Source organism: Acomys russatus, chromosome 14 (assembly GCF_903995435.1).
Source record: "Acomys russatus chromosome 14, mAcoRus1.1, whole genome shotgun sequence".
NCBI classification, from domain to species: Eukaryota; Metazoa; Chordata; class Mammalia; order Rodentia; family Muridae; genus Acomys; species Acomys russatus.
The window spans coordinates 50,580,263-50,724,441 of record NC_067150.1 but is presented as its reverse complement, the minus strand read 5'-3'; the positions used below and the strand labels follow the sequence as shown (position 1 = coordinate 50,724,441).

Sequence of the window (144,179 nt, the reverse complement as noted above, 5' to 3'; positions counted from 1 at the left end):
ATCTGGTGGCATGTGCACACATGTACACATGTGCATGCGCGCGCGCGCACACACACACACACACTTAATTTTTTTTATTTCAATTCAGATTCCACCAGGCAGGCGTTTACCTCCTGAGTGGAAGAACACTGTGGACTTGAGAATTCTAAGTATGAAGGATCTTAACAAACTTGAAAGAAAAAGAGGATCCAAAGAGGGCTGGAAGTAGGAGAAATGCCACCAGATGGAGACTGGGCCAAATGGAAACTGGCTGGGAAGGAAACAAAGCAAGATGTTTTACTTTGAACTAGGCCATCAAGGCATTTTTATTTTCACCCAAAGAAGTCATGTATCAAAGATGTCAAAGTTTAATCTTTCAGGTAGAATACTGATGATAGCTATTTAAGACACTGTAGATATGGAAAAAATCTATATTTATCAACAAATTGATAGAAATTGTAGTCTTTTCCTCACACTAGACAAATCTCTCATATACTTAATTGTATTCCCAATCCCTAAATATGTGGGTTCTTCTTTCCCCCCATCATCTACACATCCTTTAGAACTTAGCCCAGGAGTCATGGAAGGCCTTGTGCTCACAAGACACTCAGGGAGCCTGGAATGTTAAACACATCCAGGATTGTCCCTTCAAAGGAAGGGATGCATATAGCCTGTTATCTGCCAGAAGACTGAGATCAGATAGTACTCTGTGCTATCTGTGTGGCTGAGACCACACACTGGATCCTCCCAGGGACCCTTATGCGAGCTTGTTTTTCTTTTCTCTTTTTTGAGACAGGGTTTCTCTGTGTAGTCTTGGCTATCCTAGACTCGCTTTGTAGACCAAGCTGGCCTCGAACTTACAGAGATTCGCCTGCCTCTGCATCCTGAGTCCTGGGATTAAAGGTGCGCGCCACCATGCCCAGCCACGTCTGACCTTTACATGAGCTTCTTTTTCTCCCATGGGCTTTACAGAGAGTTTTGATGTAGTCACGTCTGATCTGTATTTAATTTACATTGTTCCTCAAGGAGATTTATGAGTGCTTTGTTGTGCACACGAAGTTGAGTTAATTATCACCAGGAAAGTTTTCACCAAACTGTGCTGTGCTTAAGTATGCCTAAAATAAACCACTGGAGGGCAGACTCCTCAAGTTTGACCTAGTAAATCATGTTGAACCTTCTTGCCTCTCTGCTGGTCATAGGAATTGTTCTCTCTCTCTCTCTCTCTCCCTCCCTCCCCAGCAGATTAGCAAGTACACTGTGGTGATAGAATAAACGATGAAATTATGACCCAATACATTCTTGGGGTGGCAGGGCTTAAGGAGGCTAGCATCCTGGCTAATACCCTCCAAGGAAGCATAGCCGTTTCCCGTGTGTGCTATGAGGGGAAGACCTGTGTGAAGCACCGCCTCCTCCCCATTACTTCCACATGGCTCATTGTAGTCCCTTGGCTTGTTCGTGTCCCCATCAGGACCACATGATGAATGAGACCATTGTGTCCTTACTGCCTAAGCCAGGATCTGCTGGCGTGGAGTGTCCAGCTAGTACTTGTCCAGCAAATGCATGAAGGAAGCCCTTGTGTTGTTAGATTGCCAAGCCCAGCCTGACTCAGTGTGTAGAGAAGAGGGCAGCCCGTGGAAAGACACAACGGTCAAGAAGAAACAACGGCGTGTTCACTCAAGGATCCAAGGTCCTAGAACAGCCTGGCACATGAGCAGACATTTCATGAGTGTGTGTGTGTGTGTGAGTAATATGGACAAACCAAAGCATAGGTCTATGGAGAGTCTCGGGTGGCGTCAGAGGACTGCAGTATGTGGCTGGAAATAAACAATGCATAAAGCAGGATGAAAAATAAGACCGAGGTGGAGAATTATTGAGTCACACAGATATATATGTGTTAGTTACTTGTCTTGATGTTGTGATAACCCACCTGACAAAAACAGTTTAGGAGCCAGGCAGTGGTGGTGCACATCTTTAATCCCAGCACTCAAGATGTTGAGGCAGGCAGATCTCTGAGTTGGAGGCCATCCTGGTCTACGGAGTGAGTTCCAGGACAATAAGGTCTCAAAACAAAACACCCAACAAAAAAAAAAGCAACTTAGGAAGCAGGGGTCTATTTTGACTTGAGGGTATTGTCCACCATACAAGGGAAAGCACACAGCAGCAGCAGCAGCGACATGAGGTGGCCAGTCACATGTGTCCACAACCAGGAAGATGAAAAGGATAAACAGCAATGCTCAGCTTGTTTTCTTCTCTTCCTTCTGTCTAGGACTCTCAGGCTTATGTTGAGAGTGGGTGTGGCAGTTTGAATGAGAATAGCCCAATAGGATCATATATTTGAGTGCTTGGTCACCAGAGAGTGGAAGGAGATGGAGAATGGATTACAAGAATTTGGAGGTGTGGCCTGGCTGGAGGAAGTGTGCCCCTGGGGGTGGGCTTTGAGGTTTAAATGCCCATGCGGGCGGGTGGGGGGTGTGAGGGGGTATTGGGGGGATAGAGGTTTGGGGGGATGGGGCTAGGGTGGGGGGTAGGGGGAGACCCAGTCTGTCCCTGTCTCTGTCTTTCTGTCTCTCTTCTCTCTCCTCTCTCCTCCCTCCCTGCTGCCTGAGGATCGGCTATAGCTCTCAGCTAAGGCTCTAGCCCCATGTCTGCCACCATGCTCCCTGTCACAATGATTAATGAGTTAAACCTCTGAAAGTGTAAGCAAACCCCCAGGTAAATGCTTTCTTTTGTAAGAGTTGCTGTGGTCATGGTGTCTCTTATAGAAATAGAACAAAGAATAAGAGAGTGGCTTTTTTTTTTTTTTCCATTTCAGTTAAACTGGAAATGCCCTCATGGGCAGGCCTGGAAGTGTGTCTCCTAAGTGGTTCAAAATCTCACAAGGTTTACAATCAAAATTAATCATGAGGGTGGAGGCGGGCAGTGGTGGCGCATGCTTTAATCCCAGCACTAGGCTACAGAGTGAGTCTAATCCCAGCCAAGGCTACACAGAGGAACCTTGTCTTGAAAAAAAAAAAAAAAGAGGCAGAGGCAGGCAGATCACTGTGAGTTTGAGGCCAGCCTGGTCTACAAAGTGAGTCCAGGACAGCCAAGGCTACACAAAGAGACCCTGTCTCAAAAAACAAAACAAAAAAATCATGAGGCTGGAAGGGTTGTGGTTCAGGATTTTCTGTTGGTGTTTTGTTTTGTTTGAGATAGTATTTATCTTTGTAGCTCTGGCTGTCCTGGAACTAGCGCTGTAGACCAGGCTGGCCTTGAAATCACAGAGATTCACCTGCCTCTCACTCCTAAATGCTGGGATTAAAAGTGGTTCAGGACTTTAATGCCAGCACTGGGGAGGCAGGAGGGAGCTCTATGATCTGGAAACCAGCCTGGCCTATGACGAATAACCATAATGTTATCTTATTTTTTCTCATAAATGCAAAACTGACTCTGAGAAATAAAATAACTTGACTAAGCCTTGATAGACTGAATGAGGTCAGAAATGAAAATAAGGAGGAAAGCAAGAAAAGATCTTTGCATGATCTAATTTTATTATTCATGTAGCCAAGGTTGGCCTCCAAAACACTATGTAGCTGAGGGTGACCTTGAACTTCTGTGACATGCCACAACATACAGTTTATATGCTTCTAGGGATCAAATCTGTTAAGTGTGCTGCCTTCCGAACTCTTTTTTTTTTTTTCCCAAGACATGGTCTCTCTGTGTAGCCCTGGGTGTCCTGGACTCGCTGTGTAGACCAGGCTGGCCTCAAACTCACAGTGATCTGCCTGCCTCTGCCTCCCGAGTGCTGAGATTAAAGGCGTGCACCACCACACCTGGCTTCCCGGCTCATTTTAACATTTAACTCATTGCACAATTGTCTGAGTTGTCTTTTTCTAGATTATATATCTGATTGAGTCATTTTCCTCCACTAGAATGTTTTTTTTTTTGAGACAGAGTCTATCTATGTGGCCCAGGCCAACACAGTGCCTGTGGTCCTACTATCTTGCCTTTTGAGTAGCTAGAATTACACACATTTGTCCCCATGCTTGGCTCAGGCTCCAGAATTATTTATTTTGTTTTGATTGTCTTTCAAGACAAGGCTTCATCGTGTGTAGCTTTGGCTGGCCTGGAACTCACTCTGTAGACCAGGCCAGCCTCGAACTCACAGAGCTACACCTGCCTCTGCCTCTGGAGTGCTGGAAGCCACCAACCACCCTGCCAGAATTCTTTTGTTGTTGTTAATGTGTATAAATGTTTACCCTGCATATATCTAAGTGCATTGTGTGCATGCTTGGTGACCACAGAGGAGAGACGAGGCCACCAGACTGTAGTTAGGGACACAGTAAGCCACAATGTGCCTGCTGGAAACAGAACCCATGTGCTTTGCAAGAATATCAAGTGTTCTTATCCGCTGAGCCGTTTCTCCAGCCCTTCAGTCTCCAGAACTTTTACTGGCTATATAATACTGTCAGAACAAACTCCAACGTTACAGTCAAGTGTCCTAGCTTGTGTCCTATTGCTGTGAAAAACACTGAGAACAAAAGCAACCTGAGGAGAAAAAGACTTATTTTGCTAAAGCTTCCATCACAGGCCATCACTGAGGGACTTCAGGACAGAGCTGGAGGCAGGAACCGATGCAGAGACCATGAAGGAATATTGCCCACTGCTATGGTTCTTGTGGCTGGCTCCGCCTGCTTTGTTTTTATTTCTATAACCAGGACCACATGCCTAGGGATGGAACTGTCCACAGTGGACTGGGTCCTCTCACACACAGGCCAAGCTGATAGAATCATTTTCCTAACTGACTTTCTCTCTTCCCAGATGTCCCTAGCTGTGTAAAGTTGACAAAAACAAACAACCCCCCAAAAACAGCAAACACCTGGCCGCTGTCATTTCTCTTCCTTCTGCCCCTCTATCAATTTCTGATCCATTTTCCTCTTTGCTCACAGGCTGCCTCAGCTTCCCTGTGACCTCTGTTCTCTTGTGACCTCCGTGTTGCCCAAAATGCATGATGGTACCCTCCCTCTGACAAACCCTGATTTTCTAGCTTCGGGAACATCTGCTCCCTGATTGGTACCTGGAGACCCCGATGTTCCACCCCACCCACCCCCAACCCCCCCACCCCACCCCCAACACCACCACCACCCCCGCAAAGGTGAGGCAAATCAGCAGTCATCCCCCCAGACAGGTCAAGTACCTTTGCTGTAACCCATAGTCTATCTCTACACTGTATCTCTCCCCACTGCTAATCAGACATAACAATTTATCTAGATAAATTGTTTAGTCCCTGCCCCATGCACCAAGAAGCACATGGCTATGTCTTAACCATCCTCACACACTCACAACATAGTCCATAGTACTTTGCATCAAGTTAGGGGGCTTTTGTTTGTTTATGTTTTTTGAGCCAGAGTTTCTCTGTGTAGCCCTGGCTGACCTGGACTCACTTTGTGGACCAGGCTGGCCTCGAACTCATAGAGATCCACCTGCCTCTGCCTCCTGAGTGCTGGGATTACAGGCGTGTGCTACCATGCAGGGGCCATGTTAATCACTGTGTCATTCCAATTTTAATATATGTGCTGCCGAAGTAAGCGCTTGTTTGCTTTTTTTTTTTTTTATTTGTTTGTTTATTTTGAGACAGGGTCTCACTATGTAGCCTTGGCTGACCTGGACTGGCCAGGAACCCACAGAGTTCTGCTGCCTAGCCAGTGCTGGGACTAAAGGTGTGCATAACCACACCTGGCTTGTTTTGTCTTCTGAGACAGAATGTTCATTGTTGGTTGGTATACAGCTCAGTCTTCTGAATGCTGGGTGACAGGCCTGGGGTGTGTGTGTGTGTGTGTGTGTGTGTGTGTGTGTGTGTCTTGCTGGATTTCTGAGGCAGTGTAAATAGTCGGAAGGCAGAAGAGCCTAAGTCTGACCTTCAACAGATAGGACAGCGTTTATTAGTGCTCACAGTGAGGGAAACTGCGGGATCTGCTAAGAGGAGAGCTGGCCAAGATCCCTTATAGAGGCGACACAGAGCTTGGGAGTGAGGAAATTGTTGCAACTGTAGGGAGTGACGTGTTTCTCCTCCCTGAAATTGTTTGCCCACAGCAAGACAGACTACCTTGGAAGGCAGGCTGTCTCAACAGACGTTCCTTCCTTCCTGTATAGACCAAAAACAGTTGAACAAGGCACTTAATCTGTGTGTGTGTGTGTGTGTGTGTGTGAGAGAGAGAGAGAGAGAGAACATGTGTGTGGGTGTGCATGAATGTAGGAGTCAGAAGAAAATGTCCAGAATCATCCCTGGTTTCCCTTCCACTGTATTCTGTTGAAACAGGGTCCCTTAGTCAAATGCAGAATCAATATGCTAGCCTTGCTAGCCAGCTTGCTCTCGGGATCTCTTGTTTCAACCTTCTGAGGCTGGGATTACAGGTGAACCACAATAACTACCCATCACTTCCATGGTTTCTGGGGATCTGCACTCTGTTCCTCGGGCTTGCTCAGTGGGCATTTAACTGCTCAGTCTAGATGTTGACACTTTTTTGGGGGCGGGGTCTTTGAGACAAGGTTTCTCTGTGTGGCCCTGGCTGTGCTGGACTCACTTTGTAGACAAGGCTGGCCTCCAACTCACAGAGATCCACCTGCCTTAGCCAGGTGTGTGCCATCACACCTGGCTTAGATGTTGACACTTTTGACAATCAACAAACGTAACTGGAATAGCGACCCTTTTGCAGATATCCAAAGGTGCTTGGAGTCTTCTAAGAGTCATCTTGGAGGTTTGCCCTGGCAGCTGGATTCTGTAGACGTAGAAGCACTGGGCACCCTCAGGCAGCAAAGATCGTGCTGAACTGTTTGAAAACATTATTTTCTCGGTAGAGAAATGAGAAGCTAGTTGTCTTCTTTGAATCACTAGTCATTCCTCCTGGCTGTTCAGACGGATCCCCAAATAAGGATATGATTTACAAGCGCGTGGCAATGTATTTAAAGACGGGTTATCTCAACTTCTGATAATGACTGTCATCAGAAGAAATGCTTCTAAGACCGATCTCTGCCAGTTCGTCTTGAAATAACTCTGTGCTTTTTAATGGCAACACAGCTGAAACTCCATGGCGATCACCCTGGCTAATTAGACCTTTGCTACCGCCGCTGCCAGATGGCAGCTCCTAGGTGATTAGTGCTATGACTCAGCAGGACTAGCTTGGACAACCTTATTTGATTTTATGGTTCTACTAGTAGTGGCCATTGTGACTGTGGCCTGGCTTGATGTTTCCTTTAAGCATCAAGTGGGCAGATATCTCTACTTATATACTTTCTACCTGACTGCACCTTTCCACTGATTGGAAGTTGGTTAGATGCACTTAACAAAGAAAAGCACCACTAGCAACATGAGATTAACCATTACAGTGTTAGTGATAATGCAAGTCCATAGAGCAGACCTGAGCTGCTATGAATTCTTTCTATGAATTCACACATCAGGTTTCTGAAAAGCCCTAGGCTCAGGGCTGGGGTGACAGTTCAACAATTAAGACTGCTTAGTGCCCTTGCAGAGGACCCAGGTTCGATTCCTATGGTTTGATTCCTAGCAGCCATATTTGGTGGCTCAAAAACCTATGTGGTTCTAGCTCCAGGGAGATCTGACACCTCTGGTCTCAGACACTCATAACAAAAGTCCTAGTGTCTTCATTCATATGATAATGGCTACATATCTATGTATGCATGTATATATGTGTATATAATTAATATCTTCAGACTCGAAGGTTCTATTCAGTTTTTTTTAAAAATGTGTTCCAGATGGTTCTTGGATCATGAGATACTGTAAAATATCAACTGTGAATCAAAGTAAGTAAAAAAATCTTCATTTTTGTTCTGTTTATTTAGATTTTGTTTTGTGGTCTTAGTTTTTTGTTTGTTTTGAGATGCAGTCTCACTATGTAGCTGTAGCTGGACTGAAACGTACTACATAGACCAGGCTGGCCTTGAACTCATAGAGCTCCCCTTACCCCTGTTTCCCCGGTGTTGGGATTAAATGTGTGCACTGCCATAGCATGCCTAGCAATGCCCTCTATTTTTACGACAAATGAAAAATGAAAAGATAAGTGACTCAAGAGCAGCCTTGGAAACCTGACAATGCCATCAGATGACATGGGGGGACGCCCTCAGCTCTTTGTGAAGGTGCATTGAGCAGGCATCTGGCCGGGCTGGCACTGACTGAAGCACTCTCGCAGTAACAGTAAGAAAGCCCAGGACACCTGGCAGGCTTTACTAAGAAAATGTTCCTCAAAGGAGGGAACACATGGTCCATCTGTTTCTCTGCCTATGCAGTCTCCTGGAGCAGCGGTGTGTGACTGGTAATGCTGACTGCTTCTGGAGGGGGCTATCAAGAGGCTAAGCATGGCAGGGAGGGGCATAGATCCTTTCATGTGTTTAAAAAAGTTTTTACCATGTAAATATGTGCCACCTGTATAGTTTAATTTCATCTTCCTTTTGTCTTCCTTCATATATATATATATATTTTTTTTTTTTTTAATTTTTGAGACAAGGTTTCTCTGTGTAGCCTTGGCTTCTAGACTAGCTTTATAGACCAGGCTGGCCTCGAACTCACAGTGACCCACCTGCTTCTCCCTCCCAAGTGCTGGGACCACAGACGTGCGCCACCACGCCTGGCTCCTTCTTATGTCTTTCTATCTTTAAAGAAAACATTTTTGACGATGTATTTATTTATTATGTATACAGTGCTCTGCCTGCACGTACACCTGCATGTAGGAAGAGGGCACCAGATCTCATAATAGATGGTTGTGAGGCATCATGTGGTTGCTGGGAATTGAACTCAGGACCTCTGGAAGAGCAGTCAGTGCTGTTAACCTCTGAGCCATCTCTTCAGCCCTTTTTCTATCTTTTTAAATATTAAACATTTAAAAATTATGTATATGTATGTGTATGCCCATATGAATACAGGTGGCCTTGGAGGCCAGAAGAGGGTGTGTGGGATCCCCTGGAACTGGAGTTACATGCATTCTGAGACATCCAACATGGCCAAGCTCAAGTCTCCTGGAAGAGAGCCAGTGCTCTTAACTACTGAGCCAGTTCTTCAGTTTCCTTCCTTCCTTCTTCCCTTCCTTCCTTCCTTCCTGCCTTCCTAAACAGAGGATCTTATTTTACTACGTAGCCAAAGCTGGCCTGAAACATGAAATCCTCCTGCCTCGGGACCCTGAATGCTGAATCCAGGCCTGCGGCACACTCCTTGGCTTTTCAGATTTAGCTGTCTGGGGTTTTGTTCTTTTGTCTCGGGAACTGTAGTTCTTCTTTTCATCCTCAGGCTAAGGCCCTGAGGGAATCATTGCCAGCATTTCCTGTGCAGCTGAAGTTGCACTCAACCACATGAACCACACCTCCCTTAACCACCAAGAGGGTGTGGCGGCGCGGAAACAGAACCACAGGGACTGATTGTAGGAAATCATTCAATCCCGGCCTGGTTGCTCACTGGGATTTTCTAGCTAGTCTTGGAAGCTTCCCCCATTATTCTTTATCTTCCTCCCCTTGCCCCCTGCCGGGGTTCTCCCATCTTACCTCCCTTCCTTGACTAGTAGCCCAGGCACCACTCTCCACACCCTCTCACCCTTTGGTTTTCCAAGTCAGGCTTTCTCTGTGTATCTCTGGCTGTCTTGGACTCTCTTTGTAGACCATGCTAGCCTCAAACTCAAAGAGATCCACCTACCTCTGTCTCCTGAATGCTGGGATTACAGGTGTGAGCCACCACACCCTGTTTCTATATCCCCTTTTTAAATTATTCTGATCTCTTTGGCACCCATTCAAGAATTGTTTTCTCTTTGTTTGAGGCCAGACAGGGTTTCTCTCTCTGTTAGCCTTGGCTGTTCCTGGACTCACTTTGTAAATCAGGCTGGCCTCGAACTCAAGCGATCCAATCCGATTGCCTCTGCCTCTCAAGTGCTGGGATTAAAGGCGTGCGCCACCACACTCGTCTTGTGTTAACATTTTAAAAAGAAGTTTAAGTTCATCTTTGGCTACATATCCTGTTTAAGGCTCACCTGGGCTATATGAGACCTGGTGACGTCACTTCTTTTTTTTTTTATTTAATTTTAATTTATGTGCATTGGTGTAGGGGTGTCAGATCTTGGAGTTACAGACAGTTGTGAGCTGCCATGTGGGTGCTGGAAATTGAACCCAAGTCTTTTGGAAGAGCAGGCAGTGCTCTTAACCACTGAGCCATCTCTCCATCCCATTACTTCTTTTTTTTTAAAACATATTTTATTATTTATGTGTATGAGTACGCTGTCTTCACGCACACCAGAAGAGGGCATCGGATTGTATTACAGACGGTTGTGAGCCACCATGTGGTTGCTGGGAATTGAACTCAGGACCTCTGGAAGAGCAGACAGTGCTCTTAACCTCTGAGCCATCTCTCCAGCTCCCCCCATTACTTCTTCTTTTTTTTTTTTTTTTTTAGTTTTTCGAGACAGGGTTTCTCTGTGTAGCCTTGGCTGTCCTGGACTCACTTTGTAGACCAGGCTGGCCTCGAACTCACAGCGATCCGCCTGCCTCTGCCTCTCGAGTGCTGGGATTAAAGGCGTGCGCCACCACCGCCCGGCTTCATTACTTCTTTATGATAGAAACAATATGTTTTTTTTTTTAATTCAATCATCACGATATTATAGAGGAATGTTAATTCAGAACATAGCTGTCTGGCAAGAGATCACATCCAAAGACTTTCTAGGTCTGTGTGATCTGGCTGGAATACAAACACGCCTTTAGTCAGGAGACAGAGACAAACTGATCTGAGTTCAAGACCAGTCTGGTATAGAGCAAGTATCAGGTAAAAGAAGCTTAGGTCCAGGTGTGGTGGCACAGGCCTTCAATCCCAAACAAAGGTAAAAGTTAGCTTGTAGAAGGAAGCCTCCATGTTTGAAAGTGGTGTCTAATTGAGTGACAGAAAAGGCGATGAATCAGAGACGATTTGAGTATATAGGATACACCCAACTCTCATGAGAAGAGGGAGGAAGGGAAGCTACTTGGGAGACGAGGCAGTTTTTACCAGGACAGTTATAGAGAGATGGGTTGCAGAGAGAGAGAGAGAGAGAGAGAGAGAGAGAGAGAGAGAAAACTCAGGTGAAGATGGAATAAGCTGGAAAATGAGAAGAACCAAGATGATTAGAACAGATGGCTGAGTTAGTTTGAGGTCAAACAGAGCAATTCTGGGCCCAGAGAGAAGCCAGATTGAAGACATCAGCTAGGAGAGGCATTTGAGCCAGAACAGCTGCGATGAGCCAGCCATCCCAGAGCTCAGAAAGAACAAGTAAGGAGAACCAGGCATGGTGACGCACGCCTTTAATCCCAGCCCTTGGGAGGCATAGGCAGGCGGATCGCTGTGAGTTCGAGGCCAGCCTGGTCTGCAAAGTGAGTCTAGGACAGCCAAGGCTACACTGTATGAAAAAAAAAAAAAAAACAAAAAGAAAAGTCTTATACCTAGCTTTAGGACCCAAGCCTCAGCACCAGAAATATCATTGAAATTAGCTAAAGCCTAGAGATAAACTCTTGTGTGAGTTCCTGTATGTGCAGATCTGTATGTATGTACATGCATGTGGAGGTCAGGGGTCAACCAGAGATGCTGTTCTGTTAGCACTGACCTTTTCTTTTTTTCTTTCTTTGTTTTTTTTTTTTTTTTTTGAGACAGGGTTTCTCGGGTAGGCGTGGCTGTCCTGAAACTCTGTTTGTAGACCAGGCTGGCCTTGAACTCGCAGCGATCCTCCTGCCTCTGTCTCCAGAGTGTTGGGACTAAAAGCATGCACCACACCGCCCTGCTGCCGCTGACCTCTGCTTTTAGTCAGGCTCTCTCTCTCTCTCTCTTTCCGTCTTGGAGCTTGCCTGGTAGGCTGGGTTGGCAGCCCAGTGAAGCCCAGGAATTTCTGGGTTTTCTCCCCTAGCTGACATCACAAGCAGATGCCAGCACCCCTGGCATTTTGAAGTGAGTGTCAGGATCCACATTCAGGTTTCCACGCTTTCATAGCAGGTGCTTCGTCAGCTGAGCCACCATGCCAGGCCAGGCTCACGATGCTTTCTAGACTGGCCTGGAACTTATTATGTAAGCCAGGCTGACTTTGAACTCATAGATCTGCTGGCCTCTTCCTCCTGGGTGTTGGTATTAAAGGCATGTGCCACCGTGCGTGGTAAAATAATTATTTACATATTTATTTTTGGTTTTTGTGACTGGGTTTCTCTGTGTACCCTTGGCTGCCCTGGACTTGCTTTGTAGAGCAAGCTGGCCTCGAATTTACAGAGATCCACCTGCCTCTGCCTCTGCCTCTGCCTCTGCCTCTGCCTCTGCCTCCCCCATGTGGTAAGATCACATGCATGGGCCACTATGCCCAGCTAAAGATTATTTTTAATTTATTTATTATTATGTATACAATGCTCTGCCTGCATATACACCCACAGGCCAGAAGACGGCATCAAATTACATTATATATGGTTGTGAGCCACCATGTGGTTACTGGGAATTGAACTCAGGACTTCGGGAGGAGCAGACAGTGCTCTTAACCGCTGAGCCATCTCTCCAGCCCTAAAGATTATTTTTTTAATTTAAGACTTATTTATTGATTTATTTGTGTCTGTGTGTATGTGCATGTGTGTGCAGGTACTTGTGGCCAGAAGGGAGTGTCAGATTCCCTGGAGCTGGAGTTACAGGCAGTTGTGAGCTGTCTGGTGCAAGAACAGTACACGTGTCTAACTGCTGAGTGGTCTCTTCAGCCTGAAAGACTCGTTCCAGATCCTGGCAGTGAGTCCTGAGTTAGATGTGCGCACTGTAAGTCATGTCTTCTGTGCTCTGTAGACTGCCTGTTTACTCTGTTGGTGCTGCCATCTGCTGAACTGAAATTCTGTTTTGTTTTTGTTTTTTTTGGTTTGGTTTTTCGAGACAAGGATTCTCTGTGTAGCCTTACCTGTCCTGAACTTGCTTTGTAGACCAGGCTGGCCTGGAACTCACAGAGATCCGCCTGCCTCTGCCTCCCAGAGGGCTGGGATTAAAGGTGTGCGCCACCAAGCCTGGGTCTTATAACTGTTTTTTAAATCTGTGTTTTCAGAGTGAAAAAAATGTTACTCAGTGATGGGAGGTGGCAGTGCACGCCTTTAATCCCAGCATTCGGGAGGCAAAGGCAGGCGGATCTCTCTGAGTTCGAGGCCAGCTTGGTCTACAACTCTTTGTAGAGAGTTCCAGGACAGCCAAGGCTACACAGAGAAATCCTGTCTTGAAAATTGCCCCCCCCCCCAAAATAACAATAATGACAATGGTTTGAATTAATGTTAAATGACAACATACATAGCCATCAGATTTACATATTTGTAAATCTGACACCCCAGCAAGTTCTCAGCTAGTCTCCTGCTCTTTGGGGTAGTGCTCAGAGTAGGCCTGAGGATTGGATGGTGCGAACCTGTTCCTTTAATGGCTAGAGTGTTACATTATTCAAGAAATTAGTCACTGCTCAAAAATGGCCTGGTAGCCCACATTACATCAACATCATCTGCTTGGTGGTGTTTTTGTTTAATGCCAGTAGTGAAGGGATCCCAAGGGTAACAGTTTTCCACCAATTAGTATTTCATCTGGCTCAGTGTGGCTTGTGCCAAGACTGTATTCAAACAAGCTTGAAAAGACAGCACAGAGGGCCTGGCAGTGGTGGCGCACATCTGTAATCCCAGCACTCAGGAGGCAGAGGCAGGTCGATCGCTGTGAGTTCGAGGGCAGCCTGGTCTACAAATTGAGTCCAGGACAGCCAAGGCTACACAGAGAAACCCTGTCTAGAAAAAAACAAAAAGACAGCAAAGGGGCTGCAAGGATGCTCATGCAAGACTCAGGATCTAGTGCTGGGTCAGATGGTTGATGCCTTTTGCTCTTCCAGCAACCTGTATAGTACCTGGCTCTAAGAAAGCTAGCCAGAAGGATGGAAATCTAGAGGTCAGGTCCTGCTTAAAGTCTCAATGTCCTATGTCTTACAACTAAAGTGTCTTTAGGCAATAGACTCTAGCCATCTAGTTGTGGCATGCAATTTATGATGTTTTGTTTTTGGTTTGTCTTCATTTTTTGAGACAGGGTTTCTCTGTGTAGCCTTGGCTGTCCTGGACTCACTTATGTAGACGAGGCTGGCCTTGAACTCACAACGAATCCTCCTGACTCTGCCTCCCAAGTGCTGGGATTAAAGGCGTGTGCTGCCTTCATCACCACCACCACCACAGCATTTCTCTCTCTTTCCAGGTCAGCCTGGAATTTCCTCTGTAGCATAGGCTGGCCTAGAACTTACCCTGTAACCCAGACTGGCTTGAGACTCCTGGGTGTGCGTCATTCTTGTGACTTCACAGTGCTGAAATAACAGGTGTGAGCTGCCACACTTAGTTGCAGCCGTTGTTTAATACCATAGTAGAATCATACTGCTAGTGTCCTGAGGATCTCAGACGCTTCATGGCTTCCTGCCGGGTCATCTCTTCACCCCAAATGTCCTCCATGTTGAGTGCCTGGGAAATCCTCTAAAATATAGCATGTGTACCTCTTCTCTGTTTCTCCTCTGTGAATGTTACCCATTCTTTCCTCTGTACCAACCTCTGCAAGTTGTCTAAACATCTGTTCGTCACCCAGTCACTCATCACTCACTACTCTGCTTCCAGGCATTGAGCTACTGCCTGGAACGTTAAATAGGACTTTGGCAGAAGGAAGCCTGGCTGGCTGTGTTGGTTCCTGCTAGTAGGCAAATGCTGAAGGAGCCGATTCAGGTGGACCGTGAATTTGAAGCCAGCCTGTGTTACATCAGAGGAGCTGGGGAGATGGCTCACTTATAAAAGAAGCCCTCCGGCTGCTCTTCCAGAGGACCTGTGTTCGATTCCCAGCATCCCCAGCAGGCTGCTCACAGGAGATGTAACACTTTCCTTTTGGTCTCAGCAGACACCTGCACTGGCATACGCGTTACTCAAACACACATACATATCATCAGAAATAAAAATAAAACCTTGGAAGAAAGAAATGCATGTCACACAATGGACCTGAGTTCCATCCCCAATACTCTCTTACAAAGCCTGGATCAGCGGTGTGCATCTGTAATTCCAGTGCTGCGGAGGTGGAGATATGAGTCTCCCTGGGCCTTGCTGCCCAGTCCAGCCATACTGGCAAGCTCCATGTTTAGTGAGAGACCCTGCCCCCCCAAAATAAATAAATAAATAAATAAATAAATAAATAAGGTGTGGTGTGATTGAGGGAGATAATTCTTGTCAACCTATGGCTTCCATATGCATGTGTACACGTGTACCTACACACATATGTACGCACATGTAGATACATGTCACACACAAATACACCACACACACCAGATTTAGGAACCAGTGTTTGAATGTGTGCAAAGCAAGAGCCAGTGACGTGGCTGAGTATTGATTGGAATCCATGCTCAGTCTGAGAAACAGAATACTGTCTGCACTGCACCTTGGATTTTGAGTTCTTAGGAAGTGAGGGGATAGGATCAGATGTAGACAGTTGTTTAAAGAGACTAGAGTTGCTAGGGCATCGGCTGGGCTGATGTGGGTCAGAGGAAGTCCCGAGTTTCATATAGAGCCTAGTGCCGCCTCAGTCTCTTGAAGTGTTATAACAGGGTTTCTCTGTGTAGCCTTGCCTGTCCTGGACTCGCTTTGTAGACCAGGCTGGCCTCGAACTCACAGCGATCCACCTGCCTCTGCCTCCCGAGTGCTGGGACTAAAGGTGAGAGCCACCACGCCCAGCTGCATTATCACTTTTAGCACAGCAGATTTTAGTGTTCACTGCAATAGTTAACTGGCATAATAGCCCTATCAGCAGTGTGTCCGTGGTTGAGTGTTCTTACATGAACAGAAGATGTGGAAGAGAGGAAAGGAGAGGACAAAGAGATGCCTCAGCAGTTAAAGGCTCTTTGTACAAGCCTGGCGACCCCAGTTAGAGTCCCAGAACACATGTAAAGGCAAAGAATAGACCCTCCAATTATAAGTGAGTATATACCATGTGAGTCTTTTTGCTTCTGGGTTAACTCACTCAATATGATCATTTCTAGTTCCATCCATTTGTTCACAAATTTCGGCATTTCCTTGTTTTTAATAGCTGAGTAGTATTCCATAGTGTAAATGTACCACAGTTTCTTTATCCATTCTTCAACTGAGGGACATTTAGGTTGTTTCCATGTTCTGGCGATTACGAATAAGGCTGCTATGAACATGGTTGAGCACATGTCCTTGTTATGTGGTAGAGCATCTTCTGGGTATATTCCAAGGAGTGGAATAGCTGGGTCTTCAGGTAGGCCTATTCTCAGTTTTCTGAGAAAGTGCCAGATAGATTTCCAAAGTGGTTGTACTAGTTTGCATTCCCACCAGCAATGAAAGAGTGTTCCTCTCTCCACATCCTTGCCAGCATGTGCTGCCACTTGAATTTTTGATCTTAGCCATTCTGATGGATGTAAGATGGAATCTCAGAGTTGTTGTTTTGATTTGCATTTCCCTGATGACTACGGAGGTTGAGCATTTCTTTAAGTGTTTCTCAGCCATTCGATATTCCTCTGTTGAGAATTTCTTGAGTTCTTTATATTTTGGATATTAGACCTTTGTCAGATGTAGGGTTGGTGAAGATCTTTTCCCAGTCTGTAGGCTGTTGCTTTGTTCTGTTAACAGTGTCTTCTGCCTTACAGAAGCTTCTCAGTCTCATGAGGTCCCATTTATTAATTGTTGACCTTAAGGCCTGGCCCAAAAAGGATGTCCTATGAAAGTCTTCATTACCAGGAGAGTGAGATAGATGTGAGGACATCCTATTGGGACTCTAGGTGAGAGAAATATGGGAGAATGGGAAAATAGAAGGATCCAGAGGGTCCTAGAAACCTACAAAAAGAACATTATGACGGGCAGATCTGGACCCAGGGGCATCTGCTCAAACTACTGCACCAAGCAGGACAATACATGCAATAAACATTGAACCCCTACTCAGATCTAGCCAATGGACAGGACATTCTCCACAGTTGTGTGCAGAGCAGAGTCTGACTCTGACATGAACTCTGGTGTCCCATATTTGACCACTTCCCCTTGCTGGGGAGGCCTGGTGTCCTAGAGAAAGGATAAGCAGGCTACCAAGATGAGACCTGATAGGCTGTGACCATATAATGGGGGAGGAGGTCCCCTCAGTCACAGACCTAGGGGAGGGAAATAGGGTGAAGGAGGGAGGAACAGGAGGAGACAATGAAGGGAACAATTGAGATGTAATCTGAATAAATTAATAAAATTTAAAAATTCCTTTAAATAATCCCAGCACTCGGGAGGCAGAGGCAGGCGGATCGCTGTGAGTTCGAGGCCAGCCTGGTCTACAAAGTGAGTCCAGGATGGCGAAGGCTACACAGAGAGACCCTGTCTCGAAAAACAAAAAAAAAAAAAAAAAAAAAAAATCCTTTAAAATGATATATGCCCCAACACCCATCACATGCATGCATGTGCACGAGCGCGCGCGCGCGCGCACACACACACACACAACAACACACACACTTTCTTCCTGGTGTTTTTGTTTGTTTGTTTTGGGTTTTTTTTCATGTTCTAAGACAGAAAAAAATGAAAGAGAGACAGGATCTATACCAAGGGTTCTCCTGGCATGTGTGAGGAGGCGTTGAGACAAATTCCGTGGCAGTTAGACAGTGAACTGCCTGCCAAGATGGAGAGGAAGGAACAAATCATGACCTTCTACAGCCCTGATGTCTCCAAATAAAAGGGGACCGGAAATACCAACGGGTGAGGAGACAATGTAGGTCAGAGGGGAGGAAGAGGGCTTCACCTGAGGACAGAGCTAGGCAGAAAAGACCACCTGAGACACTCTGACTTTTAAAAAGCGATAAGGGAAGAGGCCTGCAAATCAAAGCCACTTGGGGGTTGGGGAGGAGAGCGCGCGAGGAGACTTCAGGGACCTGAGGTTAGCATCCTGGACAATATTTCCCTCATCCTTGTAGCCTACTGTTCCTACCAAACAAACAGTCAATGTCACCCCAGAAGCGACAGCAGTATGTGGATCAGGCTTACACCTACACCCGGATGTTCTGTGGCAGCCTCTCTGGCTTCAGCCTGCTGCTGCTGATCTGCACATCCCCACTGAGCTGGGTGCAGTTCCTGGTGACCAACAACGGCCTTGAGCTCAACGCAGGACTCTGGACTCTATGCAGCCATGAGCTGTGCTGGAGCCACATACCCAAGCCACCCTGTGAGTGTCATGAAAATCAGTGTCACAGGCCCCACAGTTCCAGAGCTTTCTGCCACATTGTGCTTTGCCTTTCTTCCTTCAAGATCTTTGGATTGGAGATAAGTTGTGAATATGACTGTCTATTTACACACACACACACACACACACACACCACACACACACACACACACACATATATATATCCTCTTTCCTATCCTGGATTGATTCCTGTCCCAAATGATTGATTAAAAGCTAGTAGTATTCAGGCCGGGAGGCAGAGGCAGGCGGATCGCTGTGAGTTTGAGGCCAGCCTGGTCTACAAAGCGAGTCCAGGACAGCCAAGGCTACACAGAAAAACCTGTCTCAAAAACAAACAAACAAAAGAAGCTGGTAGTATTCTTTGGGTGAAATTCTTTTGATATTTATAAGATGCTACCATGGAACAGTTTGGAACGTTTGGATACAGGTGAACTGATTTTTAAAAATTTGGACCACTTCTGCTAGATTAAGGCTTCTTATTGGCATGGATAGGTGGGCCCTTCTTGAACTGGAGGTCCTAAGAGTATTGAAACTTTGTCAGCTAAGCTTGCTGCCCTTCTGAAGCTGAAATCAGAGCTGGGGACGAAGCTCACTAGTAGAGTATTCACCTGCCATATACAAGGCCCTGGGATCTGTCCGCAGCACTACACAAAAAAGTCTTGCTGTAAAATTTTGAGTTAAGAATGGACTGTAATGGCATAGGCACAGGGTTTTTCTATGTTATCTTAGCTGTCCTGGACTTGCTTTGTAGACCAGGCTGGCCTCGAACTCACAGAGATCCACCTGCCTCTGCCTCCCAAGTGCTGGGATTAAAGGAATGCACCACCACACCTGCCATCTTTTGAATATTAACCTCAGTTTTGGAATATGCCTCTGGTATTTGAACATAGGCAGCAGAATGACATCACCAGGCCCCAGTTCTGCAAAAGGAAAAGAAAAATGGAGTGTTCTGGGCGTAGTGTTGCACATTTTTAATCCCAGCCCTCGGGAGGCAGAGGCAGGCAGATCTCTGTGCGTTCGAGGCCAGCTTGGTCTACAGAGTGAGTTCCAGGACAACCAGAGCTACATAGAGTGACCCTGTCTCAACCTCACCCCCACAGAAAATGTGGAGGGCTAGGGTGTGGCTAAGTAAGCTGAATGCTTGCCTACCATTTGCCTACCATGCACAAAACATAAGCCAGGTGTAGTGGCACCTGGCTATAATCCCAGCACTCAGAAAGCAGGGACAGAATGATCAGAATTAAGTTTGAGAAGGCCTAGGATACACAAGACTTTATCTCAAAAAGAAAAAGTGTCATGTGATATTGTCTCAGAAAAAAAAATAATAAAAAATAAAAAAGCTATGCTAAGCATGGTGGTACATGCCTGTAATCTTCTCCCTTAGGAGCCTGAGGAGGAAGATCGCGAATCTGATACCAGCCTGGGTTACATAGCCAGGCCTGTTTCAAACACCAGTGTGTGTGTGTGTGTGTGTTTCTTCCAGAGCTGAGGACCGAACCCAGGGCCTTGCACTTGCTAGGCAAGTGCTCTACCATTGAGCTAAATCCCCACCCATGTGTGTGTGTGTGTGTGTGTGTGTGTGTGGTGTGTGTGTGTGTGTTTTAACATCTCTGTGTTAATTATTTTTGTGTATGTATGGGTATGCATATGTCACAGCACACTTGGGGAGGTCAGGAGCACAACTTTCTGGAGTTGGTTTTTTCCTTCTACCCTGTGAGTCCAGGAATCCAACCCAGGTTGTTAGGCTTTGCATCAAGTGCCTTTACTTACTGAGTCATCTTGCTGCCCTACCTACATACACACACACACACACACACACACAGAGAGAGAGAGAGAGAGAGAGAGAGAGAGAGAGAGAGAGAAGAGAGAGAAATCATGTGAACTAGTGTAAGCTTAAAGGGTGAACTTTTTAAAATATAAGGAAGAATGCCATAAACTGCCAAGAGCAGGCAGTGCAGAGGGCGTGACAGGACTCAAGACTGGGCTCTCCGACAACCAGTCGCACCAACTCCAGTTGACACTCATCTTTGTTTATGTTTTTGTTTTATCTCTATAGTCCAGGTTTTCCTGTTTATTAGTGTGTCGGTGCCAAACAGTGATATCCAGCTCGTCAGTTCACACAAGCAAAAGAGGAAATTGACATTTCCAAGCGTAATAACCAAATAGCTCCAACTTGGCCCAGGCTCCTTTGTTTCCGGTTCCCTTAGCTGTCTGTATTCAGATAGCTACAGGCAAGGATTAATAGAGCACTTGGAGTATCAAGAGCCAAATGCTGTTTAAAAAAAACAAAAACAAAAACAAACTAGGTCCCAGGGCTTCCTGAAGCTTCTCGAGGTTACACGGATGCTCAGTCTCAGTCTTTAGAAAACAAGCCACTTTTAAGTTATTCTCTTTTTAATCTGACCAGCTTGTTGGAGGCCACAAAGCAATTCACTGCCATGGTTAGGCTTCTGATTAGTTTTTATCATAAGGAGCAGCTGTAGAGAACAAAATGAAAATTTATGAGGCAGATCTTTTTTTTTAAGGTAAAATTTTAATTAAGCATGTGTGGGTGGGGGTGTGTACAGATGAGGGGAGATGCTTGCCGAGTCCGGGAAGGATGTTGGATCTCCTGGATCTGGCCTTTCAGATGGTTATGAGCTGTGCATAGGTGCTGGGAACCAAAGTTTAGCCTTTGCTGGAGCGGTACATACTCTTAACTGCTCAGCCATGTCTCCAGCCCCATGAGGCACATCTTAGAATCCTTTTGTAGAATCCTTTGTTTTGTTTAGCTTTGTGTTTTTTAAAGGTTCTTTTTAATTTTCTAAAAAAGATTTATTTATTATTATGACAAGTGTGTGCCCCTCACTGTGGCTGGCCCTCCAGCTTTCTGTGAGGACTGACCAAGCCTTTCCTCTTCCACTTGGAGATTATCTCCACTGCTCCAGGGCCCTGTTCATCATCTCGATCCTGTGCGCGCTTGCTGGCCTTGGCTTGCTCTTCAACTCTTGCCACCCTGCAGAGAGAATCGCGTCCTCTGAGTTGGATCTGAAGATGGCCATCCTCAGCTTCTGCTCAGGTAGGGACTGGCAAGGCAATACACCAAGGTAAAACAGTCAAAGGAACTGAGCACCTCTGGGGGCTTCCACACTCTTTCCTACCTTTCCTTTCCTTTACCATCACACTCAGCAGCCAGCTCCCTGCCCTCTCTTATTGCATAGAGCACGCCTCCACCTGGCTTAGCCCCCCCAAGGAAGAGGACGTCTCCTTTCTCATATCTTGGCTAATACCCAAGTTTTAAAATCCTTTGATCTCTGCCAAGGATATAATCCCTGCGAATGAAGGAGGAGCTGGGGTGGGGGGGGGGGGAGGGAAGTGGAGTGGTTGGCAGCCAAGGCTGATGGAAGACACTGATAAAATGTGACATCTTTTCTTCTGGTCCCAGCTGTCTGCTTGCTCCTCTGCCTCAACCTGTTTCTGGCCCAGGTTGAATGGTACACAAAGAGTGCCATGGAGTCAGAGCTCCTGTGGGCCTATTATCTTAACTGGTGCAGTGACGTCTTATACTTCTGTGCTGGTGAGTCAGCCCCCTGCTCTGCGCTTAGAAGGAGGGAACGGAAAATCCCTTGTGTAGCAGGAGGTAGAATGGAGATGAAATAGACACATGGCAGGTTTTTATGTGGAGAGGCAGTGTGGTGTGGTGGGCAGAGATTTGACAATCAAAAGCCTAGAATTAGTAACTTGTTCTCTCACAAAATGAGGTGTGGATGGGTTAAGTCATTTGCTTAAGGGTACACAGAAAACAATAGCGCCATTATTGAAATCCGAGGGAGTCAAGCTTTATTCTAACAAGACCGGAATAGTCTAAGGCAGCACAGTCACTGGAGGATAAAATAACTGGAGGGGGTAGGGGGTGGGGAGAATGTACTGTAAAGAGGTTTCTTTTTCTTTTTCCTTTTTGGTTTTTTGAGACAGGGTTTCTCTGTGTAGTTCTGGCTGTCCTGGACTCTCTTTGTAGACCAGGCTGGCCTCCAACTCACAGAGATCCAACTGCCTCTGTCTCCCGTGTGCTGGGAATAAAGGCGTACACCATCGTGCCTGGCTTTTGAAAAGAGGTCTTTTAAGACTGAATTTGAAAAGATGAATACAACTTTTAAAAGCTAAAAGACTGCACATCTGTAATCCCAGCACTCGGGGAGGCAGAGACAGGCGGAACTTTGTTAGTTCGAGGCCAGTCTGGTTTACAAAGTGAGTCCAGGACAGCCAAGGCTGTTGTTACACAGAGAAACCCTGTCTCCAAAAACAAACAAACAAACAAACAAACAAAGATGATCTGCCTGTTAAACTACATCTCAATTTTTTTCCTCCTCTAGGGGTCATCTCTTTTCTCAATTACATAACTTTCCAGTCTCATTCTGCCGATCCAAGTGTCAATCAGATTCCACAGCAGAGGCCCAGGCTGGACTTTGGTCCAGTGCCAACACTACTGCCTGCTACAGCAGAAAAGCCAAGTCCTGAGATGCAGCTTCTAAGTTGGAGAGAGGAAAAACAGCCAAGTATGGGAGGGAGAAATCAGTCAAATGTGAGAGGGGGGGAAGTCACCAAGTACAAGACTGTGACAGGAACAGGGAAGGCTAAGTCCTGCTGCCTCAAACATAGAGAGGGTGCGTTAGGTGAGAAATGATCGTGCTAATACGACGAAACCTTCTGCTATCATGTGTCCATAGTAGCATTAAAGCTAACGAAATGTCTGTTGTGTATATTGGATCCAAAATATATAAGACTGCTATAGAGAACGTCATGGCTCAGCAATTAACAGAGCTAGCAGCACAATCGTGGGATTCAGAATCTGAATGCTGGCACCCACGTAACAAGCCTCCTCAAAGGACAGGTGGAGATGAGGAGATGGACAGCAACCTCTTCTGGTACACACACACACACACACAAATAGGTCTTGAAAATAAAAGCAGGGCGTGGTGGCACAGGCCTTTAATTCCCAGCACTCGGGAGGCAGAGGCAGGCGAATTGCTGTGAGTTTCGAGGCCAGCCTGGTCTACAAAGTGAGTCCAGGACAGCCAAGGCTACACAGAGAAACCCTGTCTGGAAAAAACAAAAAACAAAAAAACTCTACAAGCATCTTTACTTTTCCATGGGATCTAGAAGTACAATTTCTATAATATAATAAAAGCTACAACAACAACAACAACAACAAAACAAAAACAAAAAAAGAAGGTAATGAAAATTCACTTAGAATTTGCAAAAGATTTCTTTTCATTTTCATTTATATGTATGTGTATGTGTGGCACTGCGAGTGCCTACAGAGGCTGGAAGAGCTCATAGGCTCACCTGAAACTTGAGTTCTAGGCAGTTGTGAGCTGCATGTGCCCTGAAGGCTAGCCTCAGGTCCTCTTTAATTACCAGAGTCCTACTGGAGGTATATGTAAAGATACTAATAATAACAATAGCAATAGACTTTGGGGTCATAAATGAAGAAAGGCTGCTAATAAACACACTGTACATAACAGAGGACTTTTCAGGCACTGGGGAAAAATCTCATGAACCCACAAAGGTCCTTGATGAAGATGGTTTATCTGAATTGTCTATGCTTTGCACATTCTCAGAATGGAGTCAGTTAAGCAATACCGATGCATATGGATTGGAAATCACCCCTGGAGAAAATACCAACTACCCTAAGAAGCTGAGAGGTACTGGGTCGATTCTGGGGAATCCATGGACGTCCCCTTTCCTACGAGGACTGATACTTAAACTACTCTCTTGTCCATCCTGGTCTACAGAGTTCCAGGATAGCCAGCGATGCACACAGAGGCCCTGTCTTGCATTGGGGGGATGTGGGGGGATGGATGACAACTCTATAGGCAAATATGCACAAAATGACCTTGCTCATGTGTGTATGTATGCATGTATTTATTTATTTATTCATTCACTTGACAACCTGTTCACAGGCCCCTCCCTACTCTTCTTCCAGTCCTACCCTAACACACCTCCTCCTCAGCTCCCCCTCCCCTTCTGTGAAGAGAAGGGAAGGCCTACCATGAGTACCAACCCACCCTGACACATCCAGTCTCAGCAGGACTAAGCAAATCCTCTCCTACTGAGGCCAGACAAGGCAGCCCAGCGAGGGGAGAGGGATCCAAAGGCAGGCAGCAGAGTCAGAGACAGCCTGCACTCCAATTGTTAAGGGATCCACATGAAGACCAAGCTGTACAGCTGCTACATATGTGTAGGGGGTCTATGTCCAGCCCATGCTTGCCCCTTGGTTGGTGGTTCAGTCTCTGTGAAGCGCCATGGGCCTCGGTGAGTTTACTCTGTAGTCCCTGACCCCCTCGGGCTCCCTCTATCTTTCCTCCTACTCTTCCCACAAGACTCTCCAGCTCTGCTTCTTGTTTGGCTGTGGGTCTCTGCATCTGTTCCCAATGGCTGCTGGATGAAGCCTCTCAGAAGACAGTTATGCTAGGTTCCTGTCTGCAATTGTTGTAGAGCGTCGTTAATAGTGTCAGGGGTGGGTCTCCAATTTGGCCAGTCATTGGTTGATGGTTGCCTCGATCTCTGCTCCATCTTTATCCCTACACTTCTTGTAGGCAAGACAATTTTATTTTATTTTATTTTATTTTATTTTATTTTATTTTTGAGACATGGTTTCTTTGTGTAGCCTTGGCTGTCAGGGACTCACTTTGTAGACCAGGCTGGCCTTGAACTCACAGAGATCCGCCTGCCTCTGTGTCCCAGAATGCTGGCATTACAGGCATGCCTGGGTGAACCAAGGCTATTTTAAAATATAACAAATGTCTATGTTTCGTTGATTGCTAGGGGGTTAGAAAATGCTGCCGTAATAATAATTATAGTGCTAATAGCACACATTTATTAGGCCCCATTTCTAAATTAACTGCAATAATTACTGCTAGCTTTAATTGTCAACTTGATACAATCTAGAACTACCTGACAAGATAGTTTCAAGGAGGAATTTTATATAATGCATTGGTTTATGGGCATGTCTTTAGGAGACTGTCTTAAGTTAATTGATGTGGGAAGGCCAAGCCCACTGCTGGTGCCACCACTCTCTAAGCAGTTACAAGAATGGAGAAAATGAACTGAGCACAAGCAAGCAAGCCAGTGAACACGTGTGCGTTCATTTATTTCTTCCTCCTGCTGACTGTGAATGTGATGTGACCAACTACTTTAAGTTCCTGCCATGTTGTGGTCTGTGCTACAATGGACTAGCATATGGAATAAAGTTAAAATAAGTCCTCTTTCTCTTAAATTGCTTTTGCCAGGGTATTTTATCATAGCAACAGAAATAAGACTAGAGCACAGAATATAATCTAGAAAACACCTCAGTATAAAAGAAAATAGCCAGACTTAGTGGTCCATACTTCACAATCCCAATACTCAGGAGGCCGAGACGAGGGGATCCGACAAAAAAAAAAAAAAAAAAAAAAAAAAAAAGGAGGAAGGCAGGAAAGAGGAAGAGACGCAGGGAAAGAAGACTTTATTTTCAAATATCTAGAACGTTGAACCGAGTGCGGCAGCGCACGCCTGCAATCCCAGCACTCGGGAGGCAGAGGCAGGTGGATCTCTGTGAGTTTGAAGTCAACCCGGTCTAGAAAGCAAGTCCAGGACAGCCAAGGCTACACAGAGAAACCCTGTCTTGAATAAACGAACAAACGAACAAACAAAAACTTGAATATTTTCAAAACTATGACAATTTCAAGAAATGCTAAACACTATATTGTAAAATGCAAGGTTTTTTTTTTTTCTATGCCCACCCTAGCTCCCGAATAATGATGTGGAGACCTGTATATTTATCATTGCTTAATGGCAGTAAAGTGGGCAGAATCAGAGCTTTGCTACCATGGTGGCAATGGCCTGGCTTACTTCACAGCACATTTGCCTGCCATCGTAGTCTTGCCCTGGCTGCTCCTTCTTAACCCAAGTCTGGGGATGCCCCCCAACTCTCCGTGGTCCCCACCTGGGACCTCCTCTCTGGGCCACGAAGTCCTGCCTCCTAATCTTGCTTCTGCTTATTGGCCATCAGCATTTTATTAAACCAATGGGAAGATGATAGAGAATAATGTTGACAAACATTGAGCCAGGGAGATGCTTTGTAAAAATGGCAAGGCAAAGTCTAGCCCGAATCTGCTCTGCACACAGACATCAGCATTTGAATAATACAGAGATAGTCTTTATACAGCATACGAAGACACTATCCCAACACTGTCTCTTTATCCTAATTACAACAAAATCAAGCTTGAATTCGGTTAGCAGAATTTTTTTTTTTAAACCTGTGCATTTAAAGAACTTTTTAAAAGTAGATAAAACAGAAGTCACAATGGAAATGACAAACTATTTGGAATTAAGAATGAAATAAGCCGGGCGTTGGTGGTGCACGCCTGTAATCCCAGCACTCAGGAGGCAGAGGCAGGTGGATCTCTGTGAGTTCCAGGCCAGCCTGGTCCACAAAGTGAGCCCAGGGCAGCTAATGTTATACAGAGAACCCTGACTCAGAAAACAGAAAAAGAAGAAGAAAAAGAAGAAGAAGAAGAAGAAGAAGAAGAAGAAGAAGAAGAAGAAGAAGAACAAGAACAAGAACAAGAACAAAAAGAAGAACAAGAAGAACAAGAACAAGAAGAAGAACAAGAACAAGAAGAAGAAGAAGGAGGAGGAGAAGGAGAAGGAGAAGGAGAAGAAGAAGAGCAAGAAGAAGAAGAAGAAGAAGAAGAAGAAGAAGAAGAAGAAGAAGAAGAAGAAGAAGAAGAAGAAGAAGAAGAACAGCAACAACAACAATGAAAGAAAATGAAACTAAGTGTGTTGCTCAGTGGTAGTATGCTGACCAAGCATGCTAGAGGTGTGGGTTGGGGCTCCAGCACTACATAAAAATAAAATGAAGCATTATAAACATCAGAAAAAAAACATATTGTTTAAAATAATGAGTGATGCATTCAATGTTCAAGCCTGCAAAATTATTCTTTTTATATATTTAAGATATGAAAACATAGGCTCAAGTATTACCTTGGGTATTAGTGATAAGATACCCTGACAACAGCAACTTAAGGGCAGAGCTTGTTTGGCTTAAAATCTGAGGCTGTGCCCTACCATGCAGCCATCAGGACCTAGCCCAGGACCCGTGTGTCCATATCTAGGGAGGGGCTTCCCAGTAGATTAATCTAATCCAGCCAATCTCTTATTGGCAAGCTAGAGGCTTTCTCCTAGGTGATGCTAGGTCCTGCCAAATGCACTATTACCATCACAACCAAAATCTAATTCTTTGGGCAAAAACTAAATAGAAGACAAACAACAGCACATGGATAGAGGGCTCCATGGTTAAGAGCTTTGGCTGCTCTTTGAGAGGACCTAGGTTTCATTTCCAACATCCACAGTGAGGCTCATAACTGTTCAAACTCCAGTTCTAGGGAATCCGATCCCGTCCCCTGGCCTTTTCCGGCACAAGGTACATACTTGGTACATAGACATACATACAGGCAAAGCATCCATACACAGAAAATTAATTAGATAATTTAACAAAGACAAACAACAATTATAATTAAAAGGAAAAAGAAGAAAGCTTAAAGAATAGGATCACAGACCGAGCGGTGGTGGTGCACGCCTTTAATCCCAGCACTTGGGAGGCAGAGGAAGGCGGATCTCTGTGAGTTCCAGGTCAGCCTGGTCTACAAAGTGAGTCCAGAACAGCCAGGGCTACACAGAGAAACCCTGACTTGAAAGACAAACAAACAAACAAAGTCAGGTAGTGAGCCGGTCGGTGCTCACCTTTAATCCCAGCACTTGGGAGGCAGAGACAGGCTGATCTCTCTGAGTTTGAGGCCAGGTTGGTTTGCAAGAGTCCAGGACTGCCAGGGCTACTCTGAGAAACCCTGTCTCAAAAAACAAAACAAAATAAAAAGTCAAGTAGTGGGACTGATGAGCTAGCTCAGGAGTCAAGTATTGCTCTACTAGAGGACCAGAGTTTAGATACAAGAACCCACAACACCTGTAACTCCAGCTCCAGGGTATGCCCTCCTTGGGCACACACACACACACACACACACACACACACACACAAATCCTTTGGCAAAAAAAAATACAAAAACCCTGAGGAAAAAAATGTCAAATGTTGTTTTATCACCAGTACAATTCAGTCCGGTGGCAAGTTCTTCAGAAACAGAATACCAAATTATCTCTCCCTCCAAATGTTTGTTAGCTCCGAGAGGGAAAATGTACCTTTGCAATGGAAATATTTGGCAAGTGTCACAGTATCAAGATGGCATCACACAATGCGCCTCTTGATGTGACCCAGTGGGAGGATTACACAACCACCACGGTCGTGTTTTGCTTAGCCATGCTTGACCTGGTTCACAAGAGAAAGAGTCACACAGTCCAGAATGTGGGGTATGCTACAAGATAACCAGCCCAGACTATCCAAGGACATCATATTGTGAAGAACAGAGGGAAGGAAATAGAGTGGTTCACACTGAAGGGTGGAAATGCTTGTAACAGGCAGACGAAATGCTTTGATTCTGAGCCTCTCAAAAGCATTTGAACATTCTTTTGACATTTGTGCAGTGTGTTGGTGGCTGTATTAGGTTAATGTGATGTTTCTCCAAATCAGTTAATAATGTGGGTATGTAGGGGAATATCCTCACTGGTTAGGATGTAGACTGAGGTATCTGGAGGTAGAATGGCACATGGTGTGTACTGCCTGCTTTCAGATGCTTTGGCAAAAGGAAAAAAAATATATATGTGTGTGTGTGTTGCAGAAAGAAAGTGAATAGACCATGATGCTGACAGCTGAAAATACGCTATCTAGAACAGTGTCTGCATCTTTTTATTTTTAAAAAATATTTGTTTATTTATTATGTATACAGTGCTCTGCCTGCTTGTACACCTGCACACCTGAAGAGGGCATCAGATCATATTATAGATGGTTGTGAGCCACCGTGTGGTTGCTGGGAATTGAACTCAGGACCTCTCAGTGGTCCTGAGCAGTCAGTGGTCTTAACCTCTGAGCCATCTCTCCAGCCCTTTGTTTTGTTTTTTGAAACAGGGTTTCTCTGTGTAGTCTCGGCTCTTGTAGAACTAACTCACTTTGTAGGCCAAACTGTCCTCCAACTCACAGAGATTCGCCTGCCTCTGCCTCCCGAGTGCTTTGACATACAGCCTTTGGGGGACATTCAACATCCAAATCATACCATGATATAATGGAGAAAAAAAAAAAGAGACAAGCCAGAAAAAAAAGGGGGCATTTCTTTTTTCTCTAACAACCATTGAGAAAATTTTACCAGCCAAAGTCAGGAGATCCTGGAGAGGGGGAGCTACTTTATCTTTGTACCATTGCAATAAATGTACCCATTTATCCACACTGTGTGTATATATATATGCACATATGTATATGCATACATACACACATATTCCTACATAAACACAAGAATGCACATACATGCACATATATATACATGCACACACACATATACAAATATACATACATACACACACATACAGACAGACACACACACACACATATCAGGGTATCAGGGTTACCACTCAGAAAGAGTAGTAACACATTTGTAATCTCATCACTCAGAATGAAGAAGAATAAGAGTTTGAGGCCATCCTAGGTTACATAGAAAGCTCCATGGATTTGAAACAAGGCAGATTTATGCCCTGTTTTCTGGAGCTCATGATTTAGTAGCTGGGCCGAACTCTATCACAAACAATCCATTACTTACCATTGTGTTAAATGACAGGAGAAAAGGTACCGAACACGCTGAGCCGCAGTGTGAGGGAGGGTTCCACAGATGAGATATTCAGTCTGAGATTTGAAGAGTGGAGTCTCGCCGTGAGAATAAAGAACAGAACTGACAAGGAAGAGCCTGGGCTACTTGCCAGGGCATCTAGAGAGCAGTCACCACAGACAAGTGTCCTAGGATGGAGCTGGCCAGGTGGGAAGAGCTGGCTCTCAGGGGCAAGGACAAGAGGGCTTGGGGAGTGTTGAGGTGGTAAGAATAAAAACCAGCTTTGTTGTTTTAGATATTTACATAGATGGAATCGTCACTATATTGAGAGGTGGGGGGTGTGGATCAGGTGGGAGACGGTCTGCCTTGCACGCAGAGAGCCCTGGAGTCTGATCCCCGGCACTGCATAGAAGCAGGTGTGGTGGGTACACACCTGTAGTTCCAGCACCTGGAAGGTGGAGGCAGGAGGATTGGAAACTTAATCCTTAGGTTGTCCTTAGATACATAGTGAGTTCGCGGTCAATCTGTGCTACATGAGACCCTACATGTTCCAGTATGCATACGTATACATGTAGCAAATGTAGCAGCTGGTCTTCTGTCCTTTTATGCCTATCATACCAGACTCAGAAGACAGATACTGCCCAGGGCAGGCTTTAGGGATGCTAAGAAGCAGTGTATAGTCAATATTACTTGTTCTTTTTTTTTTAAGACTTATTATGTATACAGTATGCATCAGATCACATTATAGATGGTTGTGAGCCACCATGTGGTTGCTGGGAATTGAACTCAGGACCTCCAAGAAGCGCAGTCAGTGCCCTTAACCTCTGAGCCATCTCTCCAGCCCCAGTATTACCTGTTCTGATGTCCCTTGAGCAGCTGGTTGGTCCCAAGGCAAGGTACTAATTGAATAACAACAGGGTCTGAGGATGTAGCCTCATTGGTACAGTTCTTACCAAGTATAGGTTCGATACCTGAGTTTGATCACTACAGGGCTGGTTTGGCATCGCATGTCTGTAATCTCAGCACCCAGGAGATGCAAGCAAGAGGATCACAAAAATAAATTCAAGGTCACTTGTGAGTACATGGAAAAACTGATTTTTGGAGACAGGGTTTCTCTGTGTGTATCCCTGCCTGTCCTGGACTCCCTCTGTAGACCAGGCTGGCCTTGAGCTCACAGAGATCTGCCTGGCTCTGCCTCCTGAGTGCTGGGATTAAAGGTGTGTGCCACCACATCTGGCTCAAGTACTTACATTTTGATAAACTTATTTTTTAAAAATATGTATTTATTTGTTATTTATACAGTATTCTGCTTGCATATGAGCCAACAGGCCAGAAGTGGGCACCAGATCTCATTTTAGATTGTTGTCAGCCACCATGTGGTTGCTGGGAATTGAACTCAGGACCTTTGGAAGAGCAGCCAGTTCTCCTAACCTCCGAGCCATCTCTCCACCCCTTGATAAACTGATTTATAAGGACTATTTTTGTGAAGCAAACAATTAGTGCCAGTATCCATGTTCTTAATTCTATATTCAAGAGTAAAATGAGGGGCTGAAGAAATGGCTCAAAGGTTAAGAGCACTGAGTGTTGTTTTTAATCAGAGCACTAGGGAGGCAGAGGCAGGTGGATCTCTGTGAGTGTGATAGAGGCCAGGCTGTTCATACAGAGAAACCCTGTCTGGAAAATCTTTTTAAAAAAGAAAGAAAGATAAAAAGAAAAAAAGAAAAATCTGGGTGTGGTGGTGCATGCCTTTGGGAGGCAGAGGCAGATTGCTGTTGAGTTTGAGGCTAGCCTGGTCTACAAGTGAGTCCAGGATGGACAGGAATACACAGAGAAACCCTGTCTCAAAAAAACAAAAAGAAAATCAAGTGAAATATATAGGCACACACTTGTTCAGGGCTGCCAAACTGTACAAGTCCAAGGGAGGATTCTCAGGGTGTTTCAAGATGGCAAAGGGTTACCTTGTCTGTTCCTTGTGGTCTGGATTGATTAGTCCGAAGCCTGCCTTTGCCACACTTTCTACATGCTTCAGAAGGCTGGGGCCTTAATTTTTAATTATCTCCAGAAAAAACATTGTTTCTAGGAATGCCTTGCCCACAATCCCTTTTCAAATGGCCTTGCTTACCACAATTAAATCATCTAACATTTTGATTTTTCCTTAAATGTTTAGAAATTTTATCAGAGTAGCATCATTAATGTGAGAGCCAATAAATATCAGCTGTATTTCTAATCCATTCATCTATTGATCTCATCCTGTTTTTAAAGGTCTAATCACCTTTTTGCATTCTGAAGTAGAATTTTCAAAAGCCAAAGATTATATTAAAACTTGTCTGAATCTGACACGATTCTATTTACAGATAAAGTAATTTTTTGAAAAGAATCAGTGGATTTGGAGAGATGGCTCAGAGGTTAAGAACACTGTCTGTTCTTCCAAAGGTCCTGAGTTCAATTCCCAGCAACCACATGGTGGCTCACAACCATCTATCTATACTGAGATCTGGTGCCCTCTTCTGGTGTGCAGGTGTACATGAAGGTGAAATATATAAATAATAAATCTTTTAAAAAAGAAAAAAATCAGTGGTTTCTTTTGGACCTTGTATAATTTTTGTAAATGCCTCAGACCTCTTTCCTAATTCTTCAACCTTATCCCAAGAGTTTAAAGCTGCTAAATGGCCAGGCAGGGTGTTTCATGCCTTTCATCCTAGCACTCGGGAGGCAGAGGCAGGCAGATCACTGTGAGTTTGAGGCCAGCCTGATCTACAAAGTGAGTTCAGGACAGCCAAGGCTACACAGAGAAAGCCTGTCTTGAAAAAAAATTAAATAATTAAAGTAAAGCTGCTAAATGGCACAGGGCTCAGATGTGATTATCAAATTCAAGCTGCCTTTTTACCTCAGCATAACTAATCCTGTGAAATATTAATACTTCTTGCCCACTTTCATTTTTCTATGACCCTAGCTTCCTCTTTCCACCATGTTTGCCATTGTAACTGAGAACCAGCTTCAAATATTGCTGTTACCAAATATTCCCAGTCTTGGGGGATAACTTTGAGTTGCCTATGAATTTAATATCTGCTCCACATAGGGTGAATGCATATCATATAAGATGATAGCTTCCTTAAATCTTCTCAAATCTAAAATGTCTATAGGATTCCATTTAACTTCTTCATAACCTTGGGTATGCCTATCACCTCCTGGTAGGTCTGGACAAACTAAGGTTGGTTTTCTAACAACCTTGGGCTGCCCCTCTTCAGCTTCATCATGCAGTGACATGGTAGGTTCTTGTCTAAATTCCTGTGTTTGTGACTGGGTATTTATCTTATTTTCATTTCTAAGTCTTTCTAAGGCTTGTATCTTATCAATACACTTTTCATATTTAGAACAAAAAGCCACTATGGCTATTAAGGATAAAATATGAATTGCCGGGAGCTTGAAAGATGGCTCAGCAGTTAAGAGCACTGTCTGTTCTTCGAGAGGTCCTGAGTTTAATTTTTGGCATCCACATGGTGGCTCACAACCATCTATACTGGGATCTGATGCCCTCTTGTAGCCTGCAGGCATACATGCAGACAGAGCACTGTATACATAATAAAAAAATCTTTAAAAAGAAAAATATAAATTGCTTGACTGATAGTAAGTATAATCAGGGTTATGTCAATCTCAGTTAAGCTGTTTATCATTTCATTTTCTGTTTATTTATACAGTATTCTGCCTGCATGCCAGAAGAGGGCACAAGATCTCATTATAGATGGCTGTGAGCCACCATGTGGTTTCTGGGACTTGAACTCAAGACCTTTGGAAGAACAGCCAGTTCTCTTAACCTCTAAGCCATCTCTCCAGTCCCGTATGCTTCTATTTTCAAGCCATCTAAAGTAGCACTATACAGGGTCCTAATATCTTGTATCGTGTATGGTCTTTCCCATCCTCAACTCTCTCATTGAGGACTTCCCAGGTGACTTACAAATCTAATGGCTTCTCAGTTTGTCCCATGTAGGGCTCCAAATGTTGTTAACAAAATCTTAATCATTTAATTTTTACCAATAAAGACTCTGGAGCCAGATGCTGATATGAAAGCCTGCTAGCTCAGAGGCAGAGAAAGTGCTCAGTTGACCTTCCTCTTCAGCGAATGTCCCCCAAGGAAGCTCTCCTTCTCCATGCCATCTCAAAACCCCCTCAACTCAATGTCCTGCTCTTCTGTTTCCTGTGCATCTCTGTCCTCCTTTATCTTATTCTCTATGGTGTTTTTCCTGTGCATCTATCTGTCCTTCTTTATCTTACTCTTGATGGTGTTTTTCCTATGCTCATTTCCTGTCAACTGGTTTCTTGCTACACCTCTTGACCTATGGTGACTTATCTAGTCCTGTTCAACCAGAAAGCTCTTGAATTAAAGGTGTGTGCCAAGGCTGAGTCACACCACAGCTGGAAACAGGTTTTTCTAGGAAATAACACAATCTCAGGATTCGCAGTGTGATCAAATATCCTGCAACACACATAAATTCAAATTCTTTCTTTACAGATTATTTCTCCACAAATACTCAGCTCAGGCATTTACACACCTTGGGAATCTTCTATAACAATCTTGTCTGCTCCCTGCTGAGTCAGATTCCGATCATTTGTTTCTCAACATTCAAATCATCTGCTTTGGTACTGATACTTACCATAATATTGTGTGATTCATGGCTTAAATATGTCTCTTACTGGTCTGTGAGCATGCCAATGGCTGAGATGATTTTTATTCATCTTCTTAGCCTAAATATCTAGCATCATGACTGACATATCGAGGACTGACTTCTTGAATTAACTAATATACAGGCCTGTTAGGGCTCAGCGGCCTTTTCAACAATTTGGCAAACAAATACTGCTTGAAACTGCTCTAAGGTTCACTATTTTAAAACAGATTAAGTTGGTATCTTTGTACTTACTTAGGCCTAAAACAAAGCTTTGTGCCTCCGTGTTCCAAATGACGTGAGAACTTTACACGAACTTAGTCTTTTGTTACAATTCAAGTGAGGAAATAGTTACTATTTTGTATTTAGATGAGATATCAAGTTCATAAAATCAATTGCTTAAGGTCGCATACTCAATTTGTGAGTTTTCCTCCTCCTTGCCTATAATGCTAACTGCTACACGATGCCTTTAAAAGTTAGCTGAATAGAGCCAGGCATAGTAATGTATAATGTGTGTCTATATCAGTCCATAACATTGGATACCAAGGCATGAAGGCCTCAAATTCCATCTAGCATGGGCTACACAGGGAGATCCTCTCTGGAAAAAAACAAACCAGGCCAGAAAAAAAAATTTCCCCAAAGTTGGGTGTGGTGGTGAATGCCTTTAATTCCACTACTTGGGTGGCAGAGGCAGTATGGTATACATCCAGTTCCAGGATAGCCAGGGCTACAACAACAGGCATTGTCTCAAAAAACAAAACAAACAAACCAAAACTCCAAAATAAAAAGAGCTAAAATAAAGGGAATGGGCTTAGTCGCAAAGCCCTGGGTTCAGTTCACAGTACCTCAAAAACTGAGTTAGAGTATCTAATTCTCAACAACACACCTGTGTCTGATCCTCTTCACTCACACCCTCCTATGTATAGTCATGCAGAAATTTATAGTCTCACAGTTTTCACATGCCTTGGAAAAATATGCCCACACGTACCTTGCTTTGTGTTATATAAAGGAATATGCTAATTGATAACATAGTACTTTGGGACTATTTTATTTAGTAACACTGAGAGACAATGCAATTATTTTAATATTTTGTTGTCCTTTCAAACTCTTTAAATAGAAACTCTAATAGTGTTTTAGCAGCAGAGTATGTTAATCATGTTTCTAAGCATGTTAAATTCCCTTTTCTACACGTGTACATGCATGTACATACATGTTGCATATATAGGTCAAAGGACAACTTGAACTAGTTCTTCATCCGCCATGTGGGTCCCAGGCATCAAGCTCATGCTGTCAGGCTCAGTAAGAAGTGTCTGCTCACTGTGCAGTCTTGCTAGCTCAAAATTATCTGTTCACAAAAGCACAGTATGAAGCCATGCACAGAAAACTCTGGACAGGAAGTCGTACACCACAAACTCCATTATTACTCTACTAATATTGACTGAGGGAATAGAGAGGCTGGTTCTCTGCTATCTTGAAACATAACTTGGAAAGGTAACATTTGGGTCGTGGAGTTGGAAGAGGTGATATTCTGTTCTTGGAGTTGGCAGGGGTATTTAGTGCTGGGGAATCAAAAGCAGAGGCACTTGTGTTTGCTAGGCAAATGTCGTGGTACTGAGCTATGTCCCCAGGCCAACTAGGACTTTTAAATCATGGCATTGCTTCCAAAAGAAGAAACCAGAAGAACAAAAAAACCAAAATAAGTAACACATAGAAGAATAGCTTTTTCATTTTTGAAATCCTTGATGTTCTGTGGACACAGCCCAGAGCTGCTGCTTCCGGGTTGTGGCAGTTGACTCCAATCTGCAGTCCTTCATTCATTGACAAGCAAGCTTCTCTGCAGGCTTTGTATCCTGTCAGCTTGGATTCCTGTACCAATCTTGACTTGCAACACAGTATTAAAAGCTGGAGCTATGGGAGGTTAGAGGGACATGTGCCTCCGAGAAGTCCTAGGTAAGGAGAGGTGCAGAAGACGTGGACATCCGGCCTCCCTCTCCTCTTCCTTCTCTTTCTCACAGCCTTCAAGCTCTCATGGAGACCTAAGAGAATTAGCAAATGAGACACCAATGTTTATTTAATGTTGGCAAGATCCACTACACCTTGAGATAAGAAGTCAATAAATGCTTATTGGTTTATAGCTTCAGGTTTATAATTAATTGACCCCCACACTATCAAAAGACTAGATTCTTGTTGCAAATGGGAGTTACAAAGATGATTCATAATTCTAGGCATTAAGTACTGAGTTTGGAATGATTTGAAAACAGGAATTTTGCTTTTTTGCTTTTGTTTTTTTGTTTTGTTTTTGTTTTTGTTTTTTTGGTTTTTTTGGGGGGGTTGTTTTGTTTTTAAGAGACGGGGTTTCTCTTTTAATCCTGAGTGTCCTGTACTCACGTTGTAGACCAGGCTGGCCTCAAATTCACAGAGATCTGCCTGCCTCTGCCTCCTGAGTGCTAAGATTAAAAGCCTGTGCCACCATGTTTGACTAAAACAGCAGTTTTGAATCACATGGATTAGACAAACACAGAGGTTAGACAGACCAGACAATAAAGAAAAAATGCAGAGTTTTTTTTTTTTTGAGACAGGGTTTCTCTGTGTAGCCTTGGCTGTCCTGGACTCTCTACGTAGACCAAGCTGGCCTTGAACTCACATAGATACACCTGCGTCTCCTTCCCAAGTGCTGGGATTACAGGTATGCACCACCTCGGCTGGCTCTCATGTGATTTTTTTTTTAATTACATTTACTTATACTTATTCTGTGTGTATGTGTGTGTACACACGTGTGAGCATAGGTATGCACATGAACATGTACGCGTTTAGATGCACATACCGCAGAAAATATAAAGATGTCAGAAGACAATTTCTGGAGTTGGTTCTGTCCTTCCACCAGGTGGGGCCTTGGGATTGAACTCAGGTCGCAGGACTTGGCAAGCAAGTGTCAGCATTCCCTGAGCGTCTCTGCAGTCTGCATATTGTGAGTTCTTAGAGTAACCTAGGTTGCTGACTCTGCCTCCTCTGAGCTTCTTTAGCGTCTCCCATTCTTTCTTGGCTTGTGACATCTCTTCAGCCACATTTTTTATAATTAGACTTTACATTTTTTATTGCAGTCTCTGAAATTGTGACCTCCTGTATGGCAGGATCCTTCTTCTTTTACCAGAATGCCTGGACGGAGTTATAGGGTAAAACACAAATAACTATTGGTTGGTTGAAAAACAATAACAAGCCCAGTGAGGTGGTACACGGCTGTAATCCCAGCACTCAGGGAGGCAGAGGCAGGAGGGTCCTTGTGAGTTCAAGGCCAGCCTGGTCTACAAAGTGAGTCCAGGACAGCCAAGGCTACACAGAGAAACCCTGTCTCAAAAAAACCAAAGAAAGAAAAAGAAAAACAACAACAATAACAAAACATGGCTTATGTATTTTAAGTTTTCATTAAACATGCTAGCTTGCTTTCTTTCTTCCTTTCTTTCTTTCTTGTTTGTTTTTGTTTTTGAGAACAGGGTCTCTCTGTGTAGCCTTAACTGTCCTGGACCTGCTTTGTAGAGCAGGCTGGCCTCGAACTTACAGCGATCCACCTATCTCTTCCTCCCACGTGCTGGGATTAAAGGCTAGCGCCACCATGCCTGGCTCACTAGCTTTATATCTCTAAAAATAAAATCACCAGCATGGCTAGGTGGCAGTGGTGCAGAGCTTTAATCCCAGCACTCGGGAGGCAGGGGCAGGAGGATCTTTGTAAGTCCGAGGCTAACCTGTCTACAGAGTGAGTTCCAGGACACCCAGTGATGTCACACAGAGAAACCCTGTCTCAAACAAACAAACAAACAAACAAACAAACAAACAAATGAAAATAGCCAGCATGGGGGCAGACACTTTAATCCCAGCACTCGGGAGGCAGAGGCAGGGAGATCTCTGAGTTTGAGGCTAATCTGTTCTATAGATCAATTTCCAGGACAGCCAATGCTACACGGAGAAACCCTGTCTAGGACTGCCCCTATCAGCACCAAAAAAAAAAAAAAAAAAAAAAAAAAAAAAGTACTCTGAGAGTAAAAGATAACACATCGAGGAATTTAGACTTATTCTATTTATTACTTTTTCTATGCCAATCTGTAGACCACTTTATTACAAAGTGATTATATTAGTGTAATTTGGAACAAGAATAAGATGTCATTACAATTACAAGAAGTGTATAGAAAACAATGGGCTTGAACTCTGAAAATTTGCATTTGAATTAAGGTTCTGTGAACTCGTAGACCCTTTGGCACATCACTTTCCACCAATGTACCTTTTTTGTTATCTCTCTAAATTTCTCACGGTGAACATGGTGCCAAGTACCTGCAATTCCAACACTATGGAAGCTGAGGGGGAAAGATCATAAAATTGAGGCCAACCTGGACTACACTGTGAGTTCCAGATTAGCTCATCTAAATTTAATATAAGGAGTCTCTGTCTCAACAACAACAACAACCTAAAACAACAATAAACCAATTTTACCTTTGCAGGATCAGACAGAGTAGCCAGGTGTGCTAGTGCACCCCTTTCATTCTAGCACTTGGGAGGCAGAGGCAGGAGATGTCTGTGAGTGGGAGGCCAGCCTGGTCTATAAAGCTAGTACCAGGACAGTTACGGCTATTACACAGAGAAACCCTGCCTCGAACTGCACCCTTCCTGCCAATCCAATAGAATAAACCTTAAATTGCACACCAGTCACGGTGGTTTGCACACTTGAAATATACGTAAATCCCAGTACTTGGTAGACTGGGGAAAAAACATTGAGAGTCTGAAGCCATCAGAAGCTATGAAGATGCTTACCCAAAAAAAAAAAAAAAAAAAAAAAAAAAAAAAAAGGCAGTGGTGGCGCACATCTTTAATCTCTGGTAGGCAGAGGCAGGTGGGTCTTTATGAGTTTGAGGCTAGCCTGGTCTACAAAGTGAGTTTCAGGACAGCCAGAGCATCACAGAGAAACCTTGTTTCAAAAACAGAACGTGTGGCTGGTTTGGCAAGTGCAAACCAATTCATTCATTCATCCAAATACATCCACAAGACAATACAATAAATTAGGAAAATTGGGAACCATAGAGAAGTCTTTTTTAACTTTATTAGAAAATACTGTCTCAAAACACACACACACACACACACACACACACACACACACACACACACACACACACACAACGAAAACCACCACCAACAAAAACACAAAATAACACTTTTCCTTAAAGAGGCAGAGGCAGAATGTTGTCACAAGTTTGCGGCCAGCCTGAGCTCCATAGCAAGACTCGGTCTCAAAAATAAGCAACATAGCCAGGAGTGGTGGCGTGTGCCTTTAATCCCAGCACTCGGGAGGCAGAGGCAGGTGAGTTCGAGGCCAGCCTGGTCTCAAAAGGGAGTCCAGGACAGCCAAGGCTACACAGAGAAACCTTGTCTCAAAAAACAAAACAAAACAAACAAACAAACAAACAAAAAAAAACCCAAACAACAACAACAACATAAAATCTGGTCATGGTAGCTAAGACCTTTTTTGAGACAGGGTTCATCTGTGTAGCCTTGGCTGTTCTGGACTTTCTAGACCAGGCTGGCCTTGAACTCACAGAGATGCCTCCCTCTGCTTCCCTCTGCCTCTCTGAGCGTGGTGGCACTTGGCTGAGGTAGCTTATACTTTTAATCCCAGCACTCAGAGGCAGGTGGGTCTCTGTGAGTTCTAGGGATATACAGCGAGACTCTGTCTCAAATAAATAAGCAAACAAACAAGAAATCATAAAAGAGAAGTGAGATGAGAGAGAAGAGAAAAGAAGACTAAAAAGAAAGTATTTTTCCCTTCAAGTTCACTTTTGGGACAGAGAGAGTGAGTGAGTGTGTGTGTGTGTGTGTGTGTGTGTGTGTGTGTGAGAGAGAGAGAGAGAGAGAGAGAGAGAGAGAGAGAGAGAGAGAGAGAGAAAGAGAGAGAGAGAGAGACTCAAGTGTGTGGCCCATATGTGTGCTGCAACCCTGTGCAATGTGGGAGCCAGAAGTTGACATCAAGCGTTTTCTTCAGTTAGTTTCTACTTGAGATAGCTGGGTAGTGGTGGTGCACACCTTTAATCTCAGCACTCTGGGAGGCAGAGGCAGCCTCATCTCTGTGAGTTCGAGGCCAGCCTGGTCTCACAGTGAGTTTAAGGACAGCCAGAAATACACAGAGAAACCCTGTCTCAAAACCAAAACCAAAACCCAAACCCAGGATCTTCCACTGAATCTAGAGCTCATAAATTCAGCTAGAGCATGTGGCCAGCAAGCTCTAGGGGTTCGCCTGTCTCGTCACCCCAAGGCTGGGGATACTTATGGACATTCACGATTGCACCTGGCTTTTAAATGGGCACTTCAGACCTGACTTCCTGTCCTCCTGCTTATTATACAGCAAGTATTTCCCTGATTTTAGCTTGTTCTTGTGTGTGTGTGTGTGTGTGTGTGTGTGTGTGTGTGTGTGTTTATATAGTGTAAGTATACATTAATGGACTATGGGGAACAGACACTAGTTTCGTATTGTCTAGCTGCACATAACTTTACTGTATCTCTTCTGTGTTAGAGGTTTGGCAAATGCTGACATCCTAAGTTCTGACCCTGGTTTGTTTGTTTGTTTTTGAGACACTGTGTAGCTCTGGCTGGTTTGGAACTAATTTTTTTTTTTTTTTTTTTTTTTTTTTGGAACTACTTTGTACACAAGTTGGCCTTGATCTCAGAGATCAACTTGCTTCTGTCTCTGAGTTGCACAGATTAAGGTCTGTGCCTGGTGATAATTTTATTTGCTTGAGGCAAGTTCACATGTATCCCAAGTGTGCTTTGAAATTGTTATGTAGTTGAGGATGACTCTCAATTGTTGATCCTCCCGCCTCCACCTCCCAAGTGCTGGAATAACAAACAGGCATGTGATGGTAGGCCCAGTCATGTGGTGCTGGGCATTTGAATCCCAGGACTTTGTACATCTAGCCAAGCATTCTACCAATTGAGCTAAAGCCTGACCTAAAGCCTGACCTTGTATTTTTTTTTTAAAGATTTGTTTATTTATTATGTATACAGTGCACATCAGATCACATTACAGATGGTTGTGAGCCACCATGTGGTTGCTGGGAATTGTACTCAGGACCTCTGGAAGAGTAGTCAGGGCTCTTAACCATCTCTTCAGACCCTGATATTGTATTTTAAAAAAAAAAAAAAAGATCTTTTAGAAGACTGTAGTGAGGCCGGGCAGTGGTGGCACAGGCCTTTAATCCCAGCACTCTGGAGGCAGAGGCAGGTGGATCTTTGTGAGTTCAAGGCCAGCCTGGTCTACAAAGCGAGTCCAGGACAGTTAAGGCTACACAGAGAAACTCTGCATCGAAAAACAAAACAAAGACTGTAGTGAGAACTCTTGGGTTATACTTTTAGTAATTATGCTATTATCTCTACCAGACTTCTAACGAACAGATAACTTGTTTCCTTATGTCTTATTATTATTTACCACCAGAATCAATGAAATAGGGCCAGGTGTGGTGGCGCACGCCTTTAATCCCAGCACTCGGGAGGCCGAGGCAGGCGGACTGCTGTGAGTTCGAGGCTAGCCTGGTCTACAAAGCGAGTCTAGGACAGCCCCGGCTACACAGGGAAACCCTGTCTGGAAAAACCAAACCAAACCAAACCAAACCAAAAAAAAAAAAAAAAAAAAAGCAGAATCAGTGAAATAAAATCTGCCTCTCAACAATGGTGCAACACTTAGTGGATGTGTACTGAAATATGACTTAAATAGACGTACATTTTGAAAGAAATACAAAGAACTAAATATCTCTGCACATTTGCTAAAATTCACTTTTAAATTAAATTCAAGTTAAAATTTAACATTCTTCCAGCCTGATAGAACACAAGAACACCACCTAGTCAACTAAAAGCAAAGAAGCGGCTGGAGAGCTAGATCAGTGGTTAAGAGTATTTGCTGTTCTTCCAGAGAACCTGAGCCTGGTTCCCAGCATCACATGGTGGCTAACCATCTGTAACTCTAGCTTTAGGATATATGACACCCTCTTCTGGATTCCTCAGGCACCACAACATTTGGTGTGTGTACATATATACAGATAGATCCATACATGTAAAATTAAAATGAATAAATCTTAAAAAGAAAAAGAAAGGAAGGAAGAAAAGGAAAGAAAGAATAAGAAAGGAAGGGGGGAGAGGGAGAGGGTGGTGGTGGTGCATGCTTTTACTCCCAGCATTCAGGAGGCAGAGGCACGCAAATGTCTGAGTTTTAGGCCAGCCTGGTCTACAGAGTGAGTTCCAGGACATCCAGGGTACACAAAGAAACCCTCTCAAAAATAAGAAAGAAAAGAGCCATGAGCTGGGCAAGACGTAGTGGAGCACACCTTTAATCCCAGAACTCGGGAAGCAGAGGCAGGTGGATCTCTATGAAGCCAGCCTGATATGCAGAGCGAGTCTAGGACAGCCAGGGCTACACAGAGAAACCCTGTCTCGAAAAAGCAAAAACCAAGCCTCCCCCCCAAAAAAAAGAAAAGAGAAAGAAAACAAACAAAAAATCCAAGCAACTTTTCCCCACCTGGTTTTAGAGTCAATTACATACCAAAATTTTAGTATGTAAAAATTTGAGTCACACTACAGACTGCCTCAAGTGTCCCTCACTATAGGACATGTTTTCCACATCCTGAGTTACACTATACTGGTTTGTTACTTTTTGTTTTGTTTTTGTTTGTTTTTTGAGACACAGTTTCTCTGTGTAGCCTTGGCTGCCACGGAACTCACGCTGTAGACTCGGTTGGCCTCGAACTCAGTGATCTGTCTGCCTCTGCCTCCTGAGTGCTGCGATTGCAGGCTTGTGCCACCACACCCAGCCTGGTTAGTTACTGTAGTAACCTGCTATCACTCTGGGTTTTGGTATATGTCATGGCTCTATCATCTGCCCTTAGAAAAATTATAGCGCTATTTCATTTGTATCTAAAAAAGAATCTCATATTCTTCCTGTTGATATTTAGTCCATAACCATTCCATAAGTTCTGACTTACATGCTTTGCTCCATGACTATTTAAAAAATATGCAACAATATTTTGAAGGATTTGGGTTTATTATTTGAGACTGGGTCTTTTTCATAGAACAGGCTGGCCTTAAATTCATGATCCTTCTGTGTGTTGCTATGCTGAGTGAGGCTGTTAGGTTGTCTAGGCTGGCTTCAAACTTCTGCCTCAGCCTTTGAGTACATATGACTACAGATATGCATCACTGTGCTTGGCTAGCTAGTATTTTTTCTTTTTTTCCCTCTTTCTTGAGATAGGGTCTCTCTGTGTAGCCTTGGCTGTCCTGGAACTAACTCAGTAGACCAGGTTGGCCTCAAACTCAGAGATCTGCCTGCTTCTGCCTTCCAAGTGTTGGGATTAAAGGTGTCCACCATCACTAACCAATGCTAGTATTTTTTCCTTTGTCTTTTTTGTTTGTTTGTTTTGTTTTGTTTGAGACAGGGTTTCTCTGTGTAGCCTTGGCTGTCCTAGACTTGCTTTATAGACCAGGCTGGCCTCGAACTCACAACGATCCCCCCGCCTCTGCCTCCCAAGTGCTGAGAGTAAAGTTTCCTTTGGGTTTTTGAGACAGGGATTCTCTGTGTAGCCTTGGCTGTCCTGGACTAACTTTGCAGACCAGGCTGGCGGCGAACTCATAGCGATCCACCTGCCTCTGCCTCCTGAATGCTGGGATTAAAGGCATGTGCCATCACTGCCCGGCTGCTAGTATTTTTCTTTTCAACCTCATTCTTGAGAATAGTGCATTACCAAAAAACGATTCCTTCCTGCACCAATGAGGTATCAGTTTATCTATTTTCTTTTCCAAGTGCCATGTCCTGTTGTTTATAGAGAACTATACTTCCACCTAGTAATCATCATACTTGAGGCAACAATAACACAGACAATACCTTTCAGAGCAAATCATTAAAAGAAAAAACAAATCCCTAATAATGTATGTAGGTCATCCCTTGGCCAATTTTGGACCTTAGAGAAGCTGTTCTACTGGTTTTCCTTAAATAGCCCATACACCATAAGCTAACCTCAATCTAAGATCGTTTCCACATACGAATGGAATGACTATTGCCAACAACCTGATTATGAAAGCTTATCCTGGAGTAGGAGAACCAAAAATTCAGATGCATTCTGATACTGCTTATAATACTAGTAAAAAAAAAAAAAAAAGATAATACATGATATCACAGAGAACTTTTCTGAGGAAAAAAAAAAGATGAATTTTCATTTCTAGAAATTGGGGGTAAGGGGCTTAGGAGATGGTTTAATTGGTTGAATGCCTGACTTGAATTTGATCCTCAGCATTCATTTGAAAAGGCAGGTAGGCAGCTAGCATCTGTGACCCCAGCACTGGAAGAAATAGGCAGATCCCTGGAACACACTGACCAGTCAGCCTAGCCAAATGGGTGAACTCCAATTCTGGTCAAAAGCCGTGTCTCAAAAACAAAGGTGGAGGACAACTGATGTTGATTTCTGGTTCACACACACACCTGCACACACACACACACACACACACACACACACACACACACATAAAAATGAAAATATATCATACAGGTATGCAAACACACATACTACACATATATACCCCAAAAAGGATGATATAGGGTGTATACATATTAGCATAATTAAAATAAAATTACATAAAGGCTTAAATCTAACTGCCTATAGGTTTTCCCATGCGTGCAGGTGAATACAACTAGCTATTCTGGAACTCACTCTGTAGACCAGGATGGCCTCAGACTCAAAGATCTGCATACTACCACTGCTCTGGCAATTACTAAAAGATGTAAATTTGTGAGTACATAACTTTATGTCAGGTACTGACTTTAATATTTTATTTATTCTCTGAGACATGATCTCACTGGGTAGCCCCTGTTGTCCTAGGATTCACTGTGTAGACCATACTGGTCTCAAACTCATAGAGATCCAATTGTCTCGCCTCCTAAACAATGGGATTAAAGAGTGCATCTGGCCTCAAGAACTTTGAATACAGTTTTTTATTTGATACAAGTAGTGTGTGTGTGTGTGTGTGTGTGTGTGTGTGTGTGTGTTGCTACACTCATGCTAAGCAAATGCTAAAGCGCCATACTCCTGTTGCTATGAGTAATCCTATGAGACTAGGAATTATGGTCCTCTAAAGCAGAGCCCCTAGGGAGCCGGTAAGTTTCTGAAGAGTGCAGACAGCAGCTGGAGGCACAGCGGTACACTCTGCCTGCCGTCACAGTTCAGGTGCCTCACCATGATCTGATTCTGCTTCTCAATACAGTAAATATCAACACTTGTAAAATCCCATCTCCATGTCGAATTCTTTTTTATTTTCTGCTTCGAACACTAGTACCTGGAATTGTCTACTTAATAACTCTACCTTGATGCTTAATAAGAAAACAATGTGTTTCAGTAAATGGTACCACCTGTCTCAGTTGCTCAAGCCCTAAATCTTGTAGGCACCCTGACTCCTCTATAAATGTATGGTCCAACTTACAGCAAATTTTCGCCTTTGAAAGAAAACATTTATTTTGGCTCATGGTATGAGGGGATATGGTGCAGGGTGGGGAAAAGGGTGTGGCAGCAGGAGGAGGAACATGACATGCCTGGTCACATTGCTCCTGCAGTCAGGAAGAAGATAATGAGTGATGGCATTCAGCTGGCTTCTTCTTTCCTCACTCTTCAGTCTGGGGTTCCAGTTTATGGGACAGTGTCACCCATATTTGGATTGGCCTTTCCTCCTCGGGAAGGCATTTCCAACATACACCCAGAGGTGTGTCCACTAGGTGATTCCAAATGTAGCCAAACTAATCATGAAGATGATCGTCACAAGTCTACCACTTGCCGAATGGTAACCACCAAAACACATCACTTTAACCTTAACATTCCATATCTGGGACTCAAAGGGTCATTCTAAATGGGACAGCTATATCACCCCCTGTAAAGCTCAAGGATCACTGCAGAAGGGGAGGGATGAATGCAAGAGCCATAGAACAGAGAGATGTGTAACAAAAAGTCATCTGCTGGACATATAACCACTGGACTCATGAGCTGCAGTTGTGGTTATCTGCATGAGGCCTTCACATGGTTGAACATGTGACATCTCTCTCTCTCTCTCTTTTGAGACAGAGTTTCTCTGGGTAGCTTTGGCTGTTCTGGTCTCACTCTGTAGACCAAGCTGGCCTCGAATTTACAGCAATCCGCCTGCCTCTGCCTCCAGAGTGCTAGGATTAAAGGTGTGCGCCACCATGCCTGGCTCTGTAACCATTCTCATCATGGACTGGGGAGGGAGAGTGAGACCCAAACCACGTTTGAAGTAGCAGTCAACTGTTGGGGAAGACGTCATTTTCTTATAGTGTAGCTGCTGATAAGCTGCTGTTCCTTTGCTTCAGTACATAATGCCCCACTAGTGTCAGGCAAGAAATTCTAATTAAATTTATTGGGACACACACACACACACACACACACACACACACACACACGGAGGGAAACTGTTGAGAAGGTCTTTGGTTGGGGAGGGAGGGAAATGAGAAATGGGAATGGAGCTGTGAAAACAAAATTCATTATATAAATGTTGATACAAGTCAGACATTTTAGAATATTCAAAAAATCCAAGGTTCAAAGTCTCTTCTGAAACGCAAAGCAATTGTGAGCTGACTACCTATAAAATAAATAAATTACATATTTCTAATATACACAGTGGTACAGAATAAATATTAACAATCCAAAAGAAAGAAATGGAGTGATGGTGAGGAAAGAATAGACAAAACAAGCCAAAACCCAGTAGAAAAAAATGCCAAATCCCACCGGGTGTGGTGGTGCATGCCTTTAGTCCCAGCATTCTGGAGGTAGAGGCAGGTAGAGACATGTGAGTTTGAGGCCAGCCTGGTCTACAGAGTGAGTCCAGGACAGCCTAGAGTACACAGAGAAACCCTGTCTTGAAAAACCAAAACTAAAACAAAACCAAAACATCAAGTCCCGAAGCTCTATGCTAAGCACAATGATTTATGTTGGCATCACCTATGTTCCAACAAGCTTGGTAGTCCCACCCTCCACCTCTGTGGCCTGCAGTTACAGGCAGACTCTCTTTTGGGCTGTCTCCATTCTGTGCTACAGCTTTCCTCAGATGATGTTTCATGGCCCTGGTGTCTTCAGCATCCTAAGGTCTCCATTGTACTTTTTCTTTTTCTTTTCTTTCTTTATTAAAGACACGGCCTCTCTTCATGGCTCTAGTTGGCCTCTACCTCACATATTTGCGTGCCTCTGCCACTCCAAGGCTGGGATTAAAAGTGTGCACAATTCTGCCAGGCTCCATTGTAAATTAGTCTTGACTGACAGCTTCATGCAATGGTCTCCTTGTAGGGATTCTAACCTTGTTTCACATTGCCTGTTCTTGGCAGCTTTTGGAAATGGTAGTGTATGTCTTCATGACCTTTTCCTTTTGTATGATGCTTCCTAAGTCTCCTGACAGTTTCAGATATAGTGAGGCTTTTTTTTTTTTTTAAACACAGTTGTAGTTGCCTCTGTGCAACTTGGTGGCTCAACCTTGGGAAAAAAGAAGCTTCTCTAGGCAGGTAAGCCTAGCCATTCTCAAGTCAGGCTAATCTTGTGAAGTATATTTGCACTTTCACAGGTTACAGTCTTCAATAGTGGAGTCTTGTCCTCAGAGCATATTGCCTGTTTTCTCTTTGTAGACCAGGCTGGTCTTGAACTCACAGAGATCCATCTGCCTCTGCCTCCAGAGTGCTGAGATTAAAGGCGTGCGCCACTACGCCTAGCTGAAAGGTTTCTCTTTACTAGTACTAACACATTTGACGATCACAGTTGATTTGGCCGCATCTGCTTTAAAAGTCATACTTCTAAGCTGGGCATGGTGGCGCACGCCTTTAATCCCAGCACTCGGGAGGCAGAGGCAGGCGGATCGCTGTGAGTTTGAGGCCAGCCTGGTCTACAAAGTGAGTCCAGGATGGTCAAGGCTACACAGAGAAACCCTGTCTCGAAAAACCAAAAAATAAATAAATAAATAAATAAAATAAATAAATAAATAAATAAATAAAAGTCATACTTCTTTTTTAGTTAAACTGCAAGTTTCTCACATTTTTGTGCTGTCACTGTAGAGCTGACTGAGAACAGTGAGCATTAACTGTGCCACAGCTTCAAGGTTACACTGTCTTGAAATTTCTAATACCAAGCAAATTAGTCTTAGACCACAGCCGCACTCGAGCAGTTCATGGATACAATCTACTCAAGGTCTTTGCTCAAGTGGAGCATAAGTGGACTGTAACCCCAACCCTAAGCCATTCCTCCCCAAAACCTCATGGCCCTGGCCTCCACGGTATGCACCTCTCAACTTCTTTTTCTTACAAGTTCGTATCAGAAGGGCCCATTAAGGCTCTGCTTATAACACTCTATGGTTTCTTTAGCCCACCATGCCAATGTCTTTCAAATTCCTCCTGAAACCAATTTAGGAAGCCCAGGAACCACAGGGTCAGGCTTATCACAGCATGCTGGTTCCAATTTTCTCTAACACTTTTCTTGTTGCTATGACAAAAAAACAAAAACAAACCAAACCAACAACAACAAAACCTGACAAAAATCAACATCATGGAAGAAGTGTTTGTTTTGGCTTACATAGTTTGAACAGAGATAGTCTGATCATGGCAGGGAAACCATGACTGTGAGGAGGTTCACATTGTGTCTACAGTCAGGGGTGGAGAAATACAATGGTACCCTCCTCACTGAACATGCTGGGCCTACTTTCAAACCACACCCAGACTTAACCACTTGGATCTCCAGTGCTATAAACTAGCTCAAGCCATTATTATTCTCCACCTGGATTTCTGAGATAGTGTCATAACTAGCTGTTGCCATGGTAGCCCAGGCTCCACGAAGTACCCAGCTATCTTTTTGAGAACAAAGATCATATTGTTTTACTTTTCTGCCTGAAACCCTTTAAGGCTTCCCACTGCCTTGTAAAAGGCAAATTTGGAGTGAATTTTGTTGTTGGTTTTTGTTTGAGACATAGTCTCCTCATGGAGCCCAAGCTAGGTGTCTTCAAACTCGAATCCTCAATCTTCAAAGCTTTTTGTTTTTGTTTTTCTGAGTCAGGGTTTCTCTGTGTAATAGCCCTGGCAGTCCTGGACTCATGCTGTAGACCAGGCTGGTCTTGAACTCACAGAGATCCGCCTGCCTCTGCCTCCTGAGTGCTGGGATTAAAGGCATACACCACCATGCCTGGCTAGTCTTCAGAGTTTTTAGAATTACAGGTGTGAACCATCACACACACTGCTGTGTTAGAGGTTCAAGTAAACTATTCAAGGTATGAAAGAGAAGGCCACTGCAGGAAAACAAATTTTATCACTTAACAGTACTATTGAGTAGTATTGAGGATTCAGCTGTGCTTTGTGGCTGAAGCTTAGTAGCAGAATGCATATCCATCTGCGTTTTCTGATAGTGGTCAGCCGCTTCACACCCTAAGGAGGAGGTGGAGGGCAGGGTGCTATTAAAAGAAAGATGACGCAAAGGGGATTTTTTTTTGGGGGGGTGGAGGGGACAGTTCAAGACAGGGTTTCCTTGGCTGTCCTGGAACTCACTATTTAGACCAGGCTGGCCTCGAACTCAAGAGATCCACTTCCTCTGCCTCCCAAGTGCTGGGATTAAAGGCATGTGCCACCACTGCCCGGCTGCAAAGGGTTTTTAGAGTCTTGACAAATTGTTATGGTTAGTATCAACTTGATGGACCCAGAATTACTCAAGAGATAAACCTTTGGGCATGTCTGGGATACTTTCTAGATTCAATAACAGAGGCGGGAGACCTGTGCTAAATGTGGGCAGTAACATTGCTTAGGCTGGGGTCCTAGACTGAATAATAAGGAGAAAGGGGTCTAAACACCACCCTGCATCTCTTTCTGCTGCCTGACGGCTGAGACAATGTGACAAGCTGCTTCATACTTCTGTCACCATGCTTTCCTTGCCAGGATATGCCCTCCTCAAATTATGAACCAAAACAATCTCTTTCTTTCTTGCTTTTTTGTTTTGTTTTGGTCATAACAATAAGAGACATAGTGAATTAATGAGTACACGAATATTCCTGAATTGTTTCCACAGGTATAACACAACAAGGACGGGGAAGAACCAAGGGTGTCTGTGTCTATGGCTTGTCCCAGTTGTGATGATAACGTGTAATTGCTAAATAGGAACACGATGACTCAAAGGCCGGAGATAACCTTGCGCTGATGTTAAGAGCTTTGATTTGAGCTGGGCATGGTGGTGCGTGTCTCAATTCCTAGCACGTGGGAGGCAGAGGCAGGAAGGTCAGGAGTTAAGGGTCATTCTTGGCTACATGAGATCTTATTTATTATTATTATTATTATATTTTTTTTTTTTTACAAAAAATTGAAGACGCTCAGCGGACGTGGTGGCACAAGCCTTTAATCCCAGCGCTGGGGAGGCAGAGGCAGGCGAATCTCATGAGTTCGAGGCCAGCCTGGTCTACAAAGCGAGTCTAGGACAGCCAGGGCTGTTACAAAGAGAAACCCTGTCTGGAAAAGCCAAACACACACACACACACACACACACACACACACACACACACACACACACAAAACCCACAAAAAACCCCACAACAACAACAACGAAAAATGCTCAACACTTTCCACCAAGCCTGATGACTTTAAGCCAACTCCTGGAGAGTGAGATGATCCTCATATGTTTTCTTCTGATTGCCACATGCTATGCCCCCAACATAGGAAATATATAAAGGAAATTATTCTGAGTACTTGGAGAAAAAATAGTTAAATTATATATGTGTGTGTATACATATATATATTCTACTTTTCAGTCAATTTCTAAAGGAAATCTGTATCTTAAGCACTGTATCTATTTGCTAAGCTTTCCAATAAATTTAGGGTACAGCTTTTAAAAGGTTTCCAGTCTCGCCAGTTTACCGGAAGAGGGAGGCTTCCTTATGCCTCTGCTTCCTTCAAAACACTTTCCTGGCTCCCCTGTCCTATTTTCAAGGTATTAAGTCCAAAGCAAATAAAACAAGTTAAGCCAAGTCTGGGAAAGGCATAATATGCTATGTCATGACCTCTAACTGTTGTGCCTAATATTTCCCATTTACTGATTGAGTTTTAAGCTTGTGTTGCAGCTACCGTGAACCTTCTGTTTTGAGCCGAGGCCATCTTCCCCTCTTGCTCTGTTGAACTAGCCATCCATCAGCCTAGCTCACTGCATCGCCTCTTGCTACATTTGGTCCTTCTAACTGTGGTTTGCCTGTATTGTTTCTTAGAATAATTACTGTAACTTACACGCAATGTAACATATATTATGTTATCAGAAAGCCTGTCTGCCCCGCTGCTGGGGACTGGAAGTGGGGCCTTTGCGCATCCTGGACTAGCATGCCACCACAGGGCTACAAACCCTCTTGTTTTGTTTTTAAGAGCATCAGGTGCCTCTGCTATAACATCGGTACCAGAACTCAGTGAAAACGAGCGCTAATCTATGGAAGGCCCTTAGTGATCGACGGGGGAAAGCCATGACTGTTCACATTGTTTAGGACTCTTAAGAAGTGCTGGTCAAGATGAGTTGAGGGACCGTCTCTTTAGGATGGCCGCACTTGAAGGGACCCGAGAACCGCTGCCGGCCCACACGAGTGGACAGCAACACTCCAACTACCTGTCACAATTTGGAGGTTCTGCGTACCACCACCAGGAAGTAACTCGGGCAACCTGAATTTTAGCTGAGCAGCGGACGGCTTCCCGGAACTAGCCAGGACGGGCGAGAAGTGCCAGTGAAGGCCGGAAGCGAGGAAGGCCCGTGGCGAAAACCTTCGCTTGGGCGCTCCCCGGGCTCCTCCCCACGACCGGAAGGCCTCAGCCTCTTCACATCAAGGACCTACAGGTTCTCAGTCCAGACCGGCCACCGCCGCGGGACCGCGTTCCCGTCTTCCTCTGTCCCGGCCGTGGGGTCTCCCCGCAGACTACGCAGGGGCCGAGGGGCGTGGCGCCGTGACGTACAGAGGGCCGACGCGATGACGCAGCGCGGCGCGGTGACGCACGCCCCTTTGTTGGCTCAGTAGCGGTAGCAGCGGCCGCGGAGGTGGCGCTGGGGACTGTTTTCCGTCCGAGGCCGGAGCGGAGCGGCGTCTGATTGAGGCGGGCAGCAAGCGGCCCCCGCGCTCCCTCCCGCCCTCCTCCGCGCCCTCCCGGCCGCCGCCGCCGCCGCCGCTCGCCTCTAACCGCCTCACCCGGGGAGCAGTCGCGGCCCACGGGGCCGGAACCAGGCGTGCGTCCGGACGGCAGCCGGAGCCGGAGCGAGAGCCGGGGCCTCGGCGTCCCCGCCCTCTCCGCGCCGCGGCCAGCGTCCGCCGGGCCCGCGCGCGTCGCGCCATGGACTCGGACGAGGGCTACAACTACGAGTTCGACGAGGACGAGGAGTGCAGCGAGGAGGACAGCGGCGCCGAGGAGGAGGAGGACGACGACGAGGACGAGCCGGACGATGATAACCTGGATCTGGGCGAGGTGGAGCTGGTGGAGCCCGGGCTGGGCGTCGGCGGGGAGCGGGACGGACTGCTGTGTGGGGAGACGGGCGGCGGCGGCGGCAGCGCTCTGGGTCCCGGAGGCGGTGGCGGCGGCGGTGGCGGCGGCGGCGGCCCGGGACACGAGCAGGAGGATGATTACCGCTACGAGGTGCTCACGGCCGAGCAGATCCTGCAGCACATGGTGGAATGTATCCGCGAGGTCAACGAGGTCATCCAGGTGAGGGGCCCAGCCACGCCGTTTGGCCCCGGGGCCGGTATGGGGAGCGGACCCAGGCGGCGGCTCGCGCTGCGCGGAAGAGCAGGCCTAGGCCTGGCTCGTCCCCAGGCCTGTCCGCCTCGCCTGCCGGTCGGGAGGTGCGCTTGGGCGGTGCTTCCCGGAGTCCTGGCATGGCGGAGGCCTGGGGCTGCCTGAGCGGCTATGGCCGGCAGGTCCTGCATGACCACGGCCTGGGTGTTCTTCCTCTGGCCGGAGGATGGGCTCGCGGGGTCGGGTTGGAGGAGGGGTGAGGGGGTGAGTGTGCAAGAGGTGTCAGGAAGAAGCAGGCCCTTTTCTCGAGGCTTATCCTAGCCCTGGAGTCTCTTGAGCAGTTTCAGACGGGATTAGGGCAGGCCCTTCAGAGCAGCTTTGGTGTATGATTGCCCCAAGTGGGCACTGGCTAATAAAGAAATGGATCTCCTTGGCAGTCTTAAGTGGCTACTTAGAGGTGGGGGAAGGGAACTAGTTCTCGGAAGAGGTGTTGATGGGCCTTATTTTCTGATGGTGAGGCTTGTTGCCTGCTTTTTTCTTAATTTCTCTCTCCTTTTTCTTCCTTCTTTCCTTCCTTCCTTCCTTCCTTCCTTTCTTTTCTTTGGTCCTTTCTGTTTGGTACCTAACTGCTACTACCACTAGTAGCATGTAATTTGATGGAAGCTGTTGATTGCCTATCCACCCTTGCAGCTTTAGCAACAAGATGCAGTGTTGTCTAATTGAACACAACTATTGTGAGTTAAAAAGAGGCTTTCAGCTTCTGAACTTCCTCTGAAGATTTCTGTTTTGTGCACAGATAGTTAGGCTTGCTTCAAGCCAGTAACTGCATCGCATTTAATACCATGTATGTCGTGTACTGTACATTTGAACTGTAGGAAATCAATTTCAATTAGGTTGTCACTACTAATGGGATATGATTGAAAAATAAAATGACACCCCACCATGTTGTGAAAGTCTGAAATTTCAGCTACTTAGGAGGCTGAGGCAGATGGATGGCAAGTTTAAGTTCTGCTTGGACTAGAGTGAGCTTAAGGCTGTCCTGGGCAGCTTGGTGAGACTCTGTCTAAAACGAGGTTACAGCTCAGTGGTAGAGCATAAGACTAGCATGTTCCAGGCTCTAGAGTCAATCCTTAGTATTGGGGGGGGGGAATGAAAATGAAATCTTGATTTAGCTTTACTTTTAGAAAACAGTAGTTACATAGGAAAGTACATAGGAACAAGAAATTACTCTTGTTTTCAAGCATGTTACTTTGTTTTTAATTTTAGAATGGGTTGGTTTAATAGCAATGAACAGATTATCAGTGTTGCTGCCTACTTGCTGACTTTCCATTAACATGTTTATGGTCTCATCCAGTAGGCACTGTTTTTGCAGATTAAACCATCTTGGCATTAAAGAATTTGTTTGGAAGAATGGAAAAAAATCTCATCTAGTGCTGTTAGTGGAAATCTCAAGTTTCATTATAATGTTGTCTCAGAAATAAATGGGAGGAATATAGAAGACAGATAAGTTTTACTGCTCTAATTTAGTTCTTACACAATTAATTGAGAGCTTTCTTTCTTTTTTTTTTCTGTTGTTTTACTGTTTTGTTTTTTTCATTTTTGTTTGGTTGGTTTTTGTTTTTAGAGACAGGGTTTCTCTGTAGTCTTGCTGTCCTGGAACTCTCTTTGTAGACCAGGCTGGCCTTGAACTCACCTGCCTCTGCCTCCTCAGTGCTGGGATTAAAGGCATGCGCCATTATACCTGGCTGTGGTGTTTTGTTTTGAGATGGAATTTCTCTGTGTTGCCCAGACTGGTCTGCTCCTGGGTTCAAGTGATGGTCTCTCCTCAGCTTCTCGGGTGCTAGGATTACAAATGTGCCATGCATGCCACTGCTAACCACAACAGGTGCAGTCTGTTTTAGTTAGCTACTTTTGTTGTTGTTGTTGTTTTTTTAAGACTTAAATTGTATGTGTATGGGTATGTGGATACCCAAGGAGGCCAGAAGAGGGCGCTGGATCCCCTGGAGCTGTAGTGACCCCTGGTTGTGAGCTGCCCTAAGTAGATAGATGAGAACAACTCTTTGCTCTGCAAGAACAGTGAGTGATTTTAACTGCTAAACCATCTTTCTAGCTACTCTTTTCATTTTGTTTTCCTTTTAAAGTCATAATATTAATAGGTGTTTAACTTTGTTGAACCCATACACTTTCATACTATATAACTACATTAATAACTATAAATAGCTTAATTATTCTTATTAGGTAATCTACTAAGTAGAATAAGCTGCATTTGATTATTACTACTTTTTGGATGAGAAGATGATTGTGCTTGTGTGTGTGTGTCTGTGTTTTGAGACTGGGTTTCTCTGTGTGGCCTTAGGTGTCCTGGACTCTGACTCACAGTAGTCTGCCTGCCTCTGCCACCCTGAGTGTTGGGATCATAGGCGTGCACTTTTTTTGTTTCTTTTGAGACAGTCTCTATGTGTTCTGGCTGTTCTGGATCTCTAGCTATGTAGATCAGGCTTAGCCTTGATCTCAGAGATCCAGTTGCCTCTGATTCTCAGCAACAGGCTTTTCTTTTGGGACTGTCAAATAGACTTTTGCAATCAGGTAATTCAGGTGTCCGCCCCCCCCCCCCAATTGTTCTTTTCTTCAGCTTTAATTCAGGGGTAACTGAAAATACAGCTTCATTCTGAATAATGTCATTTCATGTGTTATGATATACAGTAGTAGATGGCGAGTTAAATTGATGGATAGTATGGAATTGTAGAACACAGCTTGGGAGTTTTTACTTAGCTGTTCTGGCCATTCAGCTTTTAGAACTTTACTTAAAAAACAAAAAATAAGCCAGATGTGGGGGCGCACACCTTTAATCTCAGTGCTCAGGAGGCAGAGGCAGGTGGCTTGCTGTGAGTTTGAGGCCAGCCTGTTCTACAAAGTGAGTCTAGGACAGCCAAGGCTACACAGAGAAACCCTGTCTTGAAAAACCTTTAAAAAAAAAAAACCGACAACAAAAAATATTATGCCTGGTTTTCAGGCTAAAATGAGGAGTGTCAGATACTGTTCTGTGACTTTTCTCCATGTTATGTTTTAAAATGTCTGTAGGAATTTTTCTTTCCTCATTTGTTATGTCCCCCCCCCCCCTTTTTAAAAGGAAGTGTCAGAAGTGACTTGATATATAATATGCTTTGGAAAAAAGTACACAAAATAATGAAATATTAGGTAATGTTTCCTTAATATTGAGACATTTAGAGAATACTGAAAATAGCTCTAATTCCTGACACTTTTCCTCAGGCTTATTTTTTTTTTTTTTTTTTTAATCATACTTCAATTCAGATACTACTTGACAGAGTACCTCTCACATACAGTTTTCTAATTTCATTTTGTTTTGGCTTTGTTTTGGCTTTTGAGACAGGGTTTCTCCGTGTAGCCTTGGCTGTCCTGGACTTGCACCGTAGACCAGGCTGTCCTCGAATTCACAGGGATCCGCCTGCCTCTGCCTCTTGAGTGCTGAGATTAAAGGTGTGTTCCCCCCGCCCCGCCCCGCAATTTTCTTTTAATAAAAGCTTAGTATACTGATTCCAGTTAACCTGACAGTATATCTAACCATAATTTTCTAATTTTTAAAAAAGCTAAGTATAAAGGCAAATGTCTAGATTCTTAGCAAGAATTTACAACTGAAAGTCACTACTGTGGGTAGCACTGTGACATTTTGGACAGTTACCCACCCTCCCCCCTGCGCAGTTTCTCCCTCTCTCCCTCTCTGTCCCCCCACTTCCCCCTCACTCTGTCGTCCTTCCCTCCCTACCTCTCAGCCTTGGCTGTCCTAGACCCACTTTGTAGACCAGGCTGGCCCCGAACTCACAAACCTCTGCCTTTCATGTTCAGGGATTAAAGGTGTGTAGCCCATAAGAGCTTGTAATATAACCGTCTCTGTATCTAAGTCTTTCTAGTTGCCTTTGAGCATGAAACCTAAAACCCCTTGGTCTTTGTGTGTACAGCATACAGCATACTTAATGTAGTCTGACAGGAAACTAGTAGACAAACATTTTGAAATTTGTTCTTAACTGGAAAATGCTGTGGTACTAGGAAATTATACTACAGATGCTACAGATGGGAGTAATGTTAGACTGTACGCAGTGTGTTCAAACCCCAAGGGGACAAGCTTTTATTCGTTCATCTTTGAATCTTCTGAGACGGGATCCGATGGATCTCTTTATAGCTCTGGCTGTCCTGGAACTTGCTCTGTAGACCATGCTTCTGGTGAGATTAAAGGGTATCATGGCCAGCTAAGAGGACAAGTTATTAAAAGCACCTTTATTTAATCTTTGGTTCTTTTCTTTCTTTCTTTCTTTCTTTTGAGACTAGGACTCACTTTGTAGCCCTGGCTAAGCTGGACTTGAACTCACAGAGATCTGCCTGGCTTTGCCTCCTAAGCAGTGGGTTTAAAGGCCTGTATCACCATGTTTTAGCCTAAAGGCCCTTTTAGATATGTTTTATACTTGTGTGTAGTTCTTGGGTCTTTATATGAACTGACACAATTGTATTACCAGTTGATTTATTTTATTGTTGGTTTTTAAAGGATTGTCCACAAAGAATCAAGCTGTTTGATAAGGCATTGTTTATTTCTCTTTATAAATGTTTTGACATTTGTATCCATGGTGCAGAAGCAGTGGGTATAAAACATCAGGTACCGAGCAAGAGTTATTTAATGTATTGATATATAGTTCATCATGTTTGTCACCACCTCACATACTTCCACTTATTCTAAATGAGACAGTAAATACAACACCAGTTTCTTTTTTTTGTTTATTGAGCCCAGGCTGGCTTTGAACTAGTTTTCCTCCCCTTCAACTTCTCGAGTGCTGGGTTCACAAATGTATATACGCCACCACACCTGGCTGTCTTGCTAATTTTATTATGTCTTAAATGCACGTCTTCCTAGCTTGTGAGATAAAATGAGATGTACATATAAAATTACTTCTGTAGACTAAAGTGCAATGGTTGTCTGAAATGAAAATAGTTGTGCTTAACTTTTGACTGATGAGCTAAATGTTGATAGGACATTTTGTTTTGTTTTTTCGAGACAGGGTTTCTCTATGTAGCCCTGGCTGTCCTGGACTGACTTTGTAGACCAGGCTGGCTTTGAACTCACAAAGATCTGTCTGCCTCTGCGCGCGCGCCAACACCCCCCCCCCCCATGCTGGGATTAAAGGTGTGGGCCACCAGACCTGGCCTTGATAGGACATTTTTATTTGAAAGATGTATTAACAAACTATGGTCATTTACATATTTATCACACCTGATGTTTCTTTAACCAGAATATATTGGTCCTTTCAAGGAAAATAGCTAAAATGTTGCTGATGATAAAATTGGATTTTTATGTGACTTAAAAATTTGAGAAGTATCTGCCTCTGTGAAATAGATTCCTAGCATTGAAACGCTTTCTGAGCTGGGTGCTGTGGTACACAGTTGTAATCCCAGCACTGGGGAGGCAGAGGTAAGCAGATCTCTTGAGTTCAAGACCAGCCTGGTCTACAAAGTAAGTCCAAGACAGTCAAAGCTACACAGAGAAGACCTGTCTTGGGGGAAAAAAAAGGAAAGGAAAAACTTTCTGATGATATATACTATATAATAAAAATAAGCCAGGAGTGGTAGTGCATGCCTTCAATCCCAGCACTCAGGGAGGGAGAGACAGGTAGGTCTCTGAGTTTTAGGCCAGCCTGTTCTACAAAGGGAGTCCAGGACAGCCAGGACAGTTGCACAGAGAAACACTGTCTCAAAACCATACATACATACATACATACATGAATATTTGGAAGATATAATTGATAAGCTGGTATTTCCAGAGATGGTTAGGGATGTGATTTTAGAATTCTTTAAAATTTTAAGAATATAACATTCTGACTTAAATTTTTGGTATTCTGGCTTTATACTAAAATGGAATGACTAGGAGGAATGGGCTTTTATTATTTTACTTAATGTAGTTGCAGTACTCAGAAGAATTCTTGGTTTGAGATGGGAACCAATAAAACTTCTTTTGTAACTAGTTTTATTTTATCTCCTTTTCTTTTGGGGGGCAGTGGGGACTACATGCAAGGCACATATTCTGTCACTGAACTATATCAAACTCTTGAAACTATTTTAAGATCCTGATACTCTAACAATAATATGTTTGTTTGTTTTACCTGTGTGTATGTCTGTGTAACACAAGTCCAGGGATGCCAGAAGAATATTTTGCATCCCCTGGAAGTAAAATTGGAAGATAATGATATCTAAAATTAAGCACTAATTAATGTGCATTTAATAGCACATTAGACAAAAGAGGTCAATAGAAATCATTCAGACTGAAGTGTGGAGAAAAGAAGGAGAACATGAAAGCCAGTTAACTCACAAAGAGCTAATGTGTGTATGACTAGCGCCTTAGAAGATGATAAGTAAAGACTGAGGTAGGGTTTCCAAAACTAATAAAACATTATCCCTACAGTAAAACAAACAAACAAACAAACACTGATGTTATTTCATGGATAACCACAACACAAAGAAAATAATGATTAGGTTTATTAATGGACTTTCTTTGTTTTGAGAGGAGGAAGAAAAAAAAATTTTTTTTTTTTTTGAGATAGGGTCTCTGTGTAGTGTTGCCTGCCCTGAAACTCTGCTAATGTCTTTTTCCTCCAGTCTTTCTTCCAGAAAGGACTGTCCTCAAACTCAAAGATCTGCCTGCCTCTGCCTCGTGGCTGCTGAGGTTAAAGATGTGTGTCAGTGTGTCCCACTAAGGAAAACAAAAAACTTGCCGCCTTCCTCACAGCGGAACCCAGAAGACAACAGTCATATTTTTAAAATCTTCTGTGTGAATGTGTGCCTGGCCTTGCACTTGCTAAGCAAACACTCTACCCTGAGGGACATCCCTAGCCATGTTTGTTTGTTAAGAAAGGAGTCATGAGCCGGGCGTGGTGGCGCACGCCTTTAATCCCAGCACTCGGGAGGCAGAGGCAGGCGGATCGCTGTGAGTTCGAGGCCAGCCTGGTCTACAAAGCGAGTCCAGGACAGCCAAGACTACACAGAGAAACCCTGTCTCAAAAAACCAAAAAAAAAAAAAAAAAAAAAAAAAAAAAGAAAAGAAAGGAGTCATGTTCGGCATGTAGCTCAGACAAGCCTTAACTTGCTATCTAACCCAAGCTTGCCTTGAATTTGTCCCTATGCCTCAACTCCCCAACAAGTTTGGAAGTATAGGCCTGTAATCATACCAGGCTAAGAACATAACTTTAAGATGCAAAGAACTTTTAAAATCAAAACAAGGCCGGGCATGATGGCACACGCCTTCAATCCCAGCACTTGGGAGGCAGAGGCAGGCAGATTGCTGTGAGTTCAAGGCCAGCCTGGTCTACAAAGTAGTCAAGGCTATACAGAGAAACCCTGTCTCAAACAAAACAAAAACCCAAAAAAACAAAAGAACATAAACTTGGTCTACAAAGTGAGTCTAGGACAGTCAAGACTACACAGAGAAACCCTGTCTCAAAAAAAAAAAAAAAAAAACCACAAAAATTTCTAGGCACTAAGGACTGAACTTAAAGCCTTATGCGTGTTAGGCTAAGTGCACTGCCACGTAAAGCAGAAACAAAGCCATTTTGTATTGAGTCAGGATCTCATGTAGCCCCCACTGGACTTTTGAAATTGATATGTAGCTGTGGATGATGACCTTGCTTAGCCTCCTGCTTTCATTCTCCACGTGCTTAGGTTATAGGCGTTTGCCCCCACACGTTGTCTTGTTTCAGTAGTGGACAAGCACCTTAACCAGGAACGAGTGTTCAGCCTCGGTTCTGAAGAGGCCCTTCCCTTAAGAGTCCTACTTTGTGTTTTGTTCTCTGTGTGGTCCTGGCTATACTGGAACTCCCTCTGTAGACCAGGCTGGCCTCTAGCTTAGAGGGATCCTCCTCCTTTGCCTTCCAAGTGCTGTGAGTAAAGGTGTGCACACCACTGCCTGGCCCCATCATGCCTGGGCTCATTTTCCTCTGCAGTCTTGTTTTCTAAAAGGGCTAGTTAGCATTTGGGAGGCAGAGGCAAGTGGATCTCTGAGTTTGAGGCCAGCCTGGTCTACAGAACAAAACAAACTGTCTTATAGCAGTAAATTAAAAACACCCGTGTGAATCTTTTCTGTTTTGTTTTGAAAAATTTTGCCTCATTAGAATTAACCCTTTTCCTTCCTGTGCCCATGCGACTATCTTGGAACAGAATTAGTCAACAGATTCTGAGTTGTGACTTTGTTGTTATGACCTACAAATTTAAACAGAATAGACTCAGAGGTCTATCCATTTCTATTTTACATTTTTCAATGTGATATAATGGTGTACACCTGTAATTGCAACCAACAAGGATTTGAAGGTATGAGGAATACCAGTTCAAAGATAATCTGGGTTGTGTAAGTGAGCCAACCTGAGCTACATAGTAGAACGCTGACTCTAAAAACAAAGTTGAAGGTTAAGATTATAGATTAGGAAGCCAGATGAGGTTGGTGCAGGCTCATTGGAAGGCAGAGGCATGCAGGTCTCTGAGTTCGAAGCCAGCTTGCTTTACAAAGCATAGCCAGGGCTCTATTACACAAGAGAACCCTGTCTCCAAAAATAAATAAATAAATAAACTATATATACATCACAAATTTATATATTATAGATAATATATTAATATTAGGAGGTTAATGTTTGCCTGCCTACATGGTAAGACCCCGTCTCAAAAAGAAACAAACAAATTTACTATTATAACTTATTGCTTTCTTTTCATTTGAATATAAGCATTTAAAAAGCATAAAGTTTAGAATAAAGTAATGTCTCAAGTTTCAAATGTAGACCATGGTCCACAAAGCCCAGCATTCTCTTTCCAACAGAAGTACCAAAAGATAACAGAAGAATGGCATTCTGAAATTGTTGAGTGTTCTAAGCAACAAATATTTGCTTTCTCTTTCTTTACCTACCCTTCCTTCTTATGTGAGTTGGGTACCATTACTGTGGATTCAACCCAGAACCTTGTGTTAGCCAAACACTCTACTACTTAGCTGTTTCACAGTTGGAGAATGCTACTTTATACAGTGTATGGCGTGGTGCAGGTACCTGTGAAGTGTCTTCCTTCATCACTCCACTTGTTATTTATTTTAAATATGTATTTTATGTATATGAGTGTTTTGTCTGCATGTATGTATGTGCACCATGTGCGTGCTTGGTGCCATAGAGATTAGAAGACATCTAATAAGGTAGAACTGGAGTTAGGCATGGTTGTAAACCACAGTGTGAGTGCTGGAAATCAAACCTGGTTCCTCAGAAATAGGAACAAATGCTCTTAACTAACTGCAGAGCCATCTCTTTGGCCCCCTTCACTTTCTTTTTATGAGACAGGGTCTCTCAATGAACGTGAAGCTCAGTAATTGGCTGTCAGGTGCTCTTCCTGCTTTCCCCAGTCCTCTTGTTTCTGTCGTTAGGTCCTGGGATTAAAAGCAGGCTACCATACTCTGCATTTTATTGACTGTGCTTTGGATCCACACTCAAGTTCTCAAATTTACATAGCAAGCACTTTACCAACGGAGCCATCTGCTGAGGCCCAAGAACATAGACCTTTAGAGAATTTTGTAGATGAGGTTATTACTGATAATATTTAACTTCAAACATAAGAAAGTATATTTATCTTTTAATCTTCTGCTCATCGTTTCAGCTCTTTTTTAAAAAAGGTTTTATTTTATATGACTGAGTGGTTTGCCTGCATATTTGTCTCTGGTACCACTTGTTTGCTTGGTGCCGGAAGAAACCAGAAGAGTCGTGCCATATTCTCTGAAACTGAGGGTACACATAGTTGTAAGCCTCTGTGTAGGTGCTGGGAATGTCCTCTGGGTCCTCTGGGAGAGAAGCCAGTGTTCTTTCCACTGAGCCATCTCTCTAGCCCCTACTGAATTCCATTTCACTGGCCCTAAAAAGTTGTGTGGTGGTGGTGGTGGTTGTCATTGTTATCTTTTCTTTTTTCCCTATTTAATCTTTGTTTTCATCTTCATTATTTCAACTCATATTGCCTTGGTATAGTTATAGCTCTGTTCTTAGACTATATGACAATACCTGAAGCTTGATTAATGTTACATTTCATCCATCTAAAGCCGAAGTGGTGAATATAGGACTTTAAATTTCACAAAATATTTTAACTATATCTATAAAGCTGGGTGTGGTGGTGCACTCCTTGTAATTCCAGCACTCAAATTCAAAGGCTAGCCTGGTCTACAGACTGAGTTCCAGGGCCTCCAGCCTACACAGAGAAACCTTGTCTTGAAAAACAAAACAAAACAAAACACAGTGCTGGAGATACAGTTCAGTGGTTAAGAGCACTGGCTGCTCTCCCAGAGGACCCAGGATCAGTTCCCAGAACCTACATGGCAGCTTGCAACTGTTTGTAACTCCAGTTGGCACCATCACACACACAGACATGCATGCGGGCAAAACACCAATGGACGTAACATGAAAATAAAAATCTTTATTTAAAAAAAAAAAAAAAACCAGGAAAACAAAGAAAGTTAGCATTTAAGCTAGAGTTGACAAGGTAAGGATGACGCTAAGCTTATCTAATGTTAGGTTCATACTGGAGTCAATACAGGTTTTTTGTTTTTGTTTTTTTAAATATTTTCAGCCTCTGAGGCTTACTGCTTTATTTATCAATACAGGTTTTGATTACCATGTAGTCAGATGAACAAGATTTACCTAGCACTACCTCCCTGTTTCATGATCCCTGAGCTTATTTCTAAACCACCTCTGTGATTAAACCTCCACACCTTTTAGAACTGTGTATCCTTTCATGTTTGAGGGCCCTGACTTAAGTTCTTCCATACTCTATTATGTCTCCCTGTAGTGTTAAAGTCGAAATTTGTAGCCTTTCCTCATAATAAACTTTTCTGTAATTTTAAAAGACTTATTTAAACATGTTGGAGAATGTAATGCTTTAAGCTATATCCAGGTTACAGTGGGGGTGGAATCCAGAATAAAACTTCTCTGACAAATTGTTGATTAGAGAGCCATCGTAGTGCTTTTAATCCCCGCGCTCGGGAGGCAGAGGCAGGCAGATCGCTGTGAGTTCCGAGGCCAGCCTGGTCTACAAAGGGAGTCCAGGACAGCCAAGGCTACACAGAGACTCTGTCTCAAAAAGCCAAAAACAACAAAATAAAAACAAAAACAAAACAAATTGTTGATTAGGAAGATTGCTCTGCATTGGTAGTTTGGATCCATGCTTGTACATGTCTTTCAGGGATTAGTTAATAAGGTAGAAGGAACACTATAGCAGTTCACAGACGCCATGCTCAGTTAAATAAATGACAGGCAAATATGGAGGGCAGATTTGTTTGTTTATATCTTGTTGCAATTACTGGTGGGTTTTGCAGTAACCAGTGAATAAGTCACTCCTCTTGTGTAACTGTTTTATTAATAGTTCTGAGTTCTATGTATTTCTCTGACTCTGCGTTTATAAAAATAAAAGCAGTTGCTAGGTAGTACTAACTTGGTAATTTTGAATGTAAAAATGTTTTTATCTGATAATCTTGGGGGTTACAGCTAGATTAAGTGAAAAACATTGAAATTGTAAGTCAGGTTAATTTTTCTCCTTCTGTGCAGCCAAAACATTCAAGAAGTTTAATGTTGATAGTACGACTGACTATATTCATAAATTAGGCTGGAGCATGGTTGTTCATGCCTGTAATCCTAGTAGAATTACTTTAAGTTTGAGGCCAACCTGGGCTACATACTGAATTAGTGACAAGCCTGGATACAGTGTGGCCTGCTTTTGAAAGAATTAGGGCAGTGCTGTTGAGATAGATAGATGTACTTTCTCTGTCTCTGTACACAACTTGAAACATCTCAGCTCTGGTGGAGCTAGTGCAGGAGCACCTGTTGGTCACTGTTCATGGGAATGAAAGAAAACAGGAAACCAACAGTGTGGTGAGAAGCTTGTTAGAGTAATGTAGGCAAGAAAAAAGGGCTAGAATGGATGAAAAAAGGATACCATTCATAATAGTAGGATAAAAATTGGTGAAAATTAGAAATTAATTAGGAGAAAACATGTGTAACTTGGTTAAGTGTTTGACATTTTTGAGTTCTAAATTTAGTTTCAGCTTTGCCCTTGATCATCTGTGTAGTTTTGTATCCATTCATTTTGATGAGTTGTTTCCTTCGAAGTTTAAGCAGCATTTTAATAGTCTTGACTGAATTGTTACTGTGTTCATTCACTGAAACATACCTGTTTACTGCCCATTCTAAGTTCCTTGCTTTGTTTTCCTAGATAGCTAAAGTTAAGGCTACTGTGCCTTTCATACTGCGTTATAATCATTTGTAAAATGTCCAGAGTAGGTAAATCAGTAGAAAAAGAATTAGGTCATTAATTACTAGAAGTTGGATGGGGAGACTAGGAAAAGACAGCTAGTAGTAATTACAGGGTTTACCTTTAGAGCGATAAAACGCTCTAGAATTAATGGTTGACATCATAGTGAATATAATCAAAACCACCAAAGCATCTTAATTTTTGTGGTATGAGTCATAAAAATTACCACATAAAATTCTTCAGCTGTCTAATAAGTAGTTTTGCTTTTGTGTGGTGGGTATTGAACTTACGGCTAGGCAAGCCGTCCCTAACCTCCAAGTTACAGCCTCAGTCTCTCCATATCTTTTAGCCAAAGATATTTGGATTTGGATATCATTGTCTTGTTCAAGATAGAGAGATAGTCTAAGCCAAGTACGAAGGACTACATTCAGGTAATTGTGAATGTCAGGCTCCACTGTAGAAGTGGTTATATGAACTTTTTATGGTCAGAATAAAAGTCCCAAGCCAATGTATTTGCATACGTTAGTGGGGAACTCAATCTGGGAAATCTCTGCCGTAGAGTTCAGGTACTGTCTTAGCTTTTGGCTTGATGGAAGGAAGCCAATGGTCTGCTAGTTACTCATTTGTAATACTAAAGATTTGTAATTCTAAAGATTTTACCTGATACCCAAATGGATATTAGGTCAGATAATAGAGATGGGGGTAGTAAGTGGCTCTAAAATCATCCAGGATAATTTTGGCTCTTGGTCTGTAATGTTGATTCTCCATAGTCAGGGATATAATCTTCCACAAAGGTTAGACTTTTTCCAGGACTTTAGTTAGCATCATGCTTCTTTACCTGCTCCTGGTTTTATGGATTACAGTGATAGAACCCCTGGAAATAAAAGGGAGAACAGAACTTTCCCTCTCTTGATTACGTAGCATGATTGCTTTATTTTAGGTTTGTGAGGAAAAAAAGTGATTAAATGACTACTTTTTTTTTTTTTTTTTTTTTTTTTTTTTTTTTTTTTTTTTGGTTTTTCGAGACAGGGTTTCTCTGTGTAGCCTTGGCCATCCTGGACTCACTTTGTAGACCAGGCTGGCCTCGAACTCACAGCGATCCGCCTGCCTCTGCCTCCCGAGTGCTGGGATTAAAGGCGTGCGCCACCACGCCCGGCTTAAATGACTACTTTTGCCTGTACACAAACTTATGATGAAGACAGGTGTAATAATGGGCTGACTTAAGTTAACATTTTGAAGTATCAAGTAGAAGCCTCTTGAAATATGACTATGACTTTGAAGTTATAGGTTAGATTGCACTTAGCTTTTAAAAATTCTATTTCAGAGTTTTGTATATAAATGCTTTACTATTGTAACATGACAGGCCTTGGTGCCCCTATCACATGCTATTTTGAGCCTTCAAAGTAGTCTTGTGTAAGTGTGCTAACAGTTACAGTAAAACAAAATGTAGAATGGTAAAATGCTGAATTACGAGTTGTTTGTTTAGGTTTGTTTTGGGTTTTTTGTTCGTTTGTTTTGTTTTTGTTTTTCTGAGACTGGGTTTCTCTGTAGCCCTGGCTGTCCTAGAACTCACTCTGTAGACCAGGCTGGCCTCAAACTCACAGAGATCCACCTGCCTCTGCCTCCCAACTGCTTCCGGGCTCTGGGATAATTTATTTTGTGGCTTCTTTAAAAGTATATTCTAATTATGGAGACATTAGCGTTACATTAGTACAAGCACTCTGCACACGGCAATAGTTTTTAGTTTAGCTTTGGTATAGAAAGTTTACATATGGCAGAATTTGTGTGTGAGAGCCACCTCTATTGCCATTAAAAACACTGCTGCACTTACGGGAAATAATTTGTAATTAAGAATACTTTATTTGGCGCTGGGGTGTAGCTGAGTTGGTAGAGTGCATGCACAAGGTCTTGGGTTCAGTCCTTAGCACTCATAAAACCAAGCATGATGACTCACACCTATAGTCCTAATATCTGGGAGATGGGGAGAGGAGAGGATCAGCATTGGAGGCCAGGCTAGTTTGGGTTATATGAGGCTGAGTTTCAAAATAATAAACTAGGATAAAAACAAAACCAAAAAAGAGCAATTTATTGAGTATGGGAGGGTTACAGGCATCAAGTTCAAGAGTGGTAGAGGCAGATACTTTTTTTTTTCTTTCCTAGTTTTCCCCTCCCCTTGGTATACCTTGATTTTAATTTATCAAGTCTGTGTCTCTGGCCTTTGCCGCTGTGGCCCATTGATCTGTCCATCTGTCTGTTACAGTGCATATTGGGTACTTCCAGAAGTTTGAATTCAGTGATGCAAAGGACAGGCGGGCTGCAGCAGCAAAGGTAGGACAGAATCATTCAAAAGACAAGTATTAAAGGATCATTAAGTGCTTGTGTGTGCACGCACACACATAACACACACACACACACACACACACACGGAGCAGCAGCAGCAAGTACTTCATTATTTAAAGGACCAACATTTATTTTGTACATCTTTATGGGAAAGCCTGTTCTACGCAAGCAAATCTGTAACTGCTTGTAAAGAGCATGGGTTTATTTATGCTGTGGTTTTGGGCTATGTCCATAGCATGGATGTGTATTGTAAAACTACTACTGAGCTATGCCTTATTTTACTACATTTAAGCAGAGGGCTGCCACTTGGCATTTAGACTAATAAGTAAATAGGTGTTCCCAATGATTGAAGGTGATTTAATGGTGGATGTTATGTTATCTTGATTTATAGATTGGATTGATTGTGGGTGGGGTGGGGATTATATTGAAATAGGCTCCCATGTTGGAAACTGAGGAGAAGCAGGAAAGATGGATTGATTTGCTTGTGTATATGACAAAAGCAATCTACATCTTGTAGGTTGTTCCTTGGTTAATGTCTTTGAGAAACTTAAATGGGTTCTGTGTAAATATTTGTAACACTGATGCTATATGACAGTTGCAGCAGCAGCTCCTGACTGTCTCTGCTCCTGCTTTTAAAATATAAGCAGAATGAGAGAAAAACAGCCTTTTCATCAAGCCTTCTAAAGCCTAAGTTACCAAACTTACAAAGTTTTTTAGCTGTGGTGGAAGATGCAGTTCCAGTGTTATTATAGCACTTGCCTTGAGTACAGCACTGGATATGGTCCCCGGCACCCCAGAACACTTCCCTAGACAAAACCCTTAAACTATACAGTACAGAAAGGTTGCTTATATTGTTGTAGAGTTGCCTACAAAATAAGGTACTGTAGGGTAGTTGAATGATGATGCTATTTGTGGTACTTTTTTTGCTTTGTTTTGTTTCTGAAAGAAAAGGGATTTGCTATTTTTTTTCTGCATCAATTAATATTGTTGCTTGTGACTTCCCAGATAAAAAGGTAGATAAAAATGTGTGTTTGATCCTCAGTCAAGATTGTTTGCAAAATTACTCTAAACTGAAGAATTTAAATGGCGGTGGTAGTTAATACGTAACATACTGCATTGAGGAGATACAGTGTGGAGTTATATTTTGAAGTGAAACTTGATGGCATGCCACAGAAAGAGTGTTCTGAATTAAGCATTGCAAAGTAAGATTGGATTTAAGGTAGTACTCTTTTGGATCTTGGTTAACTTTCTTGCTTTGATATTTTATACTTCATCCCCTTCCAGTTGTATTTTAGGTACTTAATTTCTTAAAGTAAAAAGTTCTGTTTTTAACCTCTTCATGTTGTGGAACATTTTTTTTTTTTTTTTTTTTTTAAAGTTGTGAATCTTGAATTTCTTGAAAATTGTCAGACCTGCCAAAGCAGAATAAGTAAAAATAGTTGTGAATTTCAAAAGCCTGGGATGTGATCCTGGTTCTACCACTTTTTTTTTTTTTTTTTTTTTTTTTTTTTTTAAAGATTTATTTATTATGTATACAGCATCTCCCTGCAGGCCAGAAGAGATGGTTGTGAGCCACCATGTGGTTGCTGGGAATTGAACTCATGACCTTTGGAAGAGCAGTCAGTGTTCTTAACCTCTGAGCCATCTCTCCAACCGGTTCTACCACTTTTTAATGTAACTTCTGTTTTTTACTTTTCTCCTCTTCAAAAATGCATATTCTGCATGGAATCTACAAAAAGGGAAAAATATGACAACAGAAAGATGACTTTTAGGGATGAATAAGGGCAATGTGTGAGAGAGTGGTAAGAGGTAATGGGGGTGGTGGTGCTCCAAGTACATCATAGACGTGTATGAAAATGTTACAAAGACCTTCGTTACTTTATATATCTAATTTACATGAGTAAGAATGAATGTTGTGGGCTGGTGATAGAGCTCAGTGGGTAAAGACACCAGCCACCAAGATTGACAAAAGTAAATGGTTTTTAAAATGTTGTGATAACTTGACACAATTTGATAAATTTATGTTTTTATGAAAATTGATTCAAGGTAAGAGTGACGTCAATTTTTTAAAAAGAGTTTTCTTTTTTTTTTTTTTTTTTTTTTTTTTTTTTGGTTTTTCGAGACCGAGTTTCTCTGTGTAGCCTTGGCCATCCTGGACTCACTTTGTAGACAGGCTGGCCTCGAACTCACAGCGATCCGCTGCCTCTGCCTCCCGAGTGCTGGGATTAAAGGCTTGCGCCACCACGCCCGGCAAAAAGAGTTTTCTTAATTTCAGTTAGCTTTAGATTCCGATTCGGTTTTAATTATTTTTTTTCAGTGCTGGTGGCCTGATCTCATGCATTAATAGTTAGGTGCTTCCCCATTGAGCTTTATCTCCAGTCCTGTCAATGCAACTGAATGATTTAGGAAGAAAATATGATGTGTCATATTTGTGCTTATTTTTTCTGTTCAAATACCATTTTATTTTTTCAAGTTTCTTATTTTTCACTCAACTGTATACTGTATATTTATTATAGATTACAGTATTTTCTTACATTTCACTTTAAGAGTTTTCTTTTGTTTTTGTTTGTTTGTTTGTTTGTTTGTTTGTTTTTGGAGACAGTTTCTCTGTGTAGCACCAGCCTGGCCTGGAACTCAGAGATTGACCTGCCTCTGCCTCTGGTGTGCTAGGATTGAAGGTGTGCACCACCATGCCAGGCAAGATGATTGTTTTTTAAAAGTTGTGGGGGTTTTTGGTTTTCTTTTTGGTTTTGGTTTTGGTTTTTCCAGACAGGGTTTCTCTGAGTGTGCCTTGGCTGGCCTGGACTCCCTTTGTTAGACCAGGCTGGCAAGTTGTGGATTTTTTTTTTTTTAAACACCATTGTTTGTTAGTTTTTCTGTGTACTTGCTGATGAATCTTAGACATTTTAAGATTTTTGTTAGTCTGATAGAAATTTTGTTTTTAATTTACATTTATTCAAATTTTTATTTCATCACACATACACACACAACGATTTTTCTGTTTAACTAACAAAGACCTTGATTTGATTTCCTAATCCTTCCTCCCAAATGCTTGGAAATATGCAATCTCCACTACTTCCTTGCTTTACCTGTCTTATTTTATGTACTTTTTTTTTTTTTTTTTTTTTTTGGTGAGACAGCTTCTCTGTATATCCCTGGCTATATCCTGTAGATCAGGCTAGTGTTGAACTCAAATGGGATTAAAGGCTTGCTCCACCACCAGCTGGCCTTTGTTGTTATTTTTTATTTATGTATTTTAATGTGTATGGGTGTTTTACCTACATGTATGTCTGTCTCCCTCATACCTGTGGAACCCAGAAGTGGGCGTTGGATACTGGAATTGGAGTTATAGGTGGTTGTGGCCTGACATTTGGCTGCTAAGAATGGAATCCAAGTTCTCTTAACTTCTGAACTATATATATCTCCAGCCCTACTTAACTAAATTCTTGATGCATGAGGTCACAGTTCTTTTTTTCAGTCAGGAGGGGAATACAGATGCTTCTGGCTACAAATAAGAACACAAAAGAGTTGTAATTTCTTTTCCAGACAGGGTTTCTCTGTGTAGTCTTGGCTGTCTGGGACTTGGTTTGTAGTCCAGGCTGGCTTCGAAGGAGTTGTAATTCTAAGAGTGCATTTAACTTCTCTTCTCTTCCTCCTCCTCCTCCTCCTCTTTTTTTTTTTTTTAGACAGGGTCTCTCTGTAGCCTTGGCTGCCCTGGACTAACTTTGTAGACCAGACTGACCTCGAACTCACTGCAATCCGCCTGCCTCTGCCTCCTGAGTGCTGGGATTAAAAGCATGCGCCACTATGCCCGACTGCCTTCTCTTTTTAAATTCTCACTTCCCACTTTTTCTACATCTTTGTTTTTGTTTGTTTTTCAAGGCATGGTTTCTCTGTGTAGCCTTGGCTGTCCTAGACTCACTTTGTAGAACAGGCTGGCCTCGAACTCATAGTGATCTGCCTGCCTCTGCCTTCCAAGTTCTGGGGTTAAAGGTGTGTGCCACCACACCCGGCTGATTTCTACCATCTTTGAAAATCCTACTAAAAGCTACTTTTTAAATCAAAGTCTTTGTCTTATGATAAATTTAATTAAAAAGCTTATGTTCAGTTTGCTTTTGAGACATCACCTCATGTATCCTAAGCTGACCTCAAAATTGTAGCCGAGAGTGGTCTTGCTACCTCTATTGTGTGTAGCATTTACAGGTTAGGAGTACAGGCGTGCACTGCTGTATCTGGTTTTATGTAGTGCTGGGGATTGAACCCAGGGCTTTGTGCATGTTAAGCAAGTATTATACTAGCTAAGGTGTGTGCATGTACGCGAGTGCACACACACCTCCTTAGCCCTAGTTTGAGTTTAAGCGATACTATTGAATGCACTCATGTTTTTAAAAAACGTTAATTAATGTTACTACATCAAATGATATTTCAGTTAGTATATTGTCATTACTACTTTGTAAAAGTTAGTTTATGTGAGTAGGTGTGTGTTTGTATTCATATCTGTGTACCATGTTTATTCCTGGTGTTTGTGAAGGCTAGAAGAGGTCATCAGATCCGCTGGAATTGGAGACAGTTGTGAGCTGCCCTGTGGGTGCTGGAAATTGAACTTGAGTCCTCTGGAAGAATGGAAGAGCAGTGGGCAGTGCTTTTAATCACTGAGCCATCTCTAGCTTCTTATTAATACACGTGTGTGCACGCGCGTGTGCGAGATTATCTAGATGGTAAACTATTGGTTGAGTATTTATGTATGTATGTTTTGTGTGTGTGTGTGTGTGTGTGTGTGTGTGTTATGTACACATGCTCATGGTTTCTCAAAGGCTAAAGGTGGTTGTCAGGTGTCCTGCTTTTATTACTCTCTGAATGTAAGGCTTCAAGTTTGGCTAGACTGGTGGTTCATCAAGCCCTAGAGATTTGCCTACAATCTGTCTCATGGCGTTGGGGTTACAGGTGCATGATCATGCCTGTTTTCCTGTGGGTGCTTGGGATCAAACTCAAGCCTCAAGCACATGGCTTTTTTCCTTAGAGGTTGAAACTCTTTGATCTTCCAAACTTGGCATGAGAAGCAGCTTCCTTCATAAATGCATGGGCATGGGCTGGTGATCTTCCAAACTTGAAATGACAGAAAGAAGCAATTTTCTTCATAAAATGCATGTTCATCAACCATGGAGCACTTGCCAGATGTGCTTGCAAGTGTTGTGGCATCAGATCACATTTAGTTTGTGTGCGCACTTCAGCAAGGTGCTGAACTGCTGTTAGATAAGCCAACTTTGTCAGCATTAAGTTTTGATTTAAATAGTCTCTAAAAATAGTGAGTGAAAGTAACCTGTAGAAAAGATCATTACAAGTGGGAGGGGATGTTCCTCTTCCTGTTTATCTCTGCCTTTCGAGACAGGGTCTCTCAGTGTAGCCTGACCCTCCTGTCCTGCCCCCTGAGATCTGAGGTTATAGGCGTGCCATCATGATAGAGCACTGAAGCGGAACTGCTGGGGACTAAGCCCATGTGCTCATAGTTTGACGGTTCAAAGGGTCATTATCACTGATTTTGGGCTTATAAAGCTGTAGAAGTTTAGGGACATTATTTATTATCCTTAAAAGTTAGATAGACTGCTTTTATTATTACTGTTGTCCAGTCATAGTGACGAGTTAAACTATTTTTTTAATGTGTTTATATCCTTTAGATGATAAGCAACAGAAAAAGATGAGCTCTTTCTCCATTGGATCTGTATTTCTGTTATTAACTAGCCGGTAGCTCTTCTGTATGGAAATCCTAGGTAGTCAGTTTCAGTCCTGCTTCCCAGTCTTCCCCGTCTTATCTACTCCCCCTTTCGCCCAAGCTCTGGCTCCCTCTCTCTCCCTCCAGCCCCCTTCTCCTTTCTGAACTTACTGTATGAATAAAGGCTGGCCTCAGTTCAGTGCAGTCCTTTTGCTTTAGCCTCTCTAGGACCAGGCTTCTGGCTTGTGCTAGCACTGCTCCTGTCACTCTTGGTAGTGGCTCCAGGTTTCAGGTGGGAGTGCTCATGGGACTCCCTACCCCGAGACAGAGTTCCTCTGTGTAGTCAACCTGCCTCTGCCTCCCCAAGTGCTGGGATTACAGGCTTGCACTCCTACTCCTTCTCTGTGTAGCCTTGGCTGTCCTGGACTCACCAAGCTGCCTCTGCCTCCCGAATGCTGGGATTAATGGCATGCACAACCACGCCCGGCTCTCAAACACTTTATTTTTAATGGTACAGTCTTGGGTCTCTTAAATGGCAGCTGCGTGGCACCCTGTAGTTCTGCAGTCATTTGTAGTCTCAGTTCTCTGTCAGTTTCTGCTCCTTAATGTAATTTGGTACCTTTCCTCTTCTTCTGGACTGTGGATGTGCCTGAATAGCCATTCAGACACCTCTTGTTTGTTTGGGTCTGCTGTTTGTTTGGTTTTTCAGCTAGGTTTTGCTCAGGCTGGCCTTGAATTTGTGGCAATACTCTGGCCTCAACTGCCACCTTGTAGAATTATAGGTGTGAGCCACAACATCTCGGTGAGTTGCTTTCTGTGTGATAAGGCCACAAATAGGCGACAAAACCACTCATCAGGCTTTACTGGGGACTGGACGTGTGAAGCCAATTAACTAGCTGTCAGGGTACTCCTATGCCAGACTGAGGAGTGCTGTGATGAGGCCCCACGCATTGTACACAGGGCTATCTGAGCTGTAGGTGGAGCTAAGATCATCTTACGTTGTCATGGCCTAAGCAAAGAATCCTGAAACAATTCAAGGAGAGGCCATGACAGGAACCCCTGTTTCCAGTTTAGTTCCTAACACTAAAATGGAGTTTGATCTCTGTGCTTGCAGCCAGTTTGAAGCCTCTGAGAAGAGCCTGCAGGAGCAGTGAAAAGCACTGTGATTGTGATGTGACCGCTCAAGGATCCAGCACTTGGGAAGCTGTTGTAGTTGCTAGTTCCCAGTGTTGTCTTGCAGTTGCCATCCTACAGTTGCAGTAGCTGTAGCCGACTGGGCCACAGCGCTGTCGCACTGACTGAACTGTGGAGAACCACACTCCTAATCAGCCAGCATCTTTGGATCTTGCACCAGTTGTTTGTTTCTCTGCTAGCCTATGATCTGTGGGTCAAGCAGTACAAACTGTCTGCACCTGGCAATTTTAATATTTACAAGGAAAACTATGGAACCAATTATATGTCTCAGCATTAGAATGCTTAGCTAGCACTTAACAAGGCCTTGAATTCAATCCTCAAATATAAATTAAATTAACAAACATGTAAATAAAAGTATAAGCAAAAAAACATTGAAGGGTGTGTATTTAATACACATTATTTTTTTTCAGGTAAGAATGATTAACTTCAAGCCGCAAAATTTTAGGGAGGCTTCAGTCTTCCTATGTCATGTGGTTGGGATGACACTACAAACCCATTTTTTAAAAGTAAACAATTTTATTTTATGTGCATTGTGTTTTGACTACATGTATGTGTGTGTGTTACAGGAGTTATAGACAGTTACAGTTTCGAGTGGCCATGTGGGTACTGGGAATTGAACCCAGGTCCTCTAGAAAAACAGCCAGAGTGCTCTTAACTGCTGAGCCATCTCTCCCACCCACTACAAGCCCATTTTAAAATTGGGTTTTGTCTTTTTACTTTTTTTTTTTTTTTTAAGGTTTTAAAAAAAATATTCTGGATACATAATATACTTTTTGTTTTTTTTTTTTTTTTTTTTTTTTTTTAAATATTTTATTTAACTTTTCATCTATGTACATTGGTGTGAGGGTGTCAGATCTTGGAGTTACAGACAGTTGTGAGTTGCCATGTGGGTGCTGGGAATTGAACCCGGGTCCTTCGGAAGAGCAGGCAGTGCTCTTAACCACTGAGCCATATCTCCAGCCCCCATAATATACTTTTTGTAAATGTTCCTTTTTGATACATCTTTCTACTCTTAACAGTTTCTTCTTCTTCTTTTCTTCTTCCTTCTTCCTCCTCCTCCTCCTTCCCCCCTCTGTCCTGCTTCCTGCTTTCTCCTTCATCTTATTCTGTATCCAGGGCGGTTAACTTGGAACTCTAAGTATACATACTGGCCTCAAGTTAGTGGAGGTCCTCCTGTCTTAGTCTCTCAGATGCTGGGGTCATAGTGCAAAGCCATAGTACACATAAATTCAGATCTTGAGTTTTGATGGATTAGAATTGATCATTTTAGTCTTAAGGATTGTGCTTTTGATGTTGTGTCTAAGAACTATTGACTAACTCAAGAGCACAATTTTATATAACAGGGAATTTAAGGCCAGCTGGAGCTAAGTCAGACCTTGTGTCAACACAAATCTAGGCTAGTAATTTTCCTTGTAAATTTGGAGGAAGAGGGATTTTGAGATGGTCTCACGTAACTGATGTTGGCCTTAAACTCCTGATCCTGCTGCCTCTGCCTCCCACAGTTCTGTGATTACAGGAGTGCAGCATCATGCCTATTTTATCAGTCATTCAGTCATTCATTTATTTGTAGCCCTGACTGTCAATTTGTAGATCAGGCTGGTTCCAAACTCAAGTAGATCTGCCTACTTCTGCTTCTTGAGTGTTGGGGCTAAAGGAGTGTGCCACCATGCCCGGTTACTGTGGTGGTGGTGGTTGTCCTTCTCCTCCATCATCGTCATCATCATCATCATCAGTAGTGTTTATTCACTTTACATCCCAAACGCAGCCCTCTCCTTCCAGTCTCACCCTCTTCCCCTTTCCTCCCTCTCCTCAGAAAAGAGTTGCCCACCCCTCACCACAGTATATCAGGTCGCATCAGGACTGGTTTGTTATATTTTAATGCTTATATTTAGTGGGATTTTGATGTGATTTTTCTCTGCTCTCCATATACATTTAACTATTCTTTCACCTTGATGTGTTATAGTTTTGATTTGATAATTTTATGTTTTTTAAGAACTTAGGAGAAAAGTAGCTAATAATATTTACTCAGATGGTGGCCATTGCCTTTACCCTGCTGAGCCATCTCACTGGACCCTAAAAATCTTTGATTATTGTAATATCTGGGTTATCTAGAAATGAACTTCTATTGTCTCTTTTGAGAATTGGTAAGAATTTGTTTTTGCTGTGTCTGATAATTTGAACTCCATCTTGGACACTTCAGAAGTTGATGATTTGTTTTAGTGGACAAGTCAGCCTGAGTAGACTATAACTCAAATTCTTTCTCATCTTGTACAAGCAAGGGTTCCATTACCTGTTGATTTTTTTTTTTTTTTTTTTTTTTTTTTTTTTTAAGACTTTGCCATGTTTATGTTTACCTCTATTTTCATGTATGTAGGCTTGGGTAGTGATTTATATTGTAATATTCTTTGAAGGCATCTCTTGTAATTACTTATATGTCTCATATATGCACAGTTTTCAGTCACAGCGGGATATCACTGTACAGTTTCTCTTTGAGACATACTTGGATCAAAACCAGGAGAAAACCTAATGGAATATTCAACACTATTTTATCTCCCTATGTCTGTCTTTGCAATGCTGGAGATTGGATTCAGGGACTGAAGTATTTATTATAGGCAAACATACCACCACTGAGGTACATCTTAGCCATTTTAAAATCTTGTTTGCCCAAACTGGCATTTAATTTGACTTGTAGCCTCCTGAGCAGCTAGGATTACACACTTGCCCCCCTCTAGGCTCAGCCTCACCACCATTTTATTTGGTTCTTTTTTACCTTCCTCACCACACAATCTACCTGCTGGGTTGTTTTGTTTTGTTTTTGTTTTTTGAGACGAGGTTTCTTTGTGTAGACCAGGCTGGTCACTGCCTCTGCTAAGATTAAAGATGTACACCAGCACACCCAGCCCTGCTGTTTCTTTTCTTTTTTTTTCTTTTTAAAGATTTATTTATTATATATACAATGTTGCCTGCCGGACAGAAGAAGGCACCAGATCTCATTATAGATGATTGTGAGCCACCATGTGGTTGCTGGGAATTGAACTTAGGACCTTTGGAAGAACAGCAGTGCTCTTAACTTCTGAGCCATCTCTCCAGCCCCCTGCTGTTTATTTTCAAAGTTCTCTAGTCCTCTGTTAGTTGTATGTGCACATTGCCCCAACCACCATCTGTACATATGCATACATGTATAATTTCTTAGGGTTCTTATTTCTGTGATAAAACACCATGACCAAAAGCAGCTTGGGTAGGAAAGTGCTTGTTTCACTTTACAGTTGATAAGTCCTTCACTAAGGGAAGCTGGGGTAGGAAACTAGAGGCAGGAACAAGAGCAGAAGCCACAAAAATGCTGCTCACTTGCGCCTCCTGGCTTTCTCAGATTACTTTCTCAAAACCACATACCCACCAGTCTTGGCACTACCTACAGTGACCTGGGTTCTCTCGCATCAGTATCGACTAAGAAGATCTCTCTCACAGGCGAATCTGGTGGGATTGTCTTCTCAACTGAGGCATCCTTTTCTCAAATGATTCTTACTTGTGTTAATTTGACACAAAACCAGCTATAATTGAGACATTGTCAACTTAACACATAAACATCACTATTCAAGTAGACCCTTTCTTTTTGTATATGTCTCCAAGGTGTCACATTAATATTAATGTCACAGTATGAAAAAATTCAAACACACGGTTGGGTGTGGTGATGCATGCCTTAAATCTTAGCAGAGGCAGACAGGTCTTTGTACTCTTGAGTTTGAGGCCAGCCTGGTTATACCTAGAGAACCCTTTCTTTTATTTTTTATTTTTTTATTTTTTTAATTTTCTGTAGGAATACTCTATCTGTATAGCATCTGCAGGCCAGAAGAGGGCATTAGATTCCAGTATAGATGGTTGTGAGCCACCATGTGGTTGCTGGGAATTGAACTTAAGAACTGTGGAAGAGCAGACAATGCTCTTATCCACTGAGCCATCTCTCCAGCCCCGAGAACCCTTTCTTTAAAAAAAAAAAAAAAAAAAAAAAAAAAAAGTCGAGCAGTGGTGGCGCACGCCTTTAATCCCAGCACTTGGGAGGATCACTGTGTTCGAGGCCAGCCTGGTCTACAAAATGAGTTCAAGACAGCCAAAGCTACACAGAGAAACCCTGTCTCCAAAAACCAAAACAAACAAACAAAACCAAAAAATTAAAAATAAATAAATTCAAACACTTGAAACATTTGTCTCTTTAAAACATGCAAAATTTCTCTAAAATATTCAGTTTCCCTAAAACTCCAAAGTCTCCCTGAGTCTGGGGTACATATGAATAAATAAGCCAAATAATTTATCCAAGAGGGAGGAATCAGAGCACAGTTAAAATCAAAGCAAAACTCAAGTCTATTGAGGATTCAGTAATGATCTTCTGGGCTCCCAGAGGCTTCATTTCTCCAGACCTGCTGTTGGCAACACAGGGAGCTTGTTTCGTGGGCTCAGGATGGCTTCATTCCCCAGCTGCTGCTGTCCTTGTGCTTGTCCCATGGTACTGGCGTCTCCAAAATGCTGCCTCTGGGATGACTTTCGCCTCTTTTGGGCTCTCAGGGACTCTGACCCTGCCACATGTTGCCAAAGCCTTATCTTTATCTCTTCATGATCCCTCATTTCTTCAAAACCAGTACCACCTGGGAAATGCTTACACCTTACCTAGCTTGACTGCCAGCATGAAGTACTCCCAACTACACAGGAGGCTGCAGGTGGAAAATCACAGTGAGTGTTTGGCCCCCTCTTGACCACAGTTTTCTGACTCTTAGGAAACACGTCTGAGAAGATCTTGCCTTAGTGATGCTTATCGTATAAACAGGGATTTTTCACTTTAGTGATCTGGCCTCTTGTTAATTACAGCTGATTCTTCAGCACCTGTTGACCAGAAGTACAGATGTTAATTCAAAATACCAGGTGGCCCTGATAGAGCCAGGGTCTTTCTACATAGTCCTAGCTGTCTTGGAACTTGTTATATATACTAGGCTGGCCTCAAACTTAAGAGATTGTCCAGTTCTAGCCTCTGCTTCCTGAGTGCTGGGATTAAAGGCATGCTCCACCATGCCCATCCCTAGTAGAGTCTTGAAGGGACTCTGAAACTTCACAAGAGCAGTGTCTATCGTCTGCATAGCTCTGAGCTGTCTTCTAAGCTCCCACAGAACAATCCACTGACTTCTGAATACTGAGTGGCTTTTCCAAGCTGTGTTGGCTAGTTTAGTGTCAACTTGACACAAACTTGCGTCATTTAGGAAGAGAGAACATCAAATGAGAAAATACGCCACCAAATTGGCCTCTGGACAAGTCTGTGGTGCACTTTTCTTGTTTGATTGATTGCTATGGGAGGGCCCAGCTCACCGTGGCAGCACCATTCCTGGGTGGGTGGTCCTGGATGTTATAGGAAAATAGGCTGAGCCATGGGGGACAAGTTAGCAGGCAGTGTTCCTCTTTGGCCTGTGCATGAGTTCTTTCCTCCAGATTCCTGTCTGGAACACCTGTCCTGAATTCTCCAGGTAAACTGTAAAATGGAATAAATAAATGTTTACTTCTGGTCCTGGTGTTTTATCACAGCATTAGAAACCCCAAGACAATCCAAAGTTCAAATGTCACCATGAAACACATGGTCTGGTCTGTTTGTCACTGCAATATCCCATGACCTAATACCTATCCCATGACCTAATACCAGCTTCTATCTTAGTGTTAGGAGTTGTGTTCCCTGCCTATTATTCACTTAGGCCACTTGGGTATATTGTCAACCTTTGAAGTGTTTCAGTACTTGCATTTAGACATTGCTGCTGTCTACAGTTCATACATCCGCTGAGGATCTTAACATATACTCCACAGCCAATGGGGCTTGCTGTTACCTTTTTTTTTTTTTTTTTTTTTTTTTTTTTTGGCTTTTCGAGACAGGGTTTCTCTGTGTAGCCTTGGCTGTCCTGGACTCACTTTGTAAACCAGGCTGGCCTCGAACTCACAGCGATCCGCCTGCCTCTGCCTCCCGAGTGCTGGGATTAAAGGTGTGCGCCACCACGCCCGGCTCGCTGTTACTTTTATATGACATTCAAGATACAAAAACTTCTTTTTTGTCCTCCAGGAAGTTCTAGTGCTTCCTTGTATTTTGACTGCTTTCCTCTCACCTTGTTCTGAAAAACCTTTTAGTGGGAAACATACAGGCCAGTGATAGATGCAATTCTCCACCACCCCTCCTCATGAAGTTTCTTTACAGTGATTAGTCAGCTACTCTGAAGCAAGTTGAGTCATTTTGTCAATGAGTGCTTCTAGGTGACCTCGCCTCAGATACTTTATTAAATAAAAATGTGAGATTGAACCTAAAAGTTTTGATAAAACCAACTATAGGCTGTAACAACTTTTTGTTACTAGAACTCAGAAGAGGCACTAGCAGCCTTGGTCATCCTTTCCCTATTTTTCTTTATAAGTTGAAACTTAATTCCTGTAACTTTCGTTCAGGTACACTGTTTTGTGGAGAGGCATTTAGTGTCCTACGTGCCACATAGTTATAATCTAGCAAGTCTAGACAGTATTATTAGACTTTATTTTGATTCCATAATAAACATTAAGATATAGGATTGGCTTCATTTTCTTTTTTATATTTTTAACTCTTGGAGGGTTTTTGTTTGGTTGGTTGGTTTCAGTTTGGTTTTTGTTTTTGAGACAAGGTTTCTCTGTGTAGAGTTGGTTGGCCTTGACTCACTTTGTAGACCAGGCTGGCCTCCAACTCACAGAGATCTGCCTGACTTTACCTCTTGAGTTCTAGGATTACAGGTGTGCACCACCATGCCCAGTTTGATTTTTAGTTCTTGAGTATGGTGTTTAAAGAGGATTCTTAGGGTGCCTCTAAATACGAAATAAGAGGTAGGGAGTAAAGCAAGCCTGAATGAGTAGAGAGGTTTTGGGGATGGGATTGGGGATAAATGCGTGCGTGTGTGTGTGTGTGTGTGTGTGTGTGTGTGTGTGTGTGTGTGTGTGTGTGTAACAAATGAGAAATAATTGATAAATCTTTTTTCATGAAATTTGTTTATGATACTTTAAGTTAGAAATATTTTTGAAACACTCTTTGATGTAGAAATTTGTACATGAAATATAAGTAGAATGGACCTAACTTTAAGTCTGCTTCCTACACTGTCATGAGCTTTCATATCTTTGAATTAGCTTGAGACAAGGTCTCTTTCTGTGGCACAAACTAGCCTGAAACTCAGCAACTTTAGCCTCCCAAATGTTGAGATTACAGATGGGCCACGCACGAAGCCCCAATATATTTCTTATTTTTATTTTATTTATTTATTTTATTTTTTAAGATAGGGTTTCTCTGTGTTATCTTGGCTGTCCTGGACTTGTAGACCAGGCTGGCCTCAAACTCAACAGCGATCCACTACCAGGCTGGCTCCCATGCCACCTTTTTTTTTTTTTTTTTTTTTTTTTTTTTTTTTTAAATAACAGGGTTCCCTAAACCTGAGCTTTTTTTTTAAAAAAAAAAAAAAAAAAAAAAAAGCCTGGACCAACAAGCAAGGCTTAGGGGATCTTTCTCTCCAGTGCTGGGATTATGGGGTGTGCAGCATACTGACTGTAGATGCTGTGGATCTGGACTCAGGTTCTTAGATTTCACAGCAAGCATTTTTCAACTTAGCAATCTTCACAACCCCACCTGTGGTAGTTTTGGGAAATGGGGATATTTCTGACAACAGTAAACTTTTATTTCACAGTTTTAACTTTTCCTTCTATAAATAACCTAATATGAAAGAGCATACACTGTACTATTACTTGGCACAGATATTTTATTGGTTTGGTTAAACATGTCTAAAGTACACCGTGACTTTGGATTCCTTTCAACTGTTTGGTACATATGGTCTTGCAAATTATATTAATATTTACAGTGTTGATGTGGCAGTCTGTTAAATACTCCATGCAGTAAATCAATTTTAATCAGTGCTTGATATCTCTGGTTTGCTTTTCAAGATAGGGCCTTGCTCTGTCCTGTGGACTGGCCTCACTCTTTCTCTCTTCCCTCACTCTGCTGTGTGCTGAGGGCGTGTGTATAGATGCCTCACTTGGCTTAGCACAGCAATCTACGCTGCCATCTCTCTTTGGCTTATTTTGAACTATGACAAATCAAGTTAAAGTAATCTTGATCATACAACTAACATTTTGTATCTACTTGGGAACATAACTATCTAAAAGGGTATTGTGGGTGGGGCTTAGCAGTGCTCTGTGCTTCAGCAGTGGTGCAGAGAAGAAAGCTTGCTTGCATTAGTAGAGAACTTGAAATCTAGCCCACAGTGTCCGTACATGTCTATGAAAGGGCTGAGCTTGTTGATGGATGGAATCTTAGCACCTGGGATATGGGAGGAAGAGAAATGTGAATTTGAGGCCAGCCTGAACTACAAAAACACACACGTACAAAGAAATCAGTAAGATATAATTACTCTAAAATGTTTTCTTTCCCCTTCCTTCAGAATCCAGCAACTATCACAAGAATACTCCTTAGCCACTTCAACTGGGATAAAGAGAAGCTAATGGAAAGGTAAGAAACTATATTATTAGCTTTGTACTAAGAGGTAACAGAGAAAGCCCAAGAATTTATTTCTATAACAGTATGCATATGAGGAAACCTTAAGTAATAATTTCTTATATTGGAAATTTTGCAGTGAAGTTAGTTAGGAAATTCAGCTTAAAATCTGCTGAGTTGCAATGAAATAGAGGCTTTATTAGATATAGCTTCTTGACTATCACAAACGAAAAGATTTTAAAAAGCACTTACTAAATAACATTCTTGGAACACATAAGATCTTCCTTATTAAGAAGATATACTATTCATGACTATTAAATCTTTATTAGGCATATAAATGATACTTACTCAGTATAATTAAAATGAAAAGTTGGCTAGATTTCCTAGCTGTCAAATTGGATGCTTGGTGCTTGGATTTTTGTTTGTTTGTTTTTGGTTTTTGTTTTTCTTTGTTTGGTTTTGGTTTTTCAAGACAGGGTTTCTCTATGTAGCCTTGGCTGTCCTGGATTCACTTTGTAGACTAGCCTGGCCTCGAACTCACAGCGATTGCGTGCCTCTGCCTCCTGAGTGCTGGGACTGAAGGCGTGTACCATGGCGCCCGGCTCAAAGTTTGCTTCTTAAAATCTATCTTTTTTTTTTTTTTTTTTTTTTTGGTTTTTTTGAGACAGGGTTTCTCTGTGTAGCCTTGGCCTTTTTTTTTTTTTTTTTAAGAATTATTTATTATGTGCCGGGCGTTGTGGTGCAGGCCTTTAATCCCAGCACTTGGAAGGCAGAGGCAGGTGGATCGCTGTGCGTTTGAGGTCATCCTGGTCTACAAAGTGAGTACAGGACAGCCAAGGCTACAAAGAGAAACCCTGCCTCCGGGGGGGGGGGGGGGAGGAGAAGAATTACTTCTTATGTATGCAGTGTCCTGTTTGCATATACACTCCACCCCAGAAGAGGACACCATATCCTATTGTAGATGATTGTGAGCCATCATATGGTTGCTGGGAATTGAACTCAGGACCTTTGGAAGAGCAGCAAGTGCTCTTAAAACTCTGAGCCATATCTCCAGTAAACTCTTGTCTAGTTTTAAAGTAGTAAAAGTTACTGGGATGAAGACTGACATTATTAATCACTCCCTTGGTTCCTTAGATTGGAAATTTGGTGACTGTTGTCTCGGTAATACCTCTGTTTACTCTTAGCAGTTTGTTTTAGGCAGCCTGGTTTCAGTGAGTTCTAGGCCAGCCTGGTCTACAAAGTAAGTCCAGGACAGTCAAAGCCACACAGAGAAACCCTGTCTATAAATAAACAAACAAATGCTTGTTGGGGACCGAGAATCTAAATATTGTAAGAAATGAAATGGAAAATTTTTCCTTTTTGATTTCACATTCAAAGTGCTGTTTAAGTCACGTTATGTAATATTACAGCTTTTTAACAATTATACAGCTTATACCTGAGTTATAGTTTAGTAATTGGTTCATTATTGAGTGTTTTCTATTAGATACTATTTGATTTTATCCTTCTGGTAGTTTTTTGTTGGTGTTGTTTTGGTTGGTTTTTTGTTTTGTTTTTAGACAGTCTCACTGCAGCTTTGGCTATTAGCCTGGAGCCCTATGCACACAGATTCACACAGCTCTCTATTTCTTTGCCTCTGTCTGCTGGGACTAAAGACATGCACCACCATGCCTTACCTCCCAATAGTTTTGTGGTTTGGTTTGTTTGTTTGGTTTCTTTTGTTTTCACCTCCTGATAGTTTTTTAGGGCTGGAAACTAATGCCCTCATTTAGTTGATAATTGAAAATTTGAGATTTTAAGTTACTCAACTCAGGTTTGTAACACAGACTTGAACATGTTTGTTGGTCCCCAAAGGTTGTTTTAAGCACATTATATTCAGCTTTCCCAGGGTTTGTGAAAGAAAATGTTTCTTGACTATTCTGATCCTTACCCACCCGCCGCCCCCGGCCCCACGCCCCCATGTATGTGTCTTGCTATTTTTACTGATGCCAGCATTCTTAATATTGTCATTTACTCTCAGGCTAATGTCATGATACCTTTCCTAAGAAAAAGAGTTCTCAATTTACATTAAAGTCTTGAGTTTACTTTTGTAACACTGCTGAAAAAAAATTTCAATTAAATATTGTGCTTAAAATATTGTACTTAGGTGAGTAGTGGTGGTTGGTGCACACTTTAACTCCAGCACTCAGGAGACAGATGCAGGTGTATCTGTGAATTCCAAGAGAGCCTGACATGTGGCAACAACAAACACATGAAGCTGACACACAGTGACTCTGTCTCCTTTACTGATTTTAACATTATATTTTGTGTTGTCTGATATTAGCACTGCTATGCTCATTTTAGAAACATTTTATGTACTTTCTAATTTTAAATATTCACTCTTCCGGCAAATAACATAGGTGATTATTAAAAAGAATTAACAAGTATTTATTACTATAAGTATTCATGATAATTTCTGTTTAGATTTAGCTGATGGTATTTTAAGTTGCACTCTACCATATTTCTGTTTGTTTATTCTGTTGGCACCATTAGATTTTCTTTTGTTATTCTCTAGTGATGTCCAAACACAGACTTAAAACTAAGGTATAGTCTCTGTATGCGTTTTTTTGTAGGACATGGACACTGGCATATTTGTTCTCTATCCTTTTCTCTTTACCACATAAATTGATGATAATTTATATGTACTTTGGTAAGCAGCAGCTGGTGTTGTTTCTCCCTCCCTATCTCCTTGATTCTTAAAAAACCTTTTGGGGGTTGCAATCGTGAGGGTGGGCATGTAGAGGTAAGAGGACAGATGCTAGCATTGATTTTTTTTCTTTCTTACTGTCATGTGACTCCTGGAGATCTAGCTCATTTCATCATATATGGCAGGAAGCATCTTAGCCTGCTGAACCATCTCACTGTCCCTTAATTCAGATTCTTGAGATGGGTCTCATATGGCCGATGCCTGCATCTCCTCTGTGCTGGCATTACAGACATGCTTGCACCACCATCTTGGGCTGCTCCCAGCAGTTCCCAAAGACAGATTGTCACTGTATTCCTGGTTGGCCTGGACTTACTATGTGTCCAGAGTGGGTTGGGACTTCTAGGAAACCTCCTGAGTGGTGGGATTAAAGGTATGTCCCACTACATCTAAATAGGCTTAACTTTAAATTAAGCTATGTTTCTTTAACATTTCTGCTCTTAGCTATCTCAGCCTCTATCCCTCAACCATATTGAGCTATTCGTTTTATAAACATCATTTAGTTGTGTGGGACCTATTAGGTTTCTTATGCCTCTTAAGGAATGGCAGCTATTCTTATGGAGTTTTTGCTTTGTTTTTGGCAGGGGATTCTTTTTTATTATTCTTTTGTTTTGTTTTTTGTCCCCCCACCCCCCCCCCCCAGCTGGCCTCTCTGTGTAGCCTTGGCTCTCCTGGACTCCCTTTGAAAGCCAGGCTGGCCTCAAACAGTGATCTGCCTGCCTCTGCCTCCTGAGTGTTGGGACTAAAAGGCGTGTGCCACCAAGCCCAGCTGCGGTTCTTTTTTAAAACTCTGGGGTTTTTTTTGTTTGTTTGTTTGTTTGACAAGGTTTTCTCCACTGTTGTACTTCAGGTTGTTCACAAACTCACTGTATAGCCTAAGTGGTCCTCAGACTTATGTACTTCTTCTACCACACCCTCCTCAGGGTTGAGATCACCAAGGCGAGCCACTGTGTCGAGCTGTTGGCTGTCTGCCACGACAATTGGAACTAAACGAGAGTACATACCGATGAAAAGTGTAAAGAGAAAAGCACATACAGATGCTCAGTCTTAAGTGTACTTACAGAAAAAGGTAATGAGGTGAAAATGAGATCAAGCTTTTGAAACAACAGGTTAGAAAAACAAATTCAATTAGGTAGAATGTTTAAGCTAAAAGCAGATATGACTGAAGTAGAGAATTTTCTTAAAAGTATATAACAGAAAATCTTAAAGTGAATTTTTGAAATGGAAATATTAAAAGAATGATGGCAAGCCACAAACTGGGAGAAAATACTTGCCAATAATACATGCAGGCAGAACACTGCTTATATAATAAACAATAAATAAATCTTTTTAAAAATAGCTCTATAGTACCTTAATCACACATAAGTGCTAATTTTTCACCTAACCTCTTCACTAAATAGGTGTTAGTATTTTATAACAAAAACACAAAGCCTTCTGAAACACAAGTCAGAAAATGATAACATTCTTTAAAAAAAAACATTTATTTATTATTATGTGATCTACATGTACATCTGCAGGCCAGAAGAGGGCATCAGATCACATTATAGATGGTTGTGAGCCACCATGTGCTTACTGGGAATTGAACTCAGGACTTCTAGAAGAGCAGTCAGTACTTTTAACCTCTGAGCCATCTCTCCAGCCCCAGGATAAAATTCTTAAGGACACTTTTCTTTCATCTCCTTTTGAAAGAGATTTGTTTTGACTTTGTGTGTATTGGTATTTGCTATATTAGACACACACACACACACACACACACACACACACACACACACACACACACACACACACACGCCATGCATGTGCCTGGTGCCCATGGAAACCAGAAGAGGGCATCAGATCTCCTGAAACTGGAGTTATAGAAGGTTGTAAGCTGCCATGTGGATGATGGGACTCAAACCCTTGTTCTCTGAAGAGCAGCAAGTGCTTTTAATTTGAGTCATCTCTCAAGCCTAAGTTGTTTTGTTCTTTAAAATACTTTAGCATGCTTGGGCATGGTGGCGCACACCTTTAATCCCAGCACTTGAGGCAGAGGCAGGTGGATATCTTATGAGTTTGATGCCAGCCTGGTCTATAAAACCCATCAAACAAACAAACAAATGAACAAAAAACTTTAGCGTATCTAAATATACACATTTCTTTCAATAATGACACATTAAAAGATAGGGAAATTTGACCTACATGAAAATTCCCTGTCTTGTGGTAAAATCATGAAATGTCATGTCCGAAGCATTTTAGATTTGAAGGCATGTGAAAAGAAATCCATCCTTTAAAATTCAGTAACCCAGGTGTGGTGATGTGTGCCTGTAATCTCAGCACTTAGGAGGCAGAGGTAGGAAGATTAAAAAACAAAACAGAAAACCCTCACAAACTCATATGTATATGGCATATTCTGAAGAAAAATGGGCTTTTCAGTAGTAGCACTAAAAGTGATTATTAGAAGCCAGGCATGGTGGTGCACACCTTTAATCCCAGCACTTGGGAGGCAGAAGCAGGCGGATCGCTGTGACCAGGCCAGCCTGGTCTACAAAGCAAGTCCAGGACAGCCAAGATAACATAGAGAAACCCTGTCTTGAAACCACCCCCCCCCAAGTGATTATTAGAATAATACTTCAGTAAGTTTAAGGAAAATAAACCCCAACCTGTGCTCATAAATGAATACTGTCTTAATGAATAGACAGTTGGCCTTGGGACAAAAGTTTGAAGTCTGCAGGTTTACTTTGATATTGCTATTTTTTTTCCTAGTGGTTTACACTGGGAAAAACTTTAAAAACTAAGAACACCTTAGAAATGTAAAAATAAAAAATTAAAGTTAACTGTGTCATGAATTCCTAAGATAATAGTAAAAATTTAAATTTTATCATAAGTTTCACACAGACCTTACATGCAGGGAGCCATATGTAGTGAAGAGAAATATAAAGTGGCAGTATTAAATCTCAGATTTTATATATATATATACATACAACTGCTGTGGTATTTAGTAAGTTTATACTAGCCCCTGTTGGCTGCTGCATTCAGCTCAGGCACTGTATTTGTGAGTAGGGTCTCTTTCCAGTTACTTCCATAGGACACACAACTGACCCCAAGGTGTGTGTGGTGTTCTCAAATCTTCTGTTTTGAATGTAAAATGTCCCTTATAAGCTCAGGTGTTTGTATACTTAATTGGTCCCCAGGTGGTTTGAGAAGGTTGTTGGAATCTTGTTGGAAGAAGTAGTCATAGGAGGTGAGCCTTGAGGCCTTAAATCCTAGTCCTTTCTTATTCTTTGTTTAGTCTGAAAACAATGTAACCAGCCAGACTCCACTTCCTGCTGCTTTCCTGTTCTGTTAGGTCTTCCTCTCATGATGGACTTTTATTTTTCAAGAACTATAAGCTACGTTGCTTTTGTCAGGATATTTGATTACACCAACAAGAAAATAACTAATTATACATGTTAACACACAAAATTCATTAACAACAAGCTCTTAGTATTTCAAGTTTTGTAGGAGTCAAAAGAATATCTGCAACTGGTGAAGTTTATAAGTAATAAGAGTGCTTGCCTAGAAGCCAGAGATACCAGGTTTGTAGCAGTGGCAAAGGGAAAAAAGGAAGTTACAGACTCTCACTGATTCTAAATGGTACTGATTTGTTGCAAGGTCAGCTGAAAAATGGTTTTAGTTTGCACCTAGAGTTTGTATTTTCAGTTCTTTTATTTCATGTGTATGGGTGTTTTGCCTGCATGGATGTGCATCTGTGCGTCGTGTGTGCAGTGCCCTCAGAGATTGGAACAGTGTATTGGATCCCCTGGAAGTGGAGTTAGAGATAAACGTGAGCTACCGTGTAGGTTCTAGGAATCAAAATCAGGGCCTCCAGGAGAACAGCCCAGTCGTCTTTAATCGCTTAGCCCAGTTTGTGTCTTTTCTTAAGCCTACATGCTGCTTGAAATTTCATTTAAACAGTTTTTTTGACTAGGGTAGGGGAGACACTGTATTCTGTGTTACAGTGGAATTTATGGGCACGTGTGTGTCTGTCTGTGTGTACACTAAACATTCATCCTCAAAGTATGTATGGATCAGGGAGATTGCTCAAGATGTTAACAGCCCTCACTGCCAAGTCTGACATGGTGGAATGAGAGAACTGATTCCAGCAAGTTGTCTCTTGCCTCCACACAATTTCATGGCACATTCATACCCACACTAAACATAAATAAATGTAAAGAAAACCTGCCGGCCTCTACTTCCCTAGCATTGGGACTGTATACTTGATTGGATTTCTGGTAAGTGATGGGGATTGAATCCAGCACTTCTTGCATGACAGGCAAATTATTCTACCACCTGAGCCTGAGCAATTCCCATCCCTAAACTAGATTCTGATTCTGATATCTTCCAAATAGCCATTGTAGACAGACCATATAATAAATGCAAATTAAAACAAAATCTCTTTTGTTAGCCTAGGAAAGGAGCTAATATCTTGACCTATAAGGCCCTAGCCTGGATGCTTTGCTATCTCTTCCTCTTATCCATAATGACATTGGGTCATATGAAAAGAAGAACCCCATGAGAGAACTTCGGATCTCTCTCTCTCTCTCTCTCTCTCTCTCTCTCTCTCTCTCTCTCTCTCTCTCTCAGGCATTAGAGCCTGTGAGCAGCTCCACCTATGTTTTCCAAAGCTAGATAGACTGTCATGATTTGGCTATCAAGAGAAACAAAAATCTGAGGGGCAGAAGTAATTCTGGAGAAAAGTCTGAAGGTGAAGAATTACAGGTTGTGAAAAAAATACTTAGATACTGGAAACTTTGGTCATGGGATCCAGAAACACATCTGACCCATGTGTATGTGTTCTAGGCCACTGTGTGGTACTGGTTAGGTAGGGTTCAGTGTCATAGATAAAAAGTACAGTACAGGTGACATTGGAAGCAGACAGGTGCTATGTGTAGTTCTAAAAGGATGATGTTATCTTCTTGGTAAGTAAATTCTGTCCAAATGGCTAATAAAACATTCTCAGTGAAATATGGGATGGGAGATTGGATAACAAAGCACTGAAGCTTTATATTTCTTGTAAATGAAGCTTAACTTTAAACGGGGGAAAATCCCAGACCTCCTATGCCAGGGAATGTGAGTATGTTAAGTTCCTATTCACTTTCCTACAGGATTTCATGTGGCTCAGGCTGCTCTCCAACTTGATATGTAGCCTGAGATGGCCTTCAACTCCTGATCTTCCTGCCTCTACCTTCACGGAGCACCTACTGAGTGCTGGGACTAAAGGCATGCGCCTCCACCACCTGGCTTCCTGGGTAGTTTTTGAAAGTTCTTTGACTTCTAGGTTGTATGATATAAGAAACTCCTCCTATGCCATCTTTAAGAAATATACCTAGCAGACTGTAGTGTTGGAAACCTTTAATCCCAGCATTTTGGAGACAGAGGCAGGTGGATCATTGTGAGCTCAAGGCCAGCCTGATCTACATATTGAGGTCCAGGATAAGCAGAGGTATATAAGAGAGAAACCTTGTCTCAAAACAGACCAACAAGTGCCAGGTGTGGCGGCGCACACCTTTAATCCCAGCACTCCGAATGCAGAGGCAGGTGGATTGCTGAGAATTTGAGACCAGCCTGGTCTACAGAGGGAATCTAGGACAGCCAAGGCAAACACAGAGAGACCCTGTCTCAGAAAAGGAAAAGAAAGAAAAAAACAACAACAAACAAAAACCTAAAAGGAAGGGCTTCAGATTGAGAGTTAGTACCTTAGCATCTGAGAAGAAGCTTACCAAAAACTTGTACACCCTACAAAGTGAGGGAAGTTGGACCTCTGAGAGGGAAGAAGAGTCGAGTATTTAAAAGGTTTGTTCTTGCCTAGAGAGACCTCAAATTTTAAGAGTGACTTATGAGATTCCTGGGTCTGGTGATCGTAGCTCAATAGGAAAAAAAGATGCTTCTAGATACTTAGGCTGTGGCAACAAAAATGTAGTCCTCATGAGATGTACATTCTAGCCAGTATATGTGTGGGTGGATGGGTGTGATTACACCCAGTAGCGTGATGCGGAGAAAAGCGGGTCTCTGTGAGTTGGAAGGCAGCATGGTCTACAAAATCAGTCCAGGGTAGGCAAGGCCACATAGAGTGAAACCCTATGGAGGGGTGGGGGGTGTTTTGAATATGAGAGATGGCTTAGTCATTAAGTTGCTCTGGAAGGGGACATGGGTTCAATTCTCCATAATCACATAGTGTCTCACAGCTACCCATTACTCTAGTAGCTCCAAAGTCTTCTGACCTCTGGGCACCAAGCACACCTGCTATGCATACATACACAGACATGTATAGGCAAAACATACACATAAAATAACTTTTTGTAAAAAAATAAAAAATTTGGTTTTTTGAGACAGGGTTTCTCTATGGAGCCTTGGCTGTCCTGGACTCGCTTTGTAGACCTGGCTGGCCTCGAACTCACAGCGATCTGCCTGCCTCTGCCTCCCAAGTGCTGGGATTAAAGGCGTGCGCCACCACGCCCGGCTTTGTAAATGTAATTTTGAGATAGAGTTTCTCTGTGTAGTCTTGGCTGTCCTGGAACTCAGTCTGTAGACCAGGCTGGCTTCGAAAACACAGAGATCCACCTTCCTCTGCCTCGGGAGTGCTAGGATTAAAGGTGTGCTCAAAAACAATTTTTAAAAAGGCCTTGCCTACTCTTCCAAGAGGGTTAGAGTTTGATTGCCAGCTTCCAGATTGGGTGGTTTATAACCTCCTATAATTCCAGCTCCAGAGGTCCATTTCCTCTGTCTTCCACATGAGCATGGTCAAAACCACATAAACCATTGTCCCCCCCTCAACCCCCACACACAGATGCACATTTAGTGTAGAGTATCATTAGGATGTAAACAGAAGAGCCTTAACTAATTAGCTGGTGAAGAACTGTCAGAGAAGGCTTACAGTGAAATGGAAGATAGTCTTTCCACCCTTCAATAAGTGACTAGCTATTTGAATTAAAACAAAATGGAATTGCAACTTTATGTTCTGCATTAATAAGAAATTATAGCAAAAACAAATTAAAGGAAAAATTAAATCACAAAATAAAAAACAATCTTGGACTGGAGAGATGTTCTGTAAACAAATGTATTTTTAGGCTGGAGAGATGGCTCAAAGGTTAAGAGCACTGACTGCTCTTCCAAAGGTCCTGAGTTCAATTCCCAGTGACCACATGGTGGCTCACAACCATCTGTAATGAGATCTGATGCCCTCTTCTGGCCTGCAGGTGTACATGCAGGCAGAGAACTGTGTATATAATAATAAATACATGTTTTAAAAATAGATGTATTTTTAAAAATCTGAACATAACTAAAGCTTAAACACTGTAGAAACTATGGAAAAATAATCCATGAGACATAGTTTTTACTCTTTCTGTTTACGTACTGAACTTATGTATATAGACTAAGATATTTATGAAAAGAAATATTCAGCTTCACTAACAAAAGAACAGCAGTCTTGACATTTTCACATTATCAGATGGGCCATGAGTTCAAATTAGATTCTGTGTGTGTGGACCACCTAAGTGCCATGATAGGGTTTACTCAGTTAATTATAGTATGTGCCTGCAGAAATGAAACACTGTGCAGATATGTGTTGATTGACAAAACAGTGTCTGCTAAATATTGCTTAGAGAAGAAATTAATTCAAGCTGGATCTGTGTATTCAAGTGAGTAGTACAGTTATATCTGTGGCTATGTGTGCATGAAATGCTGTCTAGAATGTTAAAGTATGGAGAGCCTACCAATTCTACGTAGTAATATGGGATAACTTTATTTAACATGACCTCTTCTTTTTTAGGATGAAATGTTTATGGCTTTCCAAATTCATATTTAGTGTGTCTTCTACTTTCTGCTTTAATTTTTTTTATTTAAGTAATTTATTCAGATTACATCTCAATTGTTATCCCCTCACTTGTATCTTCCCATCCCCCCCCCTTCATCCTATTCCTCTCTCCTAGGTCTGTGACAGAAGGGGACCTCATCCCCACTATAAGATCACAGCTTATCAGGTTTCTTCCTGGTAGCCTGCTTACTCTTCCTCTGAGTGTTACCAGGTCTCCCCACCAAGGGGAAGTGGTTAGATAGGGGTCACCAGAGTTTATGTCCGAGTCAGTCCCTTCTTTCCACACAATTGTGGAGAATGTGGTGTCCATTGGCTAGATCTGGATAGGGCTTCTGGGTTTACTTCATGCATTTTCCTTGGTTGGTACAGCAGTTTGAGCTGACCCACCTGGGTCCAGATCTGCAAGCTTGTAGGTTTCTAGGACCCTCTGGATCCTTCTATTTCCTCATTCTTCCTTACATCTCTCACCTAGAACCCCAGTAGGAAGGCCCAGTATCTTTCCCAATCTCTGGCTAAGTGAAGACTTTCAAATAAAATTCATAAGGAAGCATGTTTTGGCTTTCGTAGATTTATTCTAATTATCTGACTAATAAGGGACAACTTTGTGTGACTTACTGACACCTTTAAATTTATATGAGTTTCCGCTTATAACAAGTTGGCATTTTGATCAATGATTTGAATATTTCTTGAGAAACACTGGTGAAAGAATTTAAAAAGATAGTCTTAGAAGAATTATACAATTTGTTCTTGCTTGGTTGGTTTTTCTATAGAAACGTGTGTGTATGTGTGTGTGTATACACATGTGTACATATTGAGATGAAGTTTCTCTTTGTAGCCTGTAGACTGGGCTGGCCTCAAACTCATAGAGATCCACCTGCCTCTGCCTCCCTGAGTGCTGGGATTAAAAGCATCTGCCACTATGCCTGCCTGTAAACATATTTTTGTTGTTGCTTTTTGTTTTGTTTTGTTTTCGAGACATATTTCTGTAGTTTTAATAAGTACTAAAGCAAATCTTCATTAAATAAAAATTGGAAATCTGGTCTGGTGAGATTCCCTCAGCAGATAAAAGTGCTTCCTGCCAAGCCTGAGTTACATCCCTAGGACCCTCATGGTCGAATGAAAGAACTGACTCCACACGCTTTCCCCTCCTCAAACAAACATGTAATTTACAGAATTTAAGAAATACTTGAGCCGGGTGTGGCACGCCTTTAATCCCAGCACTCGGGAGGCAGAGGCAGGTGGATTGTTGTGAGGTCGAGACCAGCCTGGTCTACAAAGCCAAGGCTACACAGAGAAACTCTGTCTCAAAAAACCAAAGAAAGAAAGAAAGAAAAAGAAGAAAAAAAAAAAAAACTTGAAATATTGGTTGAGGAGGTGGGATAAGTTCCAGGCACGCACAATGAGTATCCGAGTTTAGGTCTCTAGAACCTACATAAAACGAACAAGAAGTTGGGTGTGACCCTAGTGCTTTGTAGGCAGGCAGTGACATGTTTCTTCCTGGAGCTTGCTGTCCTGTTAGTATAGCTGAAATGATAAGCTCCAGGTTCAGTAAGAGATTTTGTCTAAAAAAATAAGGCAGAAAGTAAAAGATACCCAAAGCTGGCTCTCCCCCCCCCCCCACACACACACACACACATACTCAGGGGGCAAGCACACCCACACACTTGGACCCAGATAACATAAATTATGGAAATCTCATTTTAGTACTTTGTTTTTATTGAGATCCTTGTATGTATAAAGAACATAATAGGATGCTGGGCGTGGTGGCATACTCCTTTAATTCCAGCCCTTGGGAGGCAGAGGCAGGCAGGTATCTAAGAGTTCCAAGCCAGCCTGATCTACAAAGCAAGTCCAGGAGAGCCAAGACAACACAAAAAAACCCTGTCTTGAAAAACTGAAAGAAAAAACGAAGGAAGGAAAAAAGAATTTTTTATCTGTTTTTCCTTGAAATGGTAAGATACTTTAGGCTGGGCATAGTGGTGTATGCCCTTAAGCCCAGAACTTTGGAGGCAGAAGCAGGAGGATCTCTGTGATTTCCAAGATAGCCAGAGCTACATAGTGAGGCCCTGTTTTGAAAAAACAAAACAAAACAACAGGTATTTCAAGGGTCCCATTGACCACACCTCATTTTGAAAGCATTTTTCTTGGCATTTACTATTATCATCTATAAAATAGTTCACCGTTTACTATACATAGAGTTTTTGGTATACTATGTCTTTATAACGCTAAGGTTTAATTACTTTATATTTAGGTACACAGTTGATGTAATTTTTTAAAAAATATACTGTTTCATTTCATCCTTTTCCTGTCTCAGTAAATTAAACAATTCAAAGGGATATGTAGAAAGCAAGTTCATTGTATACAATGAGGTGGAATAATTTCCTATTATAAGGTAGTTTAATTAAAATTGTTACTAAAATAAGTTTTGTCTGTATAAAATGCAGCCTAGATTTAAAATAGCATTACTCTTCACAGGTAACAGTAGCTGCCACACAATGTTTATCCTAAAGTTTTAGCCATAGTTGTGTTAAGTGCTAATTTCTTAACCTTCCATAGTGCCTACTTAAAAACAAAGGAAAAATCAACAGCATATGCACACCCTGTTTGCCATTGGTTAGCCATACCCTCTGTTTGATCTTTGTTTATTTTAGTTTAGTTAATTGCTTTTCCTTATAGGAAGTCAGGTGTTTGGAGAGCTCTGACTGTGCTATTTGCTGGGCTCTCATCCTTTCTGTTTAAATAATGCAGGTACTTTGATGGAAACCTGGAGAAGCTCTTTGCTGAGTGTCATGTAATTAACCCAAGTAAAAAGTCTCGAGCTCGCCAGATGAATACAAGGTCATCAGCACAGGATATGCCTTGTCAGATCTGCTACTTGAACTACCCCAACTCGGTGAGTACCTGCTAGTGTAAGGCTGGCACTTTGTAAGAGGGTAAATCGATTTCCATCACTCAAACAAAGGACAATCTAGAATAGAGAACCCTTAGCCTGTCAGTAGGATTAAGAATAAAGACAGACAAAGGTCCTGGTTCTCTTCCTGTTCTCCTCCCCTGTTTATTTTTCAGACTTGTCCAAGTTTTCTTGAAATGCTTGAATCTTTTTTTTTAGTTTATTTTATCACCATTTGGAGAACTGTGTAATAGACAAACTGTTTATAAACTTTTTAATACAGGTTAGAATAAATTTAAAACTTTAACTTATTTTCTCAAATATTTAAACCTCTTGTACATTATTTTTTGGTACTTTCAGGACTTTATAAGACATTTTTCAATTATATAAATCTATTCTGACATTCTTTTGTTGTTGGGTTGTTTTGGTTTTTGATTTTTTGAGGCAGGGTTTCTCTGTGTAGCCTTGGCTGTACTAGAACTCTCTGTAGTCCAGGCTGTCCTCGAACTCACAGAGATTCACTTGCTTCTGCCTCCCGAGACCACTCGTCTCTGAATAGATTCTTAAACATGGCAAGTGGGAGCAGAATTAGACTAGACTAGAACCAAATAATAGGTGTTTCTCTCTAAAAAATAAAAGCCAGGGTTTGTAGAGTTACAGTGGTTTACTTTTCGTGCATCTAATGAATAATTTTTAGGGCTAAATGAAGTCTTCATAGGAAGATTGTATTTGTGGCGTAAAGATGTTTAGTTGCTTGGAATTAAAATATTTTTATATCTAAGTTTAACTCTACAATAATTACAACCATTTTGCTGATACTTTCTGCTTTAATAGACAGTTCTTTCTCATAGTTTGATAGTTATCAGGTGTTTCTCAAGAGTATGTTTCAGATTTCTCATTGCTATCTTAGACCTTTAGATACATATCGAAAGGAGTTCATTTAAAAGGCACTAACTTGTTCAAATGGTCAGCTTTTCTATTCTGTTTAAAATCTTTCTTTCTTTCTTTCTTTCTTTCTTTCTTTCTTTCTTTCTTTTTAAGTTAGAGAGAAAGAATGGCCAGTGAACTAGTTTTGTAGGGAAACTCAAACTATATTTCTGAGTTCTCAAGTCCAGGTTGTAGCTCTTATACTGTGTTTTCCCTAGGAACTGATTCAGATCTTGCCCCCTTCCCCCACCCCCCCGCTCTCTCTCACACACACACACACAGCTTCAGTATAGTGGTTTCTCTTTTACTCAGATCTTTAATTTTAAAATACTTGAGCTAGTTGCTACAAATATCAGTTATATTTTCAGTCCCCTTGGTATTGCCCAGGATTCCTAACAAAAACTTGAAAATCGGGACTAGACATTTGTAGTGTACATTTTGGCTTTGTATACAACAGATGATGGAGAACTGAAACCGTTAATTTAACATATCAGGAACTATTCTAAATTTTAAGGACATAATGAAGAATAAACATTGGTTTGTCTTCAGATAACTCAAGCTAGCTATTCAGAGTCATGAGGCACACAGAAAGCATGGTAGGCATTTTGAGCTAGCAAGTAAATGATACCATAAGAACATGTTGGAAGGACCTGTGTATTATTTCTGCAGCGCCCCCCCCCTCACATTTTACATTTATTTATTTACTCTGTATGTGTGTGGAGGTCAGAGGACATCTTGTGGGGATTGGTTCTTCTATCATGCGGATTCTGGGGATTGAATTCAGGCAGTCAGCCTTGGCAGCAAGCACTTTTATCCCTCTGCCATCTTCTCAGCTCAGTTACTTTTCCTCTTGCTTTGACCATGTACCTAAAGAAAACAACTTCGGGGGAATGTGGACTTATTTTTGCTCATGGTTAGAGGACATAGCAGGTGGACTGTGCAGGAAGCAGACAATGCTGGGTTTTTTCTTTTCACCTTTTATTCGTTTTGAGTCCCCAGACAGAGGAATGGTGTTCTATCTGCTTCAAGATAGGTTTTCTTTGTTAATTAATTCTCTGAAAACATCTTCATAAGCAAACCTTAGGGGAGTGTCTCTTGTAAAGATACTTGACTCAATTAGCTTAACAGTGAGGATTAACATCCCTTGTGAACTTGACACCTACCTGGCCACATTAGACCACAGTACAATGTTGGTTTCACTCTCTATTGCTGTGACTAAATACCTGAGATAATTAACCTGAGGCAAAGCAGCTTGACTTGGCTCATGATTCCAGTGGCTTAGGTTCTTGACCTTCTTTGCTTTAGGTCTGTGGGGAAAACATACTTTACGATGTGGTCCATGGTGCAGTAGAGATGCTTAACTTGGAGGAGGCAGAGGAGACGGGGAGAGGAAGGGACAGAAAATCCAGTTTTCCTTTCTCAGGGACATTTATAGTTATTTGACTACCCTTCCAACTGAGTCTTACTCCTAAAGGTTCTGCAACCTCCCAATAACCTCACAAACTGAGTCTTAATATACAGGCTTTAGGGGGTATTTAAGAACCAAACCGCAATAGATGCAGTTCATTCATGAATCCAGCAGATCTAAAGGAGCTGACAACTGAGGGTATGATGAGCAAGACAAGAAAATGTAACAGTAAGACGAGTGCTAAAACCTTAAGGAATTGAAAAGTGCATTTAAAGTTAAGGAGTTAAAGTTTATTGGAGAGTTATTTTAAGTTATGTGGTTAATTTAAAGAGCTATGAATGGAAACTACTAATGTTATGAACAATACAATCACAACAGTTATTTTCTCATTTCTAGGTCAGTATACACAGATGATTGTTTTTGTTCAGTTTTAGCAGAGTCACCTGAAATTCTGCGTGGAGGTTTATTAATGTGTTGAGGAATTTCTTAAGAAACTTGTTGCGGGGCTGGAGAGATGGTTCAAAGGTTAAGAGCACTGGCTGTTCTTCCAAAGGTCCTGAGTTCGATTCCCAGTAACCACATGGTGACTCAAGACCATCTATAATGAGATCTGGTGACCTCTTCTGGCTCTGGCAAGCAGCAGAGCACTGTATACATAATAAATAAATCTTTAAAAAAAAAAAAGAAACAAATTTGCTGGGGCTGGAGAGATGCCTCAGTGGCTAAGAGCGCTTGCTGCTCTTCCAAGGGTCCTGAGTTCAATTCCCAGCACCCACATGGCAACCCACAACTGTCTGCTATCTTCTGGTGTGCAGATATACATGCAGACAAATTTCCCCATATATATTAAATAAACAAATAATCTTAAAAAAGAAAGAAACGTGTTTATTTGGACTACTCTGTGAAACATTTACAGTTTCCTCTTACTATATAAATGTTCAGTACCTTCATTTTCTTAGAAAGCAATTTTGCTGTTATACAGTGGCCACATGAATAGAGGCTTTTAAGTAAGTGTGTGTGTGTGTGTGTGTGTGTGTGTGTGTGTGTGTGTGTGTGTGTAGTTTTTTGTTTTCATTTTCAGAGACAAGGTCTCACTATGTAGCTTAGGTTGGTCTTAAGCTCATGGTCTTCCTGTTTCAGTCTCCTTAGTTACATTACAGGCACACATTAACACACTTGACCTAAATAAATGTTTCTAGTAGCTTATATAGTACTTTGGAGTTAACTATCTAGGAGAGAGGGTCTAACTTTGAATTTACTAGGTTTTTTTTGGATTGAGCACTGGTTGAATTCAGAGTCACCACCTTTGTTACACCCAATTCAAGAAAGTGGTGATGGTGGTGTCGGTACCTGCCTTTAATCCTAGCATTTGGGAGGCAGAGGCTGCTGGATCTAGGCCAGCCTGGTCTACAGAGTGAGTTCCAGAACAGCCAGGGCTACACACAGAAACCCTGCTATTTGGATGTAGTGGCACACACCTTTAATCCTAGTGCTCAGAAAGCAGAGGCAGCCTTATCCACCTACATAGTGAGTCTGTCTTTCCCCTACCCACCTAAAAACATTTAAATTAAGGGGGGGAAAAAAAAAGCCTTTGAACAGTATTTTGTCATGTGTGTAAGGTAAAATACTAGAAATTAAACACTTGAGATCCTTTAAAGGTCTTTTTGGTTTTTTTTTTTGAGACAGGGTTTCTCTGTGTGGTCTTGGCTGTCCTGGACTCCCTTTGTAGACCAGGCTGGCCTCGAACTCACAGCGATCCGCCTGCCTCTGCCTCCCGAGTGCTGGGGTTAAAGGCCTGCGCCACCACGCCCGGTCATTTCTTTTTTTTAAAGATGTATTTATTATGTGTACAGTGCTCTGTCTGCATGTACATCTGCAGGCCAGAAGAGGGCATCAGATCACATTATAGGTGGTTGTGAGCCACCATGTGGTTGCTGGGAATTGAACTTACGACCTCTGGAAGAACAGTCAATGCCCTTAACCTCTGAGCCATCTCTCCAGCCCTAAAGGTCATTTCTGTTATAGATGATAGTCTACAAGTTTGAATTTATTTACAACATAAACACAGTCAAGTTTCATGAGTTAAGAAAAAGCCCAAGGAATCAAGAGAGTTAGACACGAGGTAGTTAAAAGCAAACATGTCAAAGAGAAAAGGAAAATACAAATCAAATGGCAGTGTAGCTGGAGTAACACACCTTTCTTCAACACAGTAATATGGTTGGTTGTTCAGACCATAGGTTAGGGTTGCACTCTCTTTAGATGGAAATAGTGATTTATTTTTCTGGTTAGGTAATAAGGTAATATTCTCAAACTGTCCTGAAATTGACTATTACTCTAACTGGCTTTTATCTCATGATCGTTTTTTTTTATCTTAGCCTTCCAAGTTCTGAGTCTGTAAGCATACATCATGTCTTTCTTCTGTATGTCTAGCTAGCTAATGTATAGTTTTGTAAAGTATTCTCTGATAATAGACCCCAAAGTAGAAAGTACGGTGAACACGGTGGCTTAGGATTTCAGTAGTAATTTATTAACTCCTATGACTGTTAATGATTCCTGATTGTGTAAAAGAATGACATACAAAGATTCTTGTGAACTTGGGGTAGGTTAGTGTATTGAGATTCTTATACCTTTAAAGTTGACACACTGTGTTTGTTATTCTGCCTAAAAAATCAGCTTCAGGACTGGGCTATACTTTTTTAATGTCTACAATGTTTTGCCTTGCATGTTCTCCTACAGGCCAGAAGAGGGCACCAGATCTTATTATAGATGGCTGTGAGCCACCATGTGGTTGCTGGGAATTGAACTCAGGACCTCTGGAAGAATAGCCAGTGCTCTTAACCTCTGAGCCATCTCTCCAGCCCCTGGGCTATTCTTCTTTACATTGCTACTTTTCTGTATTTAAATGAGATCTATATAATTGTTGGCCCTCTAATTCTTTGCATACGATACCGTAAGCATCCATGTTGTAAGCATATTTCAGATAATAACTACTTAGAAAAGGTACCAGACTTTTAAAAGTACCACTTAAAAGAGAGACAGTAAAAAGAGCTAGGAATAAATTAGATGGGAAATTTCTGAAACAAATGTTAATTATTAGGAAAGATACAAGGATTTAAGATGATATAGTAGTAGGTGAAAAATACTGAAACAGTCAATTGTGGTAGGACTGGGTGAAGACTAAACTGCTAGGTGCAAGAATAGATAGCAGCAGAACGGGGTATCCCTAGGAGAAGTTAGTGAGTTGTAGAAAAGGAACTTCAAAGAAGGTAGATTATGCAGGATAGGATTTTGAAACAATATGGAGGTTGAAACAGACTCAAAGATGCTTTATTTAAAAGCCATAAATTAAAGACTGAGAATCTTTTACTGTGTATAAGTAAAGTGTTTCTGTGTGGCATCACAACTTTGAACACTCAGAATCAAAGCTAAATTTTCTATAATTTTAAAAGCCAATTACCTAAATTAGTAATAAAGTCGCACACACCTTAAAATGATACAGTCTCACATTGTTGGGCAAGCTTAAGTGTAGTAACTATTTGCAGATGCCCAAACCCCTTGTAAGTTGAAATAGTTGGTTTGCCTCAGTCCCCCAACTGGAAGTACAGGCACATGCCACTTAAACATATCTATATGGTAATAGTATTGCTTAAAAATTCTCACATCAGCTGGGTGGTGATGGCCCATGCCTTTAATCCCAGCACTTGGGAGGCAGATGAACACAGATCTCTGTGAGTTCGAGGCCAACCTGGTCTACAAAGAAGAGTCCAGGACAGCCAAGGCTACACAGAGAAACCCTGTCTTGAAAAACAAAACAAATCTCGCATCCATGCCAACACAGCTTTACCAGTCTAACAGGTGATAAGTAAATTGATTTGGTTTCTAAAATAGAACATTTTTTAAAAATTGAGGATTTTTTTACAATGTAATTTTAAATGACTCTATACAAGTAATACTTGTTCAGTATTAGCCATAAATATTGTAAGATTAATTTTTTTTGTTTTATGTTATTTATTTGACAGTGCTAGAGAATCTAACCTAGAACATCAAACAAATTAGACAAAAACTGCCACTGAGCCATATCGTCAGTCCTGTAAAATGTTCTGACGACAGAAATACATTAACCACCGTTTCTTTAAGTCTTAAATCTTATATATAGTACACTATACTTCATTCAACCATCACCTCTAAATTATTAGTCTTCAAAAATATTGCAAGTTATGATTAGAACAATATCTTTTATTAATTTTTCTTTGTTTTGAGGTCAGGTGTTACCTGTTTGTCTCAGGCTGTCCCAAATCCCTTCAATTCTCTTGCCTTAAGCCTCATATTGCTGGAATTATAGGTGTATATCATCATGCCTGGCTTTCTATTATTCTTAGCTAATTATTTTATAGTTATGGTAGTTAATCCAAGTATCTTAGCTTGCAGGCTAGTGTTTGAACATATAGTCAAGACTTGTCCTGAACTCTTGATCCTTCTACCTTTATTTCTCTAAGTTCTAGATTATAGACATATGCCATTATACCTAATTTTACAATGAACCTCTCGATTTACTAATTTATTATTATTGGTTTCTCTCCCTTCCCCCACACCCCAGGGTTTCACTATGTAGCCCTGGCTGCATAAAATGTTAGTTGCAGTCCTCTTCTCTTCCACCCCTCCCTGCCCCCCCTCCATTTGTTTGTTTCGTTTTTCCAGACAGGGCTTCTCTGTGTAATAGCCCTGGCTGTCCTGGAACTCACTTTGTAGACCAGGCTGACCTTGAACTCACAGAGATCCTCTTGCCTCTGCCTTCTAATGCTGAGATTAATAGATGTGTGCCACCATGCCCAACTCAAGATTATTTTTAAATTTTAAATATTTTTATATTACCTCCCACTCCCCCAAACCCCCACCAAACTTAAACCTTTTAATATTCATTCCTCCTTTCCTAAACAAATGCCTTTTCATTTTTAAAGACTCGTCTGTCTTGTACCTTTCATCTAAATAGAGTCAAACTGTGTTAGGCCTTTTGTCATTGGCTGTTTTCATTTAGCATGTTTTCGGGGTTCATTCATTTTGTAGCACCTATTCGAACTTTATTCCTTTTTGTGACTAAATATTCCATTATATTGTTGTTACACATGTATTTATTGATAAATGTCTGAGTTGTTTCTGTATTTTGGCTGTTATGCATGGTGTGACTGTAAGAATTTTGTAAGAATTCATCTTTTCTTTTCTATTCAGTAATATATGGTAGAAGTATAATGGCTGGGACATGTGATACGGTTTGAATGAGAGTAGTCCTCATGGACCTCAGTTGGTGGAACTTTTAGGAACGATTAGGAGGTTGTTGGAGGATGTGTGTTAGTTGGGTGGGCTTTGAGGTTTCAAAAATCTATGCCGTTTCCAGTTAGCTGTCTGTGTCTTGTGCTTATGATGCACATGTAACCCTTCCTGCTGCCATGCTTCCTTGCCATGATGGTTATGGACTCTAACCTAGAACTCCAAATTGAACGTTCATTTACATATTGCCTTGTTGTAATGTTTTGTCATAGCATTAGAACAGTAATCAAGACAGAACTCATGACGGCTGCATTTAATATTTTGAGGTAGTTGGTGCCTTGTTTTCCAGAGTTGTGATAGCTTTTCACATTTTCATCAAACAGTATATTGGAATGGGCTTCCAATTTTCCATCTCCATACTTGGTAATATTTTTTTAATTAGATCTCTCCTAGTTAGTATGTCATAGTCTGCTATTGTGGTTTGATTTATGCTTCCATAATAGCTAACATCTTTTGTGTTCAGTGGTGTATTTATCATTTATTCAAACTTGTTATTGTCTACCTCTGTAAACTTTGTATGCATTTCTATTAGGAAATCTGTGTTCAAAGTATATGCATGTCTCGATCTCATATGTATAAGTTAGTGGTAGGAGCTTTTTGGTTATTGTCAAATGGCATTTTAGCTACTATGAAAATTATGAACTAATAAAGCTTTAAGGCAATATGTAGTTTTACAGCTTTTCTTTTACTTTTAAAAAAATAACATTTATTTTTTGTTTTTTATTTTTATTACAGTATTTTACTGGCCTTGAATGTGGACATAAGTTTTGTATGCAGTGCTGGAGTGAATATTTAACTACCAAAATAATGGAGGAAGGCATGGGACAGGTAAATTGATTTTCACTTATGAAATTTACTTGTAGTTTTTAGGCACTTACATAAATACAGCCAGGTAAAAGTTTCAGGATTAAACATTTATCTAGATTAAAAGTCTTAAAAAAGAAAGAGAAGACAATGAGTTAGAATATAACATTCTAGTTAACAATCTAATCTAGGTAATGTTTTTCCTAGCAGGCGGGATCCCCTCTGATAATCTCTGTCAGGCTCATCCTGATAAAGAGCTCTGTCTGGCATTTTGCTTTTAACATTCCTGTTTTGTATTGAAAAAACTATTACCTTGAAGGGTAGTGACACTCAGACACTCAAAGACTTACTTGCTATGATAGAAAGGGAAAGGATTGAGATCCTACAAACAGGAATATGTCAACAGAACCTAGCAAAGTGCCAGGCAGTGCTAAGTGTCGTGTAAATGTTGCTGAATGAAGGCATAGTTTAAACTTCAATCTTTTTCAGACTATTTCGTGTCCTGCTCATGGTTGTGATATTTTAGTGGATGACAACACAGTTATGTAAGTATTTCTGATAGATTCTGCATGTCAAATGTTTTGTTGGTTAAGCCAAATTAACTTTGTTTTAGTACTTACTGAGAAGGTAAATTATTAAGATTCTGAAGAGACTTTTTGTTCCATACTCATTCCTTTCTGATACAAAAGGGACACTTGCAACTTGATAGTCACTTTTATGATAAATTTGGCAATATGTGATACTTAAAATTTTGATAAATCATGAAATTGTATAATGAGATAATGTTAATTGATGTCCTTTGGAAAACAGACTGAGACAGAATCAGGGAAGTTTGAAGGCTGGAAGTGCCCAGTTTGTGTGAGGTCCTGGCATTGATTTATCAGCACCCACAAAAAATAAGCAAAACTGGAAAGTAATAAAAAGGAATGTGGCTCGTTATGAAAATATGTATGCTGGATTAAAGAAAGGATAGACTCAGTACAGGTACATAATTTCTGAGAAAGGAGAAATTCAGCTGTGATGCCGCAGAGTACTCCTGATTTATTAGTCACTTACTGTACTGCTCAGGGATACATTATTCTCCACTGGAATGCTGCTACCTGCTTCAAAGGTGCATTACAGCTGGGGGTTGTAAACTAGGTTTTCCTACAGATGTTTCCCTTTGGAGGGAGGGAGGAAACTTGGAAAAAGAAGCATAGTGGGTTCCTGGCATTGTAACTGCTTAAATTATCTAATATTTATACATATTATGTATGGTAGGTTTAATTTGAGATAAAACCCTACTAGCTCAGTGAGCTAACTTTATTTTCTGAATTATATTGAAAATATCTATTTTCAAGCCTGATTCTACAACTAAGTCACTAGCTCTTTAGAAACTTTTTTTTGGGGGGTGGGGGCATTCTACCTAACTAGTCTACCTTTCTCTTGAGCTCCTCCAAATCCAAGAGGGCCCTTAGCTCTCTTTTCTAGAATTCTCTTCTACCTGTGTCCTGGAAGCTGCTTTTCTGTTGTTCCTACAAATCCAGAGAGAGGATCTCTATTTTTACCCAGAGCTGCTTCCTTTAAGGCTCTTCAAAGCCAAAAGGGAGAGGGAACACTATCAAAGGTTGCTTATGAAAGAAGTCTCTAGCTCCTCCCCTACACCCTTGGCAGGCTGAACCATGTCACCTTGTGGGGTGTGAGAGCGTCTCCAGGGCAAGCCCATAAAGGCCAAACTTTCCCGTAGGATAGCTCGAGGCTGCCTGGCTTTCTTTGCATTGGAATTTTGCTTTCTTGTTTTGTATTGAAAAAACTGTTACTTTGAAGTCAAAGACCACAGTCAAAAGACCACAGGACCTCTCTCTCCAAAGCAGCTTGCCTTAAACTGGGCAGGAACTTCCCATTCTTTAGCACCATCATCTATGGAGGATTTAGGGGCGTGCCCACACTTCATCTATGGAGGATTTAGGGGCGTACCCACACTTCATCTCTCTGGACATACCCAATTTCATCTGGCAAATGTCATGTCTATTTATACTTTTATATTTTGCTAACAAGTAGGTCTTCTATGTACAATAATCAAATATCCTGTAACATGGTATAAACCCCAGGATGCTTAGCATTGAGGTCTTGAATGATCCATAAACAAATGATATAATTAGTTTTAGGTAATTGTCTAAACAGAAAGTTTTATCTGTGATTAAAAATTAATAACCTCTGCATTTTAAAAAGCAAATTTAACCTAATTAAGCTAAATTAACCTGACCAGCACAGCTTCTAAAGCTTACATATTCCACTTAGGACAGTTTTGGGGGGGGGGAGAGAGAAAGAGTGTGTGTGTGTGTGTGTGTGTGTATACACACCACAATGCATGCATATAGAGACCAGAGGATAACCTACGTCAGTACGTTTTCTTCTTCAACTAAGTGGGTCCCAGAGGTCACACTCAGGTTGTTAGGCTTGTTTGAAAATGCTCTTTCTTAACTTCCTGCTAGTCTCCATTCTGTTCGTTCATTCTTTGTTTTTTCTTAATTTCTTTCTTCTTTTTGAGACAGGGTTTCTCTGTATAGTCTCTCAGAGATCCACCTGCCTCTGCCTTCAAAGTGCTGTAATTAAAGGCAGCACTACCACCACCCAGCTTTGTTCCTGCCTTCTTAATTTCAGTCTTATTTGGTTTATTTGCAACATATTTACTACTGTTGCTAGCTCTGCACTAATCTTGTTTGGCTTGGAGTTTATCCTGTTTCCATTACTGTTTAAGTTACTAAAAATAAATCAGCTGCCAGCACTGTTGCACTTACCTTTATCATATTACCTGTTCATTCTTGTCCATTGTGGTCTGTCTGTCTGTCTGTCTTGTTTGTTTTTGGTTTTTTTGAAACAAGGTTTCTCTGTGTAACCTTGGCTGTCCTCGACTCACTATGTAGACCAGGCTGGCCTCGAACTCACAGCGATCCACCTGCCTGCCTCACAAGTGCAGGGATTGAAGGCGTGCACCACCACGCCTGGCTGTCCATTGTATTCTTAAATGTGTTAGTTTCATTCCCCCATCTAGTGCCTATATCCTTTGATTCATTCCAGAAATTACTGGTAATTTCTTTAGTTTCATCCATAGAATGCCATTCCCCAAAACGTTTACAATAATAGGTGTAACATAAAAGTTTAAGTGTTAATGTATATGATAATCAGTACTAAAAGGAAAAATTATACCTTATGACTAGAAATAACAGCAGGGAGGTGGTGGCACATGCCTTTAATCCCATCACTTCTTTTTTTTTTTTTTTTGAGACAGGGTTTCTCTGTGTAGCCTTGGCTGTCCTGGACTCGCTTTGTAGACCAGGCTGGCCTCAAACTCAAAGCGGATCCACCTGCCTCTGCCTCCCGAGTGCTGGGATTAAAGGCCTGCACCACCACACCCATCTTATTATAGTAATTTATATAAAGGTTTTCCTCCAAATTGAAACCAGGAATCCCACTTCTGTGCCTATACTTACTAAAGGGAAGAAAATTAGCATCTCAAAAAGATATGTGGATGAGAGATATCCCATGTTCATTGAAAGATTAGTGCCGCACACCTTTAACCCCAGCACTCGGAAGGCAGAGGCAGGCGGATCTCTGTGAGTTCAACGACAGCCTGGTATACAGAGTCCAGGACAGCCAGGGTCACACAGAGGAACCCTGTCTTGATAAACCGCCCCCCTCCCCCCAAATTGTCTGCCATGTAAGCATAAGGACATGATTCCTATAACATACCTGGAAAAAAAGAAAAGTTACAAAGCGAATGTCACTGGAGGAACAGCACCTGAGTGTGTCCTATAACCTACGTGTGCACATGCAGTAGTATGCGTATAGCTTGCCTACTCCCCAAAGGTAATATACCTATGTAATGAGCAGGCAGGGCCATTGTGAAAAGATACTTAAATTTCACATAAAACTCATGCAGTATAAATTAAATTTTGATTCTCCAACTTAAAGTTTTTGGTTTTTTGTTGTTTTGGTTTTGGTTTTTTTTAGTATTTCAGATTGGATAAAGATGATAAAATTATGGTAATATCTAAATTAATGAGAATAAAGTACCAGAGGGGTGATAAATTGTTACAGCATTTATGGATTGATGCTTGACATTTTCCAAAATGCTTGTGTTCTTGGACTTTCTTTTAGTAATTTTAGCACTTGGAATATGTTATTGCACTATTTCTGTTGTTAGCTAGTAATTTAACAGTTTTGTCTTTAGCTTACAGCAGTTTCACTCTGACTTGTTTGGGTCTGGGTCTGTCTGTCTGTCTGTCCTGTGTACAGATTTTTGAACTCTAGATTCAGAAGTTAATAGTTTTCATAAAATTTGAGAACTTTTTGCTTATTTCATGGGGTAGGGGTGAGGCAGGGTATCACTGTGTAAGCCTAGCTGGCCTTGAATTCACATTGACTGTGTCTCTTGTCTTGCCAGTGTTGGTTCTTGTGTTCCTAGTGGGTGCTCTCAGAGTCTAGAGGAGGGTTATCAGGCCTTCCTGGAGCTGGTGTTGCCTGTGGTTGTGAACTAACTAATGTGGGTTCTGGCAGCAGAACTTGGCTCCTCTGAAAGAGCAGCTGGTGCATGTAGCTGCTGAGTTTCCCTCTAGCTTGATATGTAGCTGGGGAAATCCTTGAACTCCTCATATTATTAGCTCTACCATCCAAATGCTGGGACTACAGATACCCGGATGACTGTGCTTAGCTAGTCCATTCTTTCTTAAAGCACCTCCTCCTCTTTGTATATATTTGTATGGGAACATACATTTATTATGCACGCATGGTTTTGAGGATGTGTGTAGAGATCCAAGCCTGACGTTGGGAGTCTTCCTCTCTCAGTTGAACCTTTGCTTCAGCTAGCCTAGCTGGCCAGCTTTCTCCAAGGATCCCTGTTCCTGAATTATTTATTAGTACTAGAATTATAAGTGGCCTACCTTTATTTATGTGGGTGCTGGGGATCTAGACTCCAGTATACACACTTTTATGGCAAGCCCTTTGCCCACTGAGCCGATGATGATGATGATGCCCTTTTTGATCATATACTAACCCCATTTACTCATTGATTTCTCTCCCCACCCCACCCCACCCCCAATTTCTTGGAGGATCTGCTTTTTTTCATTTGTACATTTTCTTCTTACTTTCCAAACACTCAAAAAAGAGTTTTACTGATACGTCTTTGGGTAAATAGATTTTAAGTTCTTTTTATTTATTTGTGTTTATTTTTATGTGTTGTGCTTTTTTGCCATCTTATGTCTATTCAATCTTTTCAGTCAAGATTTTATTTCAATTATGCATTTTTTTTGTTTTTGTTTTTCATGGCTGGGGAAATGAAATTACACTTTTCAGCTATACAATTTTTAGCTTGGTTTGGTAGTTTTCTGTAGATTTTATTTATTGAGAGGCTTTGCTGATTTCATTATTAAAAACTTAATATATATTATATATATATATATGTATATATATAATATATATTAGCTTCTTTAAAAGTTTTCCTAACTCAGCCGGGCGTGGTGGCGCACGCCTTTAATCCCAGCACTCGGGAGGCAGAGGCAGGCAGATTGCTGTGAGTTCGAGGCCAGCCTGGTCTACAAAGTGAGTCCAGGACAGCCAAGGCTACACAGAGAAACCCTGTCTCAAAAAACCAAAAAGAAAAAAAAAAAACAAACCAAAAAAGAAAAAAAGTTTTCCTAACTCAAAGACCTATGCTGTCACCGAGAGTTCTGTTGATTGCTTTCCCTCAAATGTGGCTCATATTTTGCTCTCCTCTTTATTAACTAGCATAATCTTTTTGTTTGTTTGTTTTTTGGTATCTAACATAATCTTTAGTTGAAAATGGAACCTTTTTTACATAGTAAATTGTGTTGTTTTCTATACTGGCCTGTTTCCATTCCTACCTTGGTCCCTTCTGTTTTGTTGTTTGTTTTTTTAAGATTGATTTATATTTATTTATTTTGTATACAGCGTTCTGCTTGCATGTACACCTGCCCGCCAGAAGAGGGCATCAGATCTCATTGTAGATGGCTGCAAGCCACCATGTAGTTGCTGGGGATTAAACTCAGGACCTCTGGAAGAGGAGACAGTGCCCTTAACCTCTGAGCCATCTCTCCAGCTCCCCTGTTGTTTGTTTTTAACCTCCTGAAGTGTTTAGATGCTAATAGTTCTGTTTAGAATTCTCATTTTTAAAATCTGCCTTCCTATGGATCATTCTTTATCCATATAGCTCTTCTAGTAATCTGGAATAAAAGAAAGCTTATATCTATATATTGTAAAGTGCTCTGAAGTCCAGCTGTTTGGTCCCTTAATTAACTAACCAGTTTTAATGATGTTACCTGGGATTGTGGTGGATTTGAGTGTACCCTCCCCCAAAGAGGGAAAGATTTAGTTTTATGTCTGTATTTTAGAAGCAGACAGACAAAATTTTTTCAATTAAACGATGTTCCATCAAATTTTTAGCAGTTCCTCTTAACTCTCTACTACTTAGTATGAGGAAACTGCCTTTATACCGTCCTTTAGTGGATTGGTAGGAAAAGTATACATGTCTGTGTCATTGCTCTTAACTGCCATAACTAAGACCTATTTTTGCCAAATTTTGAGTATCGTTTAAGTGGAATGATGTAGCATGCATTTTTAAAATTTTTTTAATATATTACTATTGTGTGCATGTGTATATGAGTTCAGTTGAGTGATAGCATACATGTGCCACTGAGCATATGTGAAAGCCAGAGAACAACTTTTGAGAGTAGTTCTAGTTCTTTCCTTTCATTTTGGGTACCAAGGGTCATCAGGCTTGCTCAGCTGAGCTGGCCTGTCTGTATTTGTGTGTCTGTGTATTCTATGGGGGCAGGGAGGGAGAGAGGAGAGAGAGTGTGAGTGAGAGTGTACATAAGATTATATTTTTTTCATAGGCATTGTATATATGTACATATTATTTTTATGTAAGTTTGATTATCTGGATAATCGATTGGCCAGTGTGTAGCACTTTAAAGAATGTTTCAATATGTCTTTTGGAAGACAACACTGATTTTCTTGGGTTATATAGGGACTAAAATATTAAAGTTCAGTAGATACTCCCAAATTATTTTCTGACGTGTTTGAGCTTATATACCTCACTAAATATGAGAGTTCTTGTCTTTTGGCCATTCTTGTGAGAATGTAGTTTTCTAGTAGATAATATCTATTTCCTAGTAGATAATCTAAAGCTTTCTTTCTACATTTATTATCATTTAGGTAGCTCTTTAATGGTTTTTTGTTTTGTTTTGTTTTTTTGGCTAAATTTATTTTTATTGTGCATACATAGGATGGCATGCATGTGGAGGTAAGAGAGCAGCTTGTGGGAGTTGGCTCTCTTCTTACATATAGGCCTTGGGGACCCTTTACCTACTGAGTCATCTCTCTAGCCTTCCATAGTCCTTTTAATGAAGTTCTCACTGCAATATTTCCATTCTTAAATTTGGTTTGGTCTATTAGTAACTTTGTTAAGAATTTTTAAAGTATTACAGCAATTTTTATTGTATATATTATACACACACACTAGTGTGGCTTGCCCTTTGTCTCTGAAAGATGACTTATTTTGATGAAGGTTTTCATTGTATCCTTAAACCTTTCGTTAATGCTGTGGTTGAGAATTCTTGTCTTTACAATAGAACAGAATGAACTTTGTTCTCTGCCAAGAACCATATAAAACTCTTCTGACTTTGATAGTTGTAAGTAGGAAGCTTAGCATAGAAATAGTAGTATACCTTCTCTTTTACAGTGTAAAGAGCTCAAGGGCACTAGCAAATAAATTCTTAGTTGCAATGTAAAAATGAAACAATTTGTCAAGTTTTGACAAATAATGCTAGAGTAAAAAATACATTGCCTACTGGTAAGCCCAAGTAACTTAAACTTTTAAAATGTTATGTAAATATATAGAAGTCAGAAGAGGCAAAGAAATGTTAGGCGAACTGCAAAAGGCAGACTTTGTAGGGAATGATGGGTCAGTACATGGTCTTTGTCCTTTGCTCAGTTTCTCTGACCACAGGTCTGTTTTGGACAGAGGCGTTAAAGGGTCAAAGAGAATTACTGTGACTATTGGGTTTTGGAAATCTTATTTTTTTGTGTGTGTCTGTGTCTTGGGAGGATGAGCAGGATTACTGAGTTTTGAGGTCTTTGGAGTATTTAGTGAGATCTTATTTCAAGAAAGGAAGAAAAGGGGGAAAGTAGAGAAAAGAGAGGTGATTGTATGTATATTTACAAAAAAAAATATGTGATGTTATTTAATTACTTGTATCTGTAATTTATATATCAAAGGGAAAAAGACTTTAAAGGAAAATGTTTATTGAAACTATGTTTTTTAACTGAGGTGCTTTATATGCATAGGTGCTATATTTAGTAGTTGTACTAGCTAGTTTTATATTAAATTGATACAACTAGAGACATCAGAGAGGAGGGAGCACTTACTGACAACATGCCTCCATAAGAAAGGCTTGTAGGCAAGCCTGTAGGGCTTTCTCTTAATTAGTGATTGATGATTTCGGAGGACCAGGCCATTGTGGGTGGGGTCACCACTGCCCTGGTGATTGTGAGTTGAACATGTCTTTAGCAAGCCAGTAAAGCAGCATGCCTCCATGGCCTCTTCATCAGTTCTTGCCTACATGTTCCTTCTCTGTTCAAGTTTAGCCCTAAATGCTTTCCATGGTGAACTGTTATAAAAGTGTAAGTGAAATAAACCTTCCCATGTTGCATTTGCTCATGGTGTTTAATCACGGCAAAGTCACTTGATTTCAAATCACAGTAGCATTCCAGAGTTTTACTGTGTAGCCTCGGACGCCCTGGACTCACTTAATAGACCAGGTTGCCCTCGAACTCAAAGATCCGCCTGCCTCTGCCTCCTAAGTGGTGGGATTACAGGTCTGCACCATTGCTCCCAGCTTGCATTCTTTTTGTTTGTTTTTTATTGTTGTTTTGTTAAAGCAGGTATGATTTAAACTCCAGTTAAATGACTCTAATGTTGTACTCCATGTGTATAGAAGGCATGCGGGAGAATCTGTTTTGACTACATGAGAGATGCCTTCCACCCAGAATTGGTCAAGTGACTTTACAACAAAAGGGATAGCAACTGGTATCCCTAAGATTAGCTTATTAATAGCTGGAACTTTAATTCATCTTAATAGTGCTATTCTTGACAGTATGAGGTCATTTTCTGTATCACAGAAAATAGTTTAGGTGGAAACTATTTCATTTTGTTCTTACAAGTAGTACATGCCAGATTTATAGATTACTTCCCAAACTATGATCAGCTATAATAAATAGTGTGTAATTTCATTCTCCATGGTTGTGGGGGAAGTGGGGACGGACTGCCTCTGACAGGAACTCTGGTGACCCTGATTTGATCACTTTGCCTTGGTAGAGAGGCCCAGCAGGCACACAGAGGAAGGGGAAGCAGGCTATCCAGATGAGACCTGATTAGGCTGTGGTCGTATGCTAGGAGAGGAGGTCCCCTTCTGTCAGGGGTCTAGGAGAGGGTAATAGGGCAGAAGAGGGAGGAAGGGTGGAAAGGGGAAGATACAATACAATGAATAAATTACAATAACAATTTAAAAAATAGTATGTAAAATCAGAAGCATTATGGATAATGGATGTATAAAATGTCTTTGAAACTAGAGCATTTGATTTAGAATTAGGTACTCTTATTAAACTGATCTCAAATACACAAGGCATTAGGCTTGCCATTTTAATGGGAGGAGTGTGTGTGTGTGTGTGTGTGTGTGTGTGTGTGTGTGTGTGTATAAAATTCCACTGGTGGAGTTGTTACCATCCCCTAGCGCCTGATTTTATTGTTGTTGTTGTTGTTGTTGTTTGATTGGTTTTTTTTTTTTTAAAGACAGTTTCGTTGTGCAATATAATAAGTTAAACTCAAAGGAAAACTCTCCTGTGTGAACCTCCAGAATGCTGCGATTATGTCAATTCTAAAATAGTTTTACCATTCCTTTTACATTCAACCATTCTCACATCTTCCAGTACTTTACCAAGCACTCATCTGGGTTCTATTTTTTGTGAGTGTTCTTGTCATATGCACAGTATGTCTGAGATTTTGTGGAGCACCCATTTTTAATTCCAAGTGTATATATCTAGAGGGGAAGTTGAAGAAGTCTGTGCTGGTGCTGTGTTTTTTACATGTTTAGGAGCTGCCAGATAGATTGTTAGACCTTGCCTTCAACATGAATATGAATACTTATCAAACACTTTTAATAGTTAAGTCAGTATGATGGATACAGGATTTTTGTTGTTTTGTTGTTGTTGTTGTTTTGGGTTTTCGAGACAAGGTTTCTCTGTGTGGCCTTGGCTGTCCTGGACTCGCTTTATAGACCAAAATATCTACTAAGACCACAACTTGCAGCCTTTAGACTGCAATGAGAACTTGGCAAGATAGAATATTTAGAATATATGATATGAGGAAGTTGTCTACCCAAGTCAGATTACGGAAACTTGGAAGTCATTGTTTAAACTAACAGATTGACTGATAGAAGATGTACATTTAATATTTTCAGTATAGGTAGTTTTATGCCATAGCATAAACAGTTTTTAAAGTTACATATTATTATACATGTGGTGAAACTTGGCTTAATAAACATAAACTTAATCAACTTCTTTTATTCTTGGTTTCAGGCGCCTGATCACAGATTCAAAAGTTAAATTAAAATATCAGCATTTAATAACAAATAGCTTTGTAGAGGTAAGTAGCTTGTTTTTCTTTTTTTAACTTTAGCTTTCAAAATTCTGTTTATTAATAAAAATACTAGCTAAGGTTTTTGTTGTGTTTTAGTTTGGTTTGATTTAGTTTGGTTTCTTGCAACAGGGTCTTGCCATGTAGCCTTGGCTGGCCATGTTATGTGGACCAGGGTGGCCTTTAACTTGTAGGAATCTGCCTACTTCTGCCTGCTACCATATTTGGAACACCTACTTTATTTATCTCTCTCGCTCTCTCTCTCTTTTTTTTTTTTTTTTTTTTTTTTTTTTTTAGCTGTGATATTAATCTTTTTTTCCCTTAAGATTTGTTTATTATGTATATAGTGTTTTGCCTACGTGTACTTTTGCACACCAGAAGAGGGCACCAGATCCCATTATATATGGTAGTGAGCCATATGTGGTTATTGGGAACTGAACCCAGTGCTCTTATCCTCTGAGCCATCTCTCCAGCCCTTTTTAGTAGTATTTTTCTTTACTGTTCTTTATTCCTAGCAAAGAATTACACTATGTTATTGAACATGTCATAATCATGTTGGGTGCTCTGACTTCATTAGTTCTCTAATTGTCTTATGATTCATTGCAAATGAAAAATACTATAGCTGCTGGGCTGGAGAGATGGTTTAGTGATTAAGAGCCCTGGCTTCTCTTCAGGAAGACTCAGGTTCTATTCCCAGCCCCTACATGGCAGTTTACAACTTTTGTACTATAGTCCCATGGGGATGCAGTGCCCTCTTATGTCCTGTGTGGGCAGTAGTCACGGACACAGACATACATGCAGGCAAAACATGCCCCCTAAACACATATTTTTTTAATTATTCATTTTAAAGTTTTTTTTTTTTCTTCAAATTTATGCCTCATTTCTGTTTGCAAATAAAGATTTATTGGCAGGGAGTATGATGGAGCATGCCTTTAAAATCCCAGCATTCAGGAAGACAGTGGTAGGAGGATATCTGTGAGTTCCAGGACAGCCAGGGCCACAAAGAGAGGCCCTATCTCACAAAACAAACAAACAGGATTTATTGGAAAGTACCTATTGTACATTTGTTCTTACTGATTTTGTGCTATAATGGCAACTATACGGAGAACATTGTATCCAGGTTATAAAACAAAATTATTTACTCAGCTTTTATTGAAAATGTAAGCACCCATTATAGTAACATCAGTATAGCTTGGTATTTTAGTTCTAGACCATAGTTTTTTTCTGTGTTAGAGATTGAACTATAACACTATAAATTAAGGAATACCGTACATTTTTAAATGTACGCTGTACCTCGGAATCTAGAGCTCAGATTTACATGTTACCCATGTGGTGGTCTTTGAAGTTATAACCCCAGCCAGTAAATTGACTTTTGAAGCCTGGTGCAGTGTTACTTAAGGCATGTCTTATTTGTGTTATAAACATGATGATTGTTGGGGTGGTACACACCTGGAAATCCCAGCACTGAAATGGCAAAATTGAAGGTACTCTGGACTTCTTAAGATCTTAAAACAGAGAGACAAGCAGAAACCAAAATTAAATACTATTTAAGCCCCAATGGAGTTTGTAGATAGACAAAAGATAGCTCTTATGTTTTATAGAGTTAGGACTTTAGAAATGAGTAATCTTGTGAGGGTCTGGGGATACAGCTTTGTGTGAGATTTGATTCCTAGACCCAAAAGGGAGAAAAGATGAACTAGCAAACTCTACAGTTGGATGGAGCTCATTGGTAGCATTTGCCTAATGTGTGCTCCTTGACGTTATTCCCAGAGTTCAAATAAATAAAAAATTGTTAGAATGCTTAACATTGAAAACCTTCAGTTAATGAAATCTACCATATTGTTAACAAAGTAAAATAGAAATACTGTATATCTTCCTAGATGCAGAGAAAGCTAACACTCCTTTCTGATTAAAAGATGATAATTATAATGAGAAAATATTACACATAAAAAGCACTATTGTTTCATTATTTCTCTTTTGATCTTACCCTAGATGCTATAACATTTGCTGTTTTACTTGCTGTCATTTTAAAGGTGTTCTAACTTACATTTCAGTGCAACCGACTATTGAAGTGGTGTCCAGCCCCAGATTGCCACCATGTTGTTAAAGTTCAGTATCCTGATGCGAAACCAGTCCGCTGCAAATGTGGGCGCCAGTTTTGGTAAGCAGGTGGTTTTCTAAATGAGGGACCTCAGTATAGGGTCTTCACTTTTTCTTTTTAATCTTGGTAATAAAACGGAGGGGAGGGGGACTTCATGCTGGGATATGTGATACTAGTTTAAAATAATGTATATTTCTTTTAAGTAAAATACAAATCACAGAGGCAGGTGGATTGCTGTGAAATTGAGGACAGCCTGGTCTACAAAGCGAGTCTAGGACAGCCAAGGCTACACAGCCAAGGCATCTTTCTTGGTAACTTGGGCCTTTAGAATTCTATAGTATATTCTCTGTCTGAATACTAGATTTTATTTATCAGGAATTTTTCAATACCACATATTAGGGAACCACTTAGTGTCTCAGAACTGTTCAGCCGGCCTTTTCCCTAAATGGGTAGCCTTAGAATCTCCCACTTTGAAGGTTTTTGTTCCTTTTTCATTATCATCTCGAAGTCCTCCTTTACAATCAGAAGCCAAGCTATGTCTTCATCAGTGCTGATTCAGTCAGGTGCTCAGTCTCTTTTTTCATTTCTACCTTGCATAAAACAATATGGCACAGACACAGTTAAGTCAGCTTCTACAGTGATTGCAATAGCATGTTCTTCATTTTCATCAGAGACATCATCGGAATGGCTTTCATTGGCTTTAGCTTCGCATACATTATGTTTAGGACTGTTTGGCTATTCTCAAGATGGCCAGAGCTTTCTCTACACCTCTTCTTTCATTATCAAGTTTCACCACAATCACCCTGTAGAGTCTATTCAAGATAATGTATTCTTTTTGAACACACATTATCAAACCTGTCTATCAGTAAGTTCCAAATCTGCGTCCTTGTTTTAGACTTTATTAAAAGAGCGCTCCTCACTTCTCATTAGCAGTTTCCTTTATTAGCCTGGTAATCTATCATAACAAGATAATCTAGTATTTATACAGCAGAAATTTATGTCTCAAGCTAGCAAGTCTGGGGCCAATGTGCTGGTGGATTAGTTGTGTTAGTGTAGATGTCTGTTTTTGGTTTTGGTGTTTTGGGTTTTTTTGCTATTCCTTGTCTGCCTCTCTTTGTTGTATTGTTCATGAATGCAGCCCTTATGACATAATCACCTTACAAATCCCACTGGGTGGTGATTTGTCGTGGTGTGTTGGGGTGGAGTAGGAAGGTGGTTTTTGAGACAAGAAGTCTTGTCCGGACCTCTGGAAGAGCAGACAGCGTTTCTCTCCAGCCCAAGACCCTGTTTCAAACAAGGCCAGTGATGTTTTTCCTGTGTCTGTCCACTGTATACTGTGCCAGTGCCCTCGGAGAAAAAGGCATGGGATCCCCTGGAACTGGAGTTAGGAATGGTTGTCAGTCACCATGTGGGTGCTGGCAGTCAATCCTGGGTCCTCCGCAAGAGCAACAAACGCTCTTACTCATTGAGCCATCTTCCAGCCCCTCCTTTCCTTAGGAAATGAGTGTGGGATACACCAGAGGCGCCTTGGTTCCCTGTTCTGTTATAGTCTATGTCTGTCTTGCTTGAAATAATTTCCTTGACTTCATTTAGTACTACTCTCTTTGGCAAATAATTTTTCTTTTGTCATTTTTATAAATTACTTGATAATTTTATTAACCACCAATTTTATTTTGTAAACATTTTATTAAATTCATTAACAGTTTCATACATAGGGTGAATTTTGGTTACTCTTGCCCTCTCGTTCCCTGTCTATCATCCCTTACCACTGCATCCCTTCAAATGCCACGTTCCTACCTTGCTTGACTCACTGAGTTCCTTCTGTATAGCTGTTACTTTGAAACAATCTATTGGAGCCTGGTGGGCTCCTTAGCAGTGGGTACGGGTGTTGTGTTGTGTTATGTAGCCTTGAATTCCCTATTTTCCCTCTCTTGAGACCTAGGTTTTTATAGGCTACCCTGTCCAACTTGGTGTTTGTATTTGTGTTTCCTTCATTTATACCCCTCCCCTCTAAACATACATATCTTAAGTGCTAGGATTACAGATGTGAGCCATCATACCTGTTTTTTGTTTTGTTTTGTTTTGAATAGATTGATTAATACTATGGGGCTGAGTTTAATCTATTTACGTTATGCAAAGATGTACCTATTTGCTTCTAATGTGTTGTTTACTGTATATCAGTGTGGAATTGTGAATTGACCTCCAAATTCAGGCTTTTGTTCTTCAGTTCTCCAACTGAGTGAATGAAGGTAGACTAGGTATTGATGCGTGTAGTCTGAGTGAGACGGTCTAGCAGGAACTAGTGTACAGTTGTTACCAGGGCATGTCTTTATGCTTTTAGTTCTCATTTATTGAATACCTACTACATGCTGGTACACACTAATACTAAAACATCCACTGTAAAATAAACGGACAAATTCTCTGCCTTAGTATTTCCCAATCATTTAGAACTTGCTGACAGTGCTAGGGGACTATACTGTGGACTGGTTGGCTGTTTTGTTTTGTTTTATTTAAGCCTATAGTATGTAGGATTATTTATCTAAACTCTTTGTGTCCTTTTCAGCTTTAACTGTGGTGAAAATTGGCATGATCCAGTTAAATGTAAGGTGAGGTTTTTAATTTTTTAAATGGGATGGTACATTTCTAAGATTTGATTAAAGATAATAGCTGATGACTTTGCTCTAATAAACAGAAGAGTTTATTCTTTTTATTTCAAGTGATCATCGCAGGTATTCTAAGTGCATTCTGCAGAGTCAGGCTCCTGATTGTCCTTAGGATATCCATGAGTAGGGCAGCTTAGTTGTTAAGTTTTGTTTTGTGGGGAATAACATCATAATTTGACTTTTCCTCTAGTTCCAGGCTCCCCACTCAACTTTAACCAGACAAAGTTCTTTGGTTGATCCAATATAAATGAATTTCCTATTTTGAGAATATGCCTAATGATAATCTTTTGCTTACTTACCCTTGTTTAAGTGGTGAAAAAAATTATCTTAAGCCTTTACTTATATTCTAATGGTTGTTATTTTCAAATAGTGGTTGAAGAAGTGGATTAAAAAGTGTGATGATGACAGTGAAACTTCTAATTGGATTGCAGCTAACACAAAGGTTGGTCCATCTATGTGTCGCTCCCCTCCTCCCCACCCCCACCCCACCAACCCCCACCAACCCCAGTCTCACCCCGAACTGTTGATAGTGAATATGGATATGGGTAGGATGCATAAGCATTAGCAAAAGTATTATGGGTTTGTCTTTAATTACTTTCAGGTGTTCATTTTACTGGACAGCTGTAAGGCAGTGTGCACAGTGCTCTATTGTTCTTTTATTGTAAAAACATAAGTATTCCTGTACAGTAAGCTAATTTTGTTGACACCTTTTATATACAAATGTTGAGTATACTCCATTCCAATTCACTTATATCTGCTTAATGTTGGTTATTTTCTTTTTAAATCATTTTTGGTTTATGTGCATGTGATGTATGTACTCATGCCCAGGTCAAGGAAGAAACACTTGCAACCATCAGTTTTTCCGTTCTATAGGTGCAGTGTATTGACCTGTTAGACTTAGTGGCAAGTACGTTTACTTCCTGAGCCATCTCACCACCAATGTTCATTCTCTACCTTAAATCACTGAGTTTTCCTTTCTAGATGTCAATCTTTAGGGACCGGGATTTGAGCATAACTGTTTCCTTGAATCTACTTTATGCTAACCATATTAAATATGATTTAAGTGAAAAACCCTTAGTTTCCTTTTGATGTATGCTATTAATGAAACCAGCTTTAAATTCAGTATTTTGGGGGCTCAGTGTAGCTCAGTTGATACAATGCTTGCCTACAATATACAAAAGCCCTCGGCTTGATCCTCAACACTTTATGAACTGGGTGTGGTGACACATTCTGTAGGCTCTGAACTGGAATCAGAAGTTCAACACAGCCCGAGCTAAACAAGACCTAATATGAAACATGAAAGTCAGGGCTGAGGAGACTGCTCAGTGGGTGGGAGTGCTGGTTGCTCAAGTATGAGGAGCTGAGTTTCGTGTCCTTGACACCATGTAAAGACAGGAATGGCCACGTGCGCTCGAAATCCCAGTGCTGAGGTTCTGAGACCGCTGGATTCCTTGGAGCTCAGTAGTTAACCAGCCGGGGTGAATTTGAAGAACTCCAGGTTCAGGCAGAGTATCTCAGAGGAACCGAGGCTGAGAGCTATAGAGCAGAACACAGTGTACACACCATTCAAAATTTTAAAAGCTTTAAAAAAAAAAAAAAAAAAGCCAACACTTGAGAAGCAGAGATATCGCTGTGAATTCGAGGCTAGACTGGTTTACATGGTGACTCCTAGAACAGGCTAAGGCTGTGTAAAGAAATCCTGTCTCAACAGCAACAACAAAACCTCTCAAAGTATGTAAAAACAAAAATGGAAATTGTGGAAATGGGTTGAAAGTCAAGGCCTGACTACTTGCTTGCCTAATTCTGCAGTCCATATTTCTTTGTATATGGATCCTATGTGACCTAGAATTAGTTTTCTTGTTCTATTTTGTCAATCATAAGACAAACAGGAATAAATAACACTATTGGAAGGTTTATGGGTTTATGGTGCTTATGAAGCACTGAGAACAGTGCACAGCATAGGAAGTACTCTACCGCTAGGGGCAACTAAGCGGTGTGTTAGGTGAAATACTTACCTTCATAAAACTTACTGTGTGTGATTAAAATTGTTTTGATTGTTTTTATTTGGGTGGAGAGATGGCTCAGCAGCTGCTCTTCCATAGGACCTGGGGTCAATTCCCAACACCTGCATGGTGGCTCCCCACCTTCTACCATTCCATCTCTAGAGGACATGCCCTGTTCTGATCTCCAAAGGCACTTACACACAGATGGCAAACACAGACACACACACATAAATACTAGTAAGCATTTAAAAGAAAAGGCTTTATTATTGTATCTATTAAAACCCAATAATAGCAAGTGGTGGTTGTACACTCCTTTAATCCCAGTACTCAGGAGGCAGAGCCAGGTGGATCTTTGTGAGTTCAAGGCCAGGCTGTATACAAATCAACTAGTACTGTTGCACAGAGAAACCTTATCTTGAAAAACAAACAAACAAAAAAACCAAAAACAAACTAACAGCCCCCCCCCCCACCAAAACAAGTAAACAAAAGAACCAGTAATAATGATACACATTATTTTTAATGGTATATTTTAGATGCTTACTACTTTTGTAAGTGACTTACTATATTAACTCTAATAAAAAAGGGAATCTAGAACTGGCTTCTGTCCTCAATGGTAGCAAATATAGTTTAGTGTAGCATTGACGCCAACTTTATAGTTTTTTTTCATAGGAATGTCCCAAATGCCATGTCACAATTGAGAAGGATGGCGGTTGTAATCACATGGTCTGTCGTAACCAGAACTGTAAAGCAGAATTCTGCTGGGTGTGTCTTGGCCCTTGGGAACCACATGGATCTGCCTGGTAGGTTGGACAAATGGTAGAGTACGTTCATAAAATTATGGGATGTATACCACATACAAATTATATTTCTACCTTTGATTATCACTTTACTTTAGCTTAAAAAAAATCAAAAATTAATATGCCATTTCAATAGAGTATGTAGATAATAACAACAGAGAGGGATTAGGTAGTCATATTTCTCACAGAAATTAATAATTGAAATGGACTGAGATTTAATTAGTTGAAAGGTTTGAAACACTGTCAACAGAGGTGGAATAATGTTTTAAGTTCATGATTTTAGTTTTTAGTTACAGTGATATGTCCTTTAGGTAGAGGTTGTAAACTAGAGTTTATTGGCAGAAATTTAACTTTTATGTTTTCCTTATTTTCCACATCATTAGACAACAGTTTTATCGTTGTCTTTAAAAATTGGAAAGCTACTGAACAGAAATCTGTATTTTTAGCTTCTCTTTGAAATAAGCTTGCATTGCTATTTGGAAGAATTACCTAGAACTAGGAAGTAGTCCTTCAAATGGACCTTCTTTGGCCAGTTTCATAAGTTTCTCAAGACTGACAGTTAATGTCAGATGCAACTATATATAAAAAAATTTTATAAGTAAACAGTATTATTTAGCGAATAATGTTAAGAATAAAGAAATTTGTGTGTTTAATACAGTTGAGAGTTTGATACTTTTTGTTTCAGGGAAGATTGTTTCCATGAATGCATAATCTTTGGATACAAAGGCTATCTTTGTTAAGTGAGATTGTTCCCTTTCCTCCTATACTAATAGATAATTTTGTTATGTGACTATTTGGGGAAATACAAGTTAAACTGTAGATGAATTTTGAGAAACATAAAAGCTAGCATATTTCCTAATGAGAATTGAAAATGTTTGAATGATCTAATATACAGATGACCTACTTTATTAATTTGTTTTACCTTCCTACTTTCTGTTGACCCCCTGGTAAGTTGTGGGGCATAGAGCAAATTACGAAACATACTGCAGTATAAAGTAGTAATAAAATAGTTAGGATGCTCTGAGGGTTTAGGTGGAAGTGGCGTGGCTAGGTTAGAAGGGTCTAAATTGTGTGCTTTACATTCATTGTCAAATAATCGCAGTGCTTTGTGGAGCCTGGGTGGGAGGCAAGAGGCTGTAGGTTTAAGACAAGATAAAGAGATATGAACTTAAGAAAAAAAAAAGATCTTTGCTTTAAGTTTAATTGGGACTTGTATTAGTTACAGTAAATAAAGGAACAGTAATAGGAGTTACTTCTGAAGCTAATTCTAAGGTAAAAACTAATTTGTTAGTGGGGAATAAAAAATTTATTTATTTATTTATTTATTTGCCTTTGTCAGAGCTGAAAATGAATTCTCTGTATTTGAAGACAGCAAACTGTAGGGTTCCTAAAAACTGAAATAAAATCACTTTTGTATGCTAGCCTAGTAAAGTGGGGGAGAGAGAATAGAGAAGACTGTTTCAAGGTCTGTGAGTTTGATGACTTCTCTGATTACTCAGATTTGTAGTTATATAGAGCAAAAGAGAGCTACCACAGACTGGATGATGACATGAGCAAAAGGGGCATGCCTTCTTACTCATTAACCTTCTAAATGTATCTCCCCTTTTTTCTGTGTATGTCTTAAAATGCCTCTGATTTGGTCAAAACTATATTCAAGTAGCACCATCTATGAATTTAAGTTAGAAATATAGGTAGACCTAAATATTTGTTCTGCTAGCCTTTAAATCTGTAATAGTTTTGGAAGGGAAAGCCTGTCTTTAGACGGTGCTTTAGAATATATGCTAAGTGTGGCACATACCTTTAATTCCAGCAATTGGGGGGCAGGTGGAAACTCTGAATGACAGGCTAGCTTGGTCTGCATAACTAGTTTGGGCCATCCTGAATTACTTAGAGAGACCATGTCACAGAAACAAACCAAAGAGAAAACTTGTGGCGTTAAGAAGACAGGAAGAAGAGGGTGCTACTAGTTAACCAAAAGAAATCAAGGACAGTGATCTTGCAATTAAATTAAGCAAACTAGTACATTGAGAAGTATGAATAATAAGGTGAAAACTAACATCAAGTCATCTACTACCATTGTTATTTGTGTTACTTTTAGATCAATTGTGGGTTACTTCTGAATAGTGGGAAATCAGCTAGTATGAAAGACTAAGCAATTAAAAGTATAATTTCAAATTTCTATAGACTGTATATGAATCATTTCAGCAAAATATTTCATTGGGACAGAAATTTGTAGCTTATACAGTAAAAATATGCAGGGATGTTTGGGATTGACTGGCCATTTCTTGGAGTAAACATAATGGATTTGCCTTTTCCTTAGGGGGAGTATCTTTAAAAGCTTCTTGAAAGCCTCCCCCACCTCCTTTCTGCATTCTGATACATTTTTGTGAGAGATCATTTTATCTCCAGAAGCCATCTGTTTGTTACTCAAGCATGTAAGTCAAAGGAAGTTAAATAAATACACACACACACACACACACACACACACACACACACACAAATATGTACATAGGCAAACAGTTTTTTCAACTGCTTTCTGACACATATTTGCTAAAATCAAAGATATGTGTTTGTATATTATGTGTGCATACAAATATATACATACTTCTGAAGAGCTGAGGATAGCTCAGTGGCAGAGCCATCTGCTTGACATGTAAGAAGCTCTAGATACTAGTCCTTAGTTCCATGTGTACACATGCCTATTCAAAAAACAACTTTGATCTGTGTGTGGTGACACAGGCCCTTAATACCAACACTCAAGGAGGCAGAGGCAGGTGGAGCTCTGTGAGTTTGAGGCCAGCCTGGTCTACAAAGTGAGTTTAGGTTGGCCAAGGCTACAAGAGAAACCCTGTCTCGAGAAAACAAAAACAAAGCCTGAAAAAGTTTTAGCAACTTAATTTTAGATTTACACTTTTTACATGTGTGCGTGCATGTGTAAGCACGTGTGTCTTATTGCAGTGATGCTTGCTCATTTCCAGCAGCTTCCCACAAGGCCAGAAGAGGGCATTAAATAGTTTGGAATTGGAGTTCCAGAAGGTTTTGAGCTACCCGCAGTATATGCTGGGAATCAAATCTAATCCTGTGCAAGAGTAGCAAGTGCCCTTAGCCATTGAGCCATCTCTCGAGCCTTATGCAATTGAGTTTTAACATTTAAATTCAGTATTTTTCTTTGGGATGGAGGGAGGGGTGGGGTTTTACAAAATCTTCCTTTAGCTCTGAAATAAAAGGTTCACTGTCGACAGATGCTGCAGCATCACGTTATCTCTTCACTTCCTGCTTTAAAACGCCTCTATTAATGAACCCTGAAATCCCCTGCAAGTGATTAGTTAAGCATTAATTAAGTAGCCAAATCAGAATATAATCTCTAATAAAAGATGGATAATAGCCAGGTGTGGTAGCATGCAGCCTTAATCCCAGCACTTGATACAGTGCCAGGCAGATCTCTTGAGTTCTAAGTCAGCCTGGTCTACATAGCGGGTCCCAAACCAGCCAGTGCTAGACCCTGCCTAAACAAACGAACAAACAAAAAGATAGATTAGGAAAGGGCAAAAAATTATTTACACTCTGAGTTAATTTTTCTGGGCATGTTCCCTCCTTTCCTCCTTTTTTTATGTATCATTCTTTTTTTAGTGTCAGCTAATAAATCATAAATAGTACTGTGTAAAGTACATAGCACAGCATCTCTTACAAAATAACTTGTTGATTGTTGGTTCTGGTTTATAAAAGGAGAGATGCAGTGAGAACTGGATAGCTTAGGACATAAGATGATCTCTTCTGAAATGGAGTTCAGGCTACACATAGTAAAAATAAGCTCTATACTGCAGTGTTTTCTAGTGGTTGTTGAGTTGGTTCAGGATGAGCTACCTAAAAGGTACAGAATTTCCTATTACTTGATGGAGAATTGATCTAGTATTTTAGACGGTTGAAATAGTGTGTGCTTGGATTATATTCAACCCTCCCCTTACTTAGTCTTTTAATTCTACCATTGTAGCAAAAGAGCCCTGGGTGTTGTGGCATCTCAGATTATTTATCTCTTGTAAAATAGAATGTTGGTTTTAAATAATCACCCAGTACAAGTTAAAGCATTTCCCTTTTTAGTTGACTTAGGTTTTCTGAAATCCTCTCAATTTTTTTTCTTTAAGGTACAACTGTAACCGCTATAATGAGGATGATGCAAAAGCGGCAAGAGATGCCCAAGAGGTGAGTGCGGCCGTGGCAGAGCAGCGCTCGCTCGCTAGGAATTCCTAGGCATATTTTCCAGAGGGTAACTTTGCAGAAACATTCAGCTCTAAATTACTTGTAGGTAAACACTATAATGAATCCTAGATGTCCGCTTACATTTAGAAAGGGACTATTTTACAATGCTTATTAGGAACATTCATTTTTGTTTTCTGAAATGGGCTCTATAGTCCAGATTGGCATCAGACTCATGATCTTTCTGCCTCTGCTTCTTCCTGAGTGCTGATGACAGGGGTGTGCGTTGTGAAGTCTTTTTTACTTTGTTGTTTTTGGTTTATTTTGAGACAAATTCTTGGCTTTGTACCTTGAATTCCCAATCTTATCTTCCAATTGTGAATTTACTGGAATGTGCCAATCATGCTCCTTTTAGTTGAGCTAGTTATGCTGCTTATTTTCAGGTCCCAGTGGTGCTGTGGTATCAGCACTCACCTCTGAGCTCTTCTCATTCAGAAAGGAGAATAGGAAACGAGCAGTTGAGTGAACTGCTGCTCTTAAGTATGGAGCGCCAGGTGTTTGCCTCTCCCCCCCCCCCCCCCCCCCCCATCTTTACCTCATTGTTCATGTAGTTCTGATAGGTTAGCTGATTTGAAAGAGACTCAGGAGTTGGGGAATTTCCTGTCATAGGATAGAGAAATGACCTGCTCTTAGAGAAATGGCTATAATAACACAAACCCCATGATTTTTTTTTTTTATTTCATAATTTTATTGTAGTTGTAGAACCATTTAATTTTTATTTAGCCATTCTTTAATGAAATTCTTAGCCGGGTGGTGGTGGTGCACGCCTTTAATCCCAACACTTGGGAGGCAGAGGCATCTGAATTGCTGTGAGTTTGAGACCAATCTGGTCTACAAAGTCCAGGACAGCCAAGACTACACAGAGAAACCCTGTCTCAAAAATCCAAAAAATAAAAAGAAAGTCCTAGAGACAAAAGGATGCTGTTTTGAAATGGTTTTTCTGATGGATACAATCTAAAACATGCTTTGCATCTGTTTGTTATTCAGTTTTTAAAAAAAATAATTTAATTTTGCTTAATGTGCATTCATTGGTATGAGGGTATTAGATCCCTTGGAACTGGAGTTACAGACAGTTGTAAACCATCATGTGGATGCTGGGAATTGAACTCAGGTCCTTTGGAAGAGCAGATAATGCTCTTAACCATTGAGCCATCTCTCCAGCCCCTGTTGTTCAATTTTTTAAAGACATTTCTTTAAATTTTCTGAGTGTGGCATATTATGTGCTTGTAATCCCAGCACTCTGAAGACGAGGAGGATCTCAAATTTGAGTCCAGCCTTTCACTGCATAGCAAGTTTGAGACCAACAAGACTCCTACTCATCACCCTTAGACCTCAATCATTCTAATTTAAAAAGAGAAAGCCCAACATGCGCAATACTATATACTCTCATATTGGTAGGAATAAAGGGTACTCTGTCTTTTATAATTACAAATGATAAATGTTTCACAGATGTCATTTTGGGGTCTTGATTTTTGGGTGATTTGATCTTTTAAGTCTTTTTGCTTTTTGTGTAATAGGTTTTAACTGTCTCTCTCAGTCTAGGTTCAAAGTACTGGAGTAACATGCATATTATTTTAGTCCTTTCAGAACAGAAAAGTCCTCATAAATTTTAGTGCTGGTTTTAATATATTCACTACATGTTATTTGAATGTGCAAATGTAAAACCACTTACAAATATCTTGTTTCTATACAGCTGTGTAACCAGGTGGAATCACAGTGTAACTTGTTGGTGTTCATTTAATTTTGTAGATTTTTGAAAGGAAATACTGCCATGTCTAGTTTATGTGTTGCGAGGGCTGGGAACCAGGGACCCCTGCATTGCAGGGCGAGCATTCTACCAGCCGAGCTACATCTCCAGCTGTAAATTACTGTTCTTGTTGTTGATTGTTACTGTTCTTATTAAAGAGACTGATCTGAGGCCAGGCATGGCGGTGCACACCTTTAATCTCAGCAGAGACAGGCAGAAAGATTGCTGAGGTCAAGGCTAGCAGCCACATCTACATAACGAGTTCCTGGACAACCAGAACTACATAGACTCTGACTCAAAACAAACAAACAAAAACAAAAAACTTATTTTTGTAGTCTGCTGATAACAGACTTTTTCATCTTCACTTCACTTCCATTTAGTTAGTGGTCCTCAGATATCAAGTTAAAATGGGTCGCTGTCTGAAGGTTACTCTTGCTGTGATGAAACACCATGACCAAAAGCAAGTTAGGGAGGGAAAGGGTTGATTTCACTCTTAGTTCCATATTACAGTTCATCATCAAAAGCAGTGAGGGCAGGAACCTGAAGGTAGGAGCTGAGTCAGAGGCCATGGAGAGGTGCTGCTCACTGGCTTCCTCTCCATGGCCTTCTCGGCCTGCTTTCTTAGCCTAGGAATGACACCACCCACAGTGGGCCTGGCCGTCTCCCACACCTGGATCTTATGGAGGCATTTTCTTTTTGTTTGTTTTTATTTTTTGAGACTAAGGCTCTCTCTATATGTAGCCTTGGCTGTCTTGGACTCACTTTGTAGACCAGAACGCCCTGGAACTCAGATCTGCCTGCCTTTACCTCCCTGAGTGCTGGGATTACAGGCCTGCACCACATAATAACTTTATATAATTTTGGTTTGCAAATTATATGCATCAGTCACACTTTCTCTAGCTTCCTGTTTGGATCATTCTACTGTTGTTGGGTTTTTGTTTTAGTTTTTCAACTTTATTTCATTTTTATGACTTACTAGAAATCATTATTGTTTAAAATCCTTTTTAAAAGACTAGCTAGATCATATTTAGCACCTGTCTTTGTTTTGAGGCCCACAGCATCTCAGTGCCATCATTCATTAAGAATTAAATCTTGCCAGGCGTGGTAGCGCACGTCTTTAGTCCCAGCACTCAAGAGGCACAGGCAGGTGGATTGCTGTGAGTTCGAGGCTAGCCTGGTCTACAAAGCGAGTTTATGACAGCCAAGGCTACACAGAGAAACCCTGTCTTCCTAACCCTACCCCTGAGGGATGTTTGTCAGTAACTTTGCTTAGCTTGCACAAATCACTGGGTTCAGCTACCACCAATACACACAGCTGCTTCTTGTTTTCTAACTTACTGAATCCTGTACAAAGTTCGTAGAACTTTTTTATAATGCTAAAAAATATTCTTTAACACCATTGTTTAATTTTTGGCCACTAATTATAAAAAAAAACATTTTAATGTAAGTTAAAATAGACAAACGTGGCTCATGGCTGCTGTGTACTATATCGTACATGACTATACATGACTTTATTCCTAATTTAAACTGATAATTCTACTTTTAGTTTTCTGAGGGCCTTTTGCGTATTTTCCATAGTGGTTACTAATTTACATTCTTACCAGCAATGTCTTAAAAGAATTCCCTTCACTCTTGGTATGTTTGCTTTTTTTTTGAGTGATGAGTTCTTTTAACGAAGGAGGTGCTGTCATCACATTGTGGCTTCAATAGACTCAAGCTTTTGTATATCATGTGTATGCCATAATTACAAAACCTCTATTTTTCTTACTGGGTCAGCGATCCAGGGCAGCCCTGCAGCGGTACCTGTTCTACTGTAATCGCTACATGAACCACATGCAGAGCCTGCGCTTCGAGCACAAGCTATATGCGCAGGTGAAGCAGAAGATGGAGGAGATGCAGCAGCACAACATGTCCTGGATCGAGGTGCAGTTCCTGAAGAAAGCAGTCGATGTCCTCTGCCAGTGTCGTGCCACACTCATGTACACTTATGTCTTCGCTTTCTACCTCAAAAAGAATAACCAGTCCATTATCTTTGAGGTAGGACTAGCTCCTGTTCAGGGGGAAAGGCCACCTCCCACCCACCCACCCACCCATCCACATCCCCTTTCATAAAACAGAGTTAAACCCTTTCTGTTTAAAACAGAAAAATGTAGGTGCCAGATGGCTCATGCCTTCAATCCCAGGATAGGGAGGCAGAGGCAGGCAGGTCTCTGCGTTCAGGACAGCCAGTGTTATACAGAGAAGCCCTGTCTTAAAAAACAAGAACAAAGTTGTTGCTAGGAAGATAGGAGGAATGTCTTTGCTAGCTGAACTGCAGTCAGACTTGTGTGGGTTGGCTAGCTAGCTAGCTGTACTGGCTCTGCAATCAGCCTTAGATTTGTGTTTTTACTTCTGGCACTGTTCAGCTCTATAAAGAATTGCAGCAGACTATTTTACCCTGGTGTTTTTCCATCTTTTCTTTTCATAAGTTTTTGTTTTGTCTTATTTTGCTTTTTGAGAAAGGAGGAGTTAGCTGTATAGACCAGGCTGCCTTCATACTCACAGAGACCCCTGCCCCGGCCTCCCAAGTACTGGGATTAAAGGCTGGTGCTGCCACACCCAGCTCATGCATCAATGTTAAAGCATCTTTATGGAAAACCTTTACTGCTAAAAGCCTCCTTTTTTGGTCATCATGACAACACAAAAGCTAACTACCAAGTGTTCATATCTAATGTAGGCTAGTTTTATGCTTATTGAGAACTTAACAGTGTGCTCAGTGCTGAACAATAATTTATATGGACCGTGTCACTTAAGACTCACAATATCCTAGACTATTACATATCACACTCTGGTCTAAAATAAAAAATAACCAGGCTCGATGCCTCTTACCTGTAATTCCAGCATGAGAAGCTCTGTAAATCTAAAGCTAGCCTGTCTCTTGGCCAGCCACAACTACATAGTGAGACCTTATCTCAAAGAAAAAAAAAAAAAAACAAAATAAAAAGATTTGTAGAATACTGATCTTGCAGCAGGGTGTGGTGGCACATGCTTTTAATCCCAGCACTCGGGAGGCCAAGGCAGTCGGATCACAGCGAGTTCGAGACCAACCTGGTTTACAAAGTGAGTCCCGGACAGCCAATGCTACACAGAGAAACCCTGCCTCAAAACAAAAAGAACCCAGATCTTGCATACAATGTGAAATAAATTTATTCAGCTGGTTATGATGGTACATGTCTTTAATTTCAGAACTCCAGAGGCAGACGGATCTCTATGGGTGTGAGACCAGCATAGTTTACATAGAAAATTATATGCTAACCAGTGTTATACAGAAGACCATGTCTTAAAAAGATTTGTATATATTTAAGTTTATGGAAGTACCTACAGCCAGATGTGGGCAACGATAGGGTTTTGGATTTTTTTTTTTTTCCCCCTTCCTTTTTCTGTTTTTCGAGACAGGGTTTCTCTGTGTAGCCCTGGCTGTTGTGGAACTCTCTCTGTAGACCAGGCTGGCCTCGAACTCTGCCTCCTGAGTGCTGGGATTAAAGGCATGCACCACCACCACCCAACTAGATTTTTGAATTTTTGTTTTAAGATTTGGTTTTTTAAAAGAGTGGCTCTTAGATCTAAACAACTTTCAAATTGTCCTCAGTATTCCTTAGGTAATAGTTGAATCTTTCCTAACATTTTCAAAATTGTTCTGGGATGGGGGAAAAAGAAGGTGAAAGACACAAAGAGCTTTACTAGTTAAGCCACACTTATCAAAGTGACTGTCTGTGGAGAGTAGGTGTCTAGTCAGCAGACTAGCTAAAGTAGGGTGTGTTTTAGCTTGGTTTTGAAGCCAGAATTTACTTCTTTTCTTTCAGAATAATCAAGCAGATCTAGAAAATGCCACAGAGGTGCTTTCGGGCTACCTTGAACGTGATATTTCCCAAGATTCTCTGCAGGATATAAAGCAGAAAGTTCAAGATAAGTACAGGTGAGATTTTAATAGCTGGTAGACAAAATTTTCTGCCAGTGGTGAGGTTCAGTATGGTTGGCCTAGCTGCTCTATTTCCACAAGTCCTTCTGTCTATTGGGCAAGAAATTGCAGGGGAATCTAGCCATTTAGTCTAATGACTGACTGACTGACTGTACCTCCGTTGAAATCCCTGCACGATAGGGAAAAAGACTTTAAAAGGAATAAGTAGCCATTAGCATAAGGGGTTGGGAATAGGGTATGGGTTTTGCCCAGGTACTCTTGTGGGTTGTGGCCCTTTGAAAGTGAATTATGCTTTTTTTTTTTTTTTTAAAGAGTTTTTGTTAGAGCTTATCTCTTAGAGAAACTTAGCTCAGGGTAAACAGAACTTCAGAATTTGATGTCTTTTAAATTACAAATAAAACTAGGGAGGTAGAGGCAGGTGGGTCGCTGTGAGTTCAAGGCCAACCTGGTCTACAAAGGGAGTCCAGGACAACAAGGCTACACAGAGAAATCCTGTCTGGAAAAAACAACAACAACAAAAGGCTTTTTCCCAAAGTGTTTTCCTCACATTTTGTTATCTTTGTGTGTGTGTGTGTGTGTGTGTGTGTGTGTGTGTGTGTGTGTGTGTGTGTGTGTGTGTGTGTGTGTGTTCATATGTGCAGATATGTGAAGAGGAAGGAGAAGCATCAGATTCCCTGGAGCTAGAGTTAACAGGCAGTTGTGAGCCACCAGATGTGGGCACTGGGAAATGAACTTGCATGTTCTGGAAAAGCACAGAATATTCTTAACCCCTGAGCCATCTCTCTATCCTCTGGTATCTTTTGTTTTGTTTGTTTTAATTGTTGTTTTTGAGACAGGGTTTTCTGTGTAGCTAGGATCAAAGGTGTGCACCACTACTGCCTGGCCCCTGGTACCTTTTTAATAGTAGTACGGGATCTGGGAAGTTGGAAGGTCTGCAGATTTAGTCCCAGTGTCTTCACTTCCTTTGGCTAACTGTAATTACATTGTATTTAATGCTTTTACAGTCAACCAACACTTTTATTTTATCGGTGAATATAAATGACCTATAAATTTAATTGATTTCATAATTTATACAACTATGGGTTTGAATCATTGTTTTGAATGCCCATACAAAGGTCTACTACTTGAGGGTTCTAAAATTAATTTCTGACACTGGGAATCTGAGTTTAAAGTAATCTTGGGAAGAATCTTTGTTGGAGTGGTAGCCTAGCGTTCACATGGTCCTGACTTTGATTTCTGGCAGTGAAAGAGTGCCAAAATGGAGTCCTAGAAACAGTTAGAAGCAGTTTGATGTGCCTGCACATCTGAGTCTGAAAATGTTCATAGTAATAGCAGGTGCTTTGTTTAAAGCCTGGGCAGGAATGATGCTTTTTATAAATAAATGGCCCTTCTATCACCAGAGGCTGACAAGTTTCTTTTTCTCTTTAATTACAGATACTGTGAGAGCCGACGAAGGGTTTTGTTACAGCATGTGCATGAAGGCTATGAAAAAGACCTGTGGGAGTACATTGAGGACTGAGAATGCCCTGCATAAAGTGAACTCTGAAAACTTTACCATCTAGAGTGCTCATGCAATTAAAACAAAACACACACAAACAAGGAGGCACTAAGCCTGTTCTGACACCACTGGTCTGTAGTACCAGAATTCTGTTTTGTTAACGGAAAGTTTAAGTAAATTATATTGTAATAAAAAAGGTAGATAAACCATTGTACAACAGTATTCTAGGCCGCCAACAAAGCGTGACAGACACACAAAAAGCCCTCCAACGTTAACTTGTAACGTAGCTTCATTCTCAAAGCTGACTTCCTTTTTCTTTTTCCTGAGTGTAGTACAGTTACAGTTTCAAAAGCTCTTTGACACTGCTTTTCATGTCCAAACCAGCCATTTTGTTGTACTTTGGTAAAGGACTTCTTCCCCTCACTCCCCTGCTCATACATACCCCCACACACAGTTGCACTCACTTTCTCTCATACCCTAAGGTCATGAGTGAATAATGATTATTAGCTACTTGTAAAGGAAATTCTTGGGAGGGGGAAGGGGGTAGGCAGCAAGAGAATTAAACAAACAAAAAACAAAAAACAAAAACTTTGTATATGACTTTTAAAACAAGAGGACAACACAGTATTTTTCAAACTTGTATATAGCGCATATGCATGGATAAAGCAAGCGTGGCACGTGTTTGCATAATGTTTAATTACAAAAATATTTATTCTTTAAAAAGCTTCAAGATTATGTCTATTTGCTGTGCATTTTCTTTCAGTTGGCTTATCTTTAGGGTTGGGGTTGGGATAAAGGTGTGTTTTTAAGCCCCTCTGCAAGACCTAACTAGAGTGTTTTCCCTTTCCTGGGGTCATTTTGCCCTTTCTGGTCTTGTTGTGTCTTTTGCTGGCCATGGGCCTCGTGCCTTGAATTTCCAGCTTCTGGCTCTAGAACCAGGAAGTCAAATTCTGAGCAAATGCCTCGATCTGTTAAAGACTACAAGGGGTTTTAGTTGCTTCGATTCATGAATGATGCTGTCCCAACCTACTCGTCTGTGGCCTTTGATGCCCCTATCCCAGCCCATGTGCCCATGTCATGCACACAGCTGTAGGCTTCCTAGGTTCCCCATCACTCTGGAGGAAGCATTTCAGATTTTATTTTTCTGTTTTATTTTTCCTGAATTGCTGCTTTGAGCCTTTTAAATTTTTAGTTATGGCTCTTCTCTCATCCCTTCTTTGTGTTAGGGTGTTGAATACAATGTTTTCACTTTAAGTATAAATAAATAGCAATTCACTTAGTCTGAGATTGTGAATTTAAAATGGTGGATACTGAAATTGCGTGTGTGCTTCAGTGGGTTCATTTTGAAGGCAAACACCACTAGAACATGATACTCCCATCCAGTGCATCTGAGTAGGAATCACTGAGTTTGCTTCTTTTCTATTGTCAGCATATAGGAGAATTAATAATGCATTTTAGCTGTGATGTCCATTTTTATGAAATTTATACTAAAAGCTATGTTAAAAGTAAAGGATGGTGGTGGTTTTATTAACTATATACCTGTTTAGGCCATTCTGCCTGTGGTATTTTTCAACAGGTCAGCATCCCTATGTCTGTCAGTTTTATATAAGAGTGCAGAGTGAGCTAGGCAACTAGATCAAGAGGCAAAACTATTAAATGCCAGCTCTGGCTGAGGACCTCTTCGTCTTCCTTTTACTGTCTTGTCCTAGGGAGTGTTTACCATTTGTGAGGCAGCTGTGTCTGTCCTTGCATTGTACATCTTACTGCTCCATTGGGAAGTCGGTTCACTTTCCTCTGGCCTTTTGCCTAAGTTAGGCTTTGCTGAATCACCCTACTTTTCCTTTTAGAAAGGTTGTTACATGAGATGTACTTGCAACTGTTCTTTTCCCATCAGAAATCAGTGAGTGTTTGCTGACTGTGTTATGCTGCTTCCTTAAACCACTTGTTGCTTGATGATCAACTTTTTTTTTTTTTTTTACTTCCCTTGTCACCTCAGGTGGCAAGTCTGAACTCAGTTGTCTGCTTTTCCATTTTCTCTTTTCCCTATTGCTCTCCCATTATCCATTTGACTTTATTTCAAATAATTGTATCAAACTTAAAAATACATTTATCAAAACTAAGGAGATTTCAAAGAAAGCTCAAAGTAAGTTCTTTTCCTGGTGACTTAGAAAAGCAACCAGAATTGTCACATAGATATATATGGTCCCTAAAAATGCTTTGTGTGTGTGGTGTTTAAAAATAATTAACTTTGCAGTATCTAGGTCTGAGTGTTATAAGTTCTTTTCACACCCTGCCCTTACAAAAAGCATCTGAAAGAGTGTGTGCATCTCATAGTCTCGGTTCCCTGCCCATGGAGGGGTAGTGCAGTTGGTGACACTCTCTAGGCTCAGTGCTTACATGGGACCTGAGAGTATCACAGTCACAATTCGTATGAAACAAGGTTAATTGGCCTTCCTGCTACATCCAAGCTTATAACAACCGTCTCCATATCTGACAGAATTTAACTGCTTTTGTTAGTAGCTAGCTTCAGTGCCCCCGGCTGGGATAGGCAAGCCATATTGTTAACAGCTTCTCTATTTGACCTACGTCTCTCAGAGGGCTCTACTTACCATAAGCACCAGGGTCTCCCTGTGTGGCTGCGATCAGTTACGTTGTCAGTGCATGCTTCATTTGAGCAGCAGGTGAACTTTCAATGATTTACAATAGAACTCTGATCCAAAGCTCAGGAGACAGACTATAGTGGTAAATGGAGTAGCATATAACATCACCAGACTCTAAATTCCTTGTAATTTGCTGCAACCCTGATTGTACATGTTTTATGTGTGTTTAAATAAATATATTAAAGACACACGTGTATACATACACACAAATAGATCCAAGACTGACTGACTTGATTTGAAATGGTTGAATCTGCAGTGTAATGTGTGGTTCACCTGTCATTAGGAGTTGAAACTTAGAATAAGAAAGTAAAAGGACTTAATGTAACAAATTCTTTTAGCTACATATCCCGGTATAGAGCACTTGGGGGATGGGATGGGGTGGGTTGGTGAGACAATCAGATCGATAAATTGATTAAATGCTCCTAACCCTGTAATTTTGTGCATAGAGCACCTTGTGCTGTGGAAATAACTGTTCTTAGATTTTCATTGTAACTGGACTGTTCAGGTTGCCCAGAGGGAAAGAACATTCCTAATTCTAATAAAATAAACTTTTATTTTGTTATTTCATTAGTTACTTATGTTTATTTTTATAGTTGAAAACAGATGACTTAGGTTACTAACAGCCACCTGTATAATGTGCCTTATTCACTGTTCCTGTTTATAATATCAACTGTCAAGAATTGGTTCAGGTTCTGTGGAGGGAACTGTGAATGAGACCATCCCCGACATTTAACTTGGCTAATGAGACTTTGAGAACAGTTTCTGAAAGTGTTCTAGTTTCTGCATCTTGAACATTGACTTTAGATTGTTGCTTGTGTTGTAATACCGACACATGTAGATGCTAGGTCTTAGAGTGTCGCTTTTAAAAAGATACTTAAAACCTTGTCAGCCTCAAAAGTAGTTCCCCTTTCATTGATATGCTGACGTGCACTATAAAGTAGTCTCAATCCTGAAGATGCTTGTGGATATCGTCCATGATATAATCAAGTCCAGACTTCAGGACAGCTGAGTCTTCGATAGGGTCATAGTTTGTCAGCTTCATTTTCAAAGCACTCTAAAACAAATGAAGATTGCGGATCACAGAGGAGGAAATAAGACTCAGCAAGATTAAATAACTTGCCTAAAGTTTCACAATTTCTTCGATCTGGGACCAGAGTGACATCCAACTACCTCTGTACAGTTTTCTTATTCTTGTCTCTGAATGATGTAGCATCCGGGACCAGAAGAAGTGGCTTTTTATGCTGTGCGTCTAAACCATACTTTGCTAACAGTAATGCCTGGCAGTGCCCTTTAGAGAGGATTACTGCATCGCCCACCATTGTCCTGATTCTTCTAGAAACCAGCCTTGAATAGGCAAGAACCCTTCCTTGCAGATTGGACAGCCAGTCCCCCATGAGTCACATTTGAAGTCACAGTCCCCAAAGACAGCCAGACCACAAGTGACAGTCGAAAATAAATAGCTTATTGTAATTCAATAGGATATTTGCAGTTGTTGACCATGTCCATCTCAGTGTAGAGTTTGGACAGCCTGCTGGGATTTGTTACAGGATCTCTTTTATAAACGATAGCTGAAAATGCACAGAGCAGCAGCTAAGGTGGCTCTAGAATTTATATAGTCAAGGATGGCCTTGAACTGCTGATCTTCCTGCCTCTGCCTCTTAGGTGCTAGGATGACAGGCATGTGCCACTAAGCCCAGCTTAGCAGGTAACCATTTGGTCTCAGCATTTATCCCTGCAACTGGAGGGTGTGGTAGGTGTTTTTGTTTTTTAACAATAGTCTTCAGCACTGTAGCCCAGGCTGGCCTCCATTTTAGAGCTTCCTGCCTGCCTGCCTCCTGGGTGCTGGGATTACAGTGTGCACCATTACACCTATCACTTGGAAAGGTGTTTTTTGTTTGTTTTTTTCGTTTTGTTTTTGTTTTTGTTCTTTAAGGTAAACAACATAATGAGAAAATCTTGGCTTTTTCAGAAATGAAAAAATGTGCACTCTTTAAGATTTCCTTTTTGGTATATTTTTGGGGAAGTTCGTATATATTTTAAAGCATGTGTGTCTGTTAAGTTTTCAAATTGAATTAGCCGACCTAGAAGCTCTCAATTGGAAGTCAATGTGACTAAGAATAAAGGCAACTTTAGGATTTTCTTGGTGTATGTGTGTCAGGTTTGTTTGTTTTTTTCAGCTGCTACTACTAAAGTGAGTGCTTGCTTCAGAAAAACTTCAACTGATACTGATGGGGGCCATTAGTGTGGTTTTCTCTGTAGTTGACAAATTACAAAGCAATCACTTTGCATCTCTAAAAGTGAACCCATGGGGAATCCAGGGAACCTCTCAATTTCAAATACATAATTAATTCAGGTAAATAAGGATAGTGCGCTCATTTGCTGGGTTCTAAGAAAATACTGTCAGATCCCTAGAATTTTTTTTTAAGGTTTATGTATTTATTACATACAGTATTTTGCCTGCACACCAGAAGAGAGCACCAGATCTCATAGATGGTTGTGAGCCACCATATGGTTGCTGTGAAATGAACTCAGGATCTGGAAGAGCAGACAGTGCTTTTAACCACTGAGCCATCTCTCCAGCCGTGTGCTACATTTAAAAAAAAAAAACAAAAACAAAAAGCTGGGGTGCCTTTAATCCCAGCAGAGGCAGGCTGATCTACAAAGTGAGTCCAGGACAGCCAAGTCTACACAGAGAAACCCTGTCTCTTAAAAAAAACAAGCCAAACAAAAAAAATATGGTGAGGGTTAAAGAAAGTGGGTAAAATAAAGCTAAACTACAATCATATTTAACTTAGGGCTTTTGTTTGTTGATTAGTTACTTTTCTCTTTCTGTGACAACACAGTGGCTGAGGTCACAAAAGTGATGAGGCTTACAGAGTCAGTGGCTGAATGTCAGCATCTTGATCTCAACTAGGAGGCAGAGCATACTGAGAATCAAGAGATTTTTTTTTAAAACACAAAGCCTCCCCCCCCCTCCCAGTGACACACCTCCTAATCCATCCCAAACAGTTCCACCAACTGGGGACCAAGTATTGAAATAAAGTTAGTGTTTTTTGTTTGTTTTTGAGACAGGGTCTCCCTGTGTTAGCCTTGGCTGTCCTGGACTCAAGTGATCCACCTGCCTCTGCCTCCTGAGTGCTGGGATTAAAGGTGTGCCTCACCACGCCTGGCTTGAAATAAGATCTTATTCGGACTGTTTTCATTTAAATCACTACAACCCACCCCGACCCCACTCTTGTGCTGTCAGCAAGGGGCACAATTATGATGCTTCAATACAGCGTTGGACACTGGAGGGTCTGTTTATTTGTCCAGATGGGTGGTCCTGTTACCCAGTCAATTACTAAGCGGAGTCATATTTGACCACTTGACACTATTCAAACAGTCTTACCAAAGTACCTTCTAGGATTTAAAGAATTTTTTTTTTTGTTTTTATCCCATTCATTGTTCTTTTCCATCTGTCATCTGTTATAACCCATCCATCCATCTATTGGTTTTTGGAGACAGGGTTTCTCTATATTATAGTTCTGGCTATCCTTGGAGCTCTGTAGACCAGTCTGCCTGACTCTGCTGCTGGGAAAAAGGCTCTACCACCATCACCTGTAGCTAATATTTTTGACTCTTCTATTCAAAACAGATTGCTTTTGTTGAAAACCTTCATGTTTAGGAGCCACCAAAATTTAATGAGTTAAGTAATATTTCCTGAGGATTACTTTGTGCCTTAACACGCACCTGTAAAAGCCCTCTTCAGTGATTACACCTGTGTGAAAATTGGGTCATTAATTTTGCAAGCTACCTGTGATCTGCCAAAGACTTCAAGTGGCTACGATTTCTGTATGAAAAATAAAACGGTGCCATATATAAGCACTTTACATGAATAGCTATTTGGGTCAGGCCCTGGGGAACTAACTAGCTCTGTGGAACAGTTGGTTCAGACAGGGATTCAGAAATTTATATCCTAAAGTCTTTTATGGATCCAATCAAAAAAAGAAAAAAAAAAAAAAGAATGAATGAATGTATTAGCTTGCTCTTGCAGGGGGAACTCTGCTATTCACTCTGTTAGTATCATTTCCTTGGAGTATAGTATAAAATCTGGAAAAAAAAATGATCTGCACCTTTTGTGGGCTTACTTAGGCAGTAGACATTCTAATGGGATGCTCTAAAGTTATCTACATCCACTCTCAAGTCATAACTTAATTGCTGGTATGAATGAAAATGTTTCCTTATTAATAAATTTACATCACATATCCTGGCTCATGGTTCATTTCTGCCTGTACAAAACAAATACTTGGATTTTCTAATATGAAAGTGTGACCTAAGTACTCACCTGATTTGGAAAAGATGTACTTGTAAATTTTTAATTACTGTGAGACACACTCTTGCTATAATTACATACAGATCCAGGCTGTACTCCAAGTTGCAACCCTCTTGGTGCTGAGGTTATAGTTGTGTGCCACTTGCCCTGTCTAGGGAATGGTCTGCAACACTAACTATGCCTCATGAAAGTTGGTGATACTGTTCTTTGTGCCTTACTCCCTCTTAGAGTTTGTTTTTATTATTTGGACTAGCTTGCAAGAAAGTCAACAAAATATTGTAGTTTAAAAGAACCCTATAGTACCTTGTAAAAATCAAATAGTTATCTGGGTGTGGTGGCCGCAAGCCTTTAATCCCAGCACTTGGGAGGCAGAGGTAGGCGGGGTTGATGTGAGTTTGAGGCCAGCCTGGTCTACAGAATGAGTGCAAGGACAAGCCAGGGCTGTTACACAGAGAAACTCTGTCTTGAAAACCCAAAAAAGAAAAAAGGAGAAGATCTAACCACTGACAACAAGCAATACATCCTTTGTATAGGGCAGTTTTTGACCTAGAACATAAGGTAACCAACTGACCCAGCAATTTTTTTACTATTAGGTATTTAACCAGAAAAACAAGACAAAACAAAACAAAATCATGTATTCAAAACAGTACAGGCTGGAGAGTTCATTGCAGAGGACCCAGGTTTAATTCCCAGTATTCACATGGCAGCTCACATCTGCCTATAACTCCAATTCTAGGGGATTCAGTGCCCTCCAAAGACACAGACCAATATTCACGCAAAAGACTAATACACATAAGATGACAAAAAAAATTTTTAAGCGCATATTGTCTTAAATGGGAAACATGTTATTGGTAAGAAACTGAATATGCAGGGCTGGAGAGATAGCTCAGAGGTTAAGAGCACTGGCTGCTCTTCCAGAGGTCCTGAGTTCAATTCCCAGCAACCACATGGTGGCTCACAACCATCTATAGTGAGATCTGGTGTCTTCCTCTGGCGGGCAGCCACACATGCAGGCAGAACACTGTACAAACAAATTTATTTTTAAACTGAATAAATGAGTATGTACAAGATGCACTATTCAGCAATACAGAGTGATCTAACACAGTGAGGTGGTCATACCTGTAATCCCAGCACTGAGGAGGCAGAGGCCAGCCTGGTCTACAAAGAGAGTCCAGGACAGCCAAGGCTACACAGAGAAACCCTGTCTCAAAATCCGAAACAAACAAAAATAAACAGCTGGGCGGTGGTGGCACACACCTTTAATCCCAGCACTTCGGAGGAAGAGGTAGGGTGGTCTAATGTGAGTTCGAGGCCAACCTGGTCTACAGAGTGAGTTCCAGGACAGCCAAAAACAAAACACAAAACAAAATAAAAAAACAATCTAACACATAATATGGAGAATCTTTTTTGGTTTGTTTTGGTTTTTTGAGACAAGGTTTCTCTTTGGTTTTTTGTTTGGTTTGTTTTGGTTTGGTTTTGGTTTTTTGAGACAGGGTTTCTCTCCTTGGCCATCTTGGACTCCCTTTGTGTAGACCAGGCTGGCCTCGAACTCACAGCGATCCGCCTGCCTCTGCCTCCCGAGTGCTGGGATTATAGGCGTGGGCCACCACGCCCGGCAAAGGTTTCTCTTTATATCCCTGGCTGTCTTGGACTCCCTTCGTGTAGACCAGGCTGGCCTCGAACTCACAGAGATCCACCTGCCTCTGCCTCCTGAGTGCTGGGATTAAAGGTGTGTGCCACCACGCCAGGCTTTCTATTTCTTTCTTTAAAATTTGTTTAAGCAAAACCACGCATGGTGGGGCTTGCCTTTAACCCCAGCACTCAGGAGGCAGAGGCAAGCAGATCTTTGTGAGTTCGAGGCCAGCCTGGTCTACAAATTGAATCCAGGACAGTCAAGTCTACACAGAGAAACCCTGTCTTGAAAAACACAAAAACAAAAACTTTCTTTTTTGCTTTAAGCATTATTAAATTTTATCAGATGCCTTTTCTGGTTCTATTAGAAGTATCATAGAGTCTCTGCATGTGAAGGATTAACAGACAGTATATCATAAGCTAAAATAAGATCACAGACTTTTGTACATCAAACTCTTGACCTATTTTTAAAAGGTTAGGCTGCAGGCTATA

At 41.3% G+C, this 144,179-nt stretch overlaps 2 protein-coding genes across 3 annotated transcripts; both read left to right on the top strand.

Moving 5' to 3' along the window:
- The first annotated feature begins 17,641 nt into the window (after positions 1 to 17,641).
- On the top strand, positions 17,642 to 22,862 carry LOC127197914 (transmembrane protein 202-like). The gene is given in 7 exon segments (XM_051155741.1): positions 17,642 to 17,684; positions 17,687 to 17,718; positions 17,934 to 17,948; positions 17,950 to 18,181; positions 21,108 to 21,257; positions 21,624 to 21,755; positions 22,552 to 22,862. Coding segments are annotated over 7 exon segments (915 nt in total).
- Positions 22,863 to 52,881: 30,019 nt separating this feature from the next.
- On the top strand, positions 52,882 to 135,818 carry Arih1 (ariadne RBR E3 ubiquitin protein ligase 1). 2 transcript variants are annotated; one of them, XM_051156582.1, is made up of 15 exons: positions 53,184 to 53,340; positions 67,943 to 68,010; positions 83,392 to 83,459; positions 96,764 to 96,908; positions 105,301 to 105,393; positions 105,859 to 105,914; positions 116,005 to 116,071; positions 118,117 to 118,223; positions 120,727 to 120,769; positions 121,197 to 121,268; positions 123,499 to 123,629; positions 127,769 to 127,826; positions 131,404 to 131,664; positions 133,470 to 133,582; positions 135,020 to 135,818. In XM_051156582.1, the coding sequence occupies exons 1-15, from the start codon at positions 53,310 to 53,312 to the stop codon at positions 135,102 to 135,104; spliced, it is 1,398 nt and encodes a 465-aa protein (XP_051012539.1). In that variant the 5' UTR covers positions 53,184 to 53,309; the 3' UTR covers positions 135,105 to 135,818. The 2 variants fall into 2 exon arrangements, with proteins under 2 accessions (XP_051012538.1, XP_051012539.1); XM_051156581.1 differs by lacking the exon at positions 67,943 to 68,010 and having other exon boundaries at positions 52,882 to 53,340.
- Positions 135,819 to 144,179: the final 8,361 nt, after the last annotated feature.

Coding starts and splice junctions, on each gene's coding strand:
- Arih1 (XM_051156581.1), top strand. CDS start 52,972: ATGGACTCGGACGAGGGCTACAACTACGAGTTCGACGAGGACGAGGAG. Junction 53,341..83,391: donor AGGTCAACGAGGTCATCCAG/GTGAGGGGCCCA, acceptor CCCTTCCTTCAG/AATCCAGCAACTATCACAAG. Junction 127,827..131,403: donor CGGCAAGAGATGCCCAAGAG/GTGAGTGCGGCC, acceptor TTACTGGGTCAG/CGATCCAGGGCAGCCCTGCA.